This window comes from Wyeomyia smithii, chromosome 3 (assembly GCF_029784165.1).
Source record: "Wyeomyia smithii strain HCP4-BCI-WySm-NY-G18 chromosome 3, ASM2978416v1, whole genome shotgun sequence".
In the NCBI taxonomy this organism is placed as follows: Eukaryota; Metazoa; Arthropoda; class Insecta; order Diptera; family Culicidae; genus Wyeomyia; species Wyeomyia smithii.
Window position 1 is genome coordinate 256,208,592 of NC_073696.1, and position 121,896 is coordinate 256,330,487.

The 121,896-nt window shown below is 38.9% G+C and overlaps 2 protein-coding genes across 12 annotated transcripts; one reads left to right on the plus strand and one right to left on the minus strand.

The window, feature by feature from the left end:
• Window positions 1-11,124: 11,124 nt before the first annotated feature.
• LOC129729758 (cuticle protein 16.5-like) lies at window positions 11,125-16,768 on the plus strand. Its single transcript, XM_055688577.1, has 2 exons — window positions 11,125-11,314; window positions 15,831-16,768. Exons 1-2 carry the CDS (start codon window positions 11,303-11,305, stop codon window positions 16,275-16,277), a joined length of 459 nt encoding a protein of 152 aa, XP_055544552.1. The 5' UTR covers window positions 11,125-11,302; the 3' UTR covers window positions 16,278-16,768.
• Window positions 16,769-30,062: 13,294 nt separating this feature from the next.
• LOC129727571 (vertebrate ancient opsin-like) lies at window positions 30,063-121,660 on the minus strand. Of its 11 annotated transcripts, none has more exons than XM_055685525.1 (7): window positions 121,343-121,660; window positions 119,661-119,909; window positions 93,749-94,379; window positions 80,989-81,148; window positions 51,298-51,493; window positions 49,315-49,447; window positions 30,063-33,329 (listed from the first exon to the last, which is right to left on the minus strand). In XM_055685525.1, exons 3-7 carry the CDS (start codon window positions 94,025-94,027, stop codon window positions 32,673-32,675), a joined length of 1,425 nt encoding a protein of 474 aa, XP_055541500.1. In that variant the 5' UTR covers window positions 94,028-94,379; window positions 119,661-119,909; window positions 121,343-121,660; the 3' UTR covers window positions 30,063-32,672. The 11 variants fall into 11 exon arrangements, with proteins under 11 accessions (XP_055541500.1, XP_055541499.1, XP_055541495.1 ...); XM_055685524.1 differs by having other exon boundaries at window positions 121,331-121,660; XM_055685520.1 differs by having other exon boundaries at window positions 121,130-121,660.
• Window positions 121,661-121,896: the final 236 nt, after the last annotated feature.

The window sequence follows — 121,896 nt, forward strand, 5'->3', positions numbered from 1 at the left end:
TTATTTATTTTAAATACCTAGTTACTTCGCACATTTCATGCACTGAATGTCATATGTGGTTTCTCGAGATGATGGCCGGAGTTGGGCTAGACCCGAGTGTTCATGTGAACGAATGGTCATGAACCAGAGCTCCAGGCGATGTATTGGTGCTCTCAGAATCCAGCGTAGCATCTGCCACTGAGAACGTCCGCTCGTCTGATGTTGAAAAATTTAATCAATTTTATCACGCAACAAAATATCTGTTCATAACTGTGTACGGAGAAATTGGGTTCCGTTAGTTACCTCATATTAAAATTGATCAGAGATTTCAATTATTTATTTTGTAGGCATACGTATGATTCATATAAACTGCTGAAAATTTTTATTTTGTTAATTTATCCTACTAGAACAACACGGAGAATGGTGAAAATGCATGTCTGGTAGAGTTTAAATTATGCGACGAGTTTTATGTGCACATCGTAGCAATCAGGAATCTTAAATTCGGTATAACACAGATATATCTGTACATGCGGCATCCCTGATCATAGTGCAAACCAAGACCTGGGAGGAAGAAACGAATACTACACTAAAAACCAGTCGAAACAGATGACACGCATATTCGTCGTTTTTTGATAGCGTGTAACTATTTTCCTGCTGTAACCCGAGTATGACTCGAACATCACGAATTCTAAATGTACAAATTTGTATGCAAAACACAGTTTTTTCGAGTCAGTAGACTTGCGCAGAGTTGCAAGAGTTTTACAATTCCATACAGGGGGTAGACAAAATGATTGAGACAGGTAAAATTTTGTCAATTTTTAAATATCCAGAACTTCACGAAAAATGAATCAATTTTGATGAAACCGGTTTCATTCTACTGGAAAACTATTCTTGTTTTCAAAAATTACTAGAAAGTTCGACGGGAATAACGGACACCGTGAATAATCCGGATTTTAGGAGTGTGTGTCAAAATGTGGAATTTTGCAGCGCTTAGAACTTTTTCTGACATCTTGTTTCTTTTAGGTTTATATGTTTCGAAAAACCAAAATTCATTCCGAGTTCATCAATACCCAAAGGTTAAAAATCCTTCGAAGAACCATCGAGATATGAATTAAATTAGTATGGATGTTGTTTTTGGCAGTTTTTTCTCTTGTTGCGTACCATTTTCCTTGGGCACCCTAGCAGAACTCAATGAAACTTTGTGGGTGTGTAGGCCTCAGTGAACGAAGCAACTTTGCAAACATTTTTTGAAAATTTATTTGGACTAACTCTTGAAAAGGTTGGAAGTATTTAAACCTCTTTCTTATAAATCAACATATCTAAATAATGACGAGATATAGAGAATGATTGTCAATGGATAACTTCTAGAACATTATATAAACTTTTATTTAAAAATATTAAAAAATCGAATTTCAAATCTTACACTGAAAAATATAGTTTTTAAAAACAAAAAGTGAGCTTTAAAATATCGGTTATTTAAGATTTTTTAAAATGAAGGTTTTAATATAGACAATTTAGTTGCCTAAAACTCTCCAGAACAAATCACAGTGCAAACTCTTAAAGAAAAAAAGTTTTTCTAACAAAAACTTTTTCGTGTATTATGTACCCAACAGCGAAAAAAGTACCAAAAACATACTTAATAAATGCATAACTCTATGGTTTCTCGACGGATTTTCAACCTTTGGGTACCTATGAACTTGGAAGAAATTCTAGTTTATTTTAAACATATAAACCAAAAAGAAACAAGATGTCAGAAAAAGTTATAAGCATTGCAAGAATGCACAATTCGACAAACACTCCTAAAATTCGGAATATTTCCGGTGTCCGTTGGTGCCGTCAAATTCCCTAGTGAATTTTGGAAACAAGAATAGTTTCCCAGTAAAATGAAATATGTTTCATCAAAATTGATTCATTTTTCGTGAAGTTGTGACTATTTAAAGATTGATAAAATTTTATCTGTCTCAATTATTTTGTCTACCCCCTGTACCTCACTATTTTGTGAAACGAAAATCAAGACTCAACCGTGATGAAGTATATAGTTCGAAACTGTTACCAAGCGACTTTTTTTTGATACCCGAATAATAATCACGTAGGAGGTCTGCCGAGTTTATTTGCAAACATTGCTTACACGTTTAAACAACAAAAATGCTTTTAAAAAAAACCGGCAATCTTCCTAAACTCATAGCTTACCAAAGGACAGAAATATTATGTTTCAGAAAATATTGTTAATTTCATTGCTTGTGTGGATGTTATTTTTTTATTTTTAATTGTTTATTTATTTCGTCAAGCAAATGTGGACTTCATAAATATTTCATTACAGTTATTATTTATAGTGTTGACAATGTTCTTGTTACGAGCTAAATATTTCTAATGTATTTCAGACAGTTTTTAATTTTTTTTTTTTTTGACATTGTTATGCCAATGGTTTTACAATGTAGACTATACTGACTCATCATTCGATTTATGGGACCATTTTTTGCGTAATTAGTTCTGCATTGTTTTTCTGAAAAAAGTTTTCTCGTCCTAAGATGCCGTTAATGTGTATAAAAGCTGAGTTGTGATAGTAATGCAGATGAGTCTATGCAATTTGAAATAATGTCATTGACGAAGAATAGCATTGCAAATTCGCGGCGTTGTTTAAGTGTATCGGGTAAAAATACCCGTACCCGATCATCTCTAATACATAGCTGTGTTTTCGTTAGACAAAAAAACGAGAATTATAAATAAAAGGACAGAAAAATAATAAATATAATGAAATAATTGTGGAGATAGGAACACATAGAAAGTCCAAAAATGCAGTAAAACTGAGAGCACAAATAAAAAAGAAGAAAGTAAAACACATAGAATTGAAAACAATACTGTAGGAAAAGAAAATCCTAGAAAGAAATAAGAAAGATTGAATATAAGAATAGACAGTAAAGCTTTGAAAAACAAAAAGATGTGAAAAAAATTAACCCACATGAACAGAATACTAGAAAAATAAGTAATACTAAAATAAGAATCTTGCAGGAAAGCATGCGACAAAGAAACAGAACAGGCAAAAAAGAGAAAATACAGAATTGTTAAAATTAGAAAATATAGAGACAGAAGTAACAAAATAAAACATAAAAGACAGAGAAACTGAACAGCAAATAATTGAAGATAATATTGCAAAGCAAAGAAAAATGAAAAACAAAAAACCAAAATGACCAAACAGATAAAAAAGAGAATACGCGGTTTTAAAGGTACAAAAAGTCAGCAGTGAAGAAAAACCGGAGAAAACATTATGGAAAGTAAGGGCAGAAATGAAAAAATTAGAAAAGATAAAACTTTAGAAAAGATAGAGGAGACATGAAAATCTAAAGATGAGGCAAAAACACAGAAAAAAAGGAAAAACCAGAAACGCAACTAAAGAAACAGAAAATACATAGCTGTGATTTTTGTTAGAAAAAAAAATTGTAAAATTGTAAAAGAAAAGATACAAAAATACAGAAAATAAACGAAAAATTGTGGAAATAGGAACACAGCGAAGAAAAAGACAGAAAGTCTATAAAATGAAAACGATGCAATACATAAACGATGAGAAAAGATAAAAGGGATTATTCATATATTATGTAACGCATTCAGAAAAGAGGGTATCCAACGAAACGTTATGAAATTGAAAATTGTCAAAATCCGCATAGCGTAATCCACAAATGTTTCTAAAGACGTAATGTAAAAAAAGAAAGAAAAAAATATACAAAACAACAGTAGAGACACAAAAAAGCCAAAAGATATGAAATTAAAAAGAAACAAATAAGAAATATAAAAAAGACAAAGGAAGCACATACCAAAAAGGTAGAAAAAAATAAACGACAAAAAAGATAGAAAGAGAGAACAGGTAATGACAAAGGATAGAAAAGAGAGACAATAAAGATTTTAAATGAAAGAACACAGAATAAAGTATGAAAAAAAAAGATCAGACAAAAAAAAGTAAAGATAGTAGTGACAAGAACATAAAAAACACAGTACCGAAGTTAGAAATAAGTTAGAAATATCAGGTAAAACGGAGAAAGCAGAAAAGATAGAGGGAAAATAAGTTTAAATAATTTAGGAAAACAGTGAAAGTACATCACAAACATAAAAGGACAAAATAGATAGAAGAGGCCTAGAAAAATCAACAAAGAAATCACAGTAACGTAATAATAGTCAATGCTAAATGCAAGACAAAAAAATAAGAAAATCAAATGAGAAAAAGCATGAAAACGCCCAGAAAATGAAAAAAAAATAAACATATATAACAAAGATGTAAGCAATAATTGTTATTTAAGGAAAAATGGAATAATAGGAAATATTTATAAATACAGAAATGCGAAAAATGCCACATTTACAGCGACACGGAAAACTGAACATGTAGAAGGTTCAAGTCGTGCATAAAATATATAGAAGTGTAAAAAACAAGAAATGAAAAAAAGGCATAGAGGAAATGAAAAATAACGGAAAACCTAAAAAAATACAGAAAAGCAAAATGACTAAGAAATTAAGCAAGAATGAGACGACAATAAAAACACAAGACAGAAAAGAAAGATAATACAAAAGAGACAAGTATTTTTCTTTGTTAGGGAATTAGAATTACGTTGTCCATTGATGTGAACTTTTGATTTTGACAAATAAGTTAGAATAGACAGAAAATACAAAAGAGGCAACCAAAAGTAGCAATAGGAAATACAGAGAAGTAGGTGCACTAGAATAGATAGGAAAGACAGAAAAGTTGCAAAAGACAGAATTACACGGTGACCAAAACTAAAGTAGTGAATATCAGGATGGAAGAATAGTTGTAAAAGACAGACAATATGAAAAATCCATAAAAGCGACAGTAGAAAACAGAAAGATCGCAATGATAGAAATGGGAGAACAATTCTAACATAATAAACACAAATTAAATTTAAGGCTGCGAAAAGTCCAAAATGAACGAAAAAAACAGGAAAGACAGAAACAAAAGAGAAATTAGAAAAAAAACGCAAAGTGAAGGAAATATAAACTGACAAAAAAACGAAAGATTACGAAAGATATCGATATCAGAAAAAACAAAACGACAGTAATATCTTTACTTGACAAATGATTTGAATATATAATGCCCAAAACTTCAGAGGCGGAAATATCAAAAAACCTGAGAGAGAAACAAGACAATAAAAAACAAAAGAAAAATACAGGCAGCAAATGGAAACAAACGCAAAACAAACAATATCAGGAACATTAAAAAACGTATAAGACCAAAAAGCGAAATAGGCAGATAAGACAATACAACATTTTAAAATAGTAACAGTTTTTAACAAGAAAAGTGAAGAGCAAACAACCTAAACCTAAAAGCAAACAACAGGACAAACAGAAAGTAAACAACGAGACGAAAACAGTCCAAAAATAGTTTAAAAAGATTTGAAATGATATATAACTCAAAAAAAGTTAGAGCTTGCTGAGATGGAAGTGACATGTCAAGCAGATTAAAGATATTCACGATAAAAAGAACGCCAGAAACCAGAAAAGGTTTTGCCTTTCTCCTAGAAAGGTATAGCAATCACTTGCAAAACCGAAATTATAAAAGTCCTCCAAAGGGCCGAATGGCATATATCACTCGACTCAGCTCGACGAGCTGAGCATTTTCTGTATGTGTGTGTGTGTGTGTGTGTATGTATGTGCAGATTTTTATTCTCACTCACTTTTCTCATATATGGCTGGACCGATTTTCATGAAATTAATTGAAAATGAGAGGTCTTGTTGCCCCATAAGACTCAATTGAATTTTATTGTAATCGGATTTTTAATTTAGAGGTTATGTTTAAAAATCTGAAAATCATGAAACATCAATATCTCAAAAACTACACAACCGATTTGAACAAAATTGATCTCAAAAGAACGGGCTACCTAGAAAACCCATAAGTTTTGAATTTCATAAAGATTGAATTTGTGGTTCAAAAGTTATGAAAAGAAACGTGTTCTGAAGACTGTTTAATCTCACTCATGTTTCTTAGAGATGGCTGTACCGATTTTCATAAAATTAGTGTCAAATGGAAGGTCTAGTTGCCCCATGAGACCCTTTTGATTTGTTTTGCAGTCGGACTATTACTTTGCCTGTTATGTTTAAAAATGTGAAATCCAGCTATGCAAAGGAACATATTCCGAAGACTACTTGGACTCACTCATTTTTCTCAGAGATGGTTGACCTGATTTCCACAAAATTAGTGTCAAATGAATGGTCTAGCTGCCTCAGAAGACCCTATTGAATTTTACTGTAATCGAACTGTAACTTCATTTGTAATGTGCCGACTTGTGAAAATCACGAAACTTCATTATCTCAGAAACTACACAACCGATTTGATTATTATTATCAGATGAGCGGGCTAGTTAAGGGTTAACTGATGAATTATGATTGAACACGTGGTTTCAAAGTTTGGCAGCCCTACACGTTCCCATTCCATTTGATTATAATCGAACTTAAGCAACCGTTATGTACTAAATTCCCAAGTAACACACGTTGGTATAGAATAGTTGACGTTACCTATTCCATGACATCAATATCACCAGAAAAGCGCAAAACATGAAAGCTAGTAGAACAAGTACAAGTGTTGTGTCTGCGCAGTGCAACTAGATCGGCATTTTTTTTATCAGTGGCAGTTTTAATTGATTATAAAATGATGACAAAAAATAATATTCAACCTTTCAAAAAGAGTTGTTTCCTTCGCTTGAATATTGAAATTGTTTTCGCGTAGTTTCAACGTTATCTGGATATAAAATCTAACAAAACTAGAAAACGTTGTTAGATATACAATAACTAAAATCTGAAGTCATATTGGTTACACTGCAAGCGTTTTGTTCATCTTTTGATGGCGCGTTTTGACCCGCTTCGAATAAATTTAGAAATCGTTCGTATAATTTAAATGATAATTTGATCAATTAATTTTCATTTGGGTGTTGAATGCTACGACTATTGTACTAAGTAAAAGCATTTTACAGGTACGTAGTGTTGTTATTAGATGGTGTAATGTCTTACGAAAAGACCAAGTGATAGTGATTGTCATTCTTGAACTCATGTTATTAAAAACATCTCCAAAACCAGAAAAAAACGAGCTTGTTTTCGAAATGCGGTTGTATTACTGATGAAAAACAACTTCAAACACAATATAATAACACAAGTTTTCCATTGCGCTTGTAGTACACTTATATGACTACTTTCGTTGTTACTTATTTTCTAACATGTTTTGTGTGTTACTTGGGTTGTTAATAAAACAACGAAATTCAATTATCTCAAAGATTACATGACTTACTTGAACATAACTAGTGTCATACGAACGAGTCATCTCTCAAACTAACAAATAACAATCTTCATAACAATTTGATATGTGGTTGAAAAGTTATGGAAAGAAAAGAAATTCAAAGACTATTTAAAACTATTCCTGCTTTGATCGATATATGTGGCCTCAACATAATTTAAATGTGATGTCGTACTATTTGAACGTTCCAAGTTCATTGATTCCTTGCGGTTTGTTTGAAGTCTGCAAATGCTCGACGAATCGGCCATAGGCTATGATAAAAGTCAAATAACAAATCGTTTGAAATGATTGGTTTTATCGAAATGACAACATCCTCGTCTTTTGGCTTCTGTACATCGCCTTAATTCTGAATATATTCATATTGAGTGGTATTCTGTCATTATCAGCAGACTTTCTGGCATCAATCTGACACCGGAAATACCCATATTGGGAGGTATTTTTGGTTGTTTGCCAGAAACTAAAAGTGGTCGTCTTCAAATTCAAAATAGTGTCCAGGGTCAATGTTTGGTTTCTATGCATCATCACGTTTACGGAAATATCCATATTGAGTATTATTCGGTCATTTCCGACTGTTGCCTATAAGTTGCCATTTAGCAATTCAAAATGGTGCCTGAGGTCAATTGTTAGCTCCTTGCATCATTCTGGTTCCAGAGATACTCATATTGGATAGTATTTGTTTATTTAAGGCTGTTTTTCACAAACCGGTAGTCGCCATCTTAGATTTCAAAATGGTATTTTGGATACTGGTTAAAGAAAAACTCATATTGGGTGATATTTGGTCACTTTGGACTATTTTTCAGAATCCGAAAGTCGCCACTTTGGACGTTAAAATTGCCTGTGAAATCAATTTTTGTCATCTGGGGGTAAAAAAAAAACATTAAAAACATTCATATAGAATGGTATTTGGTCATTTCCGGCTGTTTGCCAGACACCGGAAGTCACCATCTTAAAATTCAAGATTGTGTCTGTGATCAATTTTTAGCTTCTGTGCATCTTTCTGGTTCCAGAAATACTAATATTTAATGGGAATCGTCCATTTCAGGCTGTTTTCCAGAAACCGGAAGTTGCCATCTTACAATTCAAATTGTTGTCTGAAGTCGATTTGTGGCTCCAGTGCATCATTACGGTTCCGGAAATACTCATATTAGATGGTATTTGGTCATTTGCCGCTGTTTTTCCGACACCGGAAGTCGCCATTTTGGATTTCATAATGGCATTTGAAGACAATTTCTGGATTTTGAACGGCATACTGGTTAAAGAAAAACTCATATTGGGTGGTATTTGGTCATTTTCTGCTGTTTTCAGAAACCGGAAGTCGCCATCTTAGAATTTAAAATGCTATCTGTGGTCGATTTTAGCTCCTGTGTATTATTCTAGATCCGGATATTGTTATATTGGGTGGAAATCGGCCATTTTCGGCTGTTTTCCAGAAACCGGAAGTTGCCATCTTACAATCCAAAATGTTGTTTGAGGTCGATTATGGAACATATTTGTTACCACTAAAACATTCACCTGCCAATATGTTTTCATTTAGTTGATTAGTTCGCGAGATGTGCAGAAATTTGTAAAGAAACATGTACTTCCAGAAGAGGGAGGGGCGTCAAACCATTATGGACATATTTGTTACCTCTAATAACATTCACATACCAAATTTGATTGTATTTTCTTGATTGGCTCTTGAGCTGTGCGAAATTTGTGTTTCATTTTCATGGGATCCCTCCCTTATAGAAGAGGGAGTCGGGTTTCAAACCATTATGTACATATTTGTTACCACTAAAAATATTTACCTGCCAAATTTTGTTCCATTTGGTTGATTAGTTCTCGAGATGGGCACAAATTTGTGTTGCATCCCACTATTATGGACATATTAGTTACCACTTAAAACATCCACATGCCAAATTCGGTTTCATTTGCTTGGTTTGCTCTTGAGTTGTGCAGAAATTTATGTTTCATTTGTATGGGACCCCTCCCTTTCAGAAGAGGGAGGAGTTTCAAACTATCATAGGAACCTTTATCGGCACCAAAAACCCCTACATACAAATGTTCACGTCGATCGGTTCGGTAGTTTTCGGGCCTATATGGATCAGACAGACAGACAGACCTGACTGCATTTTTATATGTAAAGATTACAACATCAATATTTTAGAACCTAAAAAGTGAATATACATTTATTGGATTGAAGCGTTCATGTTAATCTATGTTTACAAATAAAAAATTGAAAGAGAAAGGCTGGGTCTGACCGCTAGGTGGATTAATTTAGGTTTTTGAATTTAATAAAAATTGGACAATTTCACATTTCAGCTTTGTGCTTATCTCAATTCTATTTATCTGTGTCACCGCATTTTTTCGATCCCTGGAGCAAAGATCGAAAAATCGAGATTTACGGCGAAAAAAATTATTTTTGTATCAACTGTTGGTTTTATACTGTACATAAATTCGTCATATGAGAAAAGCTTGTTTTTCAAACAACACAGAAAATTAATTTACTTTAATAAGAAGATAATTGCAGTGTATACAAATAGGTAATCCCACTAGTTCTACGTATTTTTATTGTATTTGGACCAAATTGAGGTGACATATGAAAAATTTTGTTGATAAGTTACCCTCTTTTTGCATAAAGCGCAAACTTTTAACATCCAAGAAAGAAAATTTCCACATATCTTATGTATGGCCTGCGGCAGGCTCTGCAGCGTTAGAGTCCATTACTCTTCCAGCTAATATAATAAACTCCTAATTGTATGTGAATATTTTACCATTTTAGCTTCAGCAAGATTTTATATATTTCAATACATTGAGAAGGACTATTTTTCTCCATTTCAAAATCTTTGGAGACGTTTCACCGTGTAGAAAAAAAAGAAAAACCAAACTAAAAACTATAGTTTTCTTCGAGTAGCTTACTAGTAAAATTTTGAAGTCAAAAGATTCATCTAGAAACTTTTCGAACTTCAAAATTTACCGAAGCTGTTTTACCCGAATGAAGCTCGAACGATTAGTGATTTTGCTTCTCCTCGAACTTAACAGCAAACAATTTCTGATTAATTTTTTTACAAAACCCATTCTTGCATTCGTAGTAATCAGGAAAAGAACAATTTTATAATATTAGGGTGAAATTGATTTAGTATTATTTATGAGGTAGCAACATCATAGATTAGTACAGAAAATAATAGAGTTCAAGTTGAAAATAAAGTCGTGAACCAGAGCGGATGCTTTAGTCATGATTGTTTCTTCCTAATGATTTATTTACTTGCTGAGTTGTTTCGATCCGTAAGTGAGTGACCTGGCATAAGGTATTCTCGGCGTTTAGCAAAAAAAAAACAGCTACTAGCTGTCAATTCGAAACAGAGCAGTCTCCCTGGACGAACGACATCATTACTACCGTTGCTGTTACCCTTTCCAGTGCAAGTGGACCATTCGAGACACTTGCTTGGGGAAGGTAACATAGCAACCTACAAGCAGAGCTCAGCGCTGCCGAAGAAGAAAAACGAATTCCACTCGGCAGCATTCCACTTTAGGATATTGCGAACTAGAACTTGTGCGTACCACCAGCTGCTGCACCGAGGTGAAGTGCGGATGCATGCAAACCAATGCGGCGGATTGACCACAGACCACGACGGGTAGGTTATTAGGGAAAGTTACACGATTTAACCTGCTTGCGCTTAGAGTGAATCGCCACCTGATCGTGGCCGAGATTGATTCTTGGCCCGGTTTTGGTTCTGACTGTGGCTCCCTACAAAGGCAAAGATCGCATCTCGGCGGTGTGCACCTCCTCTAGTAGGGGCCATCGCGGCCCGTCCGTCTACGTTCTAACCGGCAGGCAGGGATGGATGGTATAAAATGACACGAATGGCCCGACAAATGGCAGTTGTGTTTTGACGCTTTTCAATTAACGAAGCTCATTTTGCGGTGTGCGAACAGCGTTTATAATTTGTTCGAATTCATTCTATCCATCATCCGAGCTGAGGACCAAGCGCCAAGCGCCTCCCTTCCGATCTCATCCGTTTCCGGCTGCTGTTGTTCGGTTTTATTTAGTTTACCATAATGAAATTGCTGGTGAGTGTGTGCTTGAGGGATCATAGATTTAATTTCTGCCCTGAAGTTAATATTGATTTTATACATTGTTAGCGCGTTCCGTCATTCGAACTGAATCGGAATAAAAACAGTGAAAAATCCTGTGAAATGTTTTACTATAAAGAACAAATAAACAGTGGGATCAGTTGAAAAGCGCGTCAGGCAACATGAATAGAAATCTGTCGGAAGAGATAAAGGAGTTTGGCCAATCAATAAGTCAATAGAAATGGAGAGCATTTCGAACATAGCCAGCAGGTTTACTCAAAAATTAATCTATTGTTTGTTTAGAAAAATCGTGAATGATTATACTTTTTACCGCTTCTAGTGTGTTAACTCAATTACCGTTAGTTGAAATTCGATGCAATACAATCCACGTCGAAACAAGAATAATTGAAAAATATTCATTATTTGTGCAAATTCAGCGAAAGGTTACAAAAAAGATCAAATTTACACTGCGCACATATTGGTAAGCGAGCAGAGCAGTAACATTTTGTTGAGGTAAAGATTAATAAACTATTTTCGAAATGATTTTGGGGAATATTTGTGCTGTGTACTCTTTGACGTTTTTCCAATATCATTGGTTTCCAAAGGATATTTGCCTTCACTAAGAGCAAGCGCACCGGTGGGTTGCCATTTGAGTTGCTATTACCACAACGCTGGCCGTTGCTATTTTGGATAGCAACCGATTTTCGCACCGGTCGTTGCTTTTGCGGATTACCAATTCCACTATTTCTTTTTCACACCGGCAGTTGCCAATATTTGAAGACCGTCACTAGCTGGCGTTGGCAAAATGTTTGTGTCGTATTTCCCCGAAATTCTGCGGATCTATAGCAATAACCAACTTAAATGTCCGTCAATCGTTTCCGCAATGATTTGTGTTGCTTTTGCTTTTTAAAATGTTCCTTCCGTTTAACACGATTTTGTTCCGAGTTTGTTTTCGTTTTCTCAAATTGTCGATAACACAACTCTGTTGCAGTTTTTTTCGTTTGTGCTGCATCGATTTTTCATCCTTATATGTTTAATTAAAGTAATATCGTAAGACCATGGCACGTCCAGCAACGTTGCCTCCAATGACTATTCTTTTCAAAGCTGGCGAACTGTTATTAGTTGTATTTTGTGCTGTCTCGGTACCTATAGTTTGCTATTGATATTTGCAATTTTTCAGCCAAAATAAACATGCAGAACGCAAAAATTGTTTTTGAGTATTTGGTTGATTCTAGTGACGAAGAAAATAATTTCGCGAAACAAATATTTTTATGCGTGAATATGAAAAGATTTGGGGCTGCTCTGAGCCTGAGAAAATGGCTAAATATTGACCGCCATGCCGAGGAGGGTGACATCCAGCGTTTTAGCAATGTTTATTATTTTCATTTCCGCAGCCGCTTTCGATTGCGTTCTTGAAAATTGAAACAGTGGTAGAGGAGAAAAATGGACGCAACGGGAAAATTGGGACTAACATGTCTTCAAAAGTGTCAGCAGTAATAGTCGGTAATCCTTTCGAGCAGTTTCGCTCAAATCTTCCAAGTTAATTTGAATATTGCCCAGGGTTGGCCAATCTTGTAAAGACTTGACCTTTCTTCGTGTAGGTTAGAGTGCCAACCAAAATGGTCATCTCGAATTTCAAAAAAAAAAAAAAAACATACAAAATGTCATATTCATGTCTTTGCGAATAAATGCCCGAAAAAACATCCTGTGCAAAATTTCAGTTCAATCAGAATTAAAATGGAGTTGCTCACTGGTTCACGTCGACACTTGTGTCCTACGACGTGTTTAACCAAGCGAGGCAAAGCGTTTCATCTTCCGGGCCGACCAACTATGTCCGATTACGAACATTTACTGCCGAGCACAAAAAAAATACAACTTGACATTTCATCAAATAGCAACGGTTCGGCTCGTTGCTATCGCGTTGCCGAATTTAATAACTCGCTGCTACCCGAGGTGAGGATTGTTATTTCCCAAACCAAGATAGCAACGCCCGGTGTGGTTGCCGCGTTATGGTGAGAGTTGCCAAACTAGCTTTAGAAACTTCAATTTAGCCACTGGTGGGCTTGCTCTAAGTAGGGTAGGAATCATATTCTAAGCAACTTTAGGAACCGTCTGTGTATTAAGACGAAATACTCGAAATGTGTTGGGTGAAATTCAAACAATATTATAGCAATATGTTCTCTATCGTTTTGTCTGTCAGAATTTGTTTTCAGATTGTAAAACCAATTTTGCAAACTTCAACAATAATCAATTAAAGTTACCAATCCAGAACACTATTCCAATCACTCTGAACCTATTTTGAGCAGTTTCCATCTGTTTTGCAGGCGTTTTTTTTTCAGCACCCGAAGTGGCTCCTGAATGGCTGCAATATACAGGTTGGACTCGATTATCCGGAACATCAAAAAAATTTTCATTCCGGATAGTCGAATCACACAAAAAATACTGAAATCTTGCGATTAACGAACATAAAATAAATATTCCTTTTCTTCATTTCACTTGTATGATGCAGTGGCGTGACCAGAAACTATTTCTGAGGCGAAAAGCGGTAAAATCTTGAGAAGCAAAAAATTAGTTGGATACTGATTATTTTCTCTTAATTCGAACATGTTCCAAGCATGCCAGAAGTGACTTAAATGGTAACAAATATGCCATAAGGGATGGTAAAGGCAAAATTTCGGAATAAAAATTGAAAACGGACACCAAAAAACTAAAATTCCGGATAATCGAGTCTAAAATTCCGGATAATCGAGTTTCCGGAAAATCGAGTCTCCGGATAAGCGAGTCCGACCTGTAGGTCGATTTGTTTCGAATAATATTTGTTCACAGATTTCTTTGTGATTAACGGTATTTCTTAAATTTGTAAGACAGTTAGACAATCAAAGTTTTTGTTTCCATCATTGAAATTGTCGATATTGATCAAAATCCAGGAGTTTAGGGCCTGCTTTCTACGACTGATTAAAATAGGCGCCACTGCTTAAGCCGTTCCCTACCCTAAAATCCAATGGTTCACCAACCGTATGACGGATTTCTCAACTGGCTGACAGCACTCTCTCAGAATTTAATAAATCTTCGTGACCTTACTAAACTAGACAACATTGCCTACTTTTTTCGAAAGTTTATCTAGACTAACAATTGAAAACGTAAGAAGTTTTTGAACATTTTTATTATAGATCGATATAACTAAATAGTGACGAGGGATAGAGAAAAGTTTTGAATGAATAACTCTTAGAAAATTGTCTGATAACAAAAGAAAATTTAACGTCCTGTACTGCCCATAATTGCATATTTGTAACATTTGCAAAATTGGTTGTTCGAGCAATTCGCACTTTTATATTTTGAACTTAAATGCATTGTTACTAATATATTCTCGCAAATAGACACTTTAACTAAACTTAGTATCATGAAGAAAGCACTACTTTACACTATGTATACATTGAATATTACTTTTGAAGTCAAATTGGTTGAAATTTTTGCAATGATACATTTATGCCGTCACTTTCAAGCTACTTTTGGAATATATCACATGGAAAAAGAAGTTTTTCATGTATTCAACAAGCATGAGCTGAACATCAGAAACGGATCACCGGTGGTTGGTTACCGGACCAGAATAACTCCCGAGTTCCAAAGGATGCAGATGTGGATTTGGATGGAAACTTTTTCGACAAAAAAGTTGAAAAAGTTAAGTAGTGTGACAATTATGCTGTTATTTACGCTATGTGACAAAACAACTTGGTATTTTTTACGACTTTTTTCACACAAACATAAGCATATTTTTCCAGATGTAAAAAGTACATACTATTCTAAGCATTTCCCAATAAAAAGCACGAAATCCATAAAATGTCGAATGGTACAATTATGCGATCACAGGCAGTGTAGGAGAGTTGAATTTTTTTTTCCATATTTCCAATTCATTTTCCTAAATTCAAAATTTGTGGTATATTTTTGATATATCTTAGGAAAAACAGTTTTTCAGTATACATTTTTACTACACATCATTGTTATAGTTACTAGTTATTTTCGGACAGTTTTTCTATAAATCCAAAGGTTTCTGACCTACAATGTTTCAGATAATGTGTATCCAAAAGGTTTTAAATTCACTGAACTTAATGTTGCGTAATCTCATAAACTGCTAAAGTTCTAATAAAACATAATTATTCCTAAAAACAATAAAACAAAAAAAAAGGTTCCAAAATTCAATCTTCAAGAAAAGGCTAGATTTTTAGATGCCCCAATATTTATTTTACATGAGTATTGAAGTATTTCAGTTTTGTTATCACAACAAAAAAAAAAAAAAAAAAAACAATATGTTCTAATCGTTGTCTTTTGAAAGCCGAGTCCGACACAACCTATTTAACATTTGTTTGCTGGCAAATTCCACAACATCCTAGAACGAAAATGTTAATTGTATATTTTGCTTCCCATTTTAAAATTGTAACAACCTAGTTTTTAAGTGTTTGTTTGGTAGTATTCCCTATTTTAGTTAACAAACAACATCTCCTTCATCTCGTCGCAGATCCTAGCCGCTTGCATTGCCCTGGCCAGTGCTGCCCCCGAATACTACGGAGACCACGGATATGCCGACCATGGCTACTCGTACGCGTACGCTCCTGCCGCTCCGGTGGTGAAGTATGCCGCTGCGCCGGCACCGGTTGTGCAGGTGGTGCACGCTGCTCCCGCCGTCCATGCTGTAGCTCCCGCACCCACGATCGTCAAAGCAGCCGTTCCGGCCGCCACCAGCTACGCTACCATTCACCAGGTGCACGCCCCGGTGGTTCATGCTGCCCCGGTTGTCCACGCTGCACCGGCCGTCGTCAAGTACGCAGCTCCGGCCCCGGTAGTGTCCTACGTACAGGCTCCGGCTCCGGTGGTTAAATACGCCGCTGCACCGGCCTACGTGCATGCTGCCCCTGCTCCGCTGGTCAAGTACGGTGGCTACCACGGAGGATACCACGGATGGTAACGGGGCGGAAGGGCTAACACGATCCACAAACAAACGCAAGCATCACTCAACAATCACTCAGACTAACACCGCCAGTGCTCAGACTACAGAACCTTTGCCATCTTAGTTTAGTTAATGTTATGCTCTTACGGAACGTTGTGTTTCTACTGTCACCGTTTTGGTTTTTTATTTTCATCGATAAAAACCTTCTTTTCTTTGAGTTTTAATTTTTAGTTTCTAGCGGTTATATTTTCGTAGGGAGTAATAAAGATGTTGAACCAAATTGTAATTTTTTTTATCACAATTTTATTCAACCGGTTCGATCCGGTGCGTCCTATGAATCCAAAGCGAAATCAGCTTGAAGAAGTGACTGATTACACAGTGCAACAAGTTTTGAGGTAGAATTACGTCTCTCACGAAGTTCGTCTACTAAGAGATGTAAAATGAAAAACTGAAAACGAAAAAGGTGTTGAATATGTCCAATTTCAAAATCTTTTATGCATTCACCCAAATGGAGAGAATTGTATTTTAATTATTCAAACTATTGTACTAATAAAAATTGTCAAGTATTATTAAAACGCGAAATTCGATTGGTCGTTTAATGTTTACTTTCCCAAGCACGGTGAATGACGAACAAGCTGTGGAGCCACCAACACAGGAGAAGGTGAGTTAAGCAGAACACGTCACCAATATCCGGCAGGCCATCTTATCTCACCAGGACCACCATCATCGTCGCCAAATCAGCATAAATCAGAATTCCCAGAATGCAAATAAACTATATCTCACCAGTAATGTTTAGTCTGCACCAGCACTATCTTTTGATTCATACAAAGCATAACCAAAAAGCATAAACAAACACTTGCTGAGGAGCTATATATAAGAGTATCAAAAGAATTGTAGTTTAGCCTTAAGTGTTAAGTGAACTGAGAATAAATATATTTTTTGTCCGATTCTGAGGCAGAAGAATTAACAGGGGAAAAAGGCGATTAGTGAGCTGAAAAACGGCAAGGCCGCTAGGAAGGACGGTATCCCGGCCGAACTTCTAAAAGCGAGAAGCTAGCGGCTGTACTATGCGATCCACCAGATATAACTGAGGATCTGGGCGGATAAACAAATGCCGAAGGACTGGTTGGAAGGCCTCATATGCCCTATCTGTAAGAAGGGTCATCGACTGGATTGTTGCAACTATCGAGGCATTACGTTGCTGAACTCCGCATATAAAGTGCTCTCCCGTATCCTGAGCTGAAGCAGATCATGCTGGAACACGGTTTCCCTACGAAACTAACTAAGCTGAGTCGTATGACACTGGAGGGAACAAAATCGTGCGTGCGGATAGCTGGCGAGACATCAGCCGCGTTCGTAACGTTGGATGGACGGAAGCAGGGGGATGCGCTCTCCAACCTACTGTTTAACATCGCTCTTGAGGGTGCAGTACGAAGAGCAAACGTGGGAAGAAACGGTACGATCATCACGAAATCTCACATGCTTCTTGGTTTTGCGGACGACGTCGATATCATCGGTATCAACCGTAAGGCCGTGGACTTTTCTGGGTCGATCATTAACTCAAGTGAAGACCAAAGTACATCTGTATCAAGTACTGGAAATCTTATAACCAGGACAGAAATTCACGAAACAGTGAATACGATGACTGGGCTAGTAAGAACTAGGGATGATGCAATTACTTTGGCCAACCAAATTTTTACCGAAAGTAGAGTTGAATGGGCAATAGACTCCTTTGAACCCTTCAAGTCACCTGGTAGAGACGGAATCTATCCGGTACTACTACAGAAAGGTAAAACAGTTCTGATGCCCATTTTAACACAACTCTTTCAATCCAGCTTAATTCTAGGCTATATTCCGGAAGCGTGGCGACAAGTACGGGTTATTTTTATCCCTAAGGCCAACAAAAGGAACAAATCTCTGCCAAAATCCTTTAGGCCAATTAGCTTATCGTCAGTCGTTCTCAAAACAATGGAAAAAATAATCGATGAGCACATCAAATCATCATATCTTTCTAAAACTCCTCTTAGTAAATATCAATTTGCTTACCAGGAGGGGAAATCGTCGGTAACTGCACTCCATACTATAGTTACAAAACTAGAAAAATCTTTTGCTGCAAAAGAAATTTCCCTTACGGCGTTCCTTGATATTGAAGGGGCATTTGATAACTCGTCTCATGACTCAATGGCTGCTGCAATGGAGAAACGTGGTTTTGACAATTGCATTATTCATTGGATAAGCGAGATGTTATCAAAAAGAGAAATAGCAGCAAGCCTTGGTAGCTCTAATATAAGTGTAACAGCTATAAAAGGGTGCCCACAAGGAGGGGTGGTATCTCCTCTGCTGTGGTCATTAATAGTTGATGATCTTTTAAGAAAATTGATGGAAGAAGGCTTTGAAGTAGTTGGATTTGCTGATGATATTGTCATTATTGTTCGTGGCAAGTATGATGATATCATCACAGACCGAATGCAAACTGCCTTAAACATTATTTCCTCGTGGTGCGATAGGGAAGGCTTAAATGTAAATCCTTCAAAAACCACTATCGTCCCATTTACACGTAGAAAAAAGACTAGGCTTAATGATATTATGCTAAAAGGTGAGCTTCTTAAACTCTCAGATAACGTCAAATACCTTGGAGTAACTCTTGACAAAAAACTTAACTGGAATACACATCTAGAGCAGGCAATAAAAAAAGCTACAAATACTCTATGGATATGTAATAAAACTTTTGGTAAACAATGGGGACTCAAACCGAAAATGATCCATTGGATATATTCGGCTATAGTGAGACCCAGAACTACCTATGCTTCACTAGTCTGGTGGACAAAAACAAGGGAGAAAGGTGCTCAAGATAAGTTGGAAAAACTTCAACGGCTAGCCACTCTCTCAATAACGGGTGCAATGAGAAGCACACCCACCAAGGCATTGGAAGCTCTACTGTTTATGCTTCCACTGCATCAATTCATACAATTAGAAGCCGAAAAGAGTGCCTTACGGATCAAAAGATCATTAAGGCTCTTTGAGGGTGATTTAACGGGTCATCTAGGTATTCTAAAAACTATTCGTATCAATCCCCTAGTGATAAACAATGAAGACCGGATGGAGAAAAGATACAATTTTGAAAGACGATTTCGAATGTTTGAACCTGAGCGTGATGTTTGGGAACGCGGTGGTCCTGATCTCCGCCCAGGATCAATCATTTTCTACACAGATGGTTCAAAAATGAACAATCGAGTGGGAGCAGGAGTAACTGGCCCAGGAATAGACCTGTCAGTTCCAATGGGCCAATGGCCAACTGTCTTCCAAGCTGAAGTCCAAGCAATACTAGAATGTTCTGAAATATGCCTACGCAGGAAATACAGACACTCAAACATTTGCATGATGTCCGACAGTCAAGCAGCGTTGAAGGCTTTGAAGTCTGCGATATGCACATCAAAACTAGTTTGGGAGTGTGTTCAATCACTCCAAACACTGGGTTGTAATAATCAAGTAGACTTATACTGGGTTCCTGGTCACTGTGGAATAGATGGGAACGAAAGAGCCGATGAATTGGCAAGACTTGGATCGTCTCATCAGTTCATAGGACCAGAACCCTTCTGTGGTCTATCCGCTTGTTCCCTTAGAATGGAACTAAAAGCATGGGAAACTCTGAAAGTGGAATCCAACTGGACAAACACCTTCATCGGTAGGCAGTCGAAATGGTTCATCACTCCGAACGTTTCTATGACTCGTAAAATACTGGATCTTTCAAAAAAAGATCTAAGCACGTATACTGGTTTAATAACAGGGCATTGTCCGAGCCGTTATCATTTGAAGGTTATGAAAAAACTTGAAGATGATACATGTCGAGTATGTGGCATGGAAAAAGAAGACTCGGAACATCTGTTATGCCGATGTCCGGCAATTTTTATCAAAAGATATAAGTTCTTCGAGAGAGGTCTTCTGGAACCCTCTGAAATCTGGAGAACAAATCCCAGTACGGTTGTGCGCTTCATACGAAGTATAATACCGGACTGGACTAATGCTATTGGCCAGACTATAACGACCACTTCCAATAGTGATACGTTATCCTGACTAAGCAAAATTAAAAAGGGGGAATATGTCACAAAATATCAAAAAATTGGTCGCAGTGACGAAAATACCCAACACGGAAAAAAAAGGCCGTGGAGGAGGCTTTCGTACCTTTTAAGAGAGAAGCAGTGAGATTGGGACTAGTCATTAACTCTGCCAAAACGAAGTACATGGTAGCTGGCAGAGAGCGTGGGAGGCCCCGTGGTAATGGTGCTGAGGTGGGGATAGATGGGGAACGATTTGAAGTGGTTGACTATTTCGTTTATCGTTTGGTACGCTTGTGACCTGTGACAACTATATGAGCCGTGAAATTAAACGACGAGTTGCAGCTGCGAACAGGGTCCTCTACGAACTACGTAACCGGCGCGAGGGTCATAGTATGCAAACTCACAGAAAACTAGCGCTGTATAGGACGCTGTTACTCCCGGTGGCCCTTTACGGACATGAAGCATGGACGCTGAGCGACGAGCCATTACCAAAAGATGGCAAATAATTTAAGGATCAACACTCGAGAAGACATCGTTCATCTCGGAGGCAACCTTTAGAAGCTATCAATTTCGCGCTGACTCCAGTCCTTTCCGACCACTGGGAACCGGTGGGAGCTTGGTCGTATGCTGACAGGGAAGGGGAAGCTGTTCTCCTAGGAGAGCAGCTTACCTGAGCGTTTGTTGTCCTTGTTAGGGGCAGCTCAAACAGCGTCTGATCCGGAGCGGACGATCGAATAATGAAACGCGGTGTCTCGCCAGCTACACCCGTCGCGAGACCAGGCAACATGCCGAAAAGTTGGAATACTACAATCAAGAATTGAATACGGACCGGAACAATCGACTACGACCCAGGCGACGAAAAAAGGACGACGATCAGCTGAACTGGGTCAGCTGGAACCCCGCCACTACGACATCGTTGCGTTCCAGGAGCTTTGCCTGAAAGAAGAGAAGGTACAAAGGATTTGTGGCCGCAGGGCACAGTACTACCAGTGCGGCGGCCCAACCAATGTACTGGGTGTCGGCTTCATAGTGCTGGGCAGGATGCAGAGTCGTGTGATCAAGTGGCAGGCGACAGCTTGTGTTTGTTGAGTTCTATAACTACAACACTGCCATCACGAAGGAAGACCCGATGTAGAGAAAGAAGCATTCTACGCACAGCTGGAGAAACTCTCTATTTGGCTGCCTGCGTAGAGACATCAAGATTGTCATCGGGGACATGAACGCTCAGGTCGGTAAGGATGACATATACAAACCGGTGATCCGCTCGCACAGCCTGCATACCGTGACGAACAACAACGGCCAGCGATGCGTCAACTTCACAGCATCCCGAAGTCCGAAGTACTTTCCTTCTTCGAAAGGACATCCACAAAAACCACCTGGAGATCACCAGACCAACGTACAACAAACAAAATTGACCATGTTCTCATCGCCGGTCGGTTCTTCTCAGACATTACAAACGTACGCCCCAATCGCGGTGCGGATATTGGCTCGGACCACTACCTGATTGCGGTATCTTTGCCCTTAAAACTGTCCACCGTAAACAGAGCGCGACATCTCCGAGCCCAGCGGCTCAACATCAAGCTGCTCCGGTACCTCTAGACTGCGGAGAAATATGCGCAACTGCTCGAAGCGGTTCTACCCATGGCGAGGGGGCTTGGGGCATTGCCTCTCGAGGACGGCTAGTGCAGCATTCGCATGGCTATCAGAAAGACTGCAGCAGTGACAATTAAAAACGGGCATGACCACGATTCTTAGCAAGAGGACCGTGAACATGAGGAGCTGAAGCGGCTGTACCGTGCCAGTGATAACCGGAAGTTCTATGAGAAGGTAAACCAAAACTGCCAGACAAGTTGATGGAGGGAGTCATCTGCCTCATTTACAAGAAACCGACGTTATCTATAAAGATTTGAAAGCAGCGTTTGATCGGATTGACCATAAAATATTTTTAAAAAAAATCTCACGGCTTGGTGCATCGCAGAGGTTTGTCGGGTGGCTTAGTTCATACCACAGAACGGAAGGTCATCTGTGATACGAAAACTGCTAAGTGCTCAGTGAATTTTGCAGCGCTCCCTAGGGGTGGAAAGAACGCTTTTTACACGGAAAATAAACAAAATTTATACTACTTTTATCGAAATCAATCAAACACACTGGTATAAATCTGTCGGCGAAAACACTACAGGTTAACCCTGCTAAGCATCTGTAAGAAGGAAAACACATTATTTCTAGGGGCTTGACAACTTTATTTCATGAAAAATATTTCGGTAATGGTTGATATATATATATATAATATCTATCATTTATTTATCACATTAACTTCCCAACCATAGCGTATAGGACATGGTGAAACGGTTTGATCAACAAGTAGGCACGAGCGGGGAAGCGTTTTTCTTTTTTGTACGGTTGAAGACGAGGCATCACCAAGCGACAGCAAATAACTTTTTCTACTTGTTAATAGATTCTTACTAACTAAGCAAATGAAAATCGCAAATTCAAGTGTTTCAAGTTGTGAACTGCTTCTAAAATGAATGAATATCAGTAGCTAGGTATGTAGCTTTACCGGATTTATAATTTGAATGCATCGAAATAGTATATTATAAGATGCGATGAATTTTGGTCATCGGTTGTTTTAATAAACAACTTTAGTCTTCGGCATTTTTTTTTTTTGCAATATAGCCGGTTGTACTTTTGACATACCGTTTTACTATGTTTCTATACACCAACATCATAACAACGATAATATGACTTCAAAGAGTTTTGATGTAACTAGAGGAGTGTCTGAAAATGCAACGATAAACACTTAGAAACAATGAATACAATCAAATTTTGCTCGTTGCACTAAATTCGTAGCCCAACTAGTGAAGGACTTTCACGCGTTGGGTTGAGCTATCCAGGTTGCAAGATGACACCGGTTGTTTCTTTTTGTTAGGATTACTAATCACCTATTGGGTTACGCAGTGTCTTGCCCCTAGCATTCTTCAAAACAGCTGACTCAGATACCGGCATAGATGATTGTAGAACTGTTCCTTTATTGTTTTTCAGTAATCTTCTCCTTTTAACTGTGAAAATAATCAGATTATTAACACGAGTTACATAAAGTGAGCGTCGCATCTTTTGTTTCAAGTCTCTAATTACCATCTCGTTTAGAGTCCTCTTAAAGAATATTTGTATGTTACGTAACGTGAAATTTGGCAATTTTCAAAACCCCCATCAACTAAGTAACGCAAATTTGCATGGTGGTCTTATGCAGTGTAACACTTCGCTGGATACCTTTCCTCCACCTCTCCCCTGAGCGCGTTATGTATTATACAAATGTTTCCATATATGAACGAACGCTAAAGGTAAGGCGCTATTGATATACAATGGTGATTCGCTTACCGGTTGCTCCTTAGTCGGGGGTTTGTTAGTTTAGCCCTCATCCATCTAAAAAGCGCTCTTATGTCAAAATGGAACGACATTCAAATGCATGCAAGAAACCCGAAAAGTGAATAAGAAATAAAATAAATTTTTACTACTCGTACTTGAGTTTATTTGTCATTGATTGTTGGTGGTTACCTTTGATTACTCGAAAAAAATGACATTGATCACTTCGGAGTATTCTCAGGTAACGACGCATTTCGGAACCCTTTGAAACGAAGCTCTTGGGATCCTTTTTTAGTGTTCTGTAAGGTTGTCACTTTCGGTTGTCAGCAAAGATACCAGAATTGTCAGCAAAACGATGATTTGTTTTGATCCGCAGGTATGTGCGGTTTTTTTCAATCTCCATCCCGCATAATCAATAACCATAAACGGATGATAATCCATATGGTTTAACGATACCCCATACAGTCGAAACTGTATCCCGAACTAGTTGTTAGGCACGTTTTATGGTTATTGATTATGCGGGAAGATTAACTACCTTTTTTTTCCTATGACAAATTTGTTTATTGGTGCCACAAAAACTGGCTGACGGTCAGCATTAGTAAATGTAAAGTGATGACGTTTCACCGCAAAGTGAATCCAATATTATACAACTATCAAATTGATAATCAAAAACTAACAAGAATTGACCACGTTAGTGACCTTGGAGTTGTAATGGATACGAAACTTACGTTCAATCTTCATCGCACTAATATAATCGCTAAAGCCACGAGACAACTTGGTTTCGTTTCGAAAATTGCTCGTGACTTCAGGGACCCCCATGCATGAAGGAGCTGTATTGTGCTCTCGTTCGGCCAATCCTCGGAAATGCTAGCTTGGTTTGGTGTCCTCAATAACTAGTCTGGAATTTGCGACCTGAGCGACTGCAGAAAAGATTCGTGAGGGTTGCGTTAAGAAATCTTCCGTGGCGTGACCAGATTAACCTGCCTCCATATCCTGACCGTTGTCGGCTTCTTGGGGTTGACACATTGCAAGGGCGCAGAGAAGTTCAACGAGCGGTGTTCGTAGCTAAAGTTCTGAACTCTGAAATCGATTCACCAAATATCCTTTTTAAATTGAATTTCCGGGCTTCACAGCGTCTTCTTCGCTCTACTGGACTGCTACAACCTAGCTTTCACCGTACTAATTTCGGATTTAACGACCCGTTAGTTTGCTGTATTCGATCATTTTCCAAAGTGGAAGACCTTTTTGATTTTGGCACACCATCACACAATTTCGCAATGAGAGTTCGTCGTAGTTTTTAAGTTAAATTGACAAGTGCACATTTATTGAGACTATTTTTGTCAAATGATTTTTTTACAAATAAAGAATAAAGAAGGACGACAAGCTGGACTGCCGTACGTAAACGCTAGTGGTCGATTTGTGTTTTTTGTGATTAAACGATAGAACACACAAGATCGGACCTATAGGCACCGAAATTTTATCAAAAGTGTAAAAAATAACGTCATTAATTCACGAAAACGAAATGACGTAACCGCCATTTCTACTCAACTTGACGTATATCCAACCCAACCATTAGACGACTCAAGAACTAATCAAGCAATTTAAACCAAATTCAGCATGTAGAAGTTTTTGGGAGCAGGAAATCTTTCTATGGTGGTACGACACCTCTCTCTTCTCTGCCAGAGAAGGGTTCCGTACAAGTAAAACACATATTCGAAACCATTTTTCCGGGAAATAGCTTAAAATAATCGAAATTATACCCAGGAGCCAAGAATTGTCCCCAGAGACTATTTTAAGATGGTAACTTCAGTTTCTTAATAACGGACCAAAATGGCCCAATACCACCCAATATGAGAATTTCTGACGATGACGATGAGACAAGATGACGACTTCTGCTCTCTGAAAAACATTCCAAAATTATCGAATACCACTCAATATAGATATTTCCGTAATCGGGATGTTGCACAAAAGCGTTCAATCGACTTCAGAGATGACCGTGTTAATTTCCGTCCACGGATTCAGCTTAGCGGTGATGAAATCGAGATAATTGACAAGTGCGTACACCTAGGCTAACTGGTGATTACCAAGAACGACATGAGCAGAGAAATTCGTCGAGGTCCTATGGCAGGAAATCGTGCCTTTTTTGGACTCCGGAGGACGCATTGCTCGAATAAAATTCGTCGCGGCACGAAGTTGACTATCTACAATACTTTTATCATACGGTAGCTCTCTAAGGCCACGAAGCTTGGTCCATGTTCGTGGACAACTAAAGCGCACTTGCTTTTTGTACTGAAGAATAGTCCAAATGGGAGACGACAGAGGCCACAAACGTAGTTGCTAAGGTAAACGGAGTGTTCTACTGCAGTTGCTATGCTCCGCCACGTTGGTCTACCGAAAGGTTCACCCAGATGGTCGACCTCCTATCCATGGAGCTAACGGGCCTAACGCCGTTGGTGGTGGCGGGCGACTTCAACGCTTGGGCTGTTGAGTGGGGAAGTCGCTTCACGAACCAGAGGGGCCAGATCCTGTTGGGGGCTTTTGCAAAGCTCAACCTAGATCTGGCCAACGTTGGGAACAAAAGTACATTTAGCAGAAATGGTGCGGAGTCGATCATCGACGTGACGTTTCCAGCCCAGGACTGATCAAGAACTGGAGGGTAGACGATGGCTACACTAATAGCGACCACCAGGCGGTCTGTTATAGTGTAGACAACAACGAGAGGCGGCAAGCGACGGGTAGAGCCAACACTCCGACCGTTCGCGGGTGGAAGACATCGCACTTTGATGCCGAGGTATTCGAAGAGGCAATGAGAAGGGAGCGCGAGGGGGGCAGTTGGCTCCGCCCGACTGCTGACCAACTAGTTGCTATGCTATCGCGGGCGTGCGACGCCACCATGCCTAGGACTCGCCAACCTAGGAATGGAAAGCCACCGGTTTACTGGTGGACGGACGCGATAGCCGACCTTCGCAGTGCGTGCCTCCGTGCAAGACGAAGGATGCAGCGTGCGCGAAACGAAGAAGAGAGGACAGAGCGCCGCGCAGCATTCAGTTCGGCAAGATCGATGCTAAAGAGTGCGATAAAGGCCAGCAAGAGGGCCTGCTTCGATAGGCTATGTGCGAGTGCCAATACAAATCCGTGGGGTGACGCCTACAGGATCGTAATGGCCAAGACTAAAGGCGCGCTGGCGCCTGCAGAGCGATCACCAGCGATGCTGGAGCGTATCATCGAGGGACTCTTTCCACGCCACGAGCCAAGTCCTTGGCCTCCGGCAGTCGAGTCTCACGTCCGACGTTCCAGTATCTCAGACATAGACCAGAGATGGTCGGCCAACCTGCCGAGCATCCAATCCGTGAGCGACGACAGCCGTGTCGAGGCAGGGGAGGAGGCAAGGGTTACGAATGAGGAACTCATCGTGATCGCCAAATCCCTAAAGGTGAGCAAGGCACCGGGACCGGATGGTATCCCTAACCTGGCGATCAGGCTGGCGATAAAAACGGCCTCCTGGCTGTTCAGGGCAGTCATGCAGAGGTGCCTGGATGACTGTCTCTTTCCGGACAGGTGGAAGCGGCAGAGACTGGTCTTATTGCCGAAGGCTGGGAAACCGCCAGGGGACCCATCGGCATAAAGGCCTATCTGCCTGCTGGACACCGCGGGCAAGGTGCTTGAGAGGATCATCCTCAACAGACTGGTGAGGTACACGGAGGGTGTACACGGTCTGGCAAGTAACCAGTTCGGCTTCCGGAAGACCAGGGCTGGAGACTGGAGGGGTTTTAGTGGGTCGGGACAGGGATCAGTAGGTGTCTGGGCGAGTGTAACTACCCCAGCATCTCTCCCCTAGTCTCATCCCCACACCCTGAGTTCTCTTCTCAGGTGTCTGTTTGCAGATTTCCCCGCCACCTTTAAAAAAAAAAAAAAAAAAAAGAGGCCACAAATGCAATTATATTCCAAACCAAATTCATTTCCAAAAAAGCATTCTCGAATCGCGACTATTTGCCTGATTATGAAAAAAAAAATTGTTGAGCGACTTGTCGCATACTACGATGGATGTACGTCAATCGGTTGTAGAAACCTAAGACAAGACGTGACAGCTGGTCACCGTTACATTCAACCAATTTGAACCGGCTGCTCATTGGCTGAATCCAATAACGCAATCGTTACGTAGAAAAAACAACGAGGTTACTTTTCACTGTAAATCAGTGATGTTGGAGAGTAATAATTTAGCTATTATAATTGTTCATAAATAATGATGCAAAAGTATGCAAGGTACATGATATTACCGAGTAATGTATTTCACTGTTATAACTTTAAAAATGCATTGATTGATCGTTTTTTACTATTTCGGTTGAAGTCCAAGAAACTTAGGAAGAAAAAACTTGGGTACCAAGAAACTTAGGAAGAAAAAATTTGATAGTAGAAGTATGCTTTATTGAACATAAAATAATAAATAAAAATTGAGTATTGTTCGCCTATATATTTCAATTTTAATTTGTTTTATTTTCATTGACCTGCAGAAGATATTAAAAATAATCATTCTGGCATCAACGGTATGGAACGTTCGAAAAAATTTCGACGGGGATGACGGCCGTTACGAAAAGAAAAATAAGAAGCCAGCTGTCGCGTCTTGTCTTAGGTAGAAACAGTTAACAGTTGACGTTGGTAACATAACTTCAGTTAATAAACCTTTTTGTACAAATCATACGTTCGGCTAATGCATTATGTACAGATCAGATTGTTGAAGTTCGTTTTGACAGTTATTATACAAACGTTTTTGGACAAAGCTTCGCACTGAAAATTTTACTCGCTTTCGCATACGTCAGTCTGCGAGATTACAGCAGTAGAGTGCCGCAACTACCGCGTTATCTCGCTTATCAATACCGCCTACAAAATACTCTCACGGATCCTGTTCGTCGTCTTTCACCTTCAACCAGGAGGTTGTGGGCCAGTGCAAAACGGGCTTGATGGAAGCCCGAACCAGATCTTCTCAAACCGACAGATATTACAGAAATGATGTGCTACGTGCTTGTTTCGGAGATACTCTCGCGTCCCTTGGGATCGCGCAGAGCGTTGAGACAAGGTAATGGACTCTCCTGTTTGCTGTTTACCATCGCACTTGGGGGTGTAATCCGGAGGTCAGGAATCGACACGAGGGACACGATTTTTACAAGGATCGCTCAATTTCTGGGCTTCGCGGATGACTTTGACATCATAACACGTAACTTTGCGACTGCGGAGGAAACTTACGCCCGACTGAAAGCCGAAGCCGGACGAATTGGACTGCGAATAAATGCGTCGGAAACGAAATGGACACACGATGCTGTACAAAACCCTGTTTAGACCGGTAGTCCTCTACGGGATCGAGACAATAACGCTTCTCGCGGAGGACCTTAACGCTCTTGGAGCTTTTGAACGGAAGGTACTGCGGAACATCTACGGTGGTGTACAGACGGGCGACGGAGCAGCAATCATGAGCTGACGAAAATCAATATGTTGCGGTAGGTCGGTCACGTCGTGAGGATGCCGGACGACAGCCCTGTGAAATCACTTCTCTTCAGCAAACCTACGGGCACCAGAAATAGAGTGGTGCACGATGATTCGACCAAATCAAAAGAACCTTGCGGGTGATGAGACGTCTGAGGAACTGACGAAGCACAGCCCAAAACCGAGCAACATGGCGACAACTTCTAGATACAGCCTGAGCCTCCACGGTAAAGGTTAAGTAAGGGAACTTTGCCGTTTTTTGGACAACCGACGGTTTAATGTGGAATATTCTAAAACTGGCTTCTAATCATTTTCACTACTCGTTCCAAACCCGATGTAAATTAGTTAATTATTATTAAACTATATGTTCATTAGGATGGTTCATTCATTTTTCGCCAGGGTGGTTCCTAAAACAATTGAAATAAAATGTATTGTTATCGAATAGAAAAAAGCAATCTTAGTAGGATACTTATGTTATTAACATTGCGTTACCCGCGCTATGACTAGCAATATTTTTTATAGTAGTACAGTCGGATGCAAATAATAAAAGTTTAGGATTAATGAGTTCCGTTTCAGCTTTTTGCAATATTCACGGTGACCTTGTGCACAGAGAATTCGTCCACAATATGGTCATTTTTGCAGTAGATTTTCTCGTAATAAATTTCTAATCTAACAACGATTTTTCAGCAGGCAATATTCAAGTTCAATAAAGCAGATAGTGTATGTAGAAGTAAGGAAAGCAAAAATAAGTGCGGTGAAAAACCTTTTTCCAACTTGGAAAAATATACCTTTAACGGGTGCAATGCTTACCTTTTGTCGGTTTACGCAGTAATTACAATGAGGCTGAAGAAACTTTGATGTGTCATCATATGTGTTTACACGTTGAAACAAAACCTCAAATATCCTCATCTTCATTTATTTACACATCTTCTATTTTATTGTACACCTATTAATAATTTAAATATATATTTTCTTATTGACTTATGGTAAATAGCGCTCTCTGTTTTATTTCGTATTCTTTCTTCTCTTACTTCATTTGACAGGAACCGTTCTCTATAATCAAGTGGTTTCGTTGTTCCTAAATGCACTGTTTTGACACGAAATTTACGTTGGTTGTACTTTATTATATTTGGTTTTGATGGATAAGTGCAACAAATGACAGCTTGAGTAAGCTACATCCTGGTTAACTTTAAACCAAACCTGACAAACATCTCATTTTTACTGTAAAACTATGATCCGTTTCTTCCCTTATTTCAGTTTAAAGTTAACTGTAAATAGACATTGGATTGACAGTAGGGTGGTTTACCGGTAAAACCGTTAAAACCGATATTTTTGGAACATCAAAACAACATGCGGTTGCGCCTCTCGCGAACTGGCTCTTAAAACACATTAGAAATGTAAATGATAAACAATGTAAATGATAAACATTTCAAAAGGTCCTATCTGCTTTCATCGTTTTTCCGAAACGTATTTTCATTTTGGAAATGTTTAGCTTAAGTAACTCTCCCAAGCGTGTTTTTTTGTTCAGATGATAGAGTAATCCCTCCGCTATCAACATGTGCAAATAACGTGTCAAAAAAGATGTTTAATAAGTTGCGGTGATTGAATGAAAGTGACCGATCAAAAAAATCGATCAAAGCAGATAGACCTTTTGAAATGTTTCTCTAGATTTGCTATCTGAAAACTTATAAAAAAAATTTTGGCCAAGTTTTTGTTCTACGTACTCCTATGTGCAATGGTCTAAATCTTACAAAAAAAGAGACGCTGAGCAAAAAATAAAATCAAAATCAAAATTAATGTTGATTTTTTAGTTTTATTTTAAATAGTACAGTGAGAATAACTTGCGTTTTTTGCGGACAAGATTGTCATCACAAACTATGATTTCAGACTTTTGTAGTTGAACAAGTAGGTTAAAAAAACACGAGTCGCTCCTGGTTTGCATAAATCCGAAAAAAAGGAAAATACCGGTTTTTTACCGGTTTTACCGGTTTTTATTTTTATGAATACCGAAATACCGGTTTTTCGAAAAATCGGTAATACCGACCACCCTAATTGACAGTTATAGTTAATAAGAAAGGGTATTTATTTTTTTTTTAGCACCATTAACACAGAGTACCACAAATGTAATCACCTCAATAAGCTCATTGTTTGAGAGCACTGCGTGCGCCACACAGTGGTTCCTAAATTTGACAAGCTCGACCCTATTGCTTCTTGATACCGCTCGGTTCGAAGTTTTTTTCTTATTCCAGTTTCGATGAAATTAAATTGTGATGGTAGTTTGATCCACGGCGAAAAGTGGGCTCTCGCTTTTCGCCGGTTTGTGAGTGTGTGTGTGTGTGGTTTTGTGATGAAATTCAAAGGAAAAACATTCCTCGATTACAGCCATAGCATTGGTGTGGCAGTTCTTACTTGTTCGGTTCGAAATAAGATTTGGTGAAATGTGTAATCAATTTCGGTCAAATTGGGACTTCTCTGCTGTGAAAATCAAGTTTGTTTACGCTTTTCATCGGCTTTTTAGAACCCATGCTGTTTTACCCGTCGAAAAAAACAAGACCGTAGATAACTAAAAACATTTATGGAATTTCACGCAAACTCGTCTATGAAGCAGACGACACCTTTCCAGCTTTCCAGGAAACTTCGGTAGATTAAGTAACTTCACGTGCTTTAAATAATTCATTTTCGGTATGCTACCTTACGAGGCACCGCATTTCATCATTCAGCTGCCCGCTCCGGGTCAGACGCTGTTGCACGGCACTCCTAATATGACAACATAACCGTGTACGACCAAGATTTACAATTAGTTTAACTTTAAACAACTTGAATCGAGCATCAATGAAACTAAGTATTTGATTATTTTTCAAGCCTAGACCAGAGATAAATACTACCGATAATAGGGTTACGTCCCAGCGATAAATATTACAATTGTGACTCAAGTTTTGAAGATCCTTGAGTTTTTGAACGAAAAGTTTTGAAAGACAAATTTCCGACGTAACTAAGCTCACGAAGTTCCACTGAAATCTAAATGCATGCAACTATTGGCTGGGTGAATTGGCATGAAATCCTTCAAAACCTAACTTGAAATAATGTCGAGCTTCACCGTCCGTCGGTTCAGGAGTTGGCTTATTTCCCTGAATGTGTATTTTCGAGTATTTCTAATAATTTTTCAGTACAAACAAGAGTTTGCAGTATTTTATCTGCTTCATTTGAACATAAAAACGCTTAATAATCGTCAGTTATCTCTATGGGTTATACACGTGTTCATTCAATTTCTTCTCTATAAGTTTAAAATCTATTTCGCACAAGAAACCCCTTGATAAAATGACACGGATTAAATACTTTCTACTAGACTGTCTAGGACTACTACAGTTGTTGCTATTTTCACACGAAACATAAAAAAAAAAAAAACAAAACCCGCATCGTTCGACCTAACCTACCAAGATTCGATAAGGTCCCGTTGGTTCCCTGTTGCCACTGCAAATCCCTTGCAGATTCCACACCAGCTCCTGTCCGGCCTTCGTTACACCAGATTGGAGCGGAAGGTGTTCGATCGGATCAGGATAGATTTCCCCGAGTTGATCACAGATAGTTCAAAGTCGGACCGCATAATCTGCCGCGCGGTGGGCATCGGGCGGGAAACATCACTCGCGTTCAACATCCGCGGGGCCCGACGTGGTTTCTCCCCCGATGACACTTTGGACAAACTGCAGCCCTCCTCGCCAATCGGCTGTTGGAAGATGTTGCTATTCGCTTTGTTATTATTGTTACTATTATTACTGTGACTATTGTGTAACCTCACTTTCAGCCTGCTTCTTTTGCGACAAAAGTCGAAATTACAATCAACCACATCCTGACTGCTGCGGGTCATCGTTTTGGTCGGGTTGTTTCTGGTGGTGTTATTGTCCAGCGATTCGTTGTTCCGCACCCGCGCGAATGCCGCCCGATACTGGGTGTTCATGCCAACGTAAATGATCGGATTGTAGCAGATGCTCGACTTTGCGATCAGTGCTGGCAACACCGCCAGTGCCGGACTAATCAGATCCGGTGGGCCGAACTGTTCAACCAGCGCGAATACGGCGTACGGTGTCCAAGCCGTCATGAAGGCAATCACCATGACGGCCACCATCCAGGTGACGCGGTTTTCTGCCCGGTTAATGCGACCAACGCGGGCCGAATTCTGTGGGTGAAAGAAAACAGGATGTTCAAACGAAATTTTTGTATTTATCCGAAGATGCCAGTTAGAATTTGGAATCACTGCTCATTTCACAGTGATGCGATTGTATCCGAAATCCTTTGACTATACACGCTCGTCAAATTTAACTCTAAACTGAGTGAGATCTCACTCACTTTCGTTAAAAGTGAACCTACCCTGAACAGAGGTAGAGTCACCATGTGTCAGAAATTGAGGAGGAATTACCCTCTTCTTAGAAAATCGCCCTGAAATGAATTTGAGTAAAAGCTACTCAGTTTGCTCCTTTTGACTTTTGATCCCTTTGATGAATGATGAAATCTTCGTATCTTGCATATACATATATGTAATAAAAAAACAAACCTTATTAAATCATTAGTGTATCTTCTGCCTCAGCAGCTTCATTAAAAACCGCAGCAATACGGTTCTCTGTTACCCGGGAACTGTGACTTGAGATTTTAAATAGTACACATGCCAAAAAATCCATAACCATTCTCATATCTGGAGGAACTCTAATACACAAATAAAAAACACTTTTTTCAAACAACAATACAACACGTTTTTCCAAACAACAACTTATTTTTAGCGAAACGTTTTTAAATGTTTTCAATACCACTCAAAAAAAAAAAAGAGAGTAAAGCAGGAAATTATGACAATCTGAGTAACTGTTACTCAGTTCGGTAAACGAAACTTACTCAATTTTTGACGTTTTAATAGACAATGTAAAACTGAGTCAAAGTTGCTCAATTTAGAGTAAAATTAAAGGAGCGTGTAGATTACACTGATCAACAAAAGCGAAAAAAAATTGCCCTAGAGCTCAAACTTAAAAAAATTGTTCCCGTGAAGTTTGCTGCCCCTAGCTCGGAAGTACGTCAAAAGGCTTCAGAGTAATCACTCGTAGGGTTCGTCGCTTCCACGTTTGCTTACGGGCAAACTTCATTTAAGTATCTGAAGACTTTACGCACTTGCGATTTGGTTAGAAGCACCAAATTTACAAGAACGGTTGAAAAGTTATAATCATTCTTTTTTTTCCAGTGTGTGCTCAAGGAATTTGAAAATTGGTCGGAAATCAGAAAATAGAAAATTAGTCTCCGCTCCGCTATAAAGTACATATTACTATCTACCTTGTTTTGGTCTGCCAAAACCACTACTTTAGCAAAAAATTTATCAGCAATAGTACTGTCTTGACTACTTGTACTAGTATTGGTGATTAATATCCGTTATGTACTCGGCAACTTTACCGCACGTAAGTACTCGTTAAGGTACCCCCAAAATGAAATGTTTCTTGCTTCCCCAATTCTTGACCGATTTTCGATCTTGACCCGTTAAAAGATTGGAAAATTTGTCTATTTTTAATATACGAGGCCTAAAGAGCAATTAGTCCTCATTTAGTTGCCCTAAATTCGGATCCCGGGACCATGTCCAAGATCGGAAATCTGCTCCGAAATAGTCATTTCGGACAACTTATCAGATGAACACAAAATGGATGATAATCAACTTTCATAGATTTTGATACCAATTTTGTTCGGTTTTATTGACAATTGTACTAATTTGTCTCGTCGGGACATGCTCCGGAAAATCTGGATTTATAAGAACCAGATACGGTCACAGGTTCATGTTGGTCCCGGATTCTAAAAGTAGACAGATTTTCCAAGATCGAAAATCGTTTAAGAAATGAAATGAAAAAGCGAAAAGCGTTTCATTTTGTGGGTACCCGAGTACCCTGCCGAGTACTTATGGGGTAAAAAAATTCGACCCCTCTGCTGCTATGAACAGTCTGATGATGGGAAATGGTTCATTTCCACTAGTTAGAAGCATCCCATAGGTTTCAGCTGGCTGAGTTAAGGTTATCCTCGTTTTCTAAAGTAATAAAGTCTTCCGATCCAAGTAACACACAAAACATGTTATGTCGCTTTCGTTTTTGCGGTGTAGCTACCCCGCGGACTACACTTTGTCCTATCACTGTTTTTTTTTTACATTTTCCGGTCTATCCCGACTTTTTCTGTCCCGGACAGTCCGCGCAAGAAACAGAGTGCAGTTTCGAAGGCACCAATACATTCACACGTATGTGTCAAAATCAAAAAAAAAAATAGTGTAAAAATCGGTTTGCTTCGATTATCGTTCTTCGCGTGGCAAACATCAGGTTGAATTTTATTTATTTTATTTTGTTATTTTGTCTTTTTTCAGTTAATTGGCGAATTTTCCGTACAGTAGCACAAACGCGATAAAAGACAATGGCGATAATGACCAGAACAACAGTGACAGCTACCTCTGGTATTACGCACACCATTGCAACTGCTCGGAAAGTGTTTTTTTTTCAGCTGCAAAGCGTAGTCCGGGACGGGACAGTCCTGCCATAAAAACGAATCCGACATTAGAAAAGAATTCACAATGACAGTAGTCATATAAGAGTACTATAAGCGCAATTGAAAACTTGTGTTGTTATATTCTTATTCTCGAGATGTTCTTTTATAGCATAATTGTATGATTTAGATTATTGTATATAAACTGCCGCTGCTCGTCTGTAACTTGTGTTTATGATGTTATCAAAACTGCACAAAAAAACAACTAAAAAATACATCATTTGCGAAAAGTTGGTTTTAATCAGTGATTCAACCACATTTCGAAAACAAGCTCGGTTTTTCCTGGTTTTGGAGATGTTTTTCAATAGCATGGGTTAAGCGAACAATAACTATCACATGAATGGCACTTGTTTTCAAGTTGTCTCCCAGATGTTTAAACTATTAGAAAAACTGTGTATGAAATGCCCAGCCGGGCAGCCGCACCAGTTCAATATTATACGCCTAATAACAATACTACGTACCTGCAAAGTGCTTTCTTCATGGTTGGTCTTAGTATTTAGCAGCCAACGCTAAATTACTTGATCAAATTGTCATTAAAATTATTTGTACGATTTCAATAAAACTATTCGAGGTGGGTCAAAATGTGCCATGAAAAGATAAACAAAACGCTTGCAGTGCAATCAATATCATTTCTTACAACTAACTTAATTGCTAACTTATGAAGGCTATGAAGAGAGCTTATCGTAGCAATTGAGGATTGCAACGATTTTTGTCGAAAATTGTTAATAATTTTATTTGACATAGCTTCTAATGGTTCAACACCAGTAAGTCTATGTAATTCGAGTGTACCAAACCAAGGAGGACGCCTCAAAATCATTTTCAGAATTTAATTCTGAATCCTTTGGAGCGTTTTCTTCCTTGTTGAACAGTAACTTGACCAGATCGGTACAGCATAAAGCATTGCTGGTCTAAAAATTTGTTTGTAAATCAAAAGTTTGTTCTTTAAACAAAGTTTAGAATTCCTGTTAATGAGAGGATATAAACATCTCGCATATTTGATGCACTTGACTTGTATACTCTCAATGTGCTCTTTGAAAATAAGTTTTTTATCATAAATTAGTCCCAAGTACTTAACCTTGTCAGACCAACTTAAAATAACCCCATTCATCTTGACAACGTGATTATTGTTTGGCTTGAGGAAAGAAGCCCTAGGCTTATGCGGAAAAATTATCATTTGAGTTTTAGAAGCATTGGGAGAGATTTTCCACTCTTGCAAGTAGGAAGAAAAAAAATATAACTTTTCTGCAATCGACTGCATATGACACGAAGACTTTTTCCTTTTACGGAAATGCTTGTGTCATCGCAGAACAATGGCTTTGTGCATCCTGGAGGCAAATCAGGAAGATCTGAAGTGAATATGTTGTACAGGACTGGACCCAAGACTGAACCTTGAGGTACACCTGCTCTGACAGGAAATCTATCAGATTTTGAATTCTGATAGACAACCTGCAGAGTTCGCTCAGTAAGATAATTTCTCAAAATCTTGATTAGGAAAAATGAAAATTAAAAGTTTGCAATTTCGCAATCAAACCTTTATGCCAAACACTGTCGAATGCTTTTTCTATGTCTAAAAGAGCAGCTCCAGTGGAATAACCTTCAGATTTGTTAGCTCGTATCATATTAGTAACTCTGAGCAATTGATGAGTTGTGGAATGCCCATGGCGAAATCCAAACTGTTCATTTGCAAAAATTGAATTTTCGTTGATGTGTGACATCATTCTGTTAAGAATAATTCTCTCAAACAGTTTACTTATTGAAGAAAGCAAACTGATTGGTCGATAACTTGAAACTTCAGCTGGGTTCTTATCCGGTTTTAAAATGGGAGTAATTTTTGCATTTTTCCATAATTTGGGAAAATATGCAATTTTGAAGTAGCAATTGAAAATTTTCACTAAAAATTCCATTGTGCTCTCAGGGAGATGTTTGATTAGTATATTAAAGATTCCATCGTCACCAGGTGCTTTCATATTTTTGAAATTTTTAATAATTGATTTAATCTCATTCAAGTTAGTTTCAATTATTTCTGCAGGTAAAAAATTCTGGGAAGAAATTAAATCAAATTGACGTGTGACTTCATTTTCAATTGGACTCACAAAATTCAAATTTGAGTTATGAACACTCTCAAACTGCTGAGCAAGTCTTTGAGCCTTTTGTTCATTGGATACAAGAAAACGTTCACCATCTTTTAAAACTGGAATAGGCTTTGAAGGTTTCTTAAGAATCTTCGACAGCTTTCAAAAGGGTTTTGAATATGGTTTCAATTTTTCAACTTTAGTCTCAAAATTTTGATTTCTCAGAAGAGTAAATCTATGTTTAATCTCTTTCTGTAAATCTTTATAAATAGTTTTAAAAACAGGGTCACGAGAACGTTGATATTGACGTCTGCGGACATTTTTCAAACGAATTAGAAGTTGAAGATTTTCGTCAATTATTGGTGTATCAAATTTCACTTGAGCCTTTGGAACAGAATGATTCCTGGCATCAACAATTGCACATTTTAATGCTTCCAAAGCGGAATCAAAATTCACTTCGTTTTGCAAATCAAGCTCATTATTGAAATTTCTCTCAATATGAGTTTTGTATCTTTCCCAATTAGCCTTGTTATAATTAAAAACAGAGCTCATAGGGTTCAAAACTGATTCATGTGATAAAGAAAAAGTTATTGGAAGATGGTCAGAATAAAAGTCAGCATGTGTGATCAAATCACTGCATACATGACTTTGATCTGTTAGCACCAAATCAATTGTTGAAGGGTTTCGTACAGAAGAAAAGCATGTAGGACTATTCGGAGACAAAATAGAATAGTATCCTGAAGAACAATCATTGAATAAAATTTTGGAAATACTTTGAGAATTATCCCATGAACGATGTTTAGCGTTAAAATCGCCGATTATAAAAATATTCGAACGATTTCTGGTGAGTTTTTGTAAATCACCTTTAAAATAATTTTTGTGCTCGCGTGTGCATTGAAATGGTAAATATGCTGCGGCAATAAATAAAATCCCAAGTTCAGTTTGAACTTCAATTCCCAAAGTTTCAATAACTTTCGTCTCAAGATGAGGAAGAGCACGATGTTTGATTCGGCGATGAATAACAATTGCAACTCCACCGCCGGAACCCTGAATCCTATCATATCTATGAACCACCTAATTGGGATCATATTTTAATTTTATGTTAGGTTTCAAAAATGTTTCAGTAATAATTGCAATATGCACATTATTTACTGTTAAAAAATTAAAAAGCTCATTCTCATTGGCCTTCAATGAGCGAGCATTCCAATTTAATAATTTAATTGTTTTATTTAAAATCATTGCTAAATTTTAAATTAGAAACAATTTTAATAGTAAAATTTGTGCCTATTTGAATGGCTTCAAACATTGATTTTGCCTGCAACATGGCGTTCATAAGATCGAACATTGCCTGTTGAAAAAAAGAAAGTTTACCTGCCGTAATAGGCCCCAGGCAGTTGACATAAGAAAAAATATTTTCGGCAGCAATATTAGCTGGAGTAATAGGTGTACAATTATTTTCTAGCGTGTTTTGCTTACCCATATTAACGGTCATTTACGAACTACCAACACTAGGCGGTATAATGTTCGAACTACCTGTAACCTGTGCATAAGTTAAACGGGTATGCAAAGGAGTAGGTAAACTATGCGTCACTGGTACGCTTGGAGAATTTTGTTTTGAAGTTGGTTTTAATTTGCTTTTTCAAAAAATTTTAAGTTATTAACCTGACTGCAGTTAAAATGAATTAAATAATTTACAAGGGAAAATCCAGTTCGCTGACTGCTTTCGCCTCGTGATTTTTGTTTCATCAGAATTACTTGGGTAGGGGCTATACCAAGTAATTCTGTCAAAGTAATTTTGATCTCATCAACGGTTTGATCGTTGGTGTGACCTTTTAACACGACCTTGAACGGCTTGGCGCTCTTAGTGTCATATGTAAAAAATTATACATCTTTTCAGTTAAATACTGAATAAGACGATTCCAATCTTTCAATGTTTGAGCCAGTAAACGGCAATCGCCTCTTCGGCCAATTTGATAAGTAACCTTGACGTCGGAGAGAAACGTAGAAAGTTCTCTTTTAAAATTATTAAATTCAGAAGCAATAGGTGGAACTTTCTCCTTTTTTACAGAAATTTTACTTTGAATAGTTTTACTTTCGAACATTTCAATTTCGCCGGCTTCTTGCTCAGGCAGAATATCATATAAATTTTCGCTGCATAAGCTAGTTTCAGAAAGAGATGCCTCTCTTTTCCTCCCCGTAGCGATGCGTGGTTTTTTTTTCGTCCTGCCATTTCAGGTGATACGAAAAAAGTTCAAAAATAATATCAAATTGCAAGTATTGAGAAAGAAAGAAATAGGTATATATATATATATAGGTATAAATAGGTAGAGAAAGACTGATGAGAGTTAACTTCCAGGTAATCTTTAAAAGACACACTGACAAAACACAAACTTTGAAGCTATAGGCAGTCGAAGACCAGTCCACAAGCAACCGAAAATACGTCTGATCTGTCGGGCAGCTCAAGACGCACTAACAATGTTTTCTAGCTTTGTTATATTTTAAGTCTAACGTTGAAACTATGCGAAAACAACTTTAATATTCAAGCTACAGAAATAATCCATCTTGAAAGGTTGTACATTGCTTTTTGTAATCAATTTATAATTAATTTAAAGTGCCACTGACGAGACGATTGTCGATCTAGTTGCACTGCGCGTAACAATACATTTGCGCATGCGCTGGGTAAATGTTGTCATAGCAACGCATTTGCGCATGCGCTTTGTTATGGCGAATTCTGACCCACGAATCCAAAACGGTATCCAATGAATGGCGCATGATTTTTTCAAAAGTAAAACACAATGTTTCACCATGAAATTTGACGCGCACGTAGAACTTTGTATTACAAGCATCGAAAGGTTGATCTAATATTGTTTCTTATTTTTCGGTAATTATTCGAAACGCCATAATCACTAATTTTTTTTATTGTTCCTAGTATAAATCAGCGCCGTTCTGCAATCTTTTTATTTTGAAGTTTTATGCTTGCGTCAACGATGTTTCGATTAGTTAGCAATTGCAACTTGAAAATAACCTGTTTTGAATGTTTTCTTACCGTTATGGTACTCGAGATGTAATTTGCAGCTTCAGTCTAACAAGTTGGCTTGCTTTCATGAAGTTATATAATACTTCATATAGCACCAGTACTTGTTATAGTAGACTCAAATTTTTGCGCTTTTCTAGTGATAGAGATGTCATGGAAAAAGTAATGTCTACTGAAATCTATAACTGAAGGTTGTATTCCCAACTGTTCTATAACAACGTGTGTTACTTGGGGTACATAACGAATATTAAACAACTGGGAAATCTGCTTCAAAATAGTTCAATCATTATTGTGTCTAGCAAGTTTCAGATCGTGTTCACTGAGAAGGATAAGTAAATTCTTGATTGGGTAGAAGATTTTTTTGTGATCGTTCTAATCATATCGCACTCTTTCTGGGTAGAGGATTAGCAGCTGCAAACACAAAACCAACTCTGAAAAAAGCCTCCTTAGTAGGGTGTTCCAAAAACATCGATGTGGATAAAGTCGAGGTGCTCAGCCCTAAATTAGAACATATTGTTATTTACAGCATTTTTGTAGAACATTTCAACTTTCTAGAAAATTGTTCTGTGAGTTGCCCAAACGTGATTTATGAAAAAATGGCCTTTACAAGTTGTTCAGTCCAACCTGTTCAAACTGCAGCGACAGGGTGTCAGCAAGCGAACGCTATCTACCACCATCTTGGCACTATTGGACGCCAATCAGAGCATTGAAAGAGAGCTCGGTTCCGGGGAACCGACGACCCTGAACGACAAGAAGCTCCAGAAGATGCTGAAGAGGAAGACCGAGGGATAAGCTGCGTGTGCTTGGCCGGGATGTCAGAAACTTCGCAACCGGCCAAACAGTTCAAAAGTACCTGACATCAGGCTTCTTCCGTTCTCTTGATTTTTGCTCAAATCTCCTTCTCTACCTGCCAAACCCCTTGGAGAACTAGACTTTCTCTCACACAGAGTGAGTAATTATCCACATTTAGGCGTAGAGTATTTCAGTCGCAGAGTTTCTTTTCACTCTTAATTATCGCGTGTTAGGGGTAAACATTTGTTTGCTCTCTCAGTTTAAGAGGGAGTAGTTTTCGTTAGCTTCTCCTTTACTAGAAGAGAAGTTGGCCAAATATCGAAACATTTAGGTTCACATCGAAGCTATCCTAACCGTTTTGAATTTAATATTAGAGGAAGATTCACAACTCACCATGGGTGCGTATTTTGCAGAAAGTTCGATTTTATACTGTATTTGCCGCATCCCAGAGCGATGAGAACGGTAACGCAATGCTCAGTTGATCGCCGAGCAATTTATTTCACTTTTCTTGCGTGCGCGGATGAGCAATTTACAACAGTTTCACTGGGTTTAGCTCTGTCAAATAAGGAGCGTTTTTTCATCAGAGGAACTATTACTCTGCGCTCTCTCTACAGCAGATGGTGTGATGCACGTTGAATGTAAGCTCACAGTTGTTAAGAGGAAAGAAAACTGTGTTTTCTTCATGATGAAGATGAGCAAAACAAAGCCTGCCTGACATACATGTCAGGAAGCGGCAGTCAAGATCGATTTTTCTGGCAAATCGCAACGTGGCGGTGGTGATAGTCGACGAGACCTTTCTTACCCTGAATGGAAACGACTGGCAGGGCGTATTTTACTTCCCACGAAGAAAGTGAACTTCGAGTAGAGATGAAGAAATAGTTCACTAAGCGGATCAGAGCGGTTTCGCTCACTTAAAAAGAAATTATTATTTTCAACCGCTCACTCACTCTTTTCGTTCAACATGATTTGTTCTCTATCGACATAGCTTATTATCAGACACCGCAAGCGGGAACCATGTGAAAGTTCTTTCTCCTTCTACCGAGCGCAAAGCCGCGCGCGAAGCTGCAAAAGAACTCCTAGCAACCTGCATAACTATTCACGGGCTGCGAGAGCAAGCAGAAAATTAACTTGCAACAGTACCTTATGTACCTTAGCAATTCCTATACCAGCCAATCGAACTCGGTGATTTTTACAATTTCAGCAAAATATTTCGATGAAAATTAGTAAAAAGATAAAGATTCGTCGTAAACTCGACAACCTTAAAATCTTCTTTGCTGAAATTCTCAGAATTATTGCCGAAAAATCTTAAAATACTTTGCAAAATCTCTGAGTTTTTTGGCGATTAGATTGTCCAAATGTATGACTTATGCCGGTTTAGCAATCAGAAAAATTCCGCTATTAGTTAGAGACTTTCTCCTAGGCTCACCCGAAGATCCGGAGATCACGTCAAACACCCGGAGACTTCGGGTAAGATAGTGCTAGTTCACACACAAGCACAGAGGTTCTCTCGTTCTTTTCTTTCCGCTTTTGTCATCCATTCGTGTGCGTATTCGGCGTTAACCAGCCCCTGTGCCTGTGTGTGATCTGTGGTAAGTTAAATTTTTGCTTGTTCTCGCGGCTGGTGGATGAGTCATGCATAGCAGAGCAGATAGCCAGTTGAGATCAAAAATTGACTCCGGGCATCGTTTGAAAATCGAAGATTGCGACTTCCGGTTTTTGGAAAACAACCGAAATTTAACTCCTCGCCATTTTGGATTACCTTTCACTGATGACATATAGTGATTCAAGTTCTCTTATTACACAGTGCAACAATTTTTTTGCCTTGGCTTTTATGTATGATTTTTTGATGAAGTTTGATGCGAAAATGAGTTTCCCGGAGTTTGAACATATTTCAACTTAAGGGGCAACAATGGCGCCATTTTAAATTTATGAGAAACTGGAAATTTTTGATGTTTTTTCGACGCCATTGTGTTTTAAGACCAACATATTGGTCCACATATTAGCATCTTTTTACCCATTTTTGAAAAAAAAAAAAAACAGATCTTAAATCGGACAAAAACTGAGCTCAGAACGGGATTCTACGAAACCGGTTTTGGCATAGTTTTAGTGTATTTCACAAAGCAAAATAATATCGATTATTTCAGAACAATAATGGTAATTCGCTAATATCTTAAAGTGGTAGTCAAATATTATTTTTTCTTGAGAAAAAATTCTCAAAAATCGAATGGTAGGTGTCTGATCTACGTAAAATGTCAGCAAAATGTCGAGTTTGCCCCAATTCCCCTACAATACAAAAATAGGTTTATCTGCTGACATTTTACGTAGATCAGACACTTACCATTCGACTTCTGAGACTTTTTTACGCAAAATAAGATATTATTTGACTACCACTTTAAGATATTAGCGAATTACCATTAATGCTCAGAAATAATCGATATTATTTTGCTTTGTGAAAAATACTAAAACTATGCCAAAGCCGGTTTCGTAGAATCACCGTTTTGAGCTCAGTTTTTGTCCGATTTAAGATTTGTTTTTTTTTTTTTCAAAAGATGGGTAAAAAGATGCGAATATGTGGACAAACTCTTAGAGTTGTGATATTTGGTCTTAAAACAAAATGGCGTCGAAAAAACATCAAAAATTATCGGTTTTTCAAAAATTCAAAATGGCGCCATTGTTGCCCCTTAAGTTGAAATATGTTCAAATTCGGGGAAATTTAGTTTTGCATAAAAATACACAAAAAAAACATATATAGAAGCCAAGGCAGCAAAAAAGTCCATTTTTGTTGCACTGTGTTATTTTTCCACACACAAATGATCATACAAACATGCACAATTCTAAGAAGTGGCCACAAGGCTTAAATCGAACGCGCCAGATTCGGACAGAATCGCTAACATGCATGTTCATATCCGGAAATGTTTGGCAATGCTGTTCAGTGCGATCTGCCGACTTTGACGTAGAACTACGTCTCTCAGTAAGTTCGGCTACATATGAATGTGAAAAGAAAATCTAAAATCGGAAAAAGGGAAAAAAATGTCCAATTTTAAATGCTAATAAATCGGTTAGTTTTCGATGAATTTCCTTCGTTCTTGAAGCAGTCGATTGGAAAAACTTCTGAGAATTCTTTCAAATGCAGAAAATTATAATGTTATTATTCAAACTATTGTACTATTGAAAATTACCGAGCCTTGTCAAAACGCATAATTCGACCTCTTATTGGTCGTTATATGTATGATTGCTTTCCCAGACACGGTCGACAAAATTATAGACCTAATAATTCGGAATGTACTATTTGGCCTACATAAGAGCCTGTTTCAGCATGAGCAGCGCTATTGATGCTACGGCACAGGGCCGGCGGTTCATGTGGGTAGTATGGGTAGTAGTACCCACTCGGAAAATATCCGTGTGGGTACTTACCCACACGGAACTAACTGACAAAACCCAAAAAAATGTAATATTGCAAGCGACAGATTTTTTGATGGATATCGTTGTGCGAGAGGTTATAAATCTACAGATTTATGTACATTTGTAAAGTTTCTCAGGGAAAAGGATTATTTTTTTTCAATTGTATCATTTACGATAGAGAATTTCATTTACGATAGAGTTCTAAATTTCATTTCAATAGTGTTTTAAAGTTTTGTTTTCTAGTAAAAATTTGCCATGCCAAATTTGAGCTCAATCGGACTTTGGGATGTAGAGTCTAAAAGCGTTCAAAGTTACAGTTCTTTGATCGATGAAAGAAATGTTCGAGCTGGGAGTGTCTTTTGTGTGTTCTGGAGTAGCTCGAATCTTCCAGCTCAAAATTTCCACGTCCCTGAAAGTTAATATTTTTTAAACATTTTTTCATGAAATAACATCAGGTCTCGATATTTCATGCATTTCTAAGAGATTTGCCATCAAAAAACAAATCGATTTCAGAAACTTCAAGAACTACTCATGTGCATTTTTAAGCTGGTCAAAAATGTGAGAATTTCACGACTGTAAGTTAAACCTTAACAGAAGTTCGATTAAACTCAAATTTTGGATGGAGACTTTTTTCGAGAAAACAAAATTGTTTAGCCCTAACGTTAATTAATAAAATGCTCAAAGAATGCCGATTTTTCATGGGTTTACCTTTACACGCACTGACGAATCTACCCATGCAGCATTAATCATAGTAACCCATTAGAAAAATTTGTCTCGAACTCTATCCGCAATGACGAAAACAGTGAAGCCACTCCGCTCAGAAGTATGCGCGATCAAAGAACGTTACCCCGCCGCGCCGAATGCGGACGTCGTATGGAAAAGGAACATCGGTTACGCTTGTTTTGGTATCTACAACATCTTGGCACTGTTGGACTACAATCAGAGCATCGAAAGAAAAACCGGTTCCGGACGGCCGACGATCCTAAGCCACAAGAAGCTCCAAAGAAAGAGGAACACCGAGGGAAAAGTGGCTGCACCGCTGCGTACGCTTGATCGGAATGTCGGTGAAACCGGCCAAACAGTGGGAAAGTACCTGGCAAACATGGACATCAGAAAGCGGCTGTCCCGTCCATTGGTCTGCGGCTGAATAATATGGTCGAGTCGATTTTTTCGGCGGATCGCGACGTGATGGTGGTGGTTGAGATCTATTTGGCAACGACTGGCAGGGCACTCCGTATTTTACTTCCCCCATGAAGGAAGTAGCTCTGAGGTGAAATTTATTGAACACACCAAGTTCCCAAAGAAGGTGCTGCTGTGACTGACAATCAGCGAGAAGCTCTGTACTGGCCCTGAACGGGGAAATTTATAGTACGTGGTGCCTGCCGGAAGTTGAGTCGTTAATCAAGAGATACCATAGGAGCGAAGACACTGTGTTCTGGCCGGATCTGGTGTCGGTGTTGGAGGAGTTGAAGCGGCTTAAAATCAATGCGGTACCCAGGGTGCGTCCCATCCAGAGTTTTTGAGCGAACCAGAAGCGTAAGACCTACTCCAACAATTTTGTCGCAGAAATTGAGGAGGAATTGATGAATACACCGAAGAAAGAACTCAAACACATGCCCACACGCAAGTTTTCGGCCGCCGTGGCTAATGTTCTGGTAAACTCCCGGAAGGCCACTCGCAAGGGCGTGAAATTGCTTTTGCAAATGAGCTTATATAATTACCTTCCATGATAAATTCATTGAAAACAATTATCTGTCTAAGTTTTTTGCTATCACCATCCGAATTTTTTTTAATGGAAACATTACTACTGAACAAAATTCGAAAATCCAATTTCTCTTAAACATTCAATTGGCATCCATTGTTGATGCACTGTCAAATTTTTCGTAAAATTATGTTCAGGTATCTCTAGGTTAACGTTTTAGATTTCTTTAGTTTTCTTTGTAAAAACAGCTTTCAACTGTGTTATCAAAAAATTTCCTTATAAGGACAACAAACAAACTACAGAAGATTTGATATTTTCTCGTTTTGCGCTAGAATTGAAAGTAAAAAGTTCTTTTAATCCGCATGCACTCTGATTGTTGAAACTTGTTGGTTTTGTATAGTGTTCGTTCCATTCTTTTTCAGTGTTGTATGTGCAAACCGAAACTTGGTTCTCCTCTTTTGCACAAAATTTCAATCATACAAATTAAAATTCAGTACAAGTAATGTAACAAACAGCCTTGAATTATACGTCAACCTTGCGGTCGTGGCTTTGCACACAACCCTTGTTATTTTTTTTGTTCGCCTGCTGTGGAAGGCCATGATCAAATGAGCCCCACCACAAAAAAAAAACGTTTTTGCAATTGTCTCCCGCTCGCCTCTGCTGTACTGAAACTATTCGCTGCTCTTCTTGCGGCGAGTCGAGCCAGTTTTCAGTAAACCATCATCTTGCTGCAGTGATCGGTCATACAATGGAGATTAAATTTCTGCATGCTAGCTTTTATACGTGGCTACTGAGAGTTAAACTTCCGGTGAACGTGTCGTTGTGCACTCAAGCGAGCAAACAACAACAACAAATTATTTGCAAACTCAAATGGTTCGTATACTTTAGTGTCGTTGTTTCAATGTTATTCAACAAAAAATACTAATCTGCGTCATTTCTAGATTCTTCGGAAAATAGTTTTTTGACTGTGATAAAAGCGAAACAGCACTGTATTACTAAAATATACGAAGGAACAAATGCTTCTAATAATTAAAAAAAAATATTAAGCTAAAGAATGTTTTCCTTTTTTTTAATTACCCGTCCTCTCCGAAAAGCTCTTTTTAAGCCCCCTGGTAGTGGACGCAACTAATCTCAGCTCGACTACAAAGCAAACTTCAAAATTTCAGCTAGAATATGTAAAAAAATAAAAAATAAAAGACTTTCAAACGTTTGAAGCGACAAAAAAAATTATAATGTGTAAAATAACTAACAAACTTTTGTTGAGCCGATAAGCGCTTCTAGAGCAAAAGAAATTCCAAGATATTTCGATTAGCGATGACACCCCGTTAAGCATACAGACGCGAGGCATACGGACGCGAGGCATAGTACGCTAGGCATAATGGACGGCAGGCATACGGACACGAGGCATATGGACGCGAGGCCGAATGGACGCGAGGCCGATTGGACGCGAGGCCGAATGGATGCGAGGCCGAATAGACGCGAGGCCGAACAGACGCGAGGCCGAATGGACGCGAGGCCGAATGGACACGAGGCCGAATGGACACAAGGCCAAGATCATCATCACAGCCCTCTTTCAATAACATGTATTTCGCTTCAAAGTGTCATTTGAAAAGCAATACACTCGCGGCCTTCGGCCGACTCGCTGTTCGAGCGAATGCTGTCCTTGACTTAACTAAGGGAAGAGAACTCTGTTTGAGTAGACCTGGCAAACCAGTAGATCAGTCGTTTGAGTGCGAGAGGCCGCCGCTTCCGACGGCGGGTCGGCGGCCGGCTCGGACTGCGGAAACCACGGCGGCTTAGTGCCGCCTTGTTTCCTTGCCCTCGATTATGCGTCTTCGCCGCATGATTTCAAGAAAAGTATTATACCATACTCTAACTCTTTAGGAATATATTAACACCTGAACTACATAATTAGCTTTCATGCGATCGTACAAAATCGCATTCGGCCTCGCGTCCGTTCGGCCACGCGTCCATTCGGCCTCGCGTCCATTCGGGCTCGCGTCCATTCGGCCTCGCGTCCATTCGGCCTCGCGTCCATTCGGCCTCGCCCCCATTCGGCCTCGCGTCCATTCGGCCTCGCGTCCATTCGGCCTCGCGTCCATTCAGCCTCGCGTTCATTCGGCCTTGTGTCCATTCGGCCTCGCGTCCGTTATGCCTTTTGGCAGTATGCCTCGTATCCATTATGCCTCACATCCGTTATGCCTAGCGTCCATATGCCTCGTGTCCCGTCCCCCGATTAGCACTTCCAAGAGCCAACAAATACAAAGAATGAAAAATATTCTTGTAACAAACAGGACTACTGGTTTAAAAATGTGTGAAACGAACGAATTCTTCCGGTCATCGGAGCTCACAAAAGATTGCTGGAGTTTTGACCAGATTGAGCAAGGCGTACTTTAGTAATGCCGTGCCAAGGACTGCTCAGGCTGCTCGATGTATTTAAACTATGATAGATATCCGCAGACCAAAATAAAGTGCGTAAATTCATCACTACTTTAACAAGAAAATGCTATGTTCTTATTTCTGAAAGGCACAATAGAGAATCATAAGTTTGATTCCGAATTCTAACCGACTCACGCTTTATACTGTGAAAAAAAGCTGAAACATTTACCCTTCGCATGATGACCACAATGTTAGTGTAGCTGTACATGATGACCGTCATCGGGACGACCAAGCCGAAGATGAACAGAAATATGATGTAGCTGGTTGCGTTCGTTGTTTGCGATTCCCAGTTCACGGAACAGCTGAAATGGAGCAGAGTTTTAGTACGAAACAAAACAGCTTCAGGCGACTGCGTCAAAAGAATAACAATATTAAATGATAGATCAACATTTCCTCCTTGCGCACATCGTAACTCAAATGGCATTGTAATTTACAACTGGAATGACAGTCTCTCTCTCGTTTTCAACAAAGTTGACCGCATGCTAGACGTGGTTGTTTTGCTAGAAGATATAATCATTATAGACATTATATCCGGGGATTTAATCAACCTTCTTGTATATCTAACGCAGCTACAATAAGCTAAACACGATCTTCTTCTAAGCGGATAAAATGAATGAAGACGTTTAATCTTTAATCTTCAAAGTTCATGTGAAGTAAAATTAGCGAGATTTTACTGACGCGTAGTTAAATTTGATCAGACCTGTTTGATTGTGAACACACATAAACGTCCACCTTTCGCTAGTTGTTGCGTTGCTCACTAGTGTGGCTTGTGTAAAAAAAGTAAACCCAAGTGAATTTCACGAGCTTGATTGAATATTTTATCTAATTGGTAGGTTGTGCTATATAAAAACTGCAACTACTATAAACCCACTGAAATCACACGGTTGGTATTATTCGATAAAATAATTATTGTATTGGTTTCTGAAACCTGCAATTTATTATTATTGGTTTCAAGATTAATTTTTTCAATTTAAACAAATCTCTTTCCAAAATCCGCTTTGGAAAGTTATTCTCAACAAAGAAAATATAATGAACGAAATAATAAACCTTGAGAGGTACGATTTCTTCAACAAAACTTTCATTCCATCATTCTCTACAATTTTTAATGGAGGTGTAGGAGGATACAACAGTTCGGGATATCAACTAGTGTAAGAACAAATGAAATTATTTCATTGATGCTTTGACGCCTCCATATGCTTTTGCTCTGCCTTCTTACAAGTGATTTTACAAACAAATTTATAAATTGATTCCAAGTATATGTTTCCACACGTTTTTGAAGCAGCTATCTGCTTCAGCAACTTATACTATCCGAACAAAGAACCAACCCACATCGTTTCCATTCAGCCGATGGGAAGTCAACGTGTTTATCGGAGTGAATCAAATTTTTGCTTTCCCGGACCCGTGAATAACGAGCGTCCAGAGTGTCCTCCGGAGAAAACCCTCTCTTCACGATCTTCGCCTGACGTGCACAGAATGTGATGAAGACTTCTAATGGATATTTGAGTTTGACTCGCCCTCGAAAAGGACGTGAGCGAACGAGAAGAACACAGCCAAACAGCTCGAGTGGATTGTTTAGTTGATGCTCGTTTGCACCGCCTCTACGGTCGGAGCCTCTTAACCTGGCGTTGATGGCAATCCCGATGCCAACGGCACCCCAAACAGAGATGCTCTGGTGTCCCAAAGGGGTTTCAAATTGTTCCCCGATTTCGCATGGGTTGACTTTTTGTGTGACGATGGAGGCTGCATAAAATATATCATGGCAGCTCTGCTGAAGCGAAGGCATCATTTTTTTTCGCTGAATGGGTGATATCCTCTTCAATGACACTAGTTGATTCGCGTCTTTGTATCTACTTGATTTCAATACATTAAAATGCATAGCGTCTCCATCACGTGTACACAAATGGAGACGCGAGGTTATTAGTAAATGAGTACTCATTTTATTTTTGTACATTTTATGGCCAGCTTGTTCATTTTGTTGTGAATGACTTGTCGAAAGGAATTTACAACTGTTCCGCTTCATAAACGAATGAAATTGTGCTCGTTGTGTTGTAAGAGCTAGTAGTAATTTTTTTGCTACTCGCAATCAATCATATTGATAAACAGTTTTTTTCCAAAGATTGGTACCATTCTCTCTCTCTCTTTCGCTACTTACCTGATGTTGGCAGCCTCGTTGACGTACGCACCCCAGCCGAAAAGGGGCGGCGACGTTAAGGCAAACGAGTAGCTCCAGATGAAGATGACGGCGAAGATGGCACCCCGTCGGGACGCGCTTCGGGACGTGAACGGTGAACTGATCAGGCAGTAGCGCTCGTACGACAGCACCGTTAGCGTCGTGATGGATGTTATCCCTGTTGGAATCCGTAGTATGATATGAAAAGAAATAAACGCCAGACGATTGGCAATTAGCATTATGGGGGCAATTGATGGTGACATGGGTGATTCAGTGGAAAACTTTACTGATTGTAGCTTGTATTAGAGGGATTCCACGTAAACTCGTCTATGTAGTTCGCACTTTATGAGTACTATAGGATCAACTATTAATAATATTTGAAAAGTTTAACAACTTCTTCAACGAGTGCGAACCAAGTTGTCTCCTAGGACAAAAATTAGGATGGAGTATAGTCGAAATGGAAAAAAGTTATACAAAGCAAATTAACGTCTAATCTCTATCTATGAAAATGAATGTCTGTTGTCTGTTCCTTAGAGACTCATGATCTGTTGAACAGGTTACTGTGGAAATTTGCGCCTACAGGTTTTCGTGCACGAGCAGTAACTAAGGCTACAACCATAGTAAGGGCGAAGCCTTGAAAGGCAAAGTGTTTTCATATATTTTCCTATTGTGGATGTTACTCCTCAACTAAGATTAATCGCGTTCCACGTCACTTCGCAGTTACTATAACAATACCCTTAGACAGATAAGTTTTGCTCTAATTTATCAGTGGGATGGGAACTTAAGAGAGGGAAAGGAGCTTATGATGTCTCATTAAACTTGAAAAATACCCTCTCCACAACCGTGCAAACTCGTACTAAGGTTTTCAAGTGAGTGGCGTTTTTCTGGGATGAAAAATTTAGCTGTATATCGACAGCGTGGTCGAAACAAGGAGATTTTTTTAACTTTTCAGGTTCTAACCAATCATTCTTTCGCCGCGAGGAATCGTAGGGAGATTTTTTTTCTCTGACAATTCTAGCGTTTGCAGTGAAAACCATTTTTTTCTTCATTTATTTATAAACATCTAAATAGTAATATTATAACGAATTATAACAAAACTTCACAGAACGTATATTATTCTAAGATCTTGATTCTCTTCTTGAAAACATATTAAAAAATATAAGAATCGAATACACTAGTGACACTGTCCAAAGGATAATTAAAACCATAGGTAGTTCTATGACGTCTAACAAACAATGAGTCACCCACACGCAATCGTCTAGAAGGAACATAAAACGACACATTACACAGTAATGAGAAACTATCAAGATTCCCCTGAATTAGGTCCAACATAAAAATCCTCTGCAAATTAGTACTTCTGGAATGAAGCGTCACCAAGGCGATAAATTGACAGCAGCTTTCATAATTATGCATGTAAGCTGGATCCAACCAAGACGTAGGGCGAATCGGATAAAGTTATGCTGGACTCACTCTAATCGGATAATTTGCGTTGCATGATCTGGCGACCACACGCATACCGCATACTCCAAGATGCTCCGAACCAACAAACAATGTAGCCCATTGAGAGCGTAAATGTCGTTGAAGTTTTTGGTGGTACGTCGAATAAATCTTTGAACTGCGAACTCTTCAGCAGTAGTGATGGATATGTGCTCGTTGAACTTGAGTTTACTATCAAAAATTTCGAAAAAAAAGTAACGCGTTGCAAGGTCTTTGCTTCAATAGAATAATCGAATTCGATTCTTATTGTTCTGTTCCATCCCGTTTCCCTGGCACCAACATTGTAGCTCCTCCATATTCGTCTGTAGTGTGTAGCAATCGATGTTAGTTTTCATAATGTGATAATTTTTTCAATCGTCAGCTCACAGCAATTTATTAAATTTCCAACAAAAGCACAAATCGTTGATAAATAAGAGTAATAAAACCGGGTCTAGAACGCTGCCTTGTGGAACACCAGATGCTATGGAGAAGATAAGAGAATGCGAGCCGTTAACGTTGACGAAAGTATTTCACTCTGCCAGATAGGAGCGCAGCCAATCCGTGACCCAGTATAGAAAGCCGGCGATCTGTAGCTCATTCTCGATTTCAGTTGAAAGAAAACTAGTGAACGTCATGAGATTGGTAGTTGTTGACCGTTTCTTTACAAATCCATGTTGCAGCTCTAATACCAACCGTGAAGAAGCAGCGCAGCGTAGAGTACGCCGTACATTAACCCTTCAAATACTTCCACCAAGCAGCACAAAACAGCAGCAATAATTCTCAATGGTGTGATTAGAACCTGCTTTGTGAATCGGGCAGATTGAAGCGGTTTTTCATAAACTAATAATTGATTAACGTTTGCGGTGAAAATATGTACTTTTTTAAGATGGTGATGAAAAAAACAACTATGACAACTAATTGAGTTGGATAAATTTCCCTTTGATGGTAATTATATCTTATTTGCAAAAAAAAATCTACGCCCTTGCGAGCGGCCTTCCGTCAGTTAACCGGAACATTCACCATGGCGGACAAAAACATGCGAGTTTTTAAGCTCTTTCTTCGTTTTTTATTAATTCCTCCTCTGTTCTCGCGACAAAATTGTTGGAATAGATCTTGCGCTTCAAGTTTGTCCAAAAATTCTCGATGGGCGCAGCTGGGGGACGTTGGGCGGACTCGCCGACCTTGGTACCACATCGATAATCAGCCGTTCCATCTCCTCCAACGATCGCTCGAGTAGTGGGCCGACGCCAAATCTGGCCAGAACACCGTGTCTTCGCCCTTATGGTATTTCTTGATGAACGACGCAACTTCTAGCAGGCACTTCGTACTATAAATTTCCCCGTTCAGGGCCAGCCCGGAGCGAAAGAAGAGCAACTTGAGTCGCACCTTCTTGGGGAACTTGGTCTGTGAAATAAATTTCACCTCGGTGCTCACTTCCTTCGTGGTAGAAGTGAAATACGAAGTACCCTGACAGTCGTTGCCATCCAGGGTGAGATATGTCTTGTCGTCCATCATCACTGCCACGTCGCGATTCGCTGGGAAAAACGACTTGGCCACCTTATTCAACCGCTGTCGCTGCGTCATTGCATGCGGCACCGAGACCAGTGGACGGGACTGCTGCTTCCTGACATGTATGTCCATATTCTTCAGATACTTTTCCACTGTTTTACCAAATGCACCAACCTCTCGGCCAAGTGCACGCAGCGATTTAGCCACTTTTCCCTCGGTCTTCCTCTTCAGCATCCTTTGAAGCTTCTTGTCGCTCAGGGTCATTAGCCGTCCGGAACCGGGCTTTCTTTCGATGCTCTGATCGTTGTCCAATAGAGAGTTAGATGTTGTAGATGCCGGAACGGGAATACCCGGCGTCCACAAAGTGCCGCACGATGTCCGTTTTTGACGCGACGAGGTAACGTTCTTTGAACGCGCACACTTCTGAGTAGCTTCACTTTTTTCGCCATCACTTGCTAACTCATGGGTTACTATGATTAATGTTGCATGAGTAGTTTCGTCAGTGCGATCAAAAGTAAACCCATGAAAAATCGGAAATAATTGTCCATTTTTTTACCGCAAACGTTACGAAACATTCGAAGATTCAGTGCACTCTTTCAAGAACAATGGCGAAAAACTGTCGATTCTTTGACCCTTGGAAGCGCCTAGTTTTCTCGAGGCAAACAACACATCATAGTGGAATATTTCAGCGAGTGGGAGATTCAGGTTGAAGGTTGAGCAGTTTTCTAAGACTGTCAGGCGAGAATGTTTGTAAGTTTATGCTATTCACAGATTCAAAAAAGTCGATATTATTGCTAAACCAACACATGAATTTGCAGTTGTGCCATTCAGAGTCATTTCGGCAGAAAAGCGATTGGAGCGTTCACTATTTGGAGTAAATGACCCAAACGAGGAAAGAGCTTGTTTAACAGTCGTCTCCTTCCGAGCAATGTTATTACGAAACGTCGAATTTTCGAACAACATTACGAAGGTGCTGCAGCTCCTGCCTTGAATTCTTGTTAAGATGTCGTCTACTCCGTTCACGCGGAACGCATGCGTTTGGGATACACTACAGAGTGTTATAGAATGTACATACCGCTTCATTGCTATCCCTACAGCCCGGCAAAGATGGTTCTTAAAACCAATCCGTCAGGGACGAGACGGAGAGCTGCACAGCGAGCAAGGTGATTCGATCAGGTGGAAGCTGAGCTACGGACCCAGAGTCACCAATGACCACGATCTTGTCAGAATCTGACATGCATTCGCCAAGTTGCTGAACAGTGGCACCGTGCGAGGAGTATAACAGCGGTTTTTGTTATTGTTCTAGAATCCTTTTGCACTCCAACCTTGAAGGATACAAAGAATAACTTCAAAAGGGTTGTGTCAAGCTGTTTTGCTGCACCCAACACAAACGGGAAACATTTTGTTACTTTGGTGCAACATTTTCTTACTTATTGTGTGTTAGACCGCGCATTATACACAAAGAGTAATAACCAAAAAGTAAAAAAAATATAACGGCCATACGCTTGTATGTGTTTCTGCTGGAGAACACACAGCTAAGAACCGCAATGCATAAGTTAGCAAAACTCCACTCGTTGCATTTGTATTGATGCAACGATCAGGTTCATTTCTGTCCTCTTTATTCACACATAGTCAGAATCTCACACGTTAACATCAAATGTCTAATTAGAAACACCTCTGCTTCATTCCCCAGCGTTTATTCGAAATGAAAATATGCAATACCGTGTGACCAGAGTTGCGAATTTGTTCTGTATGAGTACGAGTTTTGTATTTTCAAACAGGTTCAAATGAATTTCTATGAAACACACTCATTGCGTGTTTCAGATAGCTTGCATAAAGCCCTCAGTAGTGCTGTACATTAACCTGCGGCAGGGTGAGTCACGCTCGACGTGAAAATGTATTTAACCGTTATGTGCTCGACGGGGTACCCGGATACCTTTTCGGGTTTCATTGTTCTGGCAGTGATATAGCGAAAAAAGACAGTTGCAATTATATTTCAATTCTGTAACTATCTTAGTTTCGGGTTCTAGAAGGTGTTAGCTCTACCGACCTTCCAAAGACCCTTTACAGAATGACTGAGTACTTTCAGTACATTTCGGAGTAATTTTCCTATCGGTAAGCCCCGCCTCAAAATAATATTAGAATCTTACAGATTTCATTATTATTTTCAGACTTTCAATTCGTTTGATACATTTATATCAAAAAAATTGACCCGTATTTAATAGCATGTTATATTTATTGACAAGAGGAGTGCCAAATAGTAAAATGAATAAATCTTACCATATATACGTACCAAAATATAACCTATGTATGTACCAAAATATTACATAAAATCTGATGACAAATTGCCAAATTTGTAATAAATAATGTGTCAATCGGTTGCCTACGCAATTGCTACAATAAGAAAATTGAACTTAAAATAATAATGATAAATTAAAAAATAAGCAAAAAAGACATTTATTTGCAATGCATTTGCTCCATTTACGGTAGAAACAGCAGCACTGTCTGTCCACTCGGACCTGCACACAAGCTTTCATGCAAGCCTTAATGTGGAAAGCAAGCGACGCTCGTTCCAATTGTCACTTTCTCTACACTCAATTGCACGGAATGTAATGGATATTTTGAAACTTCGTTCGGAAAATTCGTTCAATTGGTAGGTTAACACCGATGCTTACCTAATTTTTTTCTTGCATCTTATAGAATTTTTTCTCAGCTCTCCAATGCGCACACGGCCAAAATTGCATTTTTCTGATATAATCTAAGATGGCGGCCAAAATTTTGATTACTTTAAATAAAAGCCCTATCATTCATCTTTACAGAAAAGTGCTACTTGTAGTAGGTTCCATAACAAATTTCAGAGATTTAGCTTGAATAAAACATCAAGAATTGTTAAAATTTCAACTTTTTAAGAAATTATTTCACCCTTTGGTGACCGAATGGTCAACAAATTCAATCAAATAAAAATGGCATAGTCATTTTTTCTCTATTCCTAACTAATATGTGCATTCATATCAAATTCGAAAGACCTTGTGCACCTACTTGCCTGGTTTCAGCGAGAATTGCTCATATCAAAAATACTAACTTTTTTGTGTTAAGTGATAGAGGTATAGTTTATTCGGCGAAGTATTAGAACGTGTAAAAATATGAAACTTTGCTGAACAAAAAAAAAATTCTATCTTCATTGGGAACATAATTACAGAGTATTTCATGTAAAATTTACTTAAAAGTTAGTTTTTCGTACTTAACTCTTGTTAGTTACATTTTACAAGGAAACGTTGTTCTAAGGAAGCATTTTGGCGTATAAAATACATGTTTTTGTTGAAGGCCACACATCTCCAGGACTTTTCCTTACAAGTTTATAGCACATTTCAGCATATTTTCTCGGGACAAATGGAACCTGAAAAGTGTATAGTACTTCAGCTTAACTTCAAGAAAAAGGATTGACATCATGATTCCACTTGCCCCTTTTTAACCTATACGTTCTTGAAGTTATCGAAAAAATAAGTTAAAATATGATATAACTTTGTAAGAAAAAGTTCTGGAGATATATGGTCTGTAACAAAAATGTTTGTTTTGTGTGCTCTAACTCTAACATTGAATCTTCTACAACTTTGCTGAATAAACTGTTCTTCTATCTCTTAACACAAAAAAGTTAATTTTTTTATTTTTAGTATAGTAAATTTTTCATATTTTTTCATAATTTGTGATTATGCGGGGCATTTATATGAACAACTGGTTCGAAGACACTATTAAGCTAGGATGAACTTGAAAGGCGCAATGAAATTAAGTTCCACTTTTTGCCTTTATTGGACCACTGTGATTGGCGTGAAAATTTGTAAGTAGAGTTCTTATAGTTTGAGATCCCATCCTCCTCTGAAAGAGAGGGCTCCCATACAAATAAAATTTCTGCACAACTCGAAAAGTAATCAAGCAAGTAGAACCAAATTTCTAGAGTGAGGATATTAGAGTACAAGAAACATTCCTATATTTCAATCGACTTTGATGCACAGAAGGAAAATAGCGAGAATGTTCTCTTTTCGCAAGAGAGGTTTAAGGTATTCAGCAAGCAGTTTTGTAATAAAATTCTACAGAACTTTGCAGAGGGAACTATTCGTCTAACAATTCACGTTCCAAAGTTAGGTGTGGCGCCCTCTCTACGGTTAAATTCTACCTAATTCCTAGAAGATATAAATAACATAGGATTTAAACGAATAATTTCGCCTTGCGTCCGTTTTTCGATTCGGCCCCAGTGTGCGACGTTTGCTGGGTCAGCTAGTTATACATGAACACGTTGAAATTCAAAAATGCTTTAGAAGTCAGGAACCACGAACCAATTTTTCTCTGTGCATGTTTTTTTTTGGGAAAGTCATTCCCAATTCCAAAAACTCGTTCTTAGAATCTTTTTCAATGCAAATAATAGTTTCTGAGCTATACTTTAAATAAAGTGTATTCTAGAATGTTCCTCCACTTGTTGAAAAACCTAAATTAATCCACCTAGCGGTCAGACCTAGCCTTTCTCATTCAATTTTTTACTTGTAAACATAGATTTACATGACCGCTCCAAACCAATAAATGTATATTCACTCTTTAGGTTCTAAAATATTGATGTTGTAATCTTTACATATAAAAATGCAGTCAAGTCTGTCTGTCTGTCTGATCCATATAGGCCCGAAAACTACCGAACCGATCGACGTGAAAATTTGTATGTAGGGGTTTTTGGTGCCGATAAAGGTTCCTATGATAGTTTGAGACCCCTCCCTTTTCTGGAAGGGAGGAGTCCCATACAAATGAAACATAAATTTCTGCACAACTCAAGAACAAACCAAGCAAATGAAACCGAATTTGGCATGTGGATGTTTTAAGTGGTAACTAATATGTCCATAATAGTTGGATGCAACACAAATTTGTGCACTTCTCGAGAACTAACCAACCAAATGGAACAAAATTTGGCAGGTAAATGTTTTTAGTGGTAACAAATATGTACATAATGATTTGACACCCGACTCCCTCTTCTATAAGGGAGGGATCCCATGAAAATGAAACACAAATTTCGCACAGCTCAAGAACCAATCAAGAAAATACAACCAAATTTGGTATGTGAATGTTTTTAGAGGTATTAAATATGTCCATAATGGTTTACGCCCCTCCCTCTTCTGGAAGTACATGTTTATTCACAAATTTCTGCACATCTCGCGAACTAATCAACTGAATGGAACCATATTGGCAGGTGAATGTTTTTAGTGGTAACAAATATGTTCCATAATAGACCTCAGACAACATTTTGGATTGTAAGATAACAACTTTCGGTTTCTGGAAAACAGCCAAATATGGCCGATTTCCACCCAATATAATAATATCCGGATCTAGAATAATACACAGGAGCTAAAATCGACCACAGATAGCATTTTAATTTCTAAGATGGCGACTTCCGGTTTCTGAAAACAGCGGAAAATGACCTAATACCACCCAATATGAGTTTTTCTTTAACCAGTACGCCGTTCAAAATCCAGAAATTGTCTCCAAATGCCATTATGAAATCCAAAATGGTGACTTCCGGTGTCGGAAAAACAGCGGCAAATGACCAAATACCACCCAATATGGGTATTTCCGGAACCGTAATGATGCACTGGAGCCACAAATCGACTTCAGACAACATTTTGAATTGTAAGATGGCAACTTCCGGTTTCTGGAAAACAGCCTGAAATGGACGATTCCCATTAAATATTAGTATTTCTGGAACCAGAAAGATTCACAGAAGCTAAAAATTGATCACAGACACAAGCTTGAATTTTAAGATGGTGACTTCCGGTGTCTGGCAAACAGCCGGAAATGACCAAATACCATTCAATATGAATGTTTTCGGAACCAGAATTACGCCCAGATGATCACCCAATATGGGTTTTTCTTTAACCAGTATCCTAAATACAATTTTGAAATCCAAGATGGCGACTACCGGTTTGTGAAAAACAGCCTAAAATAAACAAATACTATCCAATATGGGTATCTCTGGAACCAGAATGATGCAAGGAGCTAACAATTGATCCAGGCACCATTTTGAATTGCTAAATGGCAACTTGTAGGCAACAGTCGGAAATGACCGAATAATACTCAATATGGATATTTCCGTAAACGTGATGATGCATAGAAACCAAACATTGACCCTGGACACCATTTTGAATTTAAAGACGACCACTTTTAGTTTCTGGAAAATAACCAAAATTACCTCCCAATATGGGTATTTTCGGGGTCAGATTGATGCCAGAAAGTCTGCTGAAAATGGCAGAATACCACCCAATATGAATATATTCTGAATTAAGGCGATGTACAGAAGCCAAAAGTTGAGGATATTGTCATTTCGATAAAACCAATCATATCCTATGACCGATTCGTCGTGCATTTGCAGACTTTAAACACATTGCAAGGAATCAATGAATTTGGAACGTTCAAATAGTACGATACCACATTTAAATTATGTTGAGGCCACATATATCGATCAAAGCAGGTATAGTTTTAAATAGTCTTTGAATTTCTCTTCTTTCCATAACTTTTGAGCCACATATCAAATTGTTATGAAGTTTGTTATTTGTAAGTTTGAGAGATGACTCGTTCGTATGACACTAGTTATGTTCAAATAAGTCATGTAATCTTTGAGATAATAGACTTTCGTGTTTTATTAACAATTTAATACATAACGGTTGCTTAAGTTCGATAATAATCAAATGAAATGGGAACGTGTAGGGCCGCCAAACTTTGAAACCACGTGTTCAATCATAATTCATCAGTTAACCCTTAACTAGCCCGCTCATCTGATCAAATCGGTTGTGTAGTTTCTGAGATAATGAACAGGGTGGCCACTCTATCGGGAAAATGGGAAATGCGGGAAAAAGTCGGGAATCAAATTACATCGGGAAAAATGCGGAAAAAAGTCGGGAATTTCTCTATTTAATCGGGATTTTTGACCAAGTTTTTTTTTGTTGATTCAACGTACACTAAAGTCGCTTTTTACGCGGGGGATACGTGCCGCGTAAAAAAACCGCGTAAATCCCGGAATCCGCGTAAAAAAAACGCGTAAATTCCGGAATCCGCGTAAAAAAAACGCGTAAATTCCGGACTCCGCGTAAAAAAAAAACCATCGTTAATTTTGCATTCCGAGTGAAGGGAAACCGAAATCCGGGCAAAAAAAAATACCGCGTAAATTCCGGAATCCGCGTAAAAAAACCGCGTAATAAGCGACCTTAGTGTGTTGTGTATGATGTAATTACAAATTATGGAGGAGTTGGGGATTTCGCCGTGAACAAATCACTCATCCAATATGCGCGTAAATCTTACGCAAAATGAGTAGAGGCCTTGAATGCAAAATAGAATGAAGTAGACAGGCATGAAAATGCAACAAAGTGACGGCAGGAAGCAGACTAAGAGGCAGAGGAGTTGGAGGAGCATGGCTGCAAGTTGGTCCCTTAAAAGTCATATTTTTCATCAGCAGTCAATTTTTAAATTAAAGCGTCAAAAAGTAACTTTCTTTGACCAGCTTGACTACTTTCATCAGCCCTGCCTTTCATATGAAATAAGTTTTGTTTTAGAATTGCATCAACGTCGAGATCTGGTGTTATCTAAAAAAAAAATTGCCTGGAAAGTTTTTAAGATGGAATAGCAAATTATTTTATTTTTGATGTAATTATTTTTGATGTAATTACAATCGGAAATGATCTTGAAAAACACCTTTTGAAGCTCGTTTTTGATGGTTTTCGAGAAAGCATTTCATTTACTTTCTTTGTTTTTATTTTAAATACGAAATTTTACATTTTCTTCGTTTTTCAACTGGTCTTGAGTACGTGTTTTCGGTAAAGTTGTAGGTAGTAGTTTAGACCTTCTGAAATAAGTATTCAATGCTGAAAGCAACTTTTTAGGCGAAAAGTTAAAAATCAATTATCTTAAAAAGTTTGTTTTTTTTTTTTAAATTTTAATATTTTATTAATTTAAAATTTGAAAATAACTGCATAACGTAAACTGAACATTGATGGTTGTTCGAGCATGGAGGAAAAAAACTTCTAAATTCTAAATTCTAAGTTGTAAATTTTCAAACGGAAATCCAAAACCAACTTTTTCTTTTGCTTTTCAAGTTGAACTCGATATTCTCATCGAATTTTTCATGCAAATATTTTATTTCAATTTCTCGAAAAGTTCAACAGAAATTAAAAAAACACTGTTTTCTCTTGAACGATTTTTTCAAGTCATGTTAGTGTAGGAAAAGCTTCTTCATATAAAAAAAATAATTTAAGACCATTTTAACGATTTCTCTTTTAGGTTTTGAAGTAAAATTTTGGTCACTTCCTCCAGGTTTTGAAGTCACTTTTTTGTCCTTTTCCTCGAAATTTTGGTCTTGTCAAATTTCAGCGTTGGATGTAAAAATGGTCGGAGAAGAGCAAAGGGACGCAACTTTGATGCACGAGCAAGTCACAATGCTGAAAAAAGTGTGAATTAACTTCTGAAAAAGTTTTCAGGATTTTTGTTAACGCCTAATTCGAAATACAGTTAAATCGCAGTATTTTCTGGCCCAACGTAACTGGGTTATGTTAAGCCACAGTAACTGGGTTATGTTCAGCTGTTGACGGAACAGAACCCAGCAACCGAGAATCGGGAATTTCTTGAGATCATGCGGGAAAAAGTCGGGAAAAATGCGGGAATTCAAAAATGTAAACTGAGTGGCCACCCTGTAATGAAGTTTCGTGATTTTCACAAGTCGGTACATTACAAATGAAGTTACAGTTCGATTACAGTAAAATTCAATAGGGTCTTCTGAGGCAGCTAGACCATTCATTTGACACTAATTTTGTTGAAATCGGGTCGGCCATCTCTGAGATAAGTGAGTGAGCCCAAGTAGTCTTCGGAATATGTTCCTTTGTATAGCTGGATTTCACATTTTTAAACATAACAGGCAAAGTAATAGTCCGATTGCAGAACAAATCAATAGGGTCTTATGGGGCAACTAGACCTTCTATTTGACACCGATTTTATAAAAATCGGTTCAGCCATCTCTGAGAAACATGAGTGAGATAAAACAGTCTTCAGAACACGTTACTTTTCATTACTTTTGAACCACATGTTCAATCTTCATAAAATTCAAAAGTTAAGGGTTTTTTAGGAAGCCCGTTCTTTTGAGACCAATTTTGTTCAAATCGGTTGTGTAGTTTCTGAGAAAATGGAGTTTCATAACTTTTATATTTACACTAGCTGACCCGGCAAACTTCGTCCCGCCTATTTTAGTGTTTAATTTAATAATTTTAAACATTTCAAATTTATTGATTCCTTGCGATTGGATTATATCGTCAAAAAAGGATTGGTTTTATTTGAATGGCAACATCATCAACTTTTGGCTTTTGTACATGACCTCTATTCCGGATATATATTGGGTGCATTTCAGTTATTTTCGTTGTTTTCCAGAAACTGAAAGTGGTCATCTTCTAATTCAGAATGGCGTCCGGGGTCAATGCTTGGCTTCTTTGTATCATTTCGATTACGGTTATATCCATATGTAGTAGTATTCGGTTATTTTCGGCTGTTTCCCAGAAGTTGCCATTTTCCAAATGTTGTCTAAGGTCAATTTATAACTTCATTCTGGATCCGGTGATATTCATATTGGGTGGTCGTTAAAACCCCTAAATAACGAATTTTATGATGACTGAACATGTAGTTTTAAGGTTATGAAAAGAAACGTGTTCAGAAAACTTTATCAAATTCACTCGTTTTGCCAAAGATGGCATCACTGATTTCAACAATCTTAGTTTTAAATTGAAGGTTTAGTTTTAGTTTCAAATTGAAGGACAAGTTAACAAAATCGAAAAAATGCTGCTCTAAAGCTCATAATAGTTGCCCTAGAATGTAACAAATTCACAGGAAAAGCTATAATTTTTCATTTTTTCTTAGTTTGACCTTCGGGGCAACATTTGTGTTGACCAGTGTAATCGGACTTTTATTTTATCCATTATGTGTTAAATTGTAAGAATATTGAAAATCGCTTCTTTCGAAGGTTACACGACTTGTTTAAAGAAAACAGGTGTCGCAAATTCGGATTTAAAAATAAAGTATGAAGTTGATTCCTGGTCTCTGAGCATCATCCCGGGTACTGGAAAACTCACATTGGGTAATGTTTGTCCCTTTTAGACTGGTGGAAACCGGAAGCTACTGTCCAGAAATTTAAAATTGCGTTTGAAGATGATTTCTTGCCTCAGGGTATCATACCGCTTCCCCAAATCGTATTGGATAATATTTGTCACTTTAGGCTGTTGATCGAAAACTGTCGCCATCTTCGCCATCGAAATAACCAGATTAGGCAGTTCGGCAATTTTATGATGGATTTTATGATTTTATGATTATCAGGCAACCAGAAGTGGTCATCTGGATTGACAGTTGGGTTTTAGGTCGGATTCTGGCCACTGGGTATAATCCTGGTTTCAAGAACCCATATTGATTGGTGTTTGGCCATTCATTAGATGCCTCTCAGAAACGATCAGTAATATCAACTGCGTTAAAGAATTTCAATTTCACTGATAAGATCATTCAAATCAATGTTTAAGGAACAACATTTAATTATACATTATTTGAAATCTACTGACTAACGTTGACTTAAAGAATTTGAATATTTATAGGCAGTATATCAGTACAGATCGATTATACCACAATCAAAAACAAAATCGCATCATAAAGTTGAAAGAATTTAATGTTATTTTCATGTATATGTGTTAATTTATATTCATATCGTCGGTTTCGTTCAACACTGGCACAACTCAAAAAACATAGTTTCGAGAAAAACGCGTTTGAAAATTTGTGTCAAAAATTCATTTTTCGATTTTCAAGAAAACTTTGAAGTTTAAGATTACCAATCCTTATTAAACACCTTTGGGTCTATTATGCACATATTACGTGCTCACGTTGTCCAAGGTAAAACCTTATTTTTACTTACTTTATGGAGAAATTTCGATTTGTGCAGCAAAGACACTTCTACTCATAACTCTGGAATTTTTGTGATTTTCGAAATGGGATTTCGTGTGATGAAACTTAACAGTATTTGGCATCGTTTGCCATTAAAAACTCAAAAATGCAAAATTTTGAGTTGTGCCAGTGTTGCACGAAGCCGATGATATGTTAAATTTTAAATGTTCGGTATAGTTGTGCTGTTGGCTACCAGAAATTTGTTGTTTAGAATGAATAACAAATCTAGCAGAAATAATCAAAGTGTATTTTTTAAGTGTTGGAGTAAATCTATTTTAACAAATTATAAGTTCGAAGGAGAAAGGCTGGGTCTCACCGCTAGGTGGATTAATTTAGGTATTTTAATATTTTGGCATGGATTTCCTCTTCATTTTTCTCATTTACCAAATTTTAAATACAACATGCAAAGTTGCTCGATTACCGGCTCCACCAGACTCACCAACTTCATGGACGGCTGTGTGTGAAATCTCTTATTACAAGCATATGTTTGTGTTCTGTATGTTTTATTCGAACCACTTTACTTTCGGAAAACTCCGTTCAAGATAATAATCATTTGATAGAACTGTGAGAAACTGCTCAACAAACTCAATCTACTTTTCACACTTTTCCCACCGAATCAGCTCCACTGAAATGAACAATTTTCCTTTCGTACTAAACAACTCTACAAGCCAATTCTGCAGAAAACCAGTGAAGCCAAAACCATAACGAAAACCTCGAAGTAATAAATAACAATAATGTGCTTGACTACACACGAAGTTTAAGTAACTTTCGTTTCACCGGCATGATGGCAGCGTGAAAGCTTCGAAATGGCTTCGATGTAATGTGTTCGGTCACTTAAAGTTTTTTTTTTGTTTCATTTAGTACCAAAGTGCAAATGCTAGAAAATGATTTCTCACTCTCTTCCTCGTTCTTGCTCTTCGTATTGAAGGCAGTGCTGATAAAAGTCATTTTCCTCAGCAAAATTCCTCGAAAATTACAGCCAATCATTTTCAATTTTCACTTCCAATGATCGCAGCACTCTTTCAGATACACTAGATTTTCGTCCTAGTAACGTGCTATTATACTCAGATGAAATAGATCGCGCGCATCGTTCACAGCTACGGAATAAAATTTGACGACAAATCCAACCAAATGATCTTCACTTCAAAGCGAAAAAGAAAAACAAACAGTCTACTCAACCAAAATAAACCTCACCGAAACACTTTTTCACTAACACTGACCGATGCCTTGACTATCTTCGTTAACTGATAAACTGCTTTTTTTGTCTTGCTTTCATCGCATGAAATATAATGAGGTGTTTTGACAGTTCATTTCTATGCAAAAAGCGGGAAGGGAGAACTCTGAAATGATTGTAAAAAAATAACGTTTATGGATGCTTTTTTTCACTTTCACTCAAGAGTACACTCAACAAATATCAACCCTGATTGAAGGTTTCCATCAAGCAAAATGCTCTTCATTTTCAATAATCATAATTCAAAAATAAATTCACTATAACAGTTCCGATGACATTCAAGTATTCCCGTCTCAAGCTGTTTTACTTCCATCCTATGCAGTTGATGTGGTCACATTTTATCAATTTAATATCCTAGCCAATAAGCGAGATCCGTGGTTACGTCGCACGTATTATCTGATCCGGGACGCGATGCTATTTTATCGGCTAAGCCTCGTCCGCTCTCCGCAGTAACAGGCAACTTTTCCGACGATTCCAGTCACGTCCAACAAATAATGATTTGTACAAACCTTGCGCCGTCGTGCCGGCCGGCATTCGTTGGTTTGATTATCGATTTTCCACACCTCATCGACGGTCGAACGTGATCTGAAATTCGATGCTGCAGCATCGGTTGGTGCAGTTGCATCCCAGCAGTCCCAAAGTAGATGCAAAATGTAGGTAGATGTATTTGGGCTACGAATTTATCCCTCCCGTTTTCCATCATGTAGGCAAAGGAAGCACTTTACTTCTGGTGTATCTTCGAAAGTGTGCGGTTTTGGGTGCGAGAGAGCCAACACATTGGCACAAGGGAAAAATTGCGGTGTTTCCTTTTTTGTGAACCACTATTTGATCTGTAAATTATCGTGGAATTTTTCCATGCATCAAAACTGCTGTCAGGAGGAGTAGAATTTATCGGTCGTGAATTATTTATGGACAAACTTTGTATCTACGAATTTACATTGCATTATAGTTGAACCTTTTTTATAGTTTCCACGGAGGAAAATTGGCTTGCGATCGTATTTTTTGCTTGAGTTTTAGCTGTTTCACGATAAAAAATGATCGTATGAATAGAATATTATCTATGTATACCAAACTTCCCAAAATATAAAGTTCATTTGCTAGTGGTTCATATCTAGAAGAGCCTTTATTTTACAATTATTCGTTCCAAAGGACTTTTCTGGACCATTTTCCGAAAAATCAATTCCAATCTACGTTATTTCTACGCAACGTGAGTCGATTACAAAAAGTAAATATCTACCATGGGCTTTCTCTTCAAATGATTTTTTTTTGAATTCACTAGCAATAGAATTGTACGGTTGCAATAGTAATACTTTCTTGCTTCTGCTCTTGTGCCGCCTGCAAATTCAATGTAAGCCGCCGGGAATAAATTGATTACATTCGGCATCTGTTCTAATCGTGGAAAAATATTAATTAAATATAATGAAATCTTCCAACTCCTTATACACTATAACCAATGCTTTCTTCTGTGTTTGGGGATTTTTTTTTAAGGGGGGGATTTGTTAGTAGCTTAAGTATTTATGATAAATATTAGTAAATAATGAGTATGTGTGTCCAATCACAAATGGTGACTTTTCAACACTGTTAGAAATTTGTAATTTTATTTGTTAGGATTTGTTTGCTTTCGCAATTAGGGCTTATCATTCGTAGGGATTTAAACCTACTTGTCAGAAAAGGGGAAGTAAACTTACAACTAACTTTATTGCTAACTTATTGGCTATAAAGAGAGCTTATCGTAGCAATTGAGGATTGCAACGATTTTTGTCGAAAATTGTTAATAATTTTATTTGACATAGCTTCTCATGGTTCAACACCAGTAAGTCTATGTAATTCGAGTGTACCAAACCAAGGAGGATGCTTCAAAATCATTTTCAGAGTTTTATTCTAAATCCTTTGGAGCATTTTCTTCCTTGTTGAACAGCAACTTGACCAGATCTGTACAGCATAAAGCATTGCTGGTCTAAAAATTTGTTTGTAAATCAAAAGTTTGTTCTCTAAACAAAGTTCAGAATTCCTGTTAATGAGAGGATATAAACATCTCGTATATTTGATGCACTTGGCTTGTATACTCTCAATGTGCTCTTTGAAAATGAGTTTTTTATCATAAATTAGTCCCAAGTACTTAACCTTGTCAGATCAACTTAAAATAACTCCATTCATCTTGACAACGTGATTATTGTTTGGCTTGAGGAAAGAAGCCCTAGGCTTATGCGGAAAAATTATCATTTGAGTTTTAGAAGCATTGGGAGAGATTTTCCACTTTTGCGAGAAGGAAGAAAATATATCTAAACTTTTCTGCAATCGACTGCATATGACACGAAGACTTTTTCCTTTTACGGAAATGCTTGTGTCATCGCAGAACAATGACTTTGTGCATCCTGGAGGCAAATCAGGAAGATCTGAAGTGAATATGTTGTACAGGACTGGACCCAAGACTGAACCTTGAGGTACACCTGCTTTGACAGGAAATCTATCAGATTTTGAATTCTGATAGACAACCTGCAGAGTTCGATCAGTAAGATAATTTTTCAAAATTTTGATTAGGAAAATTGGAAAATTAAAAGTTTGCAATTTCGCAATCAAACCTTTATGCCAAACACTGTCGAATGCTTTTTCTATGTCTAAAAGAGCAGCTCCAGTGGAATAACCTTCAGATTTGTTAGCTCGTATCATATTAGTAACTCTGAGCAATTGATGAGTAGTGGAATGCCCATGGCGAAATCCAAACTGTTCATTTGCAAAAATTGCATTTTCGTTGATGTGTGACATCATTCTGTTAAGAATAATTCTCTCAAACAGTTTACTTATTGAAGAAAGCAAATTGATCGGTCAATAACTTGAAACTTCAGCTGGATTCTTATCCGGTTTTAAAATTGGAGTAATTTTTGCATTTTTCCATAATTTGGGAAAATATGCAATTTTGAAGCAGCAATTGAAAATTTTCACTAAAAATTCCATTGTGCTCTCAGGGAGATGTTTGATTAGTATATTAAAGATTCCATTGTCACCAGGTGCTTTCATATTTTTTAAATTTTTAATAATTGATTTAATCTCATTCAAGTTAGTTTCAATTATTTCTGCAGGTAAAAAAATTCTGGGAAGAAATTAAATCAAATTGACGTGTGACTTCATTTTCAATTGGACTGACAGAATTCAAATTTGAGTTATGAACACTCTCAAACTGCTGAGCAAGTCTTTGAGCCTTTTGTTCATTGGATACAAAAAAACGTTCACCATCTTTTAAAACTGGAATGGGCTTTGAAGGTTTCTTAAGAATCTTCGACAGCTTCCAAAAAGGTTTTGAATATGGTGTCAATTTTTCAACTTTAGTCTCAAAATTTTGATTTCTCAGAAGAGTAAATCTATGTTTAATCTCTTCCTGTAAATCTTTATAAACAGTTTTAAAAACAGGGTCACGAGAACGTTGATATTGACGTCTGCGGACATTTTTCAAACGAATTAGAAGTTGAAGATTTTCGTCAATTATTGGTGAATCAAATTTCACTAGAGCCTTTGGAACAGAATAATTCCTGGTGTTCTGGCCACACTGGTTATGTTTCAGCCGCGTCGCTACATGCTTGAATACCAAGAAATGTCAGCGGGTTAAGGCGTAGAAATGACAGAAAGAAAAGTTTTGGAGCATAGAAGCATAGAAAAATTGTAAACAAACAGATACTGTAAAAGCAGAAGGGTAAAAAGAGATTCTGGCGTGGTTTAAAATAGAATTTACTAGAGATTAGTAGAAAATTTGATAGTAAAAGTGAAGTTCGGAAAAATAGATCAGTTGGAAGTGAAAGATAGTGTTGCAGTAAGCGAATAAAGATGCGAGAAGTGATACCGATACCTAATTGTATTTTAATTACAGTCGTTGGTAATAATTCAGGCAGTTCAAGGTTGGGGAAATCGCATGCAAGGAAAAACTAGATTTGTAAGCTAAATTTATTTGTTACAGTTCACCGATTAAATAAAACTAATTCTAGTTGAAGCTGTTTAAAGTGAAACTGCTGTTCGAAACTGTTTTTACTTGTCTTGGCCGAAAACGTGAAACCCAACAAACTTCAAAAATCTATTTCGGAGAACATAACCTGTGAGAGTGCGCTCATCACTTTCCAAAGACGAGAGGTGTCTGTTTTGCCGGAAAACGGAGGATGAATCTGTCGATATCGACTGGGTCCAATGTCCGGAGTGCAGAAAATGGGCACATTTTTCTTGCGCAGGTGTGGATCAGGAGGTAGCCAATACGGATCGGTACTGTCCGCGATGCGATAGATCTGCTGATCAACCGTTGAAGGTACCGGAGGCAGGTAAGAAGCGTGCTAAGAAATCTGGCTCGAAGAGCGATGCAGGATCCGAGCAAGGGGCTGGTTTCGTCATAGGTTCGACTGAGCAGCAGTCGTAAGAGGAACAGCGAATGAGGCAGGATTTTGCGAAGCAGATTGAGGTCCGGAAGATACAGCTCGCTAGAAAGAAGGCTTTTTACGAAGAACAAATGCAGCAAGAACGAGAAATGCGCGAACAGGAGCTTCAATTCCAACGAGAAATGGAAGAGCAGCAGTTAGAGCACGAGCAAAAAATGTTGGAATGCCAACTGGCTGCGGAACGAAATTTCGTTAAAAGGCGGGATACGATTCGGAAGCAGTTAGAATGTAGTATTCAGCGAGTCAACGCTTTGAAAAAGCAAGAGGACGCGGTTGGGAGAAAAAGCGATGGTGCTCTGGATGCAAAATCGAAGTCGAAGGTAAAGGATTGGTTGCAAGAGCAAAGAAAATTTGGTGCGGGATCGGTAGCAAAAGACTATCGCGGTGCTATACCGAAAGGCGAATCACGAAGAAGTGAAACGGAGACGCAGCGATCGAATACTTCCGGAATCGGAGGTGGCGAAATTGAGGACAGCGGAGATGCAGAGAGCATTGACAGTGACGTTTTCGAGGAGCCTAAAAACAGCGTTTACGACAGTGTGCGCAGTAAGGCAGTCGAAAATGGGCCGGGGCGCTGTGTTAACAGGATTTCGAGAGACCAGTAGGCTGCTCGAAAAGCGGTATCTCATAATCTGCCAAAGTTCAGGGGAGAACCGGAAGTGTGGCCGCTTTTTATAAGCAGTTTCGAATACACGACGACGGCTTGCGGATTCTCGAATTTGGAAAATTTGAAGAGATTGCAGGATTGTTTGATGGGGAACGCGCTTGAAGCTGTAAGGAGTCGGCTAGTGATACCGGATTCTGTACCGGATGTGATCCAAGATCTTAGGAACCTTTTTGGGAAACCAGAGAAGCTGCTCAAGACCCTGTTGGCGAAGGTAAGGAATGCACCGGCACCGAGAGCGGATCGCTTGGAAACATTTATCAACTTCGGGATTACTGTAAAGCAGCTGTGCGATCATCTCGAGGCTGCTCGCTTGATTGAACACCTTAACAACCCGATGCTGGTATCGGAGTTAGTCGATAAGCTGCCGCCAAGTTACAAGCTGGATTGGGTCCGGTATAAGCGGAACAAGGTAGACAGTCCACTTCATATGTTCACGAACTTTACGAACGAGATCGTGTCTGACGTGTCCGAGGTTACGGAGTTTGCCATGCTGTCGGTGAACGATCATGCGCGGTCTAGTAGAGGTAATCCAAAGATGAAGGAGTTTGTGCACATGCACGATTCAGAGGAGCGTAATGACGGTTATAAGAATGACATAGTAGGAAAGGCATGTTGGATCTGTAAACGGCCAGATTATCTGATCAAGTCATGCGAAAGTTTCAGACGAATGAATGTGGGGGAGCGGCTGAGGGAAATTGAGAGGCAGAAGCTATGTGGGCTATGCCTTAATAAACACGCTAATGGGCGATGTGTGTCGAAGTCTCGGTGCACGATTCGGAATTGTCAGCGCAACCATCATCCACTGTTGCATCGAGTAGAAGAATCGGTTCAGTTGCAGAAGGCGGAATGTAATGCGATGAAGAATGCTGATAATGCGGTGATCTTTCGGATGATGCAGATAACTCTTTACTACGGAAGTCGGCAGTTAGATACGTTGGCGTTTCTTGACGAAGGCTCGTCAACTACGTTGGTGGATGATTCGGTAGCCAAGCAGTTGAGAGCGAAGGGTATGCTAGAGCCCCTAATCGTCACTTGGACGGGCAATATCAACCGTTACGAGAACAGGTCCAGGAGGGTGGAATTAATGATATCCGCGAAAGGCTCGAAGGAGAAGTTCCCGTTGTTCAATACTAGGACGGTTTCGGAGTTGCAGTTGCCAAAGCAAAACGTACGGCTTGCGGAAGTGGCGAAACGGTATCAGCATTTGGCTGAAGTACCAACTAAGGATTATCCGTCGGAGCTGCCCAAGATTCTTATAGGTCGCATGTACCTATATCTATTCGCGCCCAGTGTCCACACATATCTGAATCTGCATTCAGTGGCACGAGTGAGCAACCAAGAGCTGCACGACCTTATTCGGAAACAATATGAGATGGATGAGACAGCGGTTACACCGTTCACCGCGCCGGAACCGGTCGACGAGAAACGTGCTCGAGAAATTCTAGAAACGACAACAAGGAGGGTGGGCGATCATTTCTAAACAGGGTTACTGTGGCGAAAAGATGAGCGATGGTTTCCTGACAGCTATCCGATGGCTGTGCGGAGAATGAGGGCACTCGAACGAAAACTGGAGAAGGATCCAGCGTAGAAACAGAACGTCTGCCAGCAGATTGTGGACTACCAAAAGAAGGGCTACGCTCATAAAATAACTGCAGAAGAGATCGTAGAAACTCCTAGCTCGACGGTGTGGTACCTACCGATGAACGTGGTGATAAATCCGCGGAAACCTGGTAAAGTACGCCTGGTTTGGGATGCAGCTGCGTCAGTTGGAGGTGTTTCGCTGAACTCAGCGTTACTGAAGAGACCGGATTTGCTGGTACCACTTCCCAAAGTCGTTTGCGGGTTCCGACAAGGTCCAGTGGCTTTCGGAGGGGACATCCAGGAGATGTATCACCAGTTAAAAATCCGGACTGAAGATAAGCAAGCGCTGCGTTTCATGTTTGGCAGTGACTCAACTGGAGCACCGCAAATATATGTGATGGACGTGGCAACTTTCGGTGCAACGTGTTCGCCATGTTCAGCGCAGTTCGTTAAAAATCTAAATGCAAAACAGTTCGAAAAAGAGTTCTCGGAAGCAGCGGTAGCTATAATAGAGAAGCACTACGTGGATGACTACTACGACAGTGTAGATACCGTCGAGGAGGCAGTCCAACGGGCAAGGCAAGTGCAATATATTCACTCGAAGGGAGGATTTCACTTACGAAACTGGGTGTCGAATTCGGAGGAGTTTCTGCAGAGAATCGGCGAACGCAGTGCAGACACAGCAGTGCATTTCAGTCGAGACAAAGGCACGGAGTACGAGCGTATTCTAGGGATCGTTTGGGAACCGGTGAATGATAGTTTTTGTTTCACTACCGCTTCAAAAACGGATTTCCTCAGAACCCTCAATGGCGTGGAACATGCGACGAAGCGGGCGGTTCTCAGCTTTGTGATGGCTCAATTTGATCCCATGGGATTCCTCACACCGATTACCGTATGTGGAAAAATGTTGGTCCAGGATCTTTGGAGAAATGGCTGTGAATGGGATGCTAGGATCGATGAAGTATCGTTCCAGAAATGGCTGGGCTGGATACAGATGATGCGAAACGTTGGGTCGTTCAAGCTGCCAAGGAGTTATTTTGGAGGTGCAAAGTCTAACGAAATAACGAATCTGCAGTTACACGTATTCGCTGATGCTAGCGAGACAGCGTACGGGTGTGTAGCGTATTTCAGGGCGATCGAGCAAGGAGAAGTAAGGTGTGCGTTGGTCATGAGTCGATCTAAGGTGGCACCACTGAAGCAGATCTCGATCCCACGACTAGAGCTTCTGGCTGCTGTTTTGGGAGCACGGTTGTCGCGGGCTGTGCTCGAGAACCACAACATCGTTATTGGGAAAACTGTTTACTGGATCGACGCGAGCGTAGTGCTATCGTGGATTCGATCCGATCAGCGAAGGTACAGACAGTTCGTGGGGCTCCGGATTGGCGAGATTCTTACTCTGACGAGGTTAACCGATTGGCGCTGGGTACCGACCAGAGTTAACGTTGCAGACCAGCTTACGAAGTGGGGCAAGGATCCGGATATGCATCCTAACAGTTCGTGGGTTCGCGGACCAGCGTTTTTGTACCAAAGTGAAGAAGGGTGGCCGAAAAGAGAACTGCCGCCGGCAAACACGACAGAGGAACTGAGAATCCATCTATTGCTGCATGAGGTGAAAGGATCGGATGTTCTCGTGAATCCTGGCCGCTTCCCTAAATGGACGGTGTTAGTACGAACTATGGCGTGAGTACTTCGTTTCGTATCGAATTGTAAAAGAAATGTTGCCGGGTTGCCGATTGAGGTACTGCGTGCAACGAACAAGCAGGCGAAGGTACTGAAGTTAAGAAAAGGCGCGTCGATCAGGCGGCCGCTTCAGCAAAGCGAGTACCAACGAGCGGAACTATTTTTGTTGAAAATGGCGCAGGTGGAAAACTTTATAGATGAACTGACGGTACTGAAACGAAACAGGGATCGTCCGACTGATCAGTGGATAACCATCGAAAGGTCTAGTCCGTTGTACAAACTGACTCCGTTGCTCGATGAGAGTGGCTTGATCCGCATGGAGGGACGAGTTGAGCGAGCAGACTTTCTTCCGTTTGATTTACGTTTTCCAGCGATTCTGCCGAACAATCATAGAATTACGTGGTTGATTGTTCAACATTATCACGAGAGGAGTGGACATGGATACCGCCAGGCGGTTAAAAACGAGCTGAGGCAATTGTATTACATTCCACACGTGGATGCGGAGGTTCGAAAGGTATCGTCTTCATGCGTTTGGTGCAAGGTGCATCGTAGTCGGCCTCAAGTTCCGCGTGTGGCTCCGCTGCCGGTACAGAGACTCACGCCAAACCTTCGTCCGTTCAGCTTCGTTGGAGTCGATTATTTGGGACCGTTTGATGTTACTGTTGGGCGCCGAACAGAGAAACGGTGGATCGCGCTGTTTACCTGTCTGGTAACACGCGCGGTGCATTTGGAAGCGGCACACGGGTTGACTACTCAGTCGTGCCTAATGGCAGTATATCGGTTCGTGGGTCGTCGTGGTTGGCCGTGCGAATTCTTTTCCGATAACGGAACCAATCTGCGAGGAGCTAGCAAAGAAGTGCTAGAAGTTGTTCGGGGAATAGGAGACGACTGCGCCGATCAAATTACAAACGCTCGGACAAAGTGGACGTTTAATCCGCCAGCAACACCCCATATGGGAGGCGTATGGGAGCGTCTTGTACGTTCAGTGAAGGAGATGCTGACGGCTCTTGACGACTGTAGGCGTGTAACGGATGAGATTCTGCAAACAACTATTGTCGAGGCGGAGGACATAATAAATTCTCGTCCGCTTACCTACGTTTCACAGCAAACAGAGGAAGCTGAAGCACTCACCCCGAACCACTTTTTGAGGGGTACCTCACCGAACCAGCCTTGCGCAGGTTCACCAGTTGTACACACAGCAAAAGCACTTCGGGACGCGTTTCAGCGTTCACAGCAGTTAGCCAACGTGATGTGGGAGAGATGGATAAAGGAGTATGTTCTCTCGCTAAATCAGAGGACAAAATGGTTCGGCGAGACTAGACCGTTGAAATCTGGAGATTTGGTGTACGTCGTGGAAGGTAACAGCCGAAAGTGCTGGATTCGAGGAGTGGTGGAGGAACCCATCGTGTCAGGTGACGGACGGGTTCGACAGGCATGGGTGCGAACGAAAAGCGGAAGGTTCAAGCGAGCGACAGCGAAACTAGCCGTGATGGAGATTCAAGAAGGTAACTCTGAGCCGGATAGCACTCCCGGGACAGGGTTACGGGCCGGGGAATGTTCTGGCCACACTGGTTATGTTTCAGCCGCGTCGCTGCATGCTTGAATACCAAGAAATGTCAGTGGGTTAAGGCGTAGAAATGACAGAAAGAAAAGTGTTGGAGCATAGAAGCATAGAAAAATTGTAAACAAACAGATACTGTAAAAGCAGGAGGGTAAAAAGAGATTCTGGCGTGGTTTAAGATAGAATTTACTAGAGATTAGTAGAAAATTTGATAGTAAAAGTGAAGTTCGGAAAGATAGATCAGTTGGAAGTGAAAGATAGTGTTGCAGTAAGCGAATAAAGATGCGAGAAGTGATACCGATACCTAATTGTATTTTAATTACAGTCGTTGGTAATAATTCAGGCAGTTTAAGGTTGGGGAAATCGCATGCAAGGAAAAACTAGATTTGTAAGCTAAATTTATTTGTTACAATTCACCGATTAAATAAAACTAATTCTAGTTGAAGTTGTTTAAAGTGAAACTGCTGTTCGAAACTGTTTTTACTTGTCTTGGCCGAAAACGTGAAACCCAACACCTGGCATCAACAATTGCACATTTTAATGCTTCCAAAGCGTAATCAATATTCACTTCGTTTTGCAAATCAAGCTCATTATTGAAATTTCTCTCAATATGAGTTTTGTATCTGTCCCAATTAGCCTTGTTATAATTAAAAACAGAGCTCACAGGGTTCAAAACTGATTCATGTGATAAAGAAAAAGTTATTGGAAGATGTTCAGAATCAAAGTCAGCATGTGTGATCAAATCACTGCATACATGACTTTGATCTGTTAGCACCAAATCAATTGTTGAAGGGTTTCTTACAGAAGAAAAGCAAGTAGGACTATTCGGAGACAAAATAAAATAGTATCCTGAAGAACAATCATTGAATAAAATTTTGCCATTGGAATTACTTTGAGAGTTATTCCATGAACGATGTTTAGCGTTAAAATCGCTGATTATAAAAAATTTCGAACGATTTCTGGTGAGTTTTTGTAAATCACCTTTAAAATAATTTTTGAGCTCGCGTGTGCATTGAAATGGTAAATATGCTGCGGCAATAAATAAAATCCCAAGTTCAGTTTGAACTTCAATTCCCAAAGTTTCAATAACTTTTTCTCAAGATGGGGAAGAGCACGATGTTTGTTCGGCGATGAATAACAATTGCAACTCCACCGCCGGAACCCTGAATCCTATCATATCTATGAACCATGTAATTGGGATCATACTTTAATTTTATGTTAGGTTTCAAAAATGTTTCAGAAATAATTGCAATATGCACATTATTTACTGTTAAAAAATAAAAAAAGCTCATTCTCATTGGCCTTCAATGATTGAGCATTCCAATTTAATATTTTAATTGTTTTATTTAAAATCATTCTAAATTTGAAATTAGAAACAATTTTAATAGTAAAATTTGTGCCTATTTGAATGGCTTCAAACATTGGTTTTGCCTGCAACATGGCGTTCATAAGATCGAAAATTGCCTGTTGCAAAAAAGAAAGTTTACCTGCCGTAATAGGCCCCAGGCAGTTGACATTGGAAAAAATATTTTCGGCAGCAATATTAGCTGGAGTAATAGGTGTACAATTATTTTCTAGCGTGTTTTGCTCACCCATATTAACGGTCATTTTCGAACTACCAACACTAGGCGGTATAATGTTCGAACTACCTGTAACCTGTGCATAAGTTAAACGGGTATGCAAAGGAGTAGGTAAACTATGCGTCACTGGTACGCTTGGAGAATTTTGTTTTGAAGTTGGTTTTAATTGAGAAATTGAATTTTGTTTACCTTGCCTTGCCTTAACAATTGCTAAACGGACTGGGCATTGATAAAAATTTGACATATGGTTGCCGTTACAATTCGCACAGCGAAAATTTTTACTCTCTTTCACAGGACATGTGTCCTTTTTGTGAGAAGAGTCTCCACAATTAAGACATTTTTGGTCCATGTTACAGAATTTGGAACCATGGCCATAACGTTGGCAAGTACGGCATTGGGTGATATGCTTTTCACCTCCGCCATACTTCCTATAAATTTCCCACTTTACACGCACATTAAACGAAGCATGTGCTTTTTCAAAAAAATTTAAGTTTTTAACCTCATTTCGTTTAAAATGAATTAAATAATTAGCAAGGGAAATTCCAGTGCGCTGTATGTTTTCGCCTCGTGATTTTTGTTTCATTAGAATTACTTGGGTAGGGGCTATGCCAAGTAATTCTGTTAAAGTAAGTTTGATCTCATCAACGGTTTGATCGTTGGTCAAGACAACCTTGAACGGCTTGGCGTTCTTGGTGTCATATGTAAAAAATTTGTACATCTTGTCAGTTAAATACTGAACAAGACGATCACGACCCTTTATTGAGTCGGCTAATAAGCGGCATTCACCTCTTCGGCCAATTTGATAGGTAACTTTAACGTCAGAAACAAACGTTGGAAGTTCCTTTTTGAATGTATTAAATTCAGAAGAAATTGTTACCACAATAGGTAGAACTTTCTCCTTTTTTAAAGATTTTACATTTTGTATAGTTTCATTATTAATAACTTCCATTTCACCAGCTTCTTGCTCAGGCAAAATATCAAAAGGATTGTCACTACAGACACTCGAAGTGTCAGAAAGAGATGCCTCTCTTTTCCCCCCCGCAGCGATGCGTGGTTCCTTTTTTCGTCCAGCCATTTCACGTGATACGAAAAAAGTTAAAACAAATGTTAAATTCAAAAGTAGGTAGACTTGAGAAAGACTGATGGGAAATAACTTTCAGGTAGTCTTTAAAAAACACACTGACAAAACACAAACTTTGAAGCTATAGGCAGTCAAAGACCAGTCCACAAGCAACCGGAAATACGTCTGATCTGTCGGGCAGCTCAAGCCCCACTCGTTTGGGGATTATTTTGTTTCGCGAAACTTAAAGCTTCTCAGGCACAGGCAATTACTCTGGGCTTAGATTTTTCATCTTATTGTATTAGTATGGTTAGTAGACCATAATGGAAAGCATTTACATTCTGGTCTGTCTGGTTTATTAAAATGTTTAATTGCCGTGATTGCACTCCGTCCGAGCAGTATTATTAAAGAAATTAAATTCGCCCTCCTGCTTACAATTCCAATATAGTTTTTCTGCGTTTTGTCTGCTCTACGCAATCAAAATCAGTTAATGAGCATGCCTAAGTCCTGTACTGCTCGCTACACTTAGTCTTCAAATCCTGTTCCAAGATTAACACATTCTGTACTTTTATGACCAAACTCTCCACATTTAAAGTGTTCACTTTACCGGTAGTCATAAAACATGGAAAAAATCGATGGCATCGCACTGTATGCTTCTTCGATTCAAGAGAAATTAATAGTATGTAGATGTCAAATCTAACCTCCCATTCCGCTTGACACTAATCACGAACGAATTTATCTTGCTACCCAAGGCAATTAAATATTAAGCATCGAGCTTAATACTTCTTCCCGCTCGACAAACTGCTCATTTATTCAGGTTGTAATGGCAGAATAAATTAGACTCAATGTCCAACTCGATAGGGTTGCATGATAATTGATAGCGCATTGTGGTGGAAAATTGCTTCCATGCTGATGTCCCACAAATACCTAGGTAGAGAGAGCACTGCCAGCGTGGAATTAAATATATTTATGAAGTCTGCCCGAAGAACTGCGGAACTAGCGAAAAAAAGTGCCTGATCGTTGAACTGATAATGCACTTTTCGCAGCTGCTGCTGAAGTGTGAATAGCAGTGAACTTGAATTTTCAGTTTTAAATTTCGAATAAAGTCGTGCAAATATTCTAATGGATTATATGACTGGATTCAGCTCACCTCTCTCTGTTGACTCTATTACTTTACATTCGCAGAAACTTGATAGCCTTCATGGACTTGGACATCGGAACGATTCGTTCTGCAAGCACTATACAATGCACTGTTACACTTAGTGATCAAACAAGACAAACGAAAGGAAGCGTTCATTCTGCGGTGTTCTTTCATCCGTTTAAATACTACCGTGACAGACAAAACGAACCGAATTCAAATCGTTCTGCTATAGCCCAAGTGGAGCAGAAATTTATTGCAATATCGCTTCTGCCCTGCCCTCGTGAGACGTAGAACGTCTGTTTGCATACGAGTTGCCGTCTTTTACCGAATGAGACATTTTAATTAAAAGTACAAGTACTATATAACCAGATCGGCATAAACCTCCTACGAAACCAGCTCCGGTTTCGTTGTGCAATACGAAAAAGTGTATCGAACGGAAATTACCTATCATTTACGGTTATTGGATGTTTCATTGGAAATCAAATATTCTAATTAAAATAGAGGCCAATGGCTAGGTCAGTCGATTGGTTCTATTGAATGTTGCTGAACCATTGAAATACTCTCCTAACGGAAAAAGTGCTGCTTTTTGTGCTCTTTTATAAAGCGCCAAAACCTCAACCATCAAAGGTTGGTCTTAATTTGTAATTTGCGGTGACGAAAATAATTGGAACTGGAACTTTTTCTGCCTACTCAGAAAAGTTGCCTTTTGGCATTTTCTCCGCTGTGTCATACAACCGGTGTCCAGTTAACCTTTTACTTATTTACCTTTACGGTTGAACTTACCGAGCAGTGACATGAAGAATCCGTAGGCGATACAAAGTTTCGCACCGAATATCCAGTGGTGCGAAATGGCCGATGCCAGCGTGAACGGGTTGCCAATTATCGACACGGAGAAGTCCGAACAGACCAGGTTGAACAGGATGATGTTCATCGGGGTCCAGAGCTGCCGACGGTACAGAACGTGATGAAAGAAGGAAACGGAAGTAAATCATTATTCACTATTTCACACCAAGCAGTGGAACGTTTATTGTTGGGAAGTATGGCGTCGAGTTTGTCGGAAAGTGTGAACTTAAGTTTTTAATTACTTTCACTTCCCACAAGACCGTGTAACAGCAATGCGGGCATAAGTCGGGTAAAGTCGGGGTGTGAAAAAAAAACTTAAATTGAAATAATGAGGTGAAAGTAGTCAGCAACTACTTTGTCTTAACTGAATTAGTTGTAATAGAGGGTTATGCTTCATGATTGGACCATTGTTTTGCATGCAAATTAAGTCTTATATTTCATTAAAAAATCATTCAAATGTTCACTAGTCTCCCAGTAATTGTCTGACTGGTTTTGAACAACTATCATTACTACTTAATTCTAAAACATATAACTTTGGTTCGACCATGATAAAAAAACATTCTAAGTTTGCAACTTTTTTCAGATACAAAACTGACATGGAATCCAAAGTTCTTATACCTATGAGGACTAATTGAACGAAAAATTTACTTAACACATTTAGTCTCCTTTAAATTCGATAAACTTTCTACAGCAACGTTCGACAATTACTTTTACTAAGAAGCATCGAGACACTAAAAATAACCTGCAGATTCCGCCTCTCCATTGACGGAGCAGCTAATTTCTCAAGTTTAAAAGCAGAAAATATTTCGAGAAGGCTAAATCTGGGGATCATTTCATAACTTAAACCAACGGATAAGCCAATGGATGAAACGGTTTTCAGTTACTTTGGAGACGGATGCTCCCGTTCGGTCCATGCTTTCGATTGTGTTGGATCCTAGTTTCGTTGAGGGTTACAAAGTGACGGTTCTATTACTGTACAACATTGCTAAACACTTACTGGAAACATCCTCAAGACACTGTATTAGATTGAAAATGAGCAAACGAGGCACAACGGTCTCGTGTCTAAATTATTAAGGTATATGCGAAATTCTTCGAGACACATTTACGCAATTAAGTCTTAAGGGGTAATATCTACCAAAAAAAAATTTTCTTGTCATTTTTTTTATTAGCCTAAACCATATTAAAACTATCCTAGAATCAAAATCTATATCCCCCAAGTACAGATCCATACTCAAAATTCGTTTAAACAACTTTTATGCTTCAAAATAACATGTTTCGTTTATTTTGGCGATGCTCGTTTTTCTTTTTATTTCGAGGCTTTGTAAACTAACAGAAATTACCTATGATCGTTATAGTGATTCAAATTTGAAGTATAAAGGTCGCTGCATCAAGTTTCGACCGTTATAGCGTCTCTACAGCACGTGTTCACTCACAATTTACTTTTGTTTAGTCGATCAGCCAGTTTCGTTGTGTACGTTCTCTGTTTGAGTTTTTCTATACGTTTAAACTGTGAGTTTTATACAAAAGTGCTTAAATGTGAGTGGCAAGTTTGAGTTTTGCGTGAGATTGGACGCCAACCGCGTCAAAGTCACTGAGCATCGCATGTCTGATATATCGAAAGAGGCTAGGCGCACCCTATATCAGATAACAAAAAGCAAGAAGAGGAAAATAGAGCTCAGGAATGACAACTTTACGGCACAGGAATAGCTGACTGAAGGTAGAAAAATTATTAAGGGGCTTTATTGTTGCGATTCTTAAGATTTATAGCATTTTGGAACTTTAAACGCGTTTTTCTCAAAACCATGTTTTCAAAATCGGCGTGATCGTCCAGATTTGACTATGAAAAATTGATTTTATGTACTCAATGTTTTCAGCAAAATTGTTCCATAGAGCAAAGCCTTACTTTTGGCGTTTATGGTTTTTTGATCAATCCACCTAACAGTTGGATACAAAAAATATTTTTTCTAATTTTCATTATACCAGAGTGCTTCCTTCAGCAAAGTTGTGGAAAATTTTTAAAGAAAATGAATTGCTGAATACTGCGATGTCCTATCTGTACGTTAAACACGACAAAATAGAGTTTTTGTGGAGCACCCCTTCTTAAAATTAGTTTTTTGTCTATAATTTCGTCTGAACTGGTCAAAACAATGCAAAATGTGCTAAGAATTTATGCATTCAACTAAGACTTTGTAAAATTCATTGTTTTGACAATCACAAACAAAATTATAGACAAAAAAACTGATTTTAAGGGGGATTGTTCCACGAAAAACTCTATTTTGTCGTATTTAACGTATTGAACGTATTTTTCTTTTGAAATTTCCCACAACTTTGCTGAAGGAAGCAATCCGGTATATTGAAAATAAGAAAAAATATTTTTTTATCTAACTGTTAGGTTAGGATTGATCGAAAAACAAAAAACGCCAAAAGTAAGGCCTTATTCTAAGTAACAATTTTGCTGGAGACATTGAGTACATAAAATCAATTTTTCATAGTCAAAACTAGAACGGTCAAGATTGTTCGAATTCAGACCACTGTGCACTGTGAGATTTTCAAATAAATCTTTCCATCAATTGTAAATGTCTTGAAATATATACTTAGAATGTGTAGAAACTATTTTGGAAGTTCTTTCATAAAATTGTGACTTAAAAACGTGCCTTACATTGAGTATTTCGTCGTTTTATATCACTTTTTTGTACCTTACGACCTTCAAAAAGGCATTACTCGAAAATGTACCGTACGATGATTTTGAAAATTTGACCAGAAATTCTGGACGTCATAATGAATCGAATGGTGTACTTAAATTCTTTGGTGCTTTTTTCATAATAACGGTCTATGGGAGCACCGTGTGCACAACCGCAAAAAAATAGCAATAAATTTTTTTTCTTCTTTTCATTTTTATTTCGAAAGGACAATTCAGTTTTCCTTCACTAATGCATTCACGGCAGTCTGTAGCGTTTAGGCGGAAGTCAAGCCTATATCAGTTTTTCACTTAGACGTTCGCCAAAGTTACTCATAATTAGACGAAAAAAAAAATGTTACTCTCTCTTGCTTAACTAAAAGAATGTGCCGAAAAAACAGTGATGGTTTGGATGGATACCAAGTCAAAGAAAATACGTATTAAATTAAAACCCGAACCGAATTCCGCAATTGGATTCTAAAGTTTTCATGGCTTTCTGATTTTTATATATCAGCTGAAAGAGAGTAATTTTCTGAGCAGTTTTGAATGGGTTTTCTGAAATGTCTATCGTTGTCCTTCATTTTTTCAATGAATTCTTCCTGCTAAAACCTGCTCAAAATGTGTTTAATGACAGTTCGACCAAACATGAGCGAATTGTCATTTAACACACATCCCGAGGTATTTTTTATTCTTTATTTTTCTAAATCACGTTTGTTTTGTTGCACAACTGCGCTTTTTACTTATGCATGCGGTCAACGGTGTTTCACTGAACTCTACATTGCTAAAAGGTCCCGATTTGCTGACAGGTTTGCCGTCATTTAGTTTTTTTGGTTTTCTGATCATATCACCCATATAACACTTTTTTTTCGATGCGTAGATTTGAAGATACAGTCGAACCTGTTTTTTTTGCGACGTTTTTTGTACGATTTTTTTTTGTGCGACTTTTTTTTGTGCGGTATATGAAAATGGACTACATCCGACAAGATTTCCAGCCATTTAGTTTTTCCAATCTTTGAAATGAGTCTCAACGCATTACAAAAGTGTTGCGTCAAAAAATTACTATTTGAGCCAGTTTTACGAAGGAAAATTCACGTATTGCTAGCCTACTAAGGATAGCGGTTGGAAAGAATAGTATGTTTAAAAAAGTTACGTTTATCAATCAGGTGTTTCATAATTGTTTTTATAGGCATTCTAAATCAGAATCATCAACTTTTGAATGATTTTAACTGAGATTTTTTTTATGCAGTCCCTATCCACCGCATAAAAAATGATTTTTCAATAATATTGTGGAAACATTGTTTTGTGGCTGCACGTGAAGTTTCGAATGATTTTTTTATGCGATTTATTTTGTGCGGTCCCTATCCCTCACACAAAAACAGGTTTGACTGTATTCTCATTATTGACCAACTATCCCAGTAACCAACTGGCCCTGTTTTACCACATTTTCCTTCCCGCCGATAGTGTGAGATATACAGTAAAGTCTTTTTTACGCGGTTTTATTTTACACGTTCCTTTCATACGTCGTTTACTCCAAGTTTTTTACGTCGTTTTCTCAAATAACGCGGTTTCTGTTGCACATTTTTTTTACACGATTTTTCGTCTTCGCGAAAAATTGTTACAGTAAGAAACAGTAACGGTAGCAAACTATAGTAGGCTGTTTTTTACATAGTTTCGTTTCAACACGATTTTTTACGACGTTTTTACAAATAACGCGGTTTTTTAAACGTTTTTTTGCACGGTACGTTTTCGTGTGAAAAAAAACTTTACTGCACTAACTAGGCTGACCAGATGTACCATTTTGAACGGGGCAGTACCGTTTTTTCGACTATTTTTAACCGTCCCGACTTTTTGCCTTTTTGTACCGATTTTGGATACTCCTTGAAAAATTCTTAAATAAAGCATTGCATTGAAATTTTTTTTAATGGAAAATAAGTTTTCAAGCAGCCAGGGTTTTTTTAATACTACTGAGTACATTTTGTGCCTTCCTGACAGCATCGCATCACTGGAAGAGACATCTCCTATCGTGAACTGACGATGAATGACGTGAATGTCGCGATTGAATGTTGAGATCATGATAATTGTTAGTCAAAATCTCGATCATCCATGTAACAAATTTCAGGACGTTATTGCAAAAAATCCCATTCTTTTACGCTAAATTTCATCAAACGCCAAGTATCGTACAGGGTCGGGTCGTTTCATCAAAGCAACGTTTGAATGCTTTGGTTAAAAAAATTTTAAAAAGTCAATCTTATCATGTGTTCCGTTTTTTAACCCATTTGTCCCGTTTTCATCCCGAGAAAATCTGGTCAGCCTAGCACTAACTCATAAAGCCATTACCACGTGGCTTAAATGTTGACTATATATTAAATATAACTTCAAATTCTACTGTTAAGCGTAGGTTAATTGATTACGAATGAAGTCCCGGTTAGTAAAAATTGGCTCTGTAGGTACAACACCATACCACCAGCACATGAACCTCGAACGTAAGAATGCTTTAGAATGATTGACTCAGTGTTATGAAAATGACTACAAGACAATGACAGCAAATTTTCAACTGATCCGGCTCTCATTGTATTGCACAGCTCTCTCTGCTCCCCACACGTTCGGTAAACAGTCCGACAGCAACTGACGACAGCACACATGCAACTCCATAAGGGCTGTTATTTTTCATCTCCTTATGTCTGTTGGTATTTCCAAGCTGTCGCAAATGACAGCCTATAATCTTCCGACATCCTTCAACACGAATCCGATGGATGGATGACAGGTGATTATGATTCACGACAGTTATGCCGAGGAAAAAATGAAAGAGAGACGGTGCCAAACACCTTTTTTTCTTACGTGGGAAACAATATCAACAATGGAAACGGTTTGCTTTGTATTTAATATGCCACCGTCCTGTGAAAAAGGAGAAACGAAAAAATGCAAGTCGATGACAGCCGCAGCCGAACAGCAGGCTGTCAACAGTAACAGGACATCCTCAAAATGAGCAAATTGAGCAAAAGCCTAGTCATGTCCGAACGAGCAAAATAGGGGAACTGTTCCATTATTCATCTCAACCCGTATATTTATCTCATTCAACATGTAAACACAATTGAAAACAGGGAAAAATGCATATTTTATTCTTAAACCAATCTGCTAATCCATGGAATGGTTTCTTCTTAGTTAAATTTAGACTCCCCATAAAGTAGAATCCCCAAAAACTCACTTAAAAGCAATAAATTTGATATTATGGTTGGGCATCTGCACTCGAAAACTCATTTATTCCAATCACCTACCTCAGAAAACAAAATCCGCGCATCGTTCTATACGGCTACAACGGGACTCGTTCAGCAGCCAACCAAATTTTTTTTCATCACTAGCGGACCACTTTTTATTTCAATCACTAAACAAAATCACTCACTACACTAAGAATACTCCAATCTTTGAAATGTTCACCTCAAATTTCCTAAAACAAGCTTGAATTAGCAGAAATATATGCGATGAATTTCTACAATTCCTAAATTTCAACTGTATGTATTTTCATCTGTTTTCACTGCGTTGAAGAAAATCAAGAGTTGCTAAATCAGTTCCTGTTAAAAAGGAAAAAATCATACTGAAAATATTGAATTATTCGGAAATAATTGACATAAATCTACAGCACTGTGGTGGTTACCTAGGTTACCAGTTTTGCTCGTAAACAACTGCAGCGAATATCTAGGTAACTTACTACGACGGGCTGCGGCTACGTTCATTCATGATAATGTGTTTCATTCATGAATGAAAGTGTGATGAATATGGGAGCGTCGTGGGATAAATAATTGAGCAATGATTCAAGTTTTGAGATGGATATGGAAGCGTTGTGAAAAATGGTTTTGTTTTACAAAATTTAGGATAAATCTAGCTAATTTTACTAAACATACAATTCTTAACGATTTCATAAGAGTACGTAAGCATATTTAGTTTATTTGTTTAATGATTTCGTGAAAATTTGGTGTTTAATCCGTGCTTTCTTCGTGAATATCGACTTAATGAGATGAATAATGGAGCAGTTCCCCTACAAGCGCAAGAATGAGCTGTCGTACGCAACACAAGACAGTTTCTTTGCCTTGTGTAAGCTGTAGCTTTCATGAATAGCTCATGCATGCGGCTGTTAGAATGAAAAGAGAGAAAAGTCGTCAGTATAGTGTCGCTCTCCAGTAATTTTCCTAAGCCTGGATTAACTGTTTTTTCGGACGATCATGACCGCAAACGAAAAATGGTATGTACGTGATTGCCGACAGAAGATTGTACGACGGACTTGAACGCCGGAGCGGTGGTCCTTTTGCGGAGAACAACGTTGCACGCAGCTCGTTCCATATTCGCTCTGCTTTGAACCGTTCGAAAGAAATTGAACATGCTGCAGGTACAAGTTGAAAATGAGCGAAGAATCGCACAAAAAGGAGCACATGTAACTGAACGTGAAAACTTTCAGGCTTCTTTTTAGAAGAAGCTTTTTCAGAGCACTGGGGTTGGAACCTAAAAACGTCTATGGGGCCATCCACATACCACGTGGACAGATTTTTAACGATTTTGACCCCTCCCCCTCTCCCCCTTCCGTGGGCAAGTGCCCATATGAATTCTAAAAATTTTGTATGGACCGTGGACATTACACATACACCTCCCCCCCCCAAAGCTGTCCATGTGGTATGTGGATGGCCCCTATGTATATATTGAGTAAAAGACTTAGTTAAAAATAACCTCCGCCCTCCGAAAGATCCGGAATAACCGTCAAAGAGGACAATTTTAAATACTGGTCGTGAAGCGTCTCTAGTTTTTTCTATAGCCTTTCTTGGTGGTTCACTTTACACGGATTTTTTAATTAATTTTGTTTTTACGAGCTTAAAAATAACTCAACTGTACGCTAGTTTTATTATTCTTGTAACTGGCTGTCATTCTTTGATGAAATATTTCACACGCATCGTTCATGGCCATGCGATAAAAGTAGCTGAAAATCCAATGACATTGCATGGAAGTGGAGTATTTCTTTGTCATGGTAACGCTTAAGGGGCCGTTCAATAATTACGTCAGTAAATAGGTGGAGAACGGGGATGTTCAATTTTCTTATCCTATCTCACAGAGGAGGGAGGGGGGTAAAAAGATTATCTTAAGTAAGAAAAAATTGTTAATGCGGTAACGGAAAAGTAGAAAAATTTGCTTACGAAATTATCAAACGGCCCCTAAGGCGTGTTTAGGCCAAAACACAATGGATACGTTTGCGTTGCATTGTCGTTAGTTTGACAGAACTGTCAAATTTCCACAAACGCTGCCGCAACGTATCCATTAGGGTGCCAGCCAAAATGGTCATCTCGAATTTCAAAAAGAAAAAATTACAAAATCTTCACCTACTCGAAAAAACACCCTGTGCAAAATTTCAGCTCAATCAGACTTAAAATGGGGTGGCTCAAAGCGATTGAAGTTTGGCTTTTTTGAAATCGAAAAATCACCCAAGGGGGGGGAGGGGTACGTGAAAATTCGGTTTTCGAATTTTTTTTTTTGATGCCAAATGACTTAACCCTCTCCCGCTCACAAGGTTTATCATTAAAATTTATAGCATCGCGAGAAAATTCAAGCTGAACACTTTGTAGACTAACTAAAATTACTATCAACTGTAGTATTTTGAAGAAAATGCCCAGTGATGCTCTGAGGCAGCATATAAAAGTTTATGGAACAATCGTAAGCACAACAAACTATTTTATGTCAAGATATGATGATTATAATTCTTGGTGCTCTAGAGTCACCATGAGCGGGAAAGGGTTAAAAACGCATGAAACGTCGAGAATTGGTGTCATCTGAAAAAATTTTTTTTTTGCAAAAATTTACTCTCCGGGACTTAGTCGTTTTTTCAATTGTGGAAGGTGGAGTTCAAAATGTTTAGAATTTATCTTTTGAAACTGATCACTAGTCTCTCGAAATAGCTTGTATAATGATAGACACTATAACTAGCATCGAATACACTATGTTTCATTAGGGTGGTTCATTTATTCGACATAGGGTGGTTCATAATATTGGGAAAAATGAGTATAAAATTAAAAAAAAAGCACTTCGGTTCGACAAAGTTGTAGATGATAATTCTGTCTTTCCAAAAAAAAAATACACTTAAAAAATTATTTATTAAAAAAAAAGATAAAAGAAAGATTAAAAATTAATTATTCAAAAGGGTTCATTTTTTAAAAACTTGATTTTTTTGATAAAATCTACAAAAGATTACCAAAGCAATGAAACCAGTCCGATCATTCAGAAATCAAGAAAAATAAGTTATCATTTTTTGAAAAAAAAAAAATTAAAAAAAATGTATTTTCAATTATTTTTACTAAAACGCATATTTGTAAATTATCTACAACCTTGCCGAAGACACTATGCCGTTTCGACTGTAGACATATTTTTAATTTCCAATAGAGTACTCTATGAGGGATTAAAAATATTTCTACAATCAAAACGGTTTATTTGATTGGCATAGTGTATGGGGCAAAGTTGTAAATAATAACTTTGTTCTTCCAAAAAAAATGTACTCTGTGAAAATAAATAAATTTAAAAAATATTATAACTTTTTTTTTTATTTCTCCATGGCCGGTTTCGTTGTTCAAGTAAACTTTCGTAGTTTTTATGAAAAAAAATCAGTTTTTTAAATGGGCTGTTTTGGATAATTTATTTAGAACTTTCTTTTATTTTTTTTTTCAAAAAATTAATAATTTTTTTTTAGAGTGTATATATATATATTTTTTTTTCATGTACTTTTAAGACACTTGGAATCGAAAACATTCTTCAAATATTCAAATTCCATGTACCTCCCGTGTGTGATTTTGCAAATGACATGAAAGCATTCACTATTTACCGCAAGACACGATCTTAATTTTGGTTCAGATAATTTTTTTTTCACAGAGTAGTTTTTTGATACATTTTGTAAATTTGTTTTGTAGTATCTTGCTATTTTACTTATAATTTTTCCAATTCAACATTGCCACCCTAACGGCAATGATATAACAAATATTATATTTTCAGGAATTTTTCTATTGGTATTCAGTGAAAAGTGATTTTTTTCATTTTATACTTATTTTTACACAATATTATGAACCACCCTATGTCGAACAAATGAACCACCCTAATGAAACATAATGTATTCGATGCTAGTTATAGGATATATCATTATACAAGCTATTTCGAGAGACTAGTGATCAATTTCAAAAGATTAATTCTAAACATTTTGAACTCCACCTTCCACAATTGAAAAACGACTAAGTCACAGAGAGTAAATTTTTGCAAAAAAAAAAATTCGAAATTTCACGTACTCCCCCCTTGGGTGATTTTTCGGTTTTCAAAAAAGCCAAACTTCAATCGCTTTGCGCCACCCCATTTTAAGTCCGATTGAACTGAAATTTTGCACAGGGTGTTTTTCCGAGCAGGTGAACATTTTGTATAGGTTTTTTTTTTAATTTTCTGGTCACTTTTTTTTTTCATACGATGATTGGCACCCTAGTATCCATTGTGTTTGGACCTTTACTTTTATGGTGGCTTTTTTCACTTTCATGCAAGAGTGCTGATTGATTTTCAGCTGTCTTGATAGTAAAATTAAATAGAAATCTTTATATTTCTTCAGTATTATTGTGTGTTTTTTTTTTTTTTTTCAATAGTCCACAACTACAAACACATGGTCAAAAAAAGCAAACAACGATTACAATTCGGGTCGAAATTCACAGGAAAAGAACAAGAAGTAAAATAACGAAACAAATATATTTCCCAGATTTCCTAAAATTTCTAAAAAACCATAGACATAGTTAAAATGAAATATAAGCAACAAAAGAATTCTTATAGGGTGCTTACCTCAGGCTTTTCACGACAACCCGCAGTTTGTTCGGTCTAATATTTGTAACTTCGGCTACGCCCGAAAACTGTTTTGCCAGGTATTTGTCAAGTTGGATGATATATTTTTTTTTATTCTCGCTTATTTTCCGTCGGTCTAGTTCCGCCACTGTTGTTGTGCCAATCACCGACGCCCGGGAAGCGACTCCATCCAGGACCCTAACTTAAGACCCGTTGAATAACGGGCCGGCGCCAACGACTTTACTTCCTCATGCGGTGGAGGACGTGGTCCCAGAGATTTTTCGTCTCATAAAATCTCCCGGTGTCGGCTAGGATTGAATCTAGACCAGTTGGGTTGCCACCCCACAACCATCGACACCTATGTCGGCGTTGAGATTCGAACCCAGGCGTCGAGCGTGGTGGGCGGAGGCGTTACCAACCACGCTAGGCCCACGCATATTTGGATGATATTCAGTAACTTTTTTATAGGCCGAAAGAAAACAACGTAAGCACCTTTAGCGCGTCTGGGTAAACTTTTATCCGTACCTCCGGAGCCTTTAGAACTGGACTAAATACAGGGGAAGGAAGAGGGGAGCTAGGGGGTGAGATGGTCTTCCTCAATCGTTTCAACATCGATGAGTAACTCTACCCTCATATCGTCCATTTTTGCGAGAATGTTTCGTCTACCGCACGCTCACAATCATGGGAACCAAGAAATAGTTATTAAAGGCACAATACACTTTTTCAAAGTAAGGTTAAGCTATTAAAAAACGCGTTAATCGGTTTATAGAGAGCCAAACAAATACAGTGCCGTTTCGATTTTATCACGGTCAAAAAACCCTTTCCGGTGAATCTAGCGAGACTGTGTATTCGAGGAAATGATGGAGGATAGAATTTTTTGTTGAATAGCATTAAAATCTAACAAAAATACTGATTTTTATCATTTCATTAAGTCCACAGTTTCGTTGAATTCACGGGAGAATGTGTTTTGCCCGTGATAAAATCAAAACAGCACTGTAAATGAAAATTAAAAAAAATTTAATACTTTCCCGATCAGAAAGACAAAACAAAAATAAAACAGAAGCTGTTAGCTTGTTATTCATCCCGTTAGGTGTTCAAATAACATAAATTATAACAAAAATTATTCTAATTGGATCAAACCCATACCAAACTTTGTTACTAACATATCAGCTACCTAACAAAATATGATAGCATTTTAAACAGGTTGATAACAACCATTGTTAGTAATAAGATGTTTTGATTGAAACGAAATATTTGGTAGATTTGGTTCAGAACAACTTCGTTTCAAGATTTGTTATCGTATCTCGTTTAGATTGATTTTTGATGTCAAAAGCATATGGGAAAATACAATTTCGCATCGAAATATGTTATGTGTAGATAGAACTTCAAAATCTTATTCACGTTCTCCTGATCGGGTCATTACTTCTTCTTCTCTTGCTAACTCGCCCTTTTTGCTGTTAGCTGGATTGGTTCGTGGGCAGAATCACAATTCTCATTCGGCAGGCTGAGCAATATCCTCTACACTGCTTGGTGGTAACCAGAGCCCGGAGGCGCGGAGATTTTACTCCGTCTGCTTGATGGTTTTTGTTATTACAGCTCCGTCACCGAAAATACCACGCATACCGTCTGTACACAGTGCACAGTCTGCTACCTACCGCTAAAGGGTAATAAAAGCCAGGCTGCGCGTGGAATTTGATCCGGCTGCTGAACTGCTGCACTCGTATCGAATGATGAAAAAACAAACAAGCTCGTAAGGCTAGAAAAAGCATGGAAATGAAATCTTAAATTGAAAAATTTGCGTAAAAACAACAAAATTATAAAATTAGCCTTCACAACCCACCTAAATTCTGAAATCCGCGTGAAAAAATACTGCGAAAATTTCTTCATGATTTTCAAAGCGTGAAGTTGTGATTCAGGACACAATAAAAAAAGTCAGAGCAAATCTCCTAGAAGTCGAGAATTTGATTTAAAGGAAACCTAACGTTTCGAATGACCGTAAAAATATAGAAAAAACACTTATTCGATTTGATGAAAAAAATGATAAAAATTAATAAAAACAGTATTTCATGTAATACTATTATTGAAAATTCTACATGCATTCCAATGCACCCTCAAAATAGCCAAAGCTGATCCAATCATGAAACCTCACCCTATAAGCTAGACAAGAAACCACGCTAGAATGCTCACCTGGACATCCTTGCACATCAGCGCAATCACGAACAGGTTGAGGAAGAATCCGAAAAACCCGATAAAGAACAGTGTCACTGCCGCTGCCACGTAGGCCCATGGCTCCATCAGCTCCGCCGGCTGTCGGTCGATGAAAATGTACCAGAGGAAGCCATTACTGTCCTCCGAGGAGTTATCGCCGCCACTTCCCCCAATGCCTGCTGCAGTGGCACCGGATACGGTCGATGAGACGATATACTTACTGATATTGGCAACATTGGCAGCATCGAAGTCACTCATCGTACACGGTTCCCGTGAAAATTGGTCGACTGAGAGCAGCACATTTTACTTTGAATTGACTTGTTGGCAAACACACACGCATACACAATTTCTTACTTCTTGATAGCTGTTGATTCGTTGTATCAGTTGCAGAATTAGCTCGTAAATTTCAACATTTTTTTTTTATTTCTTCATTTGGTGAACGTTACAATTATTTTGATATTCATCACCTAACTACATAGAAATACTGTTCTACTCGTCACGTGATATTCTTCTTTGGTCAACCACTTGACGATGAAAGCTCCCTCAATAACATTGTTATGTTGATTATTCTATACAACCTGCACCTTTGTTCACTTTAGCTCAAGGTTATCTGAAACAAAAATAGAAAACACGAATGTTACATTTGTACATTTCGCTTTCCTCACTCTCGCTCGTCATTTTAAAGCGCTTACGTTTCAATAAATAGAAAAGTTGTTCTATGCCGGAAACGTAGCGAATTTTGCAGGAAGTAATATTAACTGTATTTTCCGACACGATTATTCATCTGAGTGAATGAACTCGGACTCGCAGGCGAAGCTTCCGAAGCGCGGGATCGCATTAGTGCCGAACTGGTGAACCGCACACGGTTTCAGTGTGCCAAAAGTTCTTTAATCAATATGAATCCCGAAAAGTTTTCACGCATTTCTCACGCACAAAAGAAGGTAACGGCAGTGTAAAGGTGATTCGGGTTTTCGTGCTTTTTTGTTTGAAGCAGTAATTAAATATTCATGCTGTGAACTTTATTCTTAAATAACATTTTGGGTTTGTATTGTAAGTTTTAAACAATTTGAATTTTCAATCGAGTTGGCGTGGCATGAAACAATCAATATCAACCGATCAAAAAATTGTCCTCATTGCTGCTATCGTAGCAACCAGTTGTTTAGGAAGCACATTTCAAACCAGGGAATTTATGATTTTACAATGAAAATACAAACGCTTTCAAACACTTTTGAAGCGTCTTCAAGGCACTTATTCTTCCAAAATTTTTAAAGGATGAGTTATGACAAGTCGAGCAATTCTACACATTCTACTGGAAGTAGTGCTAAACTACACTCCAATTTGTACATGAATGATGCAGAGAATAAACGTGGAATATGGATGTAATATCCTAAATATATAAATAAAAGAATGCTTCGCATGTTTTGAAATCACGTCGAAGGTATCTACCGATAATGTTACATGGCGACTGTGACAGAACTTCATATCAAATAATGTTTTATGAAATTACTTTTTTCACAGATTGATTTACAAAAACAAAACTCTAACAATAAAATGAATTAGCTACCACATAAATTATGATAATATACGTCTGTTAAACCCAGTGAGAACCGGTTGTTTTTCTTGTACTATACCCTGTTGACACCAATTTCTTTGCCTTGCTTTTGACTGTGAGCAGTCTATCTTTTCTTATTATATTGAATATTGATATTGAATCTTCAGCAACATCAAATTGATCTTGAATGAACACTCTGTTTTCTTTGAAGTCTACGCGCTCTAAGGTTAACACGATTTAGGAGTCGAACATTTTAATCTGATAGATCTGATAGAAACACCAAAACGAAAATGACAACAATGTTGTCTGTTTATTTATACACAGACTTCGCAGCCAACTGTTTAGTGTACAGGACAATTGCGGGGCTAGCGCTACGATCCTACTGACACTAACAGTCTCTCCCGAGCCGAGACTCGAACCTACGACGACTGGACTGGACATCGTACCTCGAGACTATCTGGGTTTAAACCGTATAAACCTTAAAAGTTTTCAATGAGAAAACACTAATTTTAGTTAATTAGGTAAAAATAATAAATCAATGTAACAAATGTTGTAACACACTCAAACAATCAACAACCATCATTGCAGAAGTAATAACAATTATTATTATATTGTTGAAACTATTCGTTGGGAACAAAAAATCAATATTTTGCTGTGAAGACGCAAGTAAATTTATTAAATAACTGTGTGCCTTAATTCACATATTCAAGATAAAAAGCAGCTACAACTGAACCATTCTAATCAAAGAAATTTCCAAACCCCTCGTTAGGATTCAAGCGCGGGCTGCAGTAAAGATTCTTGTTAAGGAAGTTATCACTGCACGCACGATTTACAGCATGTCGTTCACAGCATTTTTGATTTGTCTCGCCGACAAATCGTTTCAATTTTCCTCATGCATAGAAACGACACATGAAATCACTGGCAGAGAAGTTCTTCCATATCTTCACCGATGGTAACACAAAGTTGAAACCAACGTTATTACTCATTCTGCCCTGAACCATAGACTTGGGTTAAATAGCTTAGTTTAGTATCGGCATCCGCTACGCTAACCTCCCTTGGGCCCACCAAAAGTAGCAAAAGTAAAGCGCATCCCTGTCGTAAGCCTTTTTTGTTTGCCTGTTCGCCTCAGGACCGTAGAATCGATCCGCACGGTTTCTGCCGGTACCGATTATATGGTTTCGGGTCTCTTGAATTACATTTTCAAAATGAGAAGAGAAAACTCATTTAGGTCGACGGCGAATTAGGCAGACGATAGACAGGTATTTCTTCTGGATTATGATTTTGCCTAAGAGTGAATTGTGGAACATTAATCACTTCAATGAACTTATGGTTGTTGCTGAAGAGAATCGCGAATAATTTAAGAACATGGCGTGCTACTGTTGAATTTGATAATTTTTGCTTCAAATGGTAAGTGAAAATTTATGCTGTGAAGTACTATCCACCAATATATTCCCAAGCACATTTCTAGTTTAAATTATGAGTGTGTTGTAGAATAGTTTCAATCAAACTCTTCTTCTCAAATTACTGTTTATAAATATCGCTCCTAACATAACATCAAGTTCTTCCACTCTTTCACTCCATTTCCATTCTCAGGTTTGTTTTGGTTCTCGTGCGAGATGATATATGACACTTTTCTTTCGGTTAGTGCGTCAATTCATGTTTCATGTGATATGATGATAATTTTCTAACGCGTAAGCACAGTGTTAAATCGGAATCAAGTTAGAGGACAAGCGGCTGCTCATCGATCCACCGCAAGCCACAGTTGGAACGGCGATGGCATCCACGTCACGCAGGATCCGGTCAATATTCGGAACATTTTTTGTTGTTTTTGCTTTTATTTACCGGCGTCCCGTAACTACTTGCGGGTTTGCAGCTTGTATTGCCGTTTGCACAATCTCTCACGAAGGAAAGCATTAAATAAAAGGGTAACAAACAAAATTTCAACTACACTTCGCTCTCAATTAAATGTCACTTCTTTCCTTTTCGAGCCCTTCAGCTGTCAAACTCAATGGAAGAACATTCCAGCAGTTTTCATGTGACCACCAACTGCACGAAAATTAAACAAAAGTTTTTCAATTTCGTTTGAAATTGTTGTCAAACCAGTTTTGACGAATATGTTGTTTATTTTTTTCCTGTACATTGTGTTTTTTTTTCCTGTGTGGACTCATCACTACGACCAAAGATTAGATCTATTGTGATATTGCCCAAGTGTTTTCTATACTCCGCACTTCATATTATTGGCAGTATCACTATTGAAGTAAGTTATACGCTTATCATTCATATCCGTGCTAGTGTGTAAGCTTTACGTTTTCGTTTCAAGCTTACTACTCTACTATACCGAGCCTCTGTCCCTCCTAACAATATCGCCTAAATACCTGGAGAGAACTTTCATACGTTACTCACACCAGTTTCATTATAACAGTGACTTATATTTTTGGTAGAATGAGAGTCAACAGAGAGGTATTGTAGAATTCAGATTGAAGGAAAGGTACTTGGTGGGAAGCCTGAGAATAAACCCATGCTAAAGACCTTTGGCAACCACCAAATGGCCTGATTCTACTAAGATTCGAACCCTCTTTGACAACCACCAAATGGCCTGATTCTACTAAGATTCGAACCCACGACCATCCGCTTACCAAGGCGGGCTCTGTAACCTTGCGGCTACTGAGCTCCCCTACATTGTGCTTTTGAAAATAATGAATTGAATATGAAAAATTAGGTTTTGTATTTTTTTGGCAATCGTAATCAAGACAAAACAGTTTTTGCAAGACACCATTCCGAGTTTCGCTCTATTGCTCAAATCTTTTTAAGATTTGGGCAATTGTTATCAAGAAAATAAGATCTTATAATTTTTTTGATGTTTTAAGATAGAGCAATATTTTTATTTTTATTTTTTTGGAAAATAAAAAGATAGCTTCTGTTGTATGATATATGAAAATCGGTCCAGGGGAGACCACAAAGGCTTTTCAAGAAAACCAGTCAAAATTCCCCATACCACGGTTGGACGACATTCTCCGTTCACGTTTTTTCTCGATAAACTTCCATGGGAGCTTCCCACGCCTGTATGCGGACCCAAACCATCACCGACGCGGCGCTCTGGAACCGAGGGATGTTTGTATGGGACGGGGAGAAGCTGGTCAACGTCGGCGCCCACAACTGATCATTTTCGACATTGCATGGTTGTTGCAAGAAAAACAGTTTGTCATAAGAAAACAAGAACTCCCAACCTGCAAACAGTGCTGAGAAGAATCACCATCAAGAGACTTAAATTGAATGATATCAAGGCAACATTTTCTTCAAACATCTTTTCTTTACACAAACATAAACTGCAACTAAACAATGGTCTCTAGACCAGAGCTGCGAAATTTCGAAACTACAAAATAAATATCCCACAACAGCGATTTCATTCTCTCAGATTGAGACTGATATTAAGTGCCACCCGTGTCAATGCTCATTGAAAATACTGTCAGAGAAAAAAATGATATTGTCTTAAAACATGTTGAATACATTTGATCTGTGCTATTACTATGCATAAAGCTGGTGAAGTAAATGATCATCCACATTCGCAAACACATAAACATCGCTAAAACAACACAGCGCGTGTGAAATCGCAGTTAGTCAGTATCACCACTGTCAACCGATTGAGCCTGAAAGTAATTTCATTCCCAGCTCGTTCGTGCTATAATATTGGCAGCCTTCAATTTCAACAGATATTCTATTGCTGAAAGTGAAAATTCGCAGCTCTGCTCTTTACATATCGGACTATTGATTTTCGATGAACACACTTGTTTGTATTCATTACTTGGTCCTCTTGATCAGACGTTCTTCTCTATTTTTCAAAAATTGATCAACCTATCACCACGTAGTTTAGAAACGGCTCCAAATAGTAGAAGGGTAGTATCCAAGACACTACTGCATGGTAGACGTGGGTCTACGTAAATTAACATTCATCAAACTCATCAGTTATATAATTTTGTCAACTCCACATAAAAATTTCGTAACGCTGTAAAAGGCATGTTGTGCTAACAATCCGTTTTAGGAGATTCGCAACACGTCATTAAAAGCCCAAATTAATCCACCAAGCAGTGAGACCCAGCGTTTCTCATTTAAACTTATTACTTGGTAAAATAGATTTACACGAACACTTAAATTTTTAGAAAAAATCACAAGAAGGTTGTATGCAAAGCCACGACCGTAAGGTTGAAGTAAAATACTTTTACAAGAAAGATAACCCGGCTGCTTGCGTGTCAGTCATTTTTTCTAGTAAATAAACGTTGACCGTTCATTGGCAGTATTGTAATTTCTTTTTGTCTGATATTTTGAATGAAGTTCATTGAATATTTTTAAATTTTGTGCAAATGAGAAGTTGAAGTGCTGCCGAATTGTAATATGCACATTTAATACGACATCATTAAACGGGAACGGAACAAAGGCTACGGTTATGCAGAACGCGAATGCCGGCGCGATGCGATTTGCCTTACCGTGGTGAAATGTACAGCTCTTTTTAAGGCGAAGTAGAGCTATACATTTCAACAGATTTCGTCTTGCCGAATCGCATCGCGCCGTTATTTGCGTTCTGCATGACCGTAGCCAAACACTAAGCGACGCAAACACGTAATAATAGTCAGAGTATGCATGTAGATGAAGATAATTAACTTTGGATTATAGCGCTAAACGAGAAAATATTAACTCTTCAAATAATCATTTGTGTTCTTCAAATTTAAGTTGTTCAATTTAATATCCGATGAAATGTTTGTTTATTATCTGATGAAGCTCTTATATATGCCAGATGATGCATTCCCAATTTACTAGGTCCATAACTCTGCCGACGGTGCTTGGGAAAGCGCGTTATAACGACCAATCAGAGGTCGAATTTTGTGTTTTGACAAGGCTTAAGAGTTTTCAATAGTACAATAGTTCGAATGATAAAATTGCAATTTCATGCATTTGGTAGGAATCTTAGAAGATTTTCTAATCGATTGCTGCAAATACGAAGGAAATCCATCGAAAACTAACCGATTTATTAGCATTTGAAATTTTTCTCACTTTTTTCAGTTTTAGATTTTCATTTCACATCCCTATGTAGCCGAACTTCCCGAGAGAAGTATTCTAATTCAAAATTAAATCTTCATTAATTCATTTGTTGTCCTTATAAGGACAATTGTTCAATTTATCATAGGATGTAGTGTTTATCTTACATCTCTGTGTTACCTTGATAGTGAGGACTAAGGCGCACGGTCAACACAATGAGAAAGGTGTTTTCACATTGAAAATTAGACACGGCTTCACTGGAGGAAGGCCGTTTACATACTGGCGCGTTCTGCGTTGCGGAGTCGGTTCGCCTTGCCGTGGGTTAATGTACAGCGCTGAGTAGAGCTGTACATTAACCCACGGCAAGGCGAACCGTCTCCGCAACGCAGAACGCGCCAGTATGTCACTGGCCGAAGTGTTGGCAAATGCATCTACCGCTAATACCACCACTATCATACGAAAGCGCGTCGTTTCATGTGGGGAATATCAGAAACGAAAAATGACGCGCGTCTAAGCATAACCCGACCTGTTTCGCCGTGCTGCTCCCATTTACCTTTACACCGGCCTCAGGGAAGTACCGGCTGCATCTGCATCTACCGCTGAGGCTGTAAATATACTGCTATTGGTACCAAAAGCTATTAACTCTTCTAATAAGTGTTTTATTTGTTCTCAAAAGAACAATTGTTCAATTCAAAATCGGATTTACGCAATCGCATCTCTGTAATATTACCGACAATAATATTCTTCTGAACAAAATGACACAACTTTCCCATTAGGCCTCTGCCATAATAGACGTGAAAAGCGACGCGAACCGATTCGCTCGGCTGTAGGTTAATGTACAGCCATCAGTAGAGCTGTACATTAACCTACGGCCGAGCAAATCGGTTCGCGACGCTTTTCGCGTCTACTATGGCAGAGGCCTTAGAGAAAGTTGCTGGCTGATGTATTCACTTCATGCAAGCCTGCTGCTGATGCTTCCCGCTACCACACTGAAACAGCATTTTAGTGCAGGGAGTGTCGTTGCATCAGCTGACCCTGCTACTATCGATGCTGATATACCCGCTGCAACAGCTACGCTATGCATAGCCATGCCACAGTTGTGGCCGCTATACGCTGGCCCAACTGCTGAGCAACTGCAACGCTATCCGTAGCCATGCTACAGTTGTGGCCTCTATCCGCTATCGATGGTACCCACTGCTCGCTCCCGCTGCTGCTAATGGAGGACTGCTGTCGTCGCTGTTCAGAACTATTATGAGCGGCTTCAACTAAAACAGGCTCTTATATAGGGATGAAAATAGGAATGAATTATTTTTCGTACGTGGTGGAATGATATAACTTGAAAAATATGTGTGACTTTATTCCGGCTCAGAGCGATCATTTAATAAACTCCACCTCTTTTTTCAGTTTCTAAAGTTTTTCCTCAGTTTCGTAGCACGGATGCACAAAAATGATTTCTTGTCGAGCCGGACCGATAGCACTCTCATTGAAGCAACAAAATAACATGTTTTGTGTCGTGTTGTGCAGCTTGGTTGAAGAAATGTTCCCGTCCCCGTGTCGCATGTAAGCAGATTATTGCGTTCAGTAGACAGTAGATAGTGTATCCAGCGAATAAACACCGATGGTGCTCTCACACACGCAACGGTTTTAACCCGTATCTTATTGCGGTTTGTAACATCAAGCGATTTCGTTTGCTCGCTGTTGCGTGTTGCATCATGTTGCAACTTGGCAGCTGGGAGACGACGAAATTCTGTTTATGCTGATTAAATGAATCGACTTCATATTAGCTCTGCATAGTCGAACTAACTGCTTTTGTGAAGTAGGGGGTTTACTAAATAAAGTGAAAATTAGACAACTACAACAGAATTTGATTGCATCCCGCCAGAATGTCTGCTTGTGTTGATGCCAGAAAATTATTAACCTTCAATTAATTTTTTATTTGCCTTGAAAAAAGCATGTTGCGGTTCAAAATCGGTTGCTAATTACAACCTTTGAGCTGCCCTAACATTGGTGGAATTAAGATACACGGACAACATGCACTGTGGAAGCTATTCCACATTCAGTAAATTAGACGGGTGCGACAAATTTGAATTGCTAGGATGCAACACAGAATGCTAGCTTGCGTTGACAAAAATTATTAACTTTCAATGACTTGTTTATTTGCCTTAAAAAAGGCATTTTGATTTCCGAAATTAGATTTCCTGATGGCAATCATCATGCTGCCCCAGCACGGGGGGAATAATGGCTGTCTGGAGACACACTCTGAAAAAAACCACGCTGCTCCTGAGACGTGGTGACCAACCACAGGCAAATGTGCTGCTGCTAAGGAAGGACTGCTGTTGTCGCTGTCTAGAACTATTATGAGCGGCTCCGGCTAGTGATGGGAAACTTATCGATACTTATCGATAATATCGATAAATGCTTGACATCGATATTATCGTTAATTTTTTGACGTTAACGATAATTATCGATATTATAAGGGTGAGCACAAGTCAGTGCGGCTGGTTACTGGAGGAGACCCAAAAGAAGGAGACCTCACCTACCCTTCCCCAGGAGTTGCTTTTGCCGCTGGGTATTTGTTGCTATTCGACAAGATTTAGCATTGTTGGGGGTGGTGTAAAGGTTCCCCCCGGATGTCACTGAGTTTCTGAGAAATAATGGTAACTAAAAAGGTATTTATAGTTTTTAGTTTCCTATGAACAGATGAATTCGACAACTCAGTACTGGAGAACTTTAAAAAAATATCCAAACTTTTCGCACCATCTCATAAAAAGCAATGACACGAAATTGTAATAAAATGCATTTTCTTTGGCTTGCCAACTCTTATAATATGATGGACATGCATAGCGGCAGTCTATTGGTAATTCTCTGGTAATTGTTTAGTTTAACTTGGAACTGTTTAATTTTAAAGTATCTGTTACCCAACAAACAATTTTTAGTTCAACTAAAAATCCAAATCAACGAAATTGTTGCGCCAAAAAAAGTATCCTGATTTATACAGGGGGTGGAAAAAATAATTGAGATAAAAAAATTCTCTCGAATTTTAAATGGCCAGAACTTGACGAAGAATGAATCAATTTTGATAACCAGTTTTATTCCACTGGCAAACAGTATTATATTAGTATTACTTGGGAACTTTGTGTGACCATCCTACACCGAAAATGTTTCGGATTTCAAGAGTGTGTGTCAAAGTGTACATTTTTGCAACGCATAGAACGTTTTAGGCAACTAAATTGTCTATCTAAAATACTTCATTTAAAAAAATCTGAGATCACCGATATTTTATAAAATCATTTTTTGTTTTTAAAATTATATATTTTTCAGAGTAGGATCTTAAACTCATTTTCTTATATTTTTGAAGTAGGCTGACCAGATTTTCTCGGGATAAAAACGGGACAAACGGGTTCAAAAAACGGTACACATGTTAACATTTATTCTTGAAATTTTTTTCCAACCAAAGCATGCGAACAATTGGGACTGCTTTGATGAACTTACCCCATCCTGAAGAGTGCAATTTTCAGCAATGAGTTCCTGAAATTTGTCACATGATGATCGAAATTTTGACTAACAATTATCATGGTCTCAACTTTCAATCTGACCTTTTTAAATGTTAATCCAGATAAATTTTCAAACGCAAGTTTGCAAAGTTGCTTGGTTTAATAAGACCTACACACCCACAATGTTCGATTGAATTCTGCTAGAGTGCTGCAAGCTCAAAGAAAATTAGTACCCAACAGGGAAAAAACCGCCAAAATCAACACCCATACTTAATAAATTCATGCCTCGATGATTCCTTGGCGAATTTTCAATCTTTGGCTACCAATGAACCTGAAATAAATTCTGATTTATTGACAACATATAAACCTATGTGAAACAGAATGTCAGAAAAAGTTCTACGCGTTGCAAAAATGTACACTTTGGCACACACTCCGGAAATCTGAAACATTTCCAGTGACCCTTGGTCACGTCCAGTTCTCAAGTTATACTAGGAATCTAGGACAGTTTTCCAGTAAAATGAAACCTGTTTTGTCTGAATTGATTCATTTTTCGTGAAGTTTTGGCCATTTAAAAATTGACAGAATTTTGCCTGCTTCAATTATTTCCCTTATTACACAACCTTCAAAATGAACTTCGGCTTGAAACTACTCCGTAGAAAGCACTCCCGGCGTAAAACTCAAAGACTTTCCAAAACAAACTGTTTAACTCGTCCGGTAGTTTGAATGATCATTCGCAGTATCGTAAGATTTGTCATTCAAGGCCTTAACACAATGGATACGTTGCGGCTGCGTTTGCGGCAATTTGACAGTTAGCCCATACATTTACTGTCAAATTGACGCCAACGCAACGCAAACGTATTCATTCTGTTTGGGCCGTTACTATAACCGCAATAACGTTTGCGGTAAAAAAATTGACAAAAAATTCCCGATTTCATGGGTTTCAAAATGGCGTCAACAACAGACATCGTGGGGCACTTTGTGGACGCCGGGTATGCCGGTTCTGGCATCTACAACATTTTGACACTATTGGACAATGATCAGAGGCCAACGACCCTGAGTGACAAGAAGCTTGCTGATAACCAAAAGAATGCTGAAGAGGAAGACCGAGGGAAAAGTGGCTAAATCGCTGCGTGCACTTGGCCGAGAGGTTGGTGCATGCTCTTAAACAGTGAAAAAGTATCTGGAGAACATGGACATGCATACAAGAACCTGCAGTCCCGACCACTGGTCTCGGAGCTGCAGGCAATGACGCAGCGACAGCGGTTGAATAAGATGGTCAAGTCGATTTTCCCGGCGAATCGCGACGTGGCAGTGGTGATGGACGACTAGACCTGTCTCACCCTGGATGGCAACGACTAGCAGGGTTCTTCGTATTTTACCTCCCCCACGAAGGAAGTGAGCACCGAGGTAAAGTTTATTTCACAGACCAAGTTCCCCAAGAAGGTGCGGCTGTGGCTGACAATCAGCGAGAAAGGGATGTCAAAGTTACTCTTCTTTCGCTCCGGGCTGGCCGTGAACGGGGAAATTTATAGTACGAAGTGCCTGACAGACGTTGCGTCGTTCATCAAGAAATACCATAAGCGCGAAGACACGGTGTTCTGGCCAGATTTGACGTCGGCCAACTACTCGAAGTGATCGTAGGAGGAGATGGAGCGGCTGAATATCGATGTGGTACCGAAGTCGGTGAATCCGCCCAATGTCACCCACCTGCTCCCCATCGAGAATTTCTGGGCAAACTTGAAGCGCAAGATCTATTCCAACAATTTTGTCGCGGTAACGGAGGAGGAATTAATAAAAAAAAAACGAAGAAAGAGCTTAAAAACATGGCTACACGCATGTTTTCGTCCGCCATGGCAAATGTTACGGTTAACTGCCGGAAGGCCGCACGCAAGGACGTAATATTTTTTTGCGAGGAAGCTAACATGATAACCTTGCATGGGAAATTCATCCAACTCAATTATCTGTCATAGTTTCTTTTTCATCACAATCTGAAATAGTTTTTTTTTTTCATCATCTGAAAAAAATTTTTTTTACCGCAAACGTTAGCTGTCAAATTATCGATATTTATCGATAAAATCGATAAAACCCCCGGAGTTATCGATTGTTATCGATGTACGTTTTGGGCGATATTTCCCATCACTAGCTCCGGCTGAAACAGGCTCTTATATAGGCAAAATAGCATGTTTTCAATTGCAAGGTATATGATTCTGTCGACCGTGCTTGGGAAGCAAGCATATAACGACCAATCAGAGGTCGAGCTTTTCGTTTTGACAAGGCTTGACTATTTTCAATAGTACAATAGTGTGAATAATAAAATTACAATTATCTTATTTTCGGAAGAATCTTAGAAGATTTTCCAATCTATTGCTGCAAGAACGAAGGAAATCCATCGAATACTAACCGATTTATTAGCATTTGAAATTGGACATATTTTTCACTTTTTTCGGTTTTAGATTTTCATTTCACATCCCTATGTAGCCGAACTTCCTGAGAGAAGTATTCTACTTCAAAAAATATACCTTTAAAATTTCTGCAGGATTCATTTTTCACTTTAAATAACGAATTTCTGGTAGCCAACAGCACAACTATACCGAACATTTAAAACATAACATTTACATACATATGAGCATATAATAACACATACACATGCAAATACCATAACATAAGCATGTTTCAAATACATCACGCGAAAAATCCAGATGACTACTCCTGGATACTGGAATACATCCCAAAATGGCAGAATTCTGCCTAATCTGAGTATTTCGATGGCGAAGATGCCGTTTTTCAGTTTCTGGAAAAAAGCTTAAAGTGACCAAATATCGAACGTGCTTTTCAACCGTTTCATTGTTTAGCGATTCTCAAATGATTTGTGTGATAATAATTTGTGAAATGTGTGTAGGCTTTTTCAGTTTGGGGCGTCGTAGGTGAAATGAATGAAATGAATGAAATGCATCCAAAACAAGCTGGCCTACAGTGAAAATTTGTTTTTTTTGGTTTTTCGGGTTGTTCATTTGCTTGTTTTCTCGTTGCTTAGTAACAATTCGTGCGAGAGCGAGAGTGAGCATGTGGTAGTGAAGTACCCTGATAAAGAAGAAATCGTTTTATAGCAGAAAAAATGAACGCGTTCAACATCCGAAGACCAGAAGCTAAGTGTTCCTTTTTTATTTGTTGTTTTTTTTTTTGTTCGTCGCTTGTTTACTTCCATCGGTCCATAAAAGTATTAGGTGATTTTGTTCTAATTGCTCACAGAAAAAACAAACAGAAAAAAAACTAGATACAGCATAGCATAGCACAGCAAAGCATAGCAAAGAAATGATAAAAGCCGACCATGTGTCAGTGTATTAGTGTCAACTTCAGTGTCAATCGTCTACGTGTCAGGTAATTATAACCTGATTTTCACGAACCTTTTTACGTGCTATTTTTGTGGAATTATGAATAGAACGCATATAATTTTCACGTAGTTCTTACGTGTTATTCAGATTGAACCTGCGTGAGTTTAAAGTGAACAGAATAAACAGCGCATATAAAAAATAAAATTTATTTTCAAATATCAACAAAAAAATTGCTTAGAACCAATATTCCTAACAGGTGACAACCAGGAATGGCCGGGACGATTGTGGACCGTTCATAATTTTGACTTGCAGCTGGCGCAGGAAGTGTTCCGCTCGAAACTGACTTTTGGCGATTCCAATCGTTCCGGAGGTTCGAAAAGAAAAATCTAAAGTTTTAACTGTTACTTTTGTTAATCTGAATATTATTCCTACTACTTACATTGCGTTTTGTTTAATATTGAATTAGCTGGAGCAGTTCAGGCGTCCTTTGTACGCCATATTGATTTTCAAAAGCCTAAAAAAATTCCTAGGAGAACTCTGACGCGGTATCTTAGCAACGACTGCTCTGAAGATGAAATAGTTGAACATATTATGAAAATGAATATTTACGGCCTGGCAGTACCACGAGAGGTACTGCGTAGCTTAGCATTTCAACTAGCAGAAAAAAATAAAATAATTCATCCCTTTTGCCGGAAATTCATCAATGAGACATCAAAACGTAATATAATAAGCCAATGACTTTCTCAATTCAGATCCTTCCAACGACGTCGACCATCCAGCTAACAACAACGATTTAACCATTGATGCACAGAAACTCGATGGCTATGTAAATTCCGAAGATTTTACGCAACCTTTTAGTCAAACCGTCTATGAGCCATCTGAAAGTAATTTGGATATGTTATTTGTATGTTTAAGCATGAACTTGTTTCACACTAAAACATTTTTCTCTGCAAAACAGATTATGCCAACATTGAAAGCACTGATCAACCGATTGACCTGTCGGAGTTTCTCTGTGTCGATCCGGATGTTTACTACATAATAGAAGATAATGGAGATATAGTTGTACAAACAATAATTTCTAAAGACCAGAGTACCGAAACTAACCCTGGTAAGCATGTCGTTCTTTCTGTGCCGGAGAAAAAAAAAGAACTCACATCGGAAACACCCTGCTCGAATTATGATGGCGTGCCTATTGCAGCTGAGCAAGAAGCGTTTAATTTTGACACAGATCTGCTTTTTCTAGACCCAACAGTTAATTACAGCATTGACAAGAACGGAAACATAGTTGTCCACTCCTTGGTTGCAAATAAAGAAAATATCGAAAACAACCCATCCATATTCCAGATCTCACCAACACCGGTTACAGCGAACGAGAATCAACATTCTAACGAGGAAGAGTCGAGGCGTTGGGATTGTAATCGGGTTCCAACTGAAGGTGAGTTGAAGGGATTCTACAGGCCACCTGCCATAAAAGCACCAGTACCGGAGAAGAACATAAAAAGGCGCCGAACGCCTAAATCGGAACAAAGTGAAGAATTGACATCATCACCGTACCGCAAAAAATTGTTGAAGGACAGTGCTGCGAAGGAAATTAAAAACATAAAAAAAGACTAATACGGTTCGTAAAGGCCGGAAGCGTAAATCTGCAGCAAATATAATAATGAATGATATTCTATGCTCATCCTGCGGAATTGTATTCAGTTTTTTTTTTTCGCTTGTTTGGCGCAGACCAAGAGGTCCATATCAGCCATGTATTCAGTTTGTCTAAAGATGGGGAAGGCTGAATGATGTGTGTCCAATGTAAATCATGGTTTCACTCTGAGTGCGCCACCAACCCATCTTCAATTACTTGCGACATGTGTTGTTAAAGTTAAACCAGAAATAGCTCAAAATAAATACAAAATGCTTAATATTTGTATATGTTGTTTAAATGTTTAAATATTCTTAAGTTGTTTATTTTTGAATCTTTAAATAAATATAAATTTTCGGTTCATTTGTTCTGTTTTTCACATTGTTTATATGCTTACAAGAAATTGAGGAGTTTTTAGTTATCCTGTTCCATAACGTTGTTTTGTTTGTAATAATGTTTGTGTAATGTTTTTAAAAAACTATCAAAAATTTGGGAGCCATCCAAGAGTTACGTAAGGGGTCATTAAGCATGTGAGTTCTGATTTTTCTATTTAAAACACTAACCTGCGACGGGAATAATCGAATAGAGACTATCTCTGCTGTTTTGGGTCATGCTGGTTGTACGTTGCTATGAAACAGGCAGCGCATTTACCCATTTGTTGTGGCGCGTTTTGACCCTTTGTTGTGGCGCATTTTGTACACACATATGAGCATTTTACCCCGAACGAATCTAAGAATAAGATTTCCATAACCTTTTTGAATTTCACGATTTCAACCTGTTTTATTGGTTTTTATGCTGCAGGACGAATCTGTTCGGTAAAAAAACTGTTCAAACTTCAAGTTAATATGTTTCTCGAATAACATTTTGCATTGATGAGTGCATAATGTGAGTTTCTTCACATTCTGTGCCGAACACGCATCAGTATCGGACGTGTGATCGGTGATCGCTCCGATAGAATATAAAACAAAAGACGTGTGAACAAGTGTTGGCATTGTTTGCCTGGTCGAGTGAAATAAATCCGGGTTCAAGGTCGCGCCTTTGTGCAACTGTTTCGCATCGTGACTACCAGCTGGTGCGTAAGCCGATTTGGCTGCTGGCTGAATTGTGCTACAGCAGTGGACGAGACACAAAAGAGGAAAAAGAAGAAGCCATCAGTTGACAGTGAGTTGTATCGCTGTGTGGAGTGATCTCACACCTGGCTCGCTGCTGGTGGCTGTTTAGTGCTGCTGTATTGGTGCTGCTGGCTGTAACGGCTGCTACTTCGAACGATCGGACAACCAACCTTACTGGAAGGGAGAAGTAAAAAGGTACGTGCTCTTGTCGGCGCTAGTGCGCTAGACTTAGCGGGATGGATGTAGATCCCTCGCCTCCCGCGCCACCATCCCCGAACCCTTCTGACCCTGACCCTTCTGTTACCCCCTCCCCTGTTCATTCTTCAGTCCCCCCTCGCCCCAGGCTTTACCCAGACGGAGCCCAGGGCAGCTATACTGTCTATTTTCGGCCAAGGGCGGGACCGAAATCGAAACAGTTGAACCTCTTGCAGATTTCTAAAGACCTGACGAAGGAGTACAAGGGCGTGATCGAAATTTCCAAGGTCCGGCCTAACAAGCTCCGTGTCGTGGTCAGTAACCTGAAAGAGGCCAACGATATAGCTTGCTCTGAGCTCTTCACACGCGAGTATCGCGTTTACATACCCGCACGAGACGTGGAGATCGACGGTGTCATAACCGATTCGAGTGTATACTGGAAAGTGCCAAAGGGTGCTTTAAAAACAAAACCTGTCCTGATGTAAAGGTGCTCGACTGCAAGCAATTGCGGTCAGCATCGATCATCGGTGGCAAAACAGTATACACCCCGTCAGACTCGTTTCGAGTTACGTTCGCCGGGTCAGCGCTACCAAGCCACGTCTCGATCCACCGGGTTCGTCTCCCTGTGCGATTGTATGTGCCTCGCGTCATGAACTGTCTGAATTGTAAGCAGTTAGGCCACACCGCCGCCTACTGCTGCAATAAGGCACGTTGTGGCAAGTGTGGGGAGAATCATGCGGATGATTCCTGCAGTAAAAATGCTGAAAAATGCATTCACTGTGGGGAGAGTCAGCATGAGCTCTTGACATGTGCGGTGTACATGCAGCGCAGGGATAAAATAAAGAGGTCTCGCAAAGAGCGTTCGGAGCGTTCTTACGCTGAGATGCTGAAGAAGACCGTTACCACTTCTCCCATTACATCAAACCCTTATGATCTGTTGTCCTCTGATGAAACCGATTCTGACGATTCACCAGCGGGAACATCTTACGCCAATCCTGGGGAGTCTAGAAAGAGGAAAAATATTTCCTCTCCTAAACTTCCCCGTAAAGGTCCTAAGATTTCCCAAAGTGTAATGAAAAGTACGAACAAACCAAACAGTGCTGCGGAAAAACCGAAGCAAACTCCTCCTGGGCTTGCAAATTTAAAGTCCCAGAAGGAGTTCCCAGCACTGCCAGGAACATTTAAAACCCCAGTTGTTCCTTTTGCACATCCAGTTGATGAAACAAACTCTGGATTAGTGAAATTTTCTGACATTGTGGACTGGATTTTTGAAACTTTCAATGTATCCGATCCAATTAAAATTTATCTTACAGCATTTCTCCCAACAGTTAGATCGTTTTTGAAGCAGTTGACTGCCCAATGGCCCCTCCTTGCAGCGATTGTATCCTTCGATGCCTAATTCAACTGCGTATATGAAGGATTCTATCTCTGTCTTACAGTGGAATTGTAGAAGAATTTTACCAAAAATTGATTCGTTTAAAGTTTTGATAAATAAAAGCAAATGCGATGCATTTTCCCTTTGTGAAACTTGGCTTACTTCAAATATTGATCTCAACTTCCATGATTTTAATATTATTCGCCTTGATCGAGACACCCCATATGGGGGAGTACTTTCAGGGATTAAAAAGTGCTATTCTTTCTATCGTATTAACCTCCCCTCGATTCCAGGCATCGAAGTTGTCGCATGTCAAATGACAATACAAGGTAAAGAGCTTTGTATTGCCTCAATATATATTCCTCCCAGAGCACAGGTTGGGCAACGGTTGCTCTTTGATTTAATAGAACTTCTTCCCTCGCCACGTTTGATTTTGGGAGACTTCAACTCTCATGGTGTGGCTTGGGGTTCCCCCTACAATGATAACCGCTCCTCTTTAATCTATAACCTTTGCGATGACTTCGACATGACTATTTTGAACAACGGTGAAATGACACGTATCCCGAAACCTCCAGCGCGCCCAAGCGCTTTGGATCTATCCTTATGTTCGACGTCGCTACGGTTGGATTGCACATGGAAGGTATTCTTATTTCAATTAATAACGGGTCAACTCGTATGCGACCAGTTGACATTCCGTATGACCTCACACGGAATGTCGATTGGAAGTTATACGAGGAAATGATTTCAAAAGCGGTCGATTCGATTCAACATCATCCACTACTTGAAGAATACAACCTCCTCGCGGGCTTGATTCTCGACGCCGCGTTGCAAGCCTAAACGAAGAAATATCCTGGCGTAACGATTAAAGAACGGCCTCCCACTCCGTGGTGGGACCAAGAGTGCTCCGATGTCTACACGCAAAGATCCGACGCGTTTTTGGCCTACCAGAAGGGAGGTATACCTGGCGACTATATACGGTATTCGGAGCTTAATACCAAGCTTAAAAGCTTGGCTAAAGCAAAGAAACGCGGATATTGGCGTCGGTTCGTAAACGAGACGTCGAGGGAGACATCGATGAGCACTCTTTGGAACACAGCCCGAAGAATGCGGAATCGCGTAACGGTCAACGAAAGCGAGGAGTCTTCAAGTAGGTGGATATTTGATTTTGCCAGGAAAGTATGTCCGGACTCTGTTCCTGCGCAAAACCTTGTTCGCGATACGTCTCCGGGCCACGACGCGATAGAATCACCTTTTACGATGGCAGAATTTTCAGTTGCCCTCCTATCCTGTTACAATAACGCGCCTGGGTTAGATAGAATCAAATTCAACTTGTTGAAAAATCTACCCGGCAATGCCAAGAGGCGCTTGTTGAACTTGTTCAATAAGTTCCTGGAGCAAAACATTGTACCGCAGGATTGGAGGCAAGTGAAGGTGATCGTCATCCAAAAACCAGGGAAACCAGCTTCTGATCACAACTCTTATAGGCCGATTGCAATGCTATCCTGTATCCGGAAATTGATGGAAAAAATGATACTCCGTCGTTTAGACCATTGGGTCGAATCAAATGGTCTACTATCAGATACTCAATTTGGCTTCCGCCGTGCCAAAGGGACGAATGATTGTCTTGCGTTGCTTTCAACAGATATTCAAATGGCGTTTGCGTTCTTGGACAGTAAGGGGGCTTTTGATTCCGTTTCAATTGACATTCTTTCGGGTAAACTTGACCGACAAGGATTTTCTCCAATTTTGAACAATTTTTTGCACAATTTGTTGTCCGAAAAGCACATGCATTTTACGCACGGCGATTTGGCAACTTTTCGCATTAGCTACATGGGTCTTCCCCAGGGCTCATGTTTAAGCCCCGTTCTTTACAACTTTTATGTAAATGACATCGACGAATGTCTGGCAAATTCATGCACGATAAGACAACTTGCAGACGACAGTGTAATCTCTGTTACAGGAGCCAAAGCAGCCGATTTGCAAAGACCATTGCAAGATACCTTGGACAATTTGTCTGCTTGGGCTTTACAGCTAGGTATCGAATTCTCTCCGGAGAAGACTGAGATAGTAGTTTTTTCTAGGAAGCATGAACCTGCTCAGCTTCAAACACAATTAATGGGTAAAACGATTTCTCAGGTTTTGGTACACAAATATCTTGGTATCTGGTTCGACTCTAAAGGCACCTGGGGTTGTCACGTTAGGTATCTGATGAAAAAATGTCAACAAAGAGTGAATTTTCTTCGTACAATAACCGGACAATGGTGGGGAGCCCACCCAGGAGACCTTATAAGGCTTTACCAAACAACGATATTGTCTGTTATTGAATACGGGTGTTTCTGCTTCCGCTCCGCAGCAAACACACATTTGATCAAACTGGAGCGAATACAATATCGTTGTTTGCGTATCGCCTTAGGTCACATGCAGTCGACCCATACGATGAGTTTGGAGGTTTTAGCTGGAGTACTACCATTGAAAAACCGCTTCTGGAGCCTGTCTTCTCGTATTCTTATCAAATGTGAGGTCTTGAACCGTCCTGTGATTGAAAATTTTGAAAGGTTAATCGAACTTAATTCTCAAACCCGTTTTATGACATTGTATTTCCATCACATGTCCCAAAATATTAACCCTTCTTCGAATATTCCAAATCGTGTCGACTTATCAAATACTTCTGATTCTACTGTGTTTTTCGATACATCCATGATAGAAGAAACTCGTGGAGTCCCGGATCATTTACGCGTGCAGCAGATCCCCAAAATTTTTTCCAATAAATATCGAAACATCAACTGCAACAATATGTTCTACACTGACGGATCACTTCTTGATGGGTCCACTGGCTTCGGTATTTTCAATAACAATTTAACCGTCTCCCATAAGCTCGATAATCCTGCTTTTGTTTACGTCGCAGAATTGGCTGCAATTCAGTACACCCTAGGGATTATCGAAAAAATGCCCACGGACCATTATTTCATCTTTACGGACAGTCTCAGTTCCATTGAGGCTCTCCGATCGATGAAAGATGTTAAGCACTCTCCGTATTTCCTGGGGAAAATACGGGAACATCTGAGTGCTTTATCCGAAAAATCGTTTCAGATTACCTTAGCGTGGGTCCCTTCTCACTGCTCGATACCGGGCAATGAGAAAGCGGACTCTTTGGCTAAGGTGGGCGCAACAAACGGTGATATTTATGAAAGACCAATTACTTTTAATGAATTTTTCGCACTTGTACGTCAGAATACGATCATCAGTTGGCAAAATTCTTGGACCAAGGGGGAACTGGGAAGGTGGTTACATTCCATAATCCCCAAAGTATCGACGAACCCGTGGTTCAAGGGGTTGGATGTAGGTCGGGATTTCATTTGCGTGATGTCCCGGCTTATGTCCAATCACTATAGATTTGACGCGCATCTCCGTCGTGTTGGGCTCGGGGAAAGTGGTATCTGTGCCTGTGGTGAGGGTTATCACGACATAGAGCATGTGGTTTGGTCATGCCCTGTACACCGTGATGCCAGGTCCAAATTAATAGCTTCCCTGCAGGCCTAAAGTAGGCAGCCGGCTGTTCCTGTTCGCGATGTCTTGGCGAGCCGTGACCTATCCTACATGTCCCTTATATACGTTTTCCTGAAGTCCATCCACGCCCCAGTTTAATCCTATTCCCTTCCGCCTACATCCAACCAAACGACAAGAACACGTTAAGACCCCGGATCCGGAAACAGCAACTAGACCCGCGCGATACTCTCAGGTCCCGAGGGAGACAACCCAATATGCCAGTCCGTAATATCTTGGCCCAGCAGCGGAACATATTCAATATGCTGCTTACCTATGGCGATGGAAAACCATCAAACAACAAATCAGTGCTTTTAATGCAAAACATTCTAGCTTTAAGTTAGATTTAGTTTCAGCTCGTAGTCGGCAGCGAGGATAAAAAATTTGCTTTTAGTTATTAAGATACTTTAGAAAGTAAGCTACCAGATATAATTGGCGCCGTTAAACATTAAATTGTATTTGTGCCGTGTCAAATAAATTATAGATGAAGAAAAAAAAATGTGAGTTTCTTCTTAACATGGGCATCTTGCCCCCAGTTCCCCTACTATATTATACAAAATTTATTCTTTGCTCGCGAAATCAGGAAATATATGGTCGCATCGCCTTCCACGGTGAACCCTGATCTACCCTGTCATACTTATGCAAATTCCCTTAATGTGACATTCGTGGAGATGCAGAGGTGAACTCGGTCTCGTAGCAACGTGTGTCGAACCAACAATTCTTTCCTAACTTTTCCCAACGACCGTAAGGACGTGGTCGGCGCCGTTATTGATCTTTGAAAAGTAAGAGTTACTGAATACATTGAAGATAGCATAAAATCCCAAAAACTATCTATGTGGTTCTCTGTTCAACTTCACTGGCTCAGGTCAATCACGGAGGTGCAACTACGATGTGTGCGATCGTCAATGGTCATGGTCATAGTCAACAGCTAAAAGTGACCAAATATCATCCATTATGAGTTTTGCGGAAGCGTTATACCCAGAGGCTAGAAATCAACTTGGGACGCCATTTTAAATTTCTAGATAGAAGCTTCCGATTCATGGAAAACAACCTAAAAGGGAAAAACATTAGCCAATGTTTTTCAGGGACCGGGATAGTGCTCGGAAGTCGGGGTGAACTCTATAAGGGAAAGTAGGTGAAGACGGACAGCCTAAGGTTTACCCTTGATAATTACTCAGGTATTGCTATTTAAATCGCAGTAGTCATACGAATCTTAAAACTTAAGATCATTTGTTGTCATAATTAATTTTGGTATTAGTGAACTTCCTACAAGTTTTATGTGTTTTAGGTCTTCAACAATATGACTACAAATTGCTGTTTTTTGAAATGGTTGGGAGAGACGGACAGCTGGGGTGGGATGGACACTACGATGAAAAAGGTGGACACTCACAAAAAACGTAGTACGTTACGTATTCTTTTGATTTATGTTTTTAAGTGATGGCCATACACTACTCTACGTTATTAGAGTCCATCTATACATCACGTGAACAGTTTGGAAGGGTGGGTCAGGATGTTCTAACTGCTAAGTGATTAATATCTGCTAGTTCTCTCGCGGGTGTACTTTGTAAACATCTGTAGTACACAACCGATATTACATGTGAAAATTCTAGAAAAATCCGTGTGTCTATCTTTCCCTACCTTAGTGTGTCCGTTTTGCCCGATCTGAATGTAAATTTTTCAAACAATCGTAGCTCTCTATCTGAACATCGAAAATCTGCTGGATTTTCACTAGAAACCCGAGGAGAGACAAATTAAACACTTTACTATTGGGAACAAATGAAAACACATAAGTTTCACAAGTATTCCACTATTTTCCGTAGAATGAAAATTACATCAAATAGCGCGATCACGGAAATATTCTTTGTTTTGCTTGCTGAAAACTGACAATGCATCTCAAAAGTATTAACACACTACAAAGAAGGTATTCGCATCACTCAACTATACATACATTCTACTTTGTGAAATATTAAAAGTGTCCATCTTACCCAACGTGTCCGTCTTTGCCTACTTTCCCCTAAGAAGTTGAAGCTCGTTGTCAATAATAGGCTTATTTAATTTCACTCTAGCCTTAGGAACTGGTAAGTTTCGGGCATTGAGAATTAAACTGCACAAATCATCCAATGCTCCGTTTAGTTTGGTTGCTGTTCTTTTTTGAATTCCTGAGATCATCGTTGAGAATTTGATCATAGAACAGATATGCAACTAAAGAACCAGAAACGAGACCAAATCTGTTTATTTTAAGTATCGACATCTAGCGGTGGAAGGGACGCTTTTAACACTCAAAATTTCAATTACTTATACCATTCATACCTGCTTGTGGTGAAGAATTATTTCGGTCTCTCTTGTCCTCTTACAAAAGCAATAAGACTGTGTAAGATCTCGCCGCTCTTTCGTCGAAAGGATTTTTTGATGAATTTCATCGTTGCTCGAGTTGAAAACCGAATATCTTAACTAACGACAACTGTTTTATTTTTACATTGTACCTAATGACGCTAGCAGTGCTGTGTATGTTTGATATGTTTAACTCGCAATGTTAGGTATAACAAAGGGTACGAGAAAAAAAATTACTGTCGTTTGTTGAGAAATTCGGTTTCCAACTCCAACGAAAACATTTAGGTAATTTACTTACTGGTTAAAATAGTTTTAACAGTCGCGGAATGTACGATTCAAGAGAATTTGAAAAGCAATGTTGGAATGATTGAGAGATTTTTATTTTAGTTTATTCCACCTTTTTGCCTGGTCATTGAAGCAAAAAAAACGATTTTTGTTCCATGTTCAAATTATTGGAGCAAACTGTTTGAACGATGCACTGTAAAATCAATGTAGGATAGAACAGCGAAAAATGAAGCGTTTTGTTCGAAGTTGCATATCTGTTTTGTGATATGATCTTAGTAAAATAAAAAACACAAAACAATATCCCCAATTTGTGCCCGACCTCAACTATCAATCTGATTGAACTTCGTTGCATTCCAGTAGCAAGCAAGGCAAAGATAATTTCATCTCATCCTTATCATATGTAATGCATCTGTCGACATGCACTAATAGCTCGACATTATAACTGTCCTCTTGAAACAGTAGACAAAATACGGAATCAAGTTATTGGGAACAATGAATAAATGATTTGTTGTTGAGACGGATGTAGAAATATAAATCAACTTTGTGCCAATTCACATTTCCTAGATAGAACTCAACAACAACCGAGCCATTATAATTAAAGAAATTCCTAATCCACCCGTCAGGATTCAAGCGCGGGAAAAACTGTTTCTCCTTAAGGAAGTTATCGCTGCACGTGCACGCACATCATTTTTGATTTGCCTCGGTGACATTGCCGGCCTCAATTTCTCCCATGAACAAAAAACGACACATGACACCACTGCCAGACGTCTCCGATGTGGAAAAGTTTACAAAATTAAAACCGATGTTATTACTCCTTACGACCTGACTCGTACGCCAAATTTAAAAGGCTGGATATCGGCAACCGCGAACTTCCCAGAACCCACCCGGGAGTAGCAAAAATAAAGCGCGCTCGCGTTGCTTGTCTTCTTCGTTTGCCTGTTTGCCGCAGCATCCGACCGTGGAATCGATCCGCGTGGATGCTGCCGGTACCAAATCAATGGCATGGAATTCTTGAATTTCATTTTCGAATATTTCTTTTTTGTTGAAAGGAATTTTACACTAACAACTTCTGAGAAGTGAAAACCAATTTGTTCGTTTTATCGTATGGGCTCTTGAAGACGAGTCAGGCAGACGATTGACATGCATGTTTTCTGGATTAAAATTTTGTCAAAAACGAATTGTAGAAAATTAATGAACTAATTGTTATAAGTGGAGAATCACGAACAATTTAGGACGATTTTGGTCCCCGTGGTTCTGTGGTTAGCGATGTCGGTCGGCTAGCTCTCCCACACGGTTGTGATATCGGGTTCGATTCCCGATCGAGTCGAGGATCTTTTCGAGCTGGAAATTTTCTTGACTCAGCACTGGGGCACGGTGTATCGTTGTACTTATCCTACACATGCAAAATGTGCCAAAAACAATATCGATAACGACCGCTATTAGCCCCTAGGCTAAGCGTGCGATATTGTTTTCTAAGACGATTTCAGTTCATCAATAATTCAAAATAGACAAAGGTAATTTTGAAATATCTCGAAAACTGTTTAAAAATTGTTCACGATGAGCTTTAGCACTTGAAATAACCACTATGATTATTTGATATCTTCGGAATATGTTTACCTTTGGAAAAAAATGGAAAATAGTATTGCTCTCAAACTCGAACCACCAACAAAAATTTCGTTTCGTTTTCCTTCAAGTAATATTCCTATATTATTATTTCGACTTTATTCTTGCGAAAAAAATAAAGTAACTTGTTGCCACTCATTATCAATTGTCCATATTTAGATATATCAGTTCAGCTCAGGTTCTAAGAGCGATTGAACATCAAAGCTTAAAACTCCCATACTTTCAAAAAATACAATGTAAAAATTCGAATCTATTAGAAAATTGTATTATCTGAAGACCGAACCAAAAATTATACAAAATGCACACTTGGAAAAATTAATCAATATTACATAACTAGAACAAAAGGTTCACATATCCTTTTAAAAAAATGGACAAAACAAATTATTACCATGTTGGTGACAAAATATTAATGTTTCGTACAGTTAAAGTATCACCATCATCAATTCTCATTTCCAAACAGCGTTCCAGCAACTTAAACGAAGCAATCTGCAACACTTCCCGCACACCGGTTGTTACATCACTAGCCAAACCAACCGTTCCGAAAGAAATCGTTTAACCGTGCCGACCACCTAATTTCGCACGTTGTTAGATTCGCCACAGGAACTCAGCACCAATCGAATAATTCTAATCGAATAAACTTCCAAAGCACCCCACAGTGGTTTAAAACGCGAAAAACGTGATCGTCAGCCTTTTGAGTATAAAAATGCCATTTGAATGCTACAGTGTTTTCGACAAAGTTTTTGTAGATATTAAGGGGCATCTTTTGATGTAAATGAATTTTCGATTAATTCACCTAAAAGTGAGATAAAAAATTTATTTTTTTATTTACTTATCAAATCAAAACGAAGTCTTCAGCAAAGTTGTAGACAATCTTATGTAGGAAAACTTTGCTGAAAACACTTTGGATTTTCTTTTCAGAATTCAACTATTGGAAAAACGTCAAAGAATGTTGCTTATTTTGTTAAAAAAAAACTTGGCATTTGCATACACTAGTGACATAACAATTATTTTCGGAAAAAATCAATTTTTTCTATATATTATGTTTTCCAAATAATGCACGGTGCCGTAAATATAAATTCTATTCGTACTTTCTAATGAAAAATCAAAAATCGTTTCGATTTTGTACATCTTTTGAGAAAAAAACATGAAAAAACGCCGAAAAACAAAAAAAAACTATTTTTTTCACCCACGCCCAAGTCTTTGAGAAACTGCAAGAACCTAGTGAAACCACCTGGGGAAGCTAATACTAATCTCCATCTTCCAAGTGAAGACTGTTGTTTTTGCAGCTTTTTGCAGCTTTTCGAGAAATTTTATTTTGAAAAAGTGCATTTTTTTATCTAAAATGTCCTAAACCCTATGAAAAATTCGAAAATTTTCCCAAGGTTTGTTCGGCCGAATGATGTATTTTTTAAATATGAAAAAATGTCTAGAACATAGTAGGTTTCTAAAATCACTTCAGAAAAAGTTATTTGGTATTTCTCGATTTTTAGAAACTTTAAGGATGTCTGTGTATAAAACTACCTGTATGTGGTCGATTTTCAAGAGATAGAACCAAAGTGTCTTCAGCAAATGTTTTCCTACATAAGATTGTAGGATAAAATATATAAATTTTTTATCTCACTTTTAGGTGAATTAATCGAAAATTCATTTCCATCAAAAGATGCCCCTTAACATCTACAAAAACTTTGTCGAGTACACTGTAGCATTTAAATGGCATTTTTATACTCAAAAGGCTGACGATCACGTTTTTCGCGTTTTAAACCACTGTGCACCCGTCCGCATTTACGAGCGACCGGCAGGATTGTTCTTCCGGGAGAAAGCTATCACTGCAGACACGATTTACAGCATGTCACACACCGCATTTTTGATTTGCCCCACTGACATTGACGATGCACAGTGCCGTTTCTTTCACTATAATTCCCCTCACACAGAAAAAAAAATACGACACTTGACACTATTGCTAGACGTCTGTCGGTTGCACTTGAAAACTGAACCGAGACACTATAGGACAATCGAGTGATGGTTTTATCTTTCTACTCTGTGTCACTAAATGCTCACTTGCAGTATTACTTTCATTGACACCGCAGTAGGTGACAACCAAGCAATAAATCCACAACCCCCACGATCGGTTTACTGCAGCACTTTCCACTACTCTTCATCTGTCGTTACAGCAGAGAGCGAAGTGGAAAAGTTTTTCCGCTACTCGATTACCACCGAACAAAATTAAACCTGTGAACCGCACACTAAAGTTAAACAACTAAATTTAACGTCGATATCCGCCAGCTTCCGAGAATTCACCCGGAGTAGAAAGTAAAGCGCGGTCGCGTCACTTAGCTTTCTTCGCTTGCCTGTTCGCCGCAGCATCCGAACGTCGACTGATCCGCACGGATGCTGCCAGTACCGATTATATAGCAGCGGGCCCGTCTGGAGCACCTGTTGCACTTGAGAGGACCTTCCAGCCGCCGCCGGTGTGCAGACTATAGGATGCAGAAAATCACGGTCCTTTGATCTTCCCAATCCCGACCGACGCTCGCTGTTGAGCTTGACAATGAAACGACGACGACGACGTCGGTTCTCGGATGGTTCGATGTCAAGTTCGAGCGAAATCGCCGGCACTGTGAGAA

Excerpts from the sequence above, each read along its gene's own strand:
- LOC129727571 (XM_055685525.1), bottom strand. The coding sequence starts at position 94,027 with ATGAGTGACTTCGATGCTGCCAATGTTGCCAATATCAGTAAGTATATC. Across the intron at positions 49,448-51,297 it reads AACGAGGCTGCCAACATCAG|CTGTTCCGTGAACTGGGAAT; the intron begins GTAAGTAGCGAA and ends GCTCCATTTCAG. Across the intron at positions 33,330-49,314 it reads TTGTGGTCATCATGCGAAGG|AATTCGGCCCGCGTTGGTCG; the intron begins GTAAATGTTTCA and ends TTTCACCCACAG.